Source organism: Topomyia yanbarensis, chromosome 3 (assembly GCF_030247195.1).
Source record: "Topomyia yanbarensis strain Yona2022 chromosome 3, ASM3024719v1, whole genome shotgun sequence".
NCBI lineage: Eukaryota > Metazoa > Arthropoda > Insecta > Diptera > Culicidae > Topomyia > Topomyia yanbarensis.
The window spans coordinates 101852322-101996500 of NC_080672.1; the positions used below are offsets into that span (position 1 = coordinate 101852322).

General features: G+C 38.6%; 5 protein-coding genes across 10 annotated transcripts; 3 read left to right on the forward strand and 2 right to left on the reverse strand.

Moving 5' to 3' along the window:
• Window positions 1-2177: 2177 nt before the first annotated feature.
• Window positions 2178-60742, forward strand: LOC131689930 (sialin). Of its 2 annotated transcripts, XM_058975318.1 has the most exons (7): window positions 2178-2454; window positions 12172-12565; window positions 28601-28809; window positions 28994-29230; window positions 43116-43544; window positions 43612-43768; window positions 59746-60742. In XM_058975318.1, the coding sequence occupies exons 2-7, from the start codon at window positions 12526-12528 to the stop codon at window positions 60147-60149; spliced, it is 1476 nt and encodes a 491-aa protein (XP_058831301.1). In that variant the 5' UTR covers window positions 2178-2454; window positions 12172-12525; the 3' UTR covers window positions 60150-60742. The 2 variants fall into 2 exon arrangements, with proteins under 2 accessions (XP_058831301.1, XP_058831302.1); XM_058975319.1 differs by lacking the exons at window positions 2178-2454; window positions 12172-12565 and adding an exon at window positions 26704-26816.
• A 14429-nt stretch (window positions 60743-75171) lies between these two features.
• LOC131689596 (sialin-like) lies at window positions 75172-117706 on the forward strand. 4 transcript variants are annotated; one of them, XR_009305424.1, is made up of 6 exons: window positions 75172-75429; window positions 102520-102602; window positions 113277-114353; window positions 114415-114656; window positions 115548-116625; window positions 116688-117706. XR_009305424.1 is itself a non-coding variant. In XM_058974797.1 (6 exons), the coding sequence occupies exons 2-6, from the start codon at window positions 102587-102589 to the stop codon at window positions 116731-116733; spliced, it is 1590 nt and encodes a 529-aa protein (XP_058830780.1). In that variant the 5' UTR covers window positions 75172-75477; window positions 102520-102586; the 3' UTR covers window positions 116734-117706. The 4 variants fall into 4 exon arrangements, 3 of the variants coding, with proteins under 3 accessions (XP_058830780.1, XP_058830781.1, XP_058830779.1); XM_058974797.1 differs by having other exon boundaries at window positions 75172-75477; window positions 115548-115756; XM_058974798.1 differs by having other exon boundaries at window positions 75172-75464; window positions 115548-115756.
• LOC131689597 (uncharacterized) lies at window positions 104413-106747 on the reverse strand. The gene is made up of 3 exons (XM_058974800.1): window positions 105995-106747; window positions 104593-105809; window positions 104413-104528 (listed from the first exon to the last, which is right to left on the reverse strand). Exons 1-3 carry the CDS (start codon window positions 106211-106213, stop codon window positions 104444-104446), a joined length of 1521 nt encoding a protein of 506 aa, XP_058830783.1. The 5' UTR covers window positions 106214-106747; the 3' UTR covers window positions 104413-104443.
• A 15777-nt stretch (window positions 117707-133483) lies between the features above and the next one.
• Window positions 133484-134628, reverse strand: LOC131691586 (small ribosomal subunit protein uS13). Its single transcript, XM_058978107.1, has 3 exons — window positions 134489-134628; window positions 133965-134150; window positions 133484-133905 (listed from the first exon to the last, which is right to left on the reverse strand). The coding sequence occupies exons 1-3, from the start codon at window positions 134489-134491 to the stop codon at window positions 133636-133638; spliced, it is 459 nt and encodes a 152-aa protein (XP_058834090.1). The 5' UTR covers window positions 134492-134628; the 3' UTR covers window positions 133484-133635.
• A 5531-nt stretch (window positions 134629-140159) lies between these two features.
• On the forward strand, window positions 140160-142668 carry LOC131691752 (arginyl-tRNA--protein transferase 1). Of its 2 annotated transcripts, none has more exons than XM_058978381.1 (6): window positions 140160-140355; window positions 140419-141074; window positions 141133-141276; window positions 141675-141856; window positions 141914-142223; window positions 142283-142668. In XM_058978381.1, the coding sequence occupies exons 1-6, from the start codon at window positions 140271-140273 to the stop codon at window positions 142379-142381; spliced, it is 1476 nt and encodes a 491-aa protein (XP_058834364.1). In that variant the 5' UTR covers window positions 140160-140270; the 3' UTR covers window positions 142382-142668. The 2 variants fall into 2 exon arrangements, with proteins under 2 accessions (XP_058834364.1, XP_058834363.1); XM_058978380.1 differs by lacking the exon at window positions 141133-141276 and adding an exon at window positions 141366-141515 and having other exon boundaries at window positions 142283-142666.
• The last annotated feature ends 1511 nt before the right edge of the window (window positions 142669-144179 follow it).

Genomic DNA, 144179 nt, shown 5'->3' on the forward strand with positions numbered 1-144179 from the left:
AATTTTACAATACGCACAAGATATCAAATACTCTACGCTTTCAAATTCAACGCCACATTCCGCTTCAAGCATAACTGTTTAAAGGTGGCTTATGCTTTCTCATCCATAAGATCGATTCGGCTTTCGTTCAGATATCTTGTTTCCTACGCTTATTGGTGGCAATAGATTCCTAATCATTCGTGTGATTCATCTATAAAAATGATACTGCGTCATTATTGGCGGGATCATATGACTAGCACCGATGTTACGATCTTCTGATGCAGAAGAATTGCGTCAAAAAGTCTATATTAAATGACGCATTCACAGTTGCGTGTGATTATTATTTCCAAAAACAGATATCTCTTCCATCGAATATAAGAGACATATTCCACGCACTTAGATCGCTTACCACAATAAAATAAACCAGTTAGTATACGTAAAATTTGTTCTGGTATTGGTATTGGTTTAAGGTTCCAAAATCTTAGATATTTTCCTCAGAATAATTTGGTGACGATCGTCAATTGAAACCGGCAATGCATTTATCACTAGTTTTTCATAATTGGATTGATTTTTTCGCGCAAAACAGGTAGATTGTAATAAAATAAATTGGAATTATCTTTAATGCCATTTTATTGTTTGCATATTGTACGAAAATATTAACTTTAGACGCAGATTGTGTAATACGCAGTGATGTACCGCCTCATTCAAACTTATTGATCCTGCTTCAGTTTACGTCGCAGAGCTTGCTGCAAATCAGTATACCCTTGGGACTATTGATGCTTTGCCCACCAATAATTAATTTATTGTCTCGGATAGCCTCAGTACATCCCGTATTTTCTGGAGAAATCATGAGAACTCCTACGTGCTTTGTCTATAAGATCGAACAACATTGCCTTAGTTTAGGTTCTCTCGCATTGCTCCATCCCAGGTAATGAAGAAGCGGACTAAGACTAAGGCGAGCGCTTTTGAAAGTGACATCTACGAAAGAACAATCTGCTTCAATGAATTTTTCAATATCTCTTGTCAGAGGATGTTAGAAAGTTGGCAGACATCTTGGAGCAATGGACCAATTGGACTCGCTTCAGGCCCGAAGTAGCTTAACTGTTGTCCCGGTTCGAGATATACTGGCAAACCACGATTTCCTCTCTGAATTATGCTGCGACGAAATACATTCCTAAAGGGTCCTTTGAAAAAGCTTGAACTGTCAATCTTAAATCACCTGAATATGGCGCAGAAAAAAACATGATACTTTGGTGAACAAATTGACTAAAACAAGTTTCCCAAAGCACTAGAAGTATTGTCTTCCAATAGGATAACACTGATGTAGCGGATATGAATATAATCCAATGAGTTTAACCTTCCGGCAGTCACGCAAATTCACTGAGAGCACCACGTTCAGATACTCCAGCGAAACAGTCTTTGAGAATAAGCGGCAACTTTTTTTAGGGAGCCATTAACACGGCTTCCGGGAGGTTAGAAAATTTTTCAATATTCTTGTTTATATTTTACATAAAACTTGTAACAATCAGCAATCGAAACTATTTGATGTATTCGCTTCATGCGAATAGCCCAAATAATATTACTCCTAATAATCCTCTATAAGTCTGGCGAAACACAATCTGCTATTGTAGTTAGTATGAAAGCATGATTAGAAATTCGCACCTCTTGACCGCCAATTATCCTTACGCAACCTCCTACTCGCTCCCATCAACCACCTGAATCGATCGAGCAATGGATAATTCCATCAAAATTCGTTAGGGCCATGCCATGCTGAACCCATGCTAGGTCAAGTAAACAAATCTCCCCACTAACATCGGACTTTACAGCAAAAAAACGTGTTGTGGTGCTAAAGTTGCATAAGGTCTTCGCTCAGGTACGAAAAAGCCGGGTCTCCCAAGAGCGTGTTCGCAAATATTTCCAATGACTGCATTTCTCTCGCTCCAGTAGATGATCGTGCAGTGAGCGTGCACCGGTGCGACCGGCCGTCGGCCGAGTTCACTAGGATTTACCGGGCTGTAAAAACACCCACCTAGGTTTCGTTATAGATAAGCCGCTAGAGCTAAAATAGAGCCTACGAATAGATGAATCTGCTGAGAAAGTTCCTCGCTCAGCCGAGCCGTGTGCTCACAGGTTGGCGCGCGCAAGGTTTTCTTATAAAATTGGCACATGAAGTTACGCTTCATATCAGTTCGCAACGGTCGGTCGCAGTGTGATCAAGTTGAAACGATTTGTGCAAAACAGTAAGGTGTAGCGGATGTGCGATTTTTTTTGGCGAAAGCATTTCGAAATTCAGGATCGGTTGAAATATTTGGCGAGAGTTTCGATGTGATAATTTGTGTTTGATATGTGGAGCAGTTTGTGAGTAAGTGATCTCGGATAAGTGCTAAACAGTGGATGTCAATAGAAGTTTATTAGGAAACAAGCCGTTGGTTGTAAATTTTGTGGAAAGTTTTGCGATGAACTCCGATTTCTGAGGTGAGTGGTTCGTATATAAATCAGGTGGAATTCGTTAAAGTTCTTCATAATCGATGAATAGCTTCGATATATGAAGGTCTTGAATAATACAATTTAAAAAAGCTGGTAAAATATATTGATCGAGTTATCTCTCTAATGGGTTGCTAGTGAATGTCGTTCAATAAAATTTTATACCCATTCGTATTAAAAAATTGTGTAAAATAGGGAAAGATTGGAACATTTAAAGGTATGAAAAAATAATTTATCACATCAAATTTACAGTATTAGATAAGCTATAGATTATAAACAAAAAATATAGTTAGCAGCGTTATGGTTCTTTTTCCGAAACTGCTCAGAATTCTATGAAAATTTGTAAAAATGTTCCCTAGAGGTTTTTCTTTCAGATAAAGAAATGTTTTTTGTATTTTTTTTGTAAAAGAGAATATTGGCAATCCTTTAAATTACGTGTGAGTTATTGAAGGAAGAGGCTTCGGGAGCAAAAATGCACTAGTTTTATCATATCTTCAAATAAGCAATGTTGTTTTTGCCAAATTAAAAAATTTTAAGCTTGAGTTTATTCGATCCCTCGTTTGCAACTTCGTTGTTGGTGGGAAAGGGCTGTAATAACACAGAGCTGATAATTCATCGGGAAAGGGAGTGTAACAAACGTTGTTATTGTGACCGTGTATACCTCTGCATCTCCACGTTTACCACGAGCAGAAGTTTTTGTTAACAGGATGGGATAAACAATTACAAAAATCTGGATTCTCAGAAGTGTTATCGTGTGTTTATTGCTGTAGGCAGCCAGCTGCCGAGAATTTATAATAGATTTATCGTTTGTAGAATTGGTCGGTGTTAAGTCAGACCGGACTAAGTGACAAAATAATGATTTCGAGAAAAACGAGTTTAAAGTTTGAATCGCAGCATCCTTTACATTATGATTGGAAATTAATTTTTGCCATAATTCTTGTTTATTGTTACATATTTCAAATCTGGCAAGAGTCGAATGTAGGTGACGAAATTCTTTATCCAATGCTATAATTATCTCATTTTTTTATGTTTTGCGACTTAGTCCGGTCTGACTTAACACCGACCAATTAATTTTGAAATGCTCGGTATTTAAAAAAAGAAATTCAGCTTCGAATAGACGACAGTCAGGCGTGTTGCATATGTTTAACCGAATCAAACGGCAGGTAAATGATTTTTTTATTCCCTGCTTCTTCATTCCAGCGGAACACGACATTCCAAAAACAGTTCAATATAATGAAAAGCGATTACTTTTAATGTTTCTAGACATTGGCCGATATACCTATATTAGGGTTTCGTAATACAAGCGTAATTTATCGTGTATAAACTTTGGTATTACGATTAATATAAAATATATAAAACCTGTTTTAATCCACCTAGCGATGCAATTGTGCCTTTCTCATTTCTCTAAACTATGGCACGGAGGCTTTTTATGTTCAACATAATTGTGGAAATGTCCATTACATTCTTAGTACACTTTGCACTTATACACAATGGCATGCCAGCCACGAACTTGATGAGCTACGTGTCGACGGTGAAACACTTGAAACAAAAAAATATCATACTCCATTAGCCTAATCAGCATTAGATCAATGTTATCTGCTTGCTAACTCATTTTGTCATGCGGGGCTGGGTATGTGAAGAGGGCGAAAGTCCCATGAACGAACGACTCCCCAGCTTAAATTGGTATGCTTTGTGATACAGTGGTGGTTTAAAGATGATGGGGTTGAAAGGGAGGGGTATGAGGGCTGGATGGGGTGGTGGTCTGAGAGGTGATTTAAGGAGATTTTTAAAGGAGGGGCGCGAACAGTAGAGGGGGGGGGGGGTGTAACCCCTCTCCGTAAACCATCAACTACGCCCCTGTTAAAATCCAGAAACCCTAAAAGAGTCGAAAAAAAATTATTAGGGATTAGGTTGACGTTTTTCAGAGTGATTGCATAACCTTTCTATATGAGAAAGGCAAAAATGTGCCAAAATCCAAAAAAGTGAATCGTAGTCAAATTTTTTTTTCGAGTTTGCATCAAATCTCGACGTTTCATGCACCTTGAACACATTTAGCATCAAAAATAAAAATTCTATTTTTAATTTTTCCTATAGTTTATATGAGAAATTTCTGTGTGGCCGCACTCTGAAACCCGTAATTCCGGAACCAGAATTCCGATCGATCCAAAATTCAATAGCAGCCGATGGGAAGGTTGCACCTTTCATTTGAGACTAAGTTTGGGCAAATCGGTCCAGCCATCTCTGAGAAAAATGAGTGACATTATTTGACACATACGCACATACATACACACACATACACACACACATACATACATACACACACACATACAGACTTTTTCCGATCTCGACGAACTGAGTCGAATGGGATATGACACTCGGCCCTCCGGGCCGGGATTAGGTTGACGGTTTTCAGAGTGATTGCATAACCTTTCTATATGAGAAAGGCAAAAATGTGCCAAAATCCAAAAAAGTGAATCGTAGTCAAATTTTTTTTTTTCGAGCTTGCATCAAATCTCGACGTTTCATGCACCTTGAACACATTTAGCATCAAAAAGAAAAATTCTATTTTTAATTTTTCCTATAGTTTATATGAGAAATTTCTGTGTGGCCGCACTCTGAAACCCGTAATTCCGGAACCAGAATTCCGATCGATCCAAAATTCAATAGCAGCCGATGGGAAGGTTGCACCTTTCATTTGAGACTAAGTTTGGGCAAATCGGTCCAGCCATCTCTGAGAAAAATGAGTGACATTATTTGACACATACGCACATACATACACACACACATACACACACACACATACACACACACATACACGCACACATACATACATACACACACATACAGACTTTTTCCGATCTCGACGAACTGAGTCGAATGGGATATGACACTCGGCCCTCCGGGCCGGGATTAGGTTGACGTTTTTCAGAGTGATTGCATAACCTTTCTATATGAGAAAGGCAAAAAAGATGGGTGGGTAATGTCTAGGACATAACCGGAGTGTCGCGACTACTCGTTTGACTTGTTTGACTCAATGAAATATGTGGGAATGTTTCAAGTTATTCTTTATAATAATTATGGTGGTTCTGAAAAGAACCTTTGTTGTTGGTGTCTGCGTTGATAGGAGATGCGCTGGATTCTAAGCTCGTTGAGACATTCATTCATGAAATGAACAAATTTCATTTTTTCTTGCTTTGTTAAAATGTTAAAATCTCTCGAAACAACCATCGGAATCTTTTTGCTAGCGTACAGAAATGAATCACGTTTAGCGAAACATTAGGGACGGCTAATGTCCGGGACATAACCGCGATGATCATATTCTTAAAAATCTGCTTGTATCTCATTCAAATGGCTAAATTTTACGCATTAAGTTCGATTCACCGGGCTCAGCGAAATTTTCCTGAGGATCCCGTTCGTGTGTATATATTTAGTAAAACAATTTTATTGTCGAGTTCTCCGCATTGAATACAGGTCAATATTTTCATATGATTTCAACAAGCAGACAATGTACTTGTATGAAAGGTGGAAGTATTTTGAAGTAGTTTTAGTGGAGGTAACAACATAAAAACATGTATTGGACATTTTACAATGATTCTTCTTAACCCCGCAAAACCACGGGGATGGCAGCAGAGGGTTAAGTTATTTGGAAGAGATGACAGTTATTATATGATAACTAAAAATATAAAATTGTTCTATAAATTGCAAAATTATTGCTTAACACGGCAAATTTGTGATTTCATTCATATAGGAACAATCATTGAAATTATGTCAATTTATGCTTTGCAAGATTTGACATAACTTCGAAGTGTGGTCACGACACCCCTGTTATGTCATATATATTACCAACCAATCTATTTCCATTTTGCATTCGGTTTGTAGATAACTATGGTGATACAAGACGAGAATCTTTTGAAACGATTCAAACCTTGTCGACGATTTGTTTCTATTGCGTACATACATATGAACATTCCCCTTTCGCAGCTCATACCGAATGAGTACGCTTTGCATCAAGGCGTTCCTATTTATTAACTTATCGGTGCAGATGGAAGGCCATCCTTTCGTGCGATAAATGAAAATATTTTCATCATTCGTTTTTGTGTAGCTTTCGCTTAGTGGTAGAGTTGCCACATTCACTGATTTTCTTGGAAGGATTTGCAAAAACCTTCGGGTTTGTAGATTAATTTGAAAAATATTTTCTTATATGATAATTATTTTGAATTATACAAATTAATAAAAGGAACTTCCTAATAAAATTCTTTTTGCATTATATATTCATCCTAAGGACGGTTTGCATATGACACAAATCCATCACATGTATTTTGTTAGTCCTGAAAAGGACTGTTGGCAACATTAGAGACGCGTGAATTTGCTAATCTTCTTCGGGCAGCTTTCTTGGCAGGTTTGGCGGCCTTCTTTGGCTTTGAGATTCTCGGCTTGTTCGCTGCAGCCTTCGATGTTTTGGTGGCATTTTTAGTGGCAGTTGCTACCGCCTTTTCAGTGACTGCATTTCTTAGCCTTTGGCTTTTTGGCCTTCTCACCGCCACCACCTCCACCAACGTTTTCTTCTTCTCTCCGGTGGTAGCCGATTTGATTGATCTTCCGATGCAGCTCCTCACGACCACGCACGTCTGTTATGCACTGCGTCTTACACACGTCTGGCTTTGAGAAAAGCTGCGACACCCCTATTTATAGGTTTTATCATTAATGTTGATTCTCATTTAAAGTAGTTTTTGAACCATTTAAAAAAAAATTATATAGCAAACAACGTATCGGTAGCAAGCGTTGAACGTTTTCCTTCCAATTTATGAAACAAGATTAGCAATCCGTTTAGTAGAAAGAATGTTATTAAGGTTCAAAATGTACGTAACGCTTTCGCAAATTTGCACTATTATCGCTTTCTCGCTCGTTCTCGTGCGATCATGAGCCTTTCCTTTCCGTCCGGTTTCTAATGACATAACCAAAACGATTATGCCGGCTTACCCCCACGAACTGCTCTCGTCAAGCAACCCAATACGAATAATCATAGGAACAAACATGTAGTGGACCTATATATAAACTTTTCATTATTTTATTGTTCGGTTGGTGCACCATATTGACGGCTCTGTGCGGGATGGGCTGAAAATTTTCACTTTTCCGAGTCGTTTTCGAAAGATTTCTCAAAACACTATTTTTCCGTCGATAATGAATGTCCTACATATTCCAAAATTTAATACAACATTGGTACAAATATTATCGACAAAATGGCTAAAAAATAGATTAAATCCATTCAGTACAACAAAAGATATAAGCGTTCAAAATCTTACATCATTTTTCTTCCGAGATTTTGAGAATGGGCCCCTATATTGAAAGGTGAGTCGTTAGTCACGATAAAATAAGCACTACCAAAGTACTTGAAACGATTAAATTTGTATGTCGAATAAACGGTGCACGGTTTTTTGTGAACAAGAATGGAGACAATAAGAACAAAAAGAAACTAGCTTGTCACTTTTTGCGTCAATATACAAGCTATAATATTATTATACTCATGAAGTAATATGATTAACTTGACAATAATATATGGCATGTAGTACTCCAAAGCATATAAAAGTACTCAATACAGTGAGAACAATTAATATAATTGATTATTTAATAGGCTAAAAGTAAAACATTGAATATAACAATAAAACATTTGTTCTTCGTGCTGATATGAGTGCCGCAAATTGGTAATTAGTTTTAAATTGTAAGACTTGCGAATTATCAATTCTCAACCCTCATATATAATTCAAAATGTGAGTGATGACTCAGACGAGACCATGCGTATTTCCCACGCGCAATTATTGTATTAGTTTCCTAGTTGGTCAAAAAAACACAACAAACAAAGAAATTCGTTAGCTCCGTCTAAAGAAATATCAGCTCGATTGGCATCAACCGGCGGATACTGCATTGCAATGCCACCAAAGCGAAGAAAATTTACGATTACATACGACAAAATATATGCAATTCTGTATATAACAAAATGTGTACTGCATAATTATTAGCATTACAATAAGGTCGGAAAAATAGTAGCATAACCGAGGTGATTCATTTTAGAAGTTAGCACTGTTGATGAATGATTTTATAAAAATTGGTGATAAGCGGACGAAAATAGCAGACCACCGCCAAATTCAAATATGATTTTTACATTGGATAAACTAGCGCCAAATAGTCTTGAAAACAATAATTAAACGTAGGAAACAAACTGAACATAAAAAACTTAACTTAATCCACATAGAAGTGAGATGAGATTTTTCTCAGAAAAAAAAGTTGCCAAAATCGTGAACAAAATGCTACAATCACGTTTTGACGAAAACCGGAACAAGATGATAAATCATGTATTTTATAAATATGATTTAGTAACTCATTTTATTAGTGTAGATATTTGTTTTGTTTTGTGAACTTCAGCGACGGTTTTCACTACGTCATTACCAAGTTGATTTTCTCTACGTGAACTTGTTCACAACTTCTTAAACATTATTCATATACCAAATTCGTTATATTGTTCATAAATTTAAGATCATTGTTTATAGTCCGACTACACAATGTAAACTGCTTCATGATTTACATACAATATCTTGACAATGATCTGCTTTTCGTTGTTGTGAATTAGTTCACGAAATCAAAACTGAATATTTTTCGTGAACGACTTTACGATACTCGGAATATTACTCACGAATCCTTTAATGGCTCGATTCCTAATACATTAGTCACGACTCACAATTCGTGCTCGTGAAACATGTTACAAAATCGACTTTTCATAGACTCGTGATATGATATATTATTCACAAACACTTTTAGAACCATCGGAAATAAATGTATTGGAATGGTGCAGGATCAAGTATTCAAGTAAATTCTTCAGATTGTTGAATGATAGCTCTGGTAAGGGCATATTGCTGGCTGAAGATCAAATTCGCTGATAGCAGAAAACATTTCCAACGGGAGTCTGCTGCGAGTATCATGACTGGAACAGATTTGATGCAGCAATATTCCAGATGTTGCGCTTTTGGTGTGTTTTTAAAACCGGGAGCTTTCTAATATACGATTTAATGGAAGATAATTGTCGAACTCACCACGCCAAGCAAATAATTGAAATAACGAAGAATACACGAATTGAAAAGCATGACAGTTTCATAACATCGAGTTTATCTGGTGATTCCCATTGCTGGTCTACTTTGTACATATCGATAACCTAAAACCAGATTTTTTCGTCTTCTTTCTTAACATTGTTTACCGAATGATGTCAATCGAATATCTTCAGGCACTATTATTTCATTTGCAGTTTCATTATTGGACAAGTAAAAATCCCCCTAGCCTTATATCGAGTTTCAAACTTTTTGCGAACATCATTCAAACTGACACTAAATAAACCAATAGACACAGCATACGCAAGGCTTTCACTCCTGTAACAATTCACTGACTGTGCGGCTATTTTAGGACAACTAGTTTAAGATACCAAATATTTGTTTATGCTCTTATTGATGGACAACAAAGTGTCTGCTCTAGTAAATATTCGGAGTAAAGCTTTGATAGTTTGCAATAATGCTCTCAGGTGATATGACTAATAATTACAAAAGAAAAATAGATATGTTTAGAAAAATTTGGATAGTTTTGTCCTCTTAATCGAATGGGGCAATTTAGATCATCTAATTATTTAAGAAATATTGAAATTTGTTCAAGAAAAGTGAAATTTGTGTGAATGTTTGGTTTAATATTTCAACTTGATTAATTGTCCCATTTTCTATGGGATTTCCTATATACATGGGACAATTATGCGAAGAACGGCAGGACAGCATAATTTCATCAAGTTTTCTAAAGTGTATCAACGTTTAATTCACCACTAATGCTCAAAAAGCTAGCTAGCAATTCTGCATTGTTGGTATAAGTGACATTTCGGCTAAACCTGAATTAGTTATAGAAATATATCTTTCGAAACATTCTCAATACTTTGAAAAGAAGTAGGGTTACTGCGCCCTACAACATCTTAGCACCTCTATTCATCCCAACATTTCCACACATTAGTTAGAGCAGTATCTGCTAGCTCTATTCAACGCATTGGCTCCAATGGTAGGATGATTAAGGGAGCGTAGTACTCGACTTTTCGCTTCGCTTAAACGCGAGTATTTTACATTTTCCAAGCCAGATTTTTTATGGTACTGTTTCTTAAGAACAAAGCGAAGATGTTGATACCTATTTTAGCGCAAACCATTCACTGTAATCCGAGTTATCAGCGAAATAGTGTGACATCCTGACTATTGAGATGAATAAGGGCTCGTCTACCCTATTTCGCTATACAAATATTTGAAAGCACGTTTAAATTTTCACTTCTACTATATTACATACTACACGGTGTTCATATAAGTTCAACTGAGAATATAGTGAAATAAAAAAGACTCAAAGTCTTAAGTAATTTATAAAATTCAACATACGAGTCTTTTATTTCGGGGAAAAATATTTCAATTAATTGACTTCATTTGATAGTCATTGATTTGAGCAGTCGTAGATAAAATATGTGAAAAGCATTATTGATCGATGTTTATTTTTGTCCTTAATATTTGAAAAGCGTTCAATTTTTATTGGAACATTATAATGTGTTTCTTGCTAATTTCACATTTTCCACGGATAAAAAAAATATAAATTCTACGTAGACTTTTGGAGAGACCCCCCCCCCCACCGGGTTTGATAAATGTCTACTTAAGTCTACTAGGGAGGAGTGAGGTGGGTCAAAAATCCCAAATTTCGATCCACGCGGTTTATGAATGGTCCCATATCAATTTCAGGATAAATCTGACCTAATATATTATATTTCTTAATATTTTCCTGTGCAAATCATTACTGATATCATTGAAAACATCTTCATTGTTTAGATAACAAAAAATATTTACTTTTCTATTTTTCATCGTCGAAATCTATTAACCTAATGCTCTAATTTGCATCGCTATTTAAATTGCATTTGTAAAATTGCTTCGTATAATTACCGCTAGTCAGTTTCTCGGATAATTTCCAAAGTTTATGACTGCTGCACTCACTAACATTCTAGAATATACCTTTCTTCAGAATAAGAGAACCAATAAAAATGCAATTACACCGTTACCTCGGTGAAACTGATGAAAATTGCTTTTTTCCAATACGCCGCAAGAGTAATCCCCTGTTTGTGATTGCCTATTCCGCTCGCTTCTACCTACAGACTTCAACCGTCAAAAACAGACAACCCCGTCATTGGCACGCAGCGTCATGCCCCATTTGAAGATTGCCATTGATAATTGATTTCAGATTCGTTTCGTTTATTCACCAATTGTACCCAATACGTAAACAACCATCGCTAATTTAACACCAGCTATTTACACAACTTATCAAGAAAAGTCCCCAATACCGTTCCCCACAGAATTTGGTATCTGGTACTAAATATTCTAATTAGCACTTTACTGCCTATGATCGCAAATCAGTCCTAAGAAGGCAGGTAATCCCATAGAAAATGGGACAAGCATGCCATCATGGGCAGTTTACCCTTCTTTGCTAACATGCATCATTGCCGCAGCAGGCTGATCAAACGTGTCATCAATTAGCACTCGCAGGTGACACTTCAGCATCACTAGCTAACAACCAACATTCCACCATATACAATTATTGTACACTATATAGTACGTTCCAATCACATTCGGAGTACATCTTTCTGCTTATCCACATTCGTTTCAGATTCACCCCCATCGAGTGACGGAACCGCGCCCGAATCAAAACAGTTGCATGTCCTTCGCAACGCATCGCACGGAAGTGTGAAGCGCCTGGCCTATAGGTACACCTGAACGGGGAAAAGGCGCAATATGAATTTTAAAAACTATTTCGCTACCTCCGATCGTCGAGAGCGTGTGTAAGGTGTTGTTGCCTTTGCAGCGAACGCTTGAAACATCAACGCCAGGTGAAGAAACCCGTCGCACACCGGTGAAGGTGATAGTGAATCCGTTTAGAGGTCACACCAGCGCTGGTAGTGCAATAGATTTCCGGGCGATCTTTTTTTAAGAATTGTGAATATAGGAACCAATTTTAGTCAAGATGGTGCTGAATCCGTTGGTACATTTAATAAAAACTGTGGGTGAGTACAATGATTTTTATATTGAACGATGAATAACAAAGAATATATAGCAGATTGAAAAGCTTTTCAGACCTACTTGTTTCCTATAGTAATTCAGTAGACAGGCAAACGCATCAATACAATTTAGAAAATTAAGGATTAAAATAATTAAAATTAATTAAACGTTCACAGCGAAATAAAAATGAGTAACAATTAAATGCACTAAATGAATTAATTTAAAGTATAAAACAAAAGCAATGATTTGAATAAAATTACTAGAAATAGTAAAATGTAGAAAATGAATCAAAGTATTAAAACGCTTTTGATAAAAGTGAATGGGATGAATATAATGAGTTGAACGACTTGAATGAATAAAATAAATATGATGCATACAATGAATGGACAAAATGAATAAAATGAGAAAAATTATGATATCCAAAAAATAATAAATTTAGTAAAATAAATAATCGAATATAATGAATAAAATAACCAAATCAATATGATGGCCCTTTCAACAAAAGCAATTATATAAACAAAATGCATAAAACGTTTAAATTAAATAAAATAAATAAAACCAAGGAAATTAATTTACGAATATATGAATAAAACTAAGTAAACGAATAAGATTAGTAAAATTATTAAAATTAGTTGAATTATTACAAATCCACTTAGTGGCGCAATTGTGCCATTCTCATTTATGATTCAATGACTAATTATGTTCAATGCACAAAATTTAAAAATTCATTTTAAATTTTTAGTACACTTTGCACCGATATTCAAAGGCTCACCAACCACGAACTTGATGAAAGACTGTAAACTAAAAAATATATAATATTTAATTAGCTTAATCAGCGTTAGTTCAATGTTGTCTTCTCGCTAACTTGATATGCGAGGATAGGTTTGTGAGGAGGGTGAGTTTATTATCATTTGCCTGGCGAGTGAAGGTAACGGGAATGAGAGAGGGTGGGTCTGAAGGAGGTGGAATGGGGAGGGGGGCGTCTTATGAGGATGTGATATGGTGCGACGGGTTGGGGAGAGGGGGCAAGGGTTGATGAGGAGTATGGTGAAAGGCTGTTAAAGACAGGGAGTGAGTGCCAGGTGGAGGTGTCGGCCGTGGGGGGACTCTGAGGGGGCTTCAATGATGAGGGATGGGGGTTAGTAAGCGGAGGGTTATGCGACACGTGTGAAAAAAGGGGGGTAACTCCCCACAGCACACCCCTTGCTACCGCCCTGTAGAAATCACGATAAATTATCTTAGTGGACTAGCCGGAATTAGGTTATCGATTTTCAGAGTGATTGCATAGCCTTTCTATATGGTCCAAAAGGTCAATTTGCGACAATCAATCAATATTACATCAAATGTCAACGAATCATGCATTTTGAATTTTTGATTTTGATAAGTTTTGTATCATTTTGATAGCATTGAATATAATGGAATTTATATGGAAATATCCTGTGTGACCGCATTCTTCAAGCCGTAATACCGGAGCCAGAAATCCGATTCAAATGGAATTCAATAGCAGCCTATGGCGATGTTAGAGCTCTCATTTGGGTCTAATGTTGTTCAAATCGACCTAGCCAATTCTGAGAAAAATTAGTGGCAGTCTTTGATACATACAGACATTTTCCGATCTCGACGAACTGAGTCGAATCGTATATGACACGCGGCTCTGCGGGTTGATTATCAGAGTGATTGCATAACCTTTTTATATGAGAAAGGCGAGGCGAATAAAATAAATACAATGAATTAGATTAATTAAATGACCCAAAGGAATGAAACGGTTATAAATGCAAAGAGAAGAAAATGTATAACAACAGCGAATTTCACGAAACATGTGGGTAGCAGAGGAATACAATAAATAAAACAATTATTAAAATCAATAATACGAACAAAATGGTTTTATAAAATTAGCAAAAATTATGAAACAAAGAAATTGAAAGGAATGAACGAATCAAAAAAATAATTAATGCAACGTATAAAATTTAAAAAAAAGAATAAATTTATAAAATGAGGTATTTTAATAAAATAAATAAAATACCCAATATGATTGAAATTAATAAAATGGTAAATAAAATAAAATGAATTACATTAACAAAATTAACAAAATCAATCGAACGAAAAAAATGAATGAAATCTATAAAATAATGAATGAAATGAATAAAATGGATAAAATAAACAAAAACAAATCAATTCAATAAATTGCAAGTGTTACATAATTTATGAATGGTCACTTATTTACGCGTAGATCAATTATCAATTCGTCGCCTTTTTCCAATCGTCGAATGCTAAATTTTCAAAATTATTAGAAATGAAAAAGTAGTAGTTTGAATAGTTTGAAAACTGTAGATTATCCGGAAACTGTCCTACGAGTATACATGGTTCCCCTTGAAGCTTATCCGTCTGGTTCTAGTTCAGAGCTTAAAGCGCTTCTCGGCTTACCACTATCAATTCTAAAAGTCCTAAGCCATATCAAAATTTTATTTCCATGCAGATTTCTGAATTCGCCTTTATTGACTTCCATTTCTTTTTTCAAACTAACTGGACAACGGAAGTGGATAAAAGCCACAGAAAAATCCATTTTCCACGAACTCATTATTACACAAATGTTTTACGATTTTAACAACGAAAGCGATTCTATACATGCGGTAGGTAATTCGGAAGGTCGCTTATAAAAAGCGTTAGCATGTTCTAAACATTTTTTCCATGCTACCTACCTGCTCGCGTTTATTGCAGACCCTAGGTTGCTCGCACCTATCGCACTTGGGTGTGTTATGCGGAAACTAAATTTTTAGCCTGCATTACAATCACAGCACATTGCTACAAGATAAGCATCACCTTTTCAAATGCCTTCCTCCAAAGGCTAATTGAGTTTGTTGTTTTCTTGTTTTCGTTAAGCCTGCAAGCGTTTTAACCCACTGATGAATCCCTTTAAACTTCCAAAAATCTTATATTTCCTAGAAATGGCCTAGCCATCAAAGCGATTATTCAACATAAATTTTTAGTTTATGACACACGACTTTGAAACCATAAGGACAATCTGACAGTACAAGTGTTTTGTATATTGTGTAGCTGATGAAAATAGATTTTGTTGGGGAAAAAGAAAAATAATTTGGTAACTCATATTTGCATAAAAGTCTAATAAGATGCATAATTCGCCAAATGGAATAATATAATATAATCCCAATGAAGATAGAAATTGAACTAAAGGCATATTGAAAGATGAACGATCAATCTTGAATCGTATCTCACACAGGTTCATCAAGAGTTTAAAAATAAACCAACATAGAAATAATTTCACATAAATATAAGTACTTTTTTGAGAACTTTGCCAGATTTTCTGTGGATCTGTGAATACGAATTTTATTAACAACGAATGGTTCGCAAACTAATTAGAAAATGTATTTATAATTCCGGCTCGTGTTCCTGGTCTGAAACAATCATAAACAAAAATTGGTGTACATGTTCTGGAAGGAAGAAACCCTTACAGAAATAATTTTATAAAACTTCAAATTATAATCGAAAATAAGAAACCATTAAATTCATCATATTCAGTACACCATAAATTTATGCCACCAGAGAACCAATTTTTTAAGTTAATTACAATATGGTACCTGATATAGAAATGATGAAAGACAGCGGTTCGACCCTTCTACACTATTTTGAGTAACAATAATATAAATAATTTTTGTGTGTAATTTTCACTGTTAAAGTTAAGTCAGCGACGGCGCTGTTTCAATCGGGACACTTTTGCTCTGTTTTCGAAAGACCAAGGCTGTTAAAATATTCTTCATTACTTCAAAGACATGATATAATAATTGCATGAATTAAGATTTTTGTTTATTTTTGGACATAATGTGAGAAAAATGGGCTCAAGAATTCACGTGCATTAGGACTGTTCCACCAGATAAAGGCCATCAAACGTGCCATTGCGAAGTAGTTTGTGTTGAATTGCACGGAACTTCGCTTGCGACATTCCGTGCGAAATACCTTGCGACATTCCGTGCGAAACACCGCGCGAAATTCCGTGCAAAATTCCATACGAAATTTTGTGTGAAATTCCGCACGATATTCTGCGCGAAATTCCGTATGAAATTCCACGTGAAATTCCGTACAAAATCCCGTATGGAATTCCGTGCGAAATTCCACGCGATATTGCGTGCGAAATTCAGCGCGAATTTCCGTGCAAAATTCCGCGCGAAACTTTGTGCGAAATTTCGCGCGACATTCTGCACAAAATTCTGTGCGAAATTCTGTTCGAAATTCCGTCCAAAACTACGCGTAAAATTCCATGTGAAATTCCATACGAAATTCCGCTCGAAATTCCGTGTGAAATTCCGAGCGGAAATTTCGCACGAAATTCCGTACAAAATGCCTTGCGAAATTCCGTACGAAATTACATTCCAAATTCCATGCGAAATTCCATGCAAAATTTCCTGCGAAATTCCGTGCGAAAGGGCGTGCGAAATTCCGCGTAAAATTCTGTGCGAAATTCTGTACGAAATTCTGAGCGAAATTCCTTTCGAAATTCTGTGCGAAATTCCGAATTGTGTGAAATTGCGTGCCAAATTTCGCGCGATATTTCGGGCGGAAATCCGTGCGAAATTCAAAATGGCGGACGTCTATAGTGATCTCACAGCAGTCGCACACTGGTGGCGGAATTTTCTTTAATAAGAAATCGTGTGTCAGCCAGGAATGCCCTTTTCATTTATTTATTTCGTCAATCAAGTGTAGACTACATTATACAAATATTAATTGCTTATATACTATCCTGTAAACTATTTCTATGTACTATGATGCCGTAAAGAGTTGAAAAACTGTTTTAAACTTGTTCGGGGCATGGTAAGGTCAATACTTTCACAATGCTCGTCATACACAGCCATCATCTGGTTTAGTGGTCCGAATTTAGCATAGTCTGTACGGTGATGACCTATCGCGAACAAATTTCTATTGCGTAATTGACGAGTAGGAGCATATAAATTTAATTTTGACAATATGTAAGATGAGTCAATACGCTGCATGACGATATCGTTTAGAAACGAGATCATAGCATAGTCCCGACGTTCTTTCAATGTTTGAATATCTATCAACATACAACGTGCTTCATAAGATGGAAGAGGGAATACTGTCCATCTTAACTTGCGTAGTACATAAAATAGAAACTGTTTTTGGATTGACTCAATTCTCACTTCGTGTTTTTTTATGAATGGTGACCAAACAATACTACAATATTCTAAAATAGACCGAACATATGCTACGTAAAGAGTTTTAATTATGTAAGGATCTTGAAAGTGATATCCGAAGCGTTTTATAAAATTAAGCATATTACTAGCTCTATGAACAATTGTGTTGTAATGTTCCACAAATTTTAATTTTTTATCTAAGATCACTCCTAAATCTCTTATTTTATCGCATTTCTGAACGGTTTGATTACCTAATGTAATTGACACGGAAGCCGCGATTTGTTTTCTGCTAAAAGTCATGAGATTACATTTTTTAACATTTAACTCCAGTAAACATTTACAACACCATGTATAAAAGATTTGTGTTTCATTGTGAAAAACATTATAGTCATTATTATTTCTAATTTCTAAAAATAGCTTCATATCATCCGCATATATGAGAATCTTAATGTTTTTTTTTTAAAATAAGAGAGATGTCGTTGACATATAAAATAAAAAGAAGAGGTCCTAAGTGTGAACCTTGAGGAACCCCCGAAGTAACTTTAATTATATCAGATTTCATCTCATAGAATTTTACTATTTGCTGACGATCTGTTAAATACGACTTAATCCAATTGAGGAGTCTCATCTCGATTCCCATTTTTTCAAGTTTGAATATTAACATGGGAATGTCCAGCTTATCGAAAGCTTTGCTGAAGTCAGTGTAAAGAGCTTCTATATGATTTCCTTTATCCATGGCATTTAACGAGTAATCAACAAATTGTAAAAGGTTTGTACTAGTTGAACGGCCTTTAAAAAACCCATGTTGTGAATTTGTTATTTTATGTTTAACTTGGTTGAAAATGGTTTTATTTATGATGGATTCGAAAAGTTTGGGAAAGCAAGACAGAATGGCAATTCCACGATAATTGCGAATATCAGATTTTTTACCCGATTTATAAATAGGTATTAAGAAAGATTTTTTCCAATCTTTTCGTAGCCTGATGGTAAGCACTCGCTGTTCGGCCGAATTCTCGCGGTCAGTCCACTTCACTGTGTCGGTTTTAACTTCACGAAGCTTCACTTCAGTGGACGCTGACCACCGCTAGTACCATTGATTTTGGATAGCTGTTTTTATTTGATTAACGGCTTCTGCCCCCGGAACGGATGTATGCAGTATGGCCATGCCCCTAGCTTCTCCTGCGAGTCGGTCTGCCTCTTCGTTACCATGGATGCCAACATGATCCGGAATCCAGCACAGCTTGATTGGGCAGTTTCGAAGCATGTTCTCAATCTCCTGGATCCACGGGTGCTGAGATGTACCAGCATCGATTGCTGATAGACAGCTAGCCGAATCTGACATTATCAGCAGATCTCTGGACGTGTGGTGCACAGTTAGCGCTGTTCTTATTGCGAAAGCCTCGGCGGAGAAGACACTACATTGCGGCGGAAGGCCAACCGATTGTTGACAGTGTTCTCCAAATACTCCCGCGCCTACCGTGTTATCCTCTTTGGAGCCATCGGTATAGACGACAATTGAGCGACTGAAACAATCTGTCAGCATCCCCTGAACAACTGGACGAGCAATTTCCAAAGGGTCTCCAGCTTTCACGTGCTTCTTTACTTCGCACACGATCTGGAATTTGGGTTCGTTCCACTTCCGGGCGGTTAACCGCGTGCGAGTACAAATATTGGGAAGGGGCGCTCCTATCACCTCTGTCATAAGACCGAAAGCTCGATGCAACAAGGGAAGATCAGCATTATCCTTGCTTTTTTCATCATGCGGATTGCCAATCGTGAAATAGTTTGGGGATCGAGTAGATCGAACAGCAGAGTACCTGCTCCAGCCATAATGGCTAGGATTGTGCTCGTGACATATGCAGATCTTATCATCCTGTTGTATGCAGGTGCGAGAGTTTGAATGACGGCATCTTCTCCTCTGCTTACGAGCCCCATGCCGTAGAGCATTCGAGAGGTAACAATTGATGACCCGATTTGCAGTAGAGACGCACGATGACCACGAGGTTACTTGGCACCGATCATCTTCAGGATGCGCAGCCTGGATTCGCACGCCTTCTTCGTCATTTTACAATGCGCTTTAAAGTTGAGTGATCGGTCGAGAGTAGCACCGAGGGTTTTCAGCAGCGTTTGCGTCGGAAACACCATTTTCCAGCGGATGTGCTGGCGACAAATGCCCCTCCACGTTGACCTGAAACGTTCTTTCGGCCAGAAAGCTGTTCAAGATGTTTATCATTCTTCCACGTATCTGCAATTTCCGTAGTGTTCGCAGGATGCCATATCTCCAGGTGTTACGCCAATTCTTCAGCTATTTCTACTGGCTTATTCGTGTAACTACTGGACCGCTTGATGACAGTTTGGCGATATTGGCGTTTCCCTCTCAATGTGTTCACATCTCCAATGTAGTTGAACATGGAGATATCTTCGCGACCAAGTCTTCCATGATCTTTCTTTGACCTCATGGATAGCTTTTCTCCTTTTTTGATAGCTGCTTTCACCTTTCACCAATTTCGCACGGAGTTTCGCGCAGCATTTCGCACGAAATTTCGCATGCAATTTCGCACGGGATTTCGCGCGGAATTTCACGCGGAATACTGACCACTGAGATTAAGCGATTTGGATTTCTTTTATTAGGTTTCTGTTTACATTAAGAATGCTCCATCAACAAACCTCAGAATCTGTACATTAAATAAAAATATACCTACTTACAGAAATATTACTAAAAAATAAAATTAAACTTCATGTGATAATACTAAAGAATTTCCCTGACGAGAAAAGAAAATACTAAATAATTTCCCTGGCGAATAGAATTCAACGAAAATTTCCAACAACTCTAACGTTGAATTCAATAAAGTACGTTGACGACGATGAAATTAACGTGAAATTCAACGCTGGCAATGGCGCTGCATTCATCGTTATCGACAGTAAAGTTTAATTTAACGTTAACAACCCTGCTGGCAACTCCACTTGTGTAACTTTAAGCGCGTATTCAAATAATTAGGCGTATTTTCATGTGAGTTAATTAAACTAATTGCATATAAATGTGATTAGTTGTTTTTATTTGTTTATCACCACAAACTTTGACGAAAATTCTACTTTTTATACATCTGTCGTTCGTTGTGGATAAAATATTCGAAAGCCCATACAATCCTCCAGCATCCAAATAACAGGTTGTTAACCCCCCAATTTTGATAAATTCAAACTATTCAATTCTTTATGAACATCTATTTCAGTTGAACTCAATAGACTGATAAATTTGGTAAAAAATTGATGAAATCGAGAGTGGGTTTTCACCGTACTTCGTTGGGAATTTATCTGGTCTAATATAAAAAATGCTCATTATATAGTAATATATAGTATTTGAGATAACAATAAAAATCCCTAATAAATCAATTGTTCAATTCTCGAAAAAGTCTTGTAATGGGTGATAATACCTAAGAATGTAATGATGCTGAATTTTAGTTTGCGTTTATGATCAATAGACAAAATTCTTAGCTGTTAGTTAAATGTCGTCGACTTACTGTAGTACAATGTCTTCTACTCAATTAATTTCGAATAATATGAACGAGCCTCCTACACGCGCTTCCGTCATATTATCAGCATTATCAATCACGCGATCAGGCAAAATTTTCTCATAATATCGAATGTAGAATCAATGAATCGTGACTTCACTGGTGTAATTCTCCTATACCGTTGTATTAGCCATACATCTACAACGAAACACTACAACCGATGTTTGAAACTATGAACTGCAGTTACCCACCAAAACACGTCACTACGAAATCACCCAGATTCCTAGATAGCAACGAACAAACTCTGTAGATGCAACGCAAACGAAAGCTCGTGAAACAGTAGTCATCCTGAGCAATAACAGGAGAGGTCTGTCTATTTGTTAATGCCTCGAGCTACCTGCGCCGGCGGCTACTGTAAATTATAGGTATCTACACATACCTAGCTCGGTATCGTTGTGTCGAGGAAAGCAGGCAAACTCAATAGTCATGCGAATTATAACTGAGATACTATCTGTTCTAAATGTGCCATTATTGTCGGTAACAACGCCGGTAATTGAGACTCAACAGTACATGTTTACGATACCCCAGCGATAACTCGGATGGATAGCAGCGACAGCAGCATGCATTCAAGTGTTTGCGAGTTTACACACTCTAATGATGGTTGTACGTTGACTGACTGATTTAGCCAGAGTAATTTTGACTGTTTGCTCTGAAATTCTACGATATCCACTGTCTCAATGGTAAACGAAAGATGCACCTGGATATTTTGGCAGAAGTATGGCTTTTCATTGTTCTGATAAATAACAGAAATGTAAAGAGAAATTAAAGCGCTACATGGATGTTTCCTTGCTTCGAATGTACATGTAACTATAAACAGAATTCCGAACGGTTTAAAGTATTTCGAGGTTATCAGTCCAGTGTCTGGAAGTTGTTTAGCAGTTATCCGACATTTGAATAAACAATGTTTATTGGAACATTATTTCACAGAACCATTGACACTGCGAACGCTATGAATACGTTATCTATCAAACAGCGTATATTTGAAGAAGCTGTATTTATTTTCATTTATCATACGACCTTGCATTGTGACTTGCTATGACAATATTCGCTATATTATTCTGGCCATTGCCAATTTTCTGCTAGAGAGTTAGTTAGGACTGACGAGCCCTCACACTATAGATTCTTTACACAGAAACTAGCGAAGTGTCAAAATCTGCTGCCAAACGGACTGCTAAAAAGTGCAGCCGACAGAGCATGGAGGTTTTGTGAGGGGAAGTATAAGAAAAAACCCATGACAAGCTTAGACTGCATCTATAAATGACGTAGCATTTTATGAGTGATTTTCAACTCTCACTCACCCATAGTAGCATTTCGTCACAAATCTGTAAAAATCCTCCTAATAATGACGAAGCTTCACGCCAACCCCCCAAAAGCTGAGAAAACATAGCCCGAGAATCAGCAAAGGAAAACAACCGTTCGTTTTTAAATTAATTAATTTGTAAATATTTTTTTTATTAGACTAAGGTAGAGTATCCGAGCAAAAAAATACATTTCTACGTGCATTAATTTCAAAATTTCGTTGTTCGAGTGCTGCACTTTATACAGCAAAACTTTCCGAAAACGAGTTTCAGGGAATGAACATTTATATACGAAAAAATATACACTGAAAAAAATGTATCATTTTTCACAAAAACAAAAATTTGTGTTAAAAATTTAAATTGCAAAAAACCCATTTTTTTAATTTTTTATATTTTGTTAAAGAGAAAAAAACATTTTGAATGCGATTGTATGATGGAGAACTTACCGCTAAATATTTTTTTTTTCTAATTATAACTTTATACATGTTTTAAAATTTCATGCTAATTGACATACAAAACTGTAATTTTATTACTGAATATAATTCTAAGTATCATTTTAAACAGGGTTACCAACCGTCCTTATTTTAAAGGACAAGTCCTTAATTTTGATGATTTGGGAAAGCGTCCTTAATTTTACTTCAAATGTCCTTAGTTTTAATCTCAATCCATGTTATATTTGAAATCAATTAGATTAAATTCACTCAAGCGAATGAAACATTTTAGTCGCCATTTTAGTTGTTCACTTCCTTAAAGTTTTTTGATTTGTTATGTTCAGATTAATGATTCAAAAACATAGATTAGTTTTATTGCTTGAAGAAAAGTTACAAACTAATACTTTTCATGTTTCTCATCTTGTTGAGCGCTGACAGAAAAAAAAGATTTGTCCTCTAATTCGAACTATCGAATTTTAAACAGCTATCACTTTCTAGCACAGTCGGCAAATATCTTAGTTACTCCATGGACTTTAATCAATAAGTTCTATACACAAGGAAAAACTTTGATTTTTGGAAATGAAAATGAAAAAATAGGATTTATCGTACTAATATCCATTAGGGTGGGGCATTGTTATATGGAAAAACGTAATCATAGCCACATCAACCGAGCACAGTACTTTTTTGGTACCTTTTAGGGTCCCAAACAACTGTGCAAAATTTGGGGTCGATTGGTGTTAACCCGGCGTGGCGCATTGCGTTTGAAATTTGTATGGAGATTAGTATGGGAAAACCTACATTTTTGCATTTTCAATTCTACAGACTACAATTCTTCCTGTAGTATGCCAACAAATAGATAGAAGTATAGTCCAGGATATGCTTTACAACTTTGCTGAAGGATGTATGGTGTTAGAATGCCTCTAAGCCAAGTTATAGCTGTTTAAAGTTCAATACATCGAATTAAATGCCAAAAATCATTTTTATTGCCAACACTGCGGGTGTATCAATGGAATTTCATATAGAATTTCAAAATAACATTATATATTTTAGATTTACCACATTGGTATGTTTGGATGAATTATTCAAAAGCTTTAGCTCAATTTCATGAGCGTAGGTAGGGGGGGGGGCGTAGTGAGGGGTGAGGGGGGGGGGGGGGGACTTTAATATGTAGAAATTCGAAATGAAATGTTGTCGAGTTGGAATGTTCAGACGAATTATTTCAAAACATTTACACAATGTTCTACGCATAATAGTATAGTGTATTCTTTTGCCTTGACTTTTATCGATAGAAGTTACGTTACAGACTGAATCAACTGATGTCGAGTTGATATGTCAGAGGATTGCCTTGATTATATTTCAGTTTCATACGCACTATGATTTGATGGGATACTCATTTCGATGCTGTTCGATCACCTGAAGCAAAAATTGATGTAGGGATCTGGTGGATTTCATGTTGAAATCCAGAAATTAGCTTCACTCCTGGTGATCGAACAGCATAGAAATGAGCATGCTATCAAATCATGCGTATTACACCGAAATATAATCCTCTGACATATCAACTCGACATCAGTTGATTCAGTCTGTAACGTAACTTCTATTGATAAAAGTCAAGGCAAAGCGATACAGTATGTTTTATTTCATCGTTACTATTATGCGTAGGACAATGTGTAAATGTTTTGAAATAATTCGTCTGAACATTCCAACTCGACAACATTTCAGTTCGAATTTCTACATATTAAAGCCCCCCCCCTCACCCCTCACTACGCCCTATTGCTCAACTACCTACGCTCATGAAATTGAGCTAAGGCTTTTGAATAATTCATTCAAACATACCAATGTGGTAAATCAAAAATATATAATTTTATTTTGAAATTCTATATGAAATTCCATTGATACACCCGCAGTGTTTGCAATAAAAATGATTTTTGGCATTTAATTCGATGTATTGAACTTTGAACAGCTATAACTTGGCTTAGAGGCATTCTAACACCATACATCCTTCAGCAAAGTTGTTCAGCATATCCTGGACTATACTTTTATCTATTTGTTGGCATACTACAGGAAGAATTGTAGTCTGTAGAATTAAAAATGCAAAAATGTAGGTTTTCCCATACTAATCTCCGTACAAATTTCAAACGCAATGCGCTACGCCGGGTCAACACCAATCGATCCCAAATTTTGCACAGTTGTTTGGGACGCCAAAAGGAACCAAAAAAGTACTGTGCTGAAAAAACGATCATTTTGCCCCACCCTAATATCCATACAAATTTCAAATGTAGCACGAGGTGCTACGACCTAATATTCTGCATTGTTTCTTAGGACCCCAGAAGAATAAAAAGCACTGTTCTGAAAAATATTGGAAATCTTTTCGTAACACCACTCAACCAAACACGTTTTAGTCAAAGATGAATAAAATTTGTTAGTCTCGGTCAAAATTCAAAATGTCCTTATTTCGCCTTCAGCCCATTTGGTAACCCTATTTTAAATCAAAATTTTCTCCAACAAAAACAGTTTATTCGTGTGATTATGCCCTTTTGAAAGTTATTCGCGTTACTCCATCATAAAATGTCAAAAATAGAATGTCTATCGTTTTAAAGACGTAAAAGTTGGATAAATTGGTGAAAGTTCAGAAACAAAATTAGTCTAACAGATGCCTTTTATATTTTTTGTAATATGTCAATAAAGTCAAAGAATGCAAATACAAGGTGTTATTTTAAATGTTCAAAAAACTTTTTTAACGGTCAAGATCACATAATTTCGAAATCATCAACTTTGAAGGTTTAACAATTTCGAAAAAGCTTTCCAACATTAAAAGCTCATATTTTGTTATAATAATTTTGGTGATGAAAACTCCTAGAAGGGATTATGGAGAAGTAACTCTTCAAGAATAGTAATAGATTTGGTGTCTTTAGTAAAGTTACTGATAATGTCATTTTAAAAAATTTTGTAGAAAATATGAAGGCTACATAAATGTAATATATCGATGTACAAAACAACATTCAAGAAATTTTCTTAAAGCCAGTTTTTTCAATAAAACTTTAGAGATTACCTTGAATAGAATGTGAATTTTATTTAGACGAGATTTATTAATTGCAGTAAGATCAGAATAACTCGTTTTAAAAGTTTTGTATCACATATGGTGGGTGTTAAGTCAGACCGTGCTGAGTCGCACCTTAAAAATGAGATAATCATAGCGCTGGATAAAAAATTTCTTCAGCTACATACGGCTTTTAGATGATTTGAAATATGTTACAATGAGCAAGAATTATAGCATAAATTGATTTCAAATTATAATGTAAACGAGGCTGCGATTCAAACTCGTTTTTCTCGAAATCAATACAATGTCACTTAGTTCGGTCTGACTTAACACCAACCATATAGTAATTCGATATTCTTCACACGGTCTTCTTCAAACTCAATTATGGAATGTCTTCAAAAAAGTTTTTCTTTTCATTTTGATTATAAAGGCGTTAACCATATGGTCTTTCTGCTCTTTTTTCAGGTGAGAAAAATTTCTAACCTTCTGTGCAGAGATTGGTAATCGAAGCTAGGTGAGATGCGTACAAGACAATCGACTTACCAACCACGCTCCATTCAACAAAAGTTGTTTGAAATAGCATTTTCGAAATTTTTGCTAAAGGCATTAACTCTCGAACTAAATTTGTTACTTTTAGGAGGATTAACCTCCCAATTATTTTATTAGAAGATGTGCTGCTTTACATTGTAATATACTTCAAAGACATCAAAACATCAAAAGATGACAGTTCCGAAATAATGTGATCGCAAATCCATAGTGAGTCCTCGTATACAACATTTTATTACACCATTCATTTGAACACTCAAATATACACCATTTATAGCCACTAATATTAAATATTTTGAAATTTAATTTTTTCCAATACTACTCAAAGGCTATTTATATAATTGATTACATAACAAAAATCAAATGCTCATAAAAACCGATCCTGACCGAACGGAAAAAGTAATTTATCATCATTTTCATTCTCTTTTTCACAATATTGTTATCGTTGTAAATCACATTGAGGTTTTATGTCAACTCTACGCATTCTCAAAAAAGTACATTTTGGCAAAAATATTAAATTAGCCAATTTTTCGGTCAGGAAGTTTGTTTCAAAAAGAATCAAACTTCGCTTTCCATTCGAAGCATTGTCCCTAATCCATATTTCGGAACATCCCTTCAAAAAAACTCATGATAAATTGACAGCTATAGGACCTCGGCTAAGAGTTCAGTTACATGATCCAATTCCCACTGTTTTCCAAAAGTCCTCATGATGCCTAAAACAATAGATTCTTAATGTAATGATCAGACAATATCCTTCAAAAATTTATATTGTGCCATATTTAATGAAATTAGTCAGCTTTGAGTTTTTTTTCATTCCAAATAGTTTTTGTCTCCCCCCATTTAATTTGTTTTCCGATTTGCAATACAAAATAATGTTCATATACTAAAGTCCTTCTGAAATTGGTTGTAAACTTGTAAAACACCAACACTCGAAGTCGTTTAATGTTGCTAATCAATGATTGAGTATGAAAAATGGACTAATCTCGAATCTCGGAAAATTATTCAAACCCATTCGACCGATAATGGACTTCCAAACCCACAATTATCAATTTTCCCATCGCTCTATCACAACCTGCCGCTTCAGGTTCATTGGAATCGCTTTGGTTGACCGCACATATATCAAACATCATGTCAGTCTATTTAGAAGCAATAACAATCAAATTCGCCACCATGCTGTGTCAATCCAACCGCAAACTAGCCGCTTCTGGAACCAAGAAGTGTGCAACGGCATTCATCACACGGTAGACTAAACTTCTGGTGCTATTATTAGGCCAGGCAGTGCAACAACCAGCTGTTGATACTGGAGTTTGTAATTTAGTACTAGGTATACGGGTGTATAGCAATAATTTAACTTAATATCTTGAATGAATGAACAAAAACGTGAGAATTTGTACGGCACGTTTAATGAAACGCATGCCAACCGCCAATGGGTAGTTATTCGTGAGATTAAGTACATTCGTTTGACATTCGTGATAAATGTGGAAAATAAACACGAAATGGGTTTGAATATTGCTTCCATTTTCCGATTGTTTTCAGCTTCGAAAAATAAAATGTAATATAGGGAACATCAAAAAAATTCATTCTTAATAAAAAGCTTTCCGATCTATGATTAAGACGGTATACCGAACGCAGCTAGTACAGTCAATACAAATAATCGTAGACAATCACAAAAAGAAATAACGTTATTATTTACAAACTTGGCCGAAACTATGCTGAACGCCCATCTTGAAACATTGCGGTCAAGTGTTCCCCAACGATCCGACATCTTGACGTCATACGGTCCAAGCTTTTTATTTCTAAAAATCACCGCTTCGCAGTGTTTAGCGATAAATCACATGCTTGTCCAATCTCCATTCGTTGTTATCTCAGCAAACAATGCAATACCTGAAGTTGTTCGTTGGGTAGTTTCCCACACAAACAGGTTAAACAATTATAATTTAATAATAACCCATCAAGTCTAGTGCAGCTACAATTTTGATTCTCAACTTTTCCAGATCGCATCCCAACCCGCTTCAACGTGGCCATCATGCTGTTCATGTCATGCTTCATCAGCTATATGCTGCGCGTCAACATGTCGGTCAACATTCTTGCCATGGTAAATCCTATCCAGCGCAGCCCACGATCAAGTGCCATGGGGACAAATAGCTCCGAATCCGTTTCGAATAGCACAACCTCTATCGCCCCAGCTCCTCACGTGATGGATGTAAGTAGCAAAAAATAACTTTGAGACGATCATCAGCTGACACTGAACGACCTTCCCATATTTTGCATAACACGCATTCATCGAAACAAGATATAAACCTCGAAACAAACATAAAATGTAAATATCACACCTTTCTTTATTTGCCTCTATGCTCGCGTCGCTCGGCGCCAACCACAAACATTAGTACGGACCCCGCTACAACTGGTCATCGCACGATCAAAGCCTCCTATTGGGGGCCTACTTCTATGGGTACCTGATGACGTCGCTACCAGCCGGTGTCCTGGCGGAACGGTTCGGCGGACGGCGGCTGGTCGGTTACACACTGTCGTTCAGTGCCCTCTTAACGGCACTCACCCCACTGGCGGCCACCTACGGACTCTGGGTCATCATAGCGAATCGTGCTCTGCTGGGGATTTGTGGGGTGAGTATTTATGTGGAGAAAACATTTATTAACCGGCTACTGTTGCTAGGCGCCAGAGCCAAGCGAGAGTGCTGCCAACGGGATGATATGCGACCAAAGTATGGTGTACTGAGATGGATCATAAAGTGCATTTTCGTATATTTGTTGTGTACCAAACTGGCACGTTTTTTGGAACAGTTTGTCTCGTGCTGACTAAATTTGCGTTTTAAGAAACCTTGGATATACATGACGCTACATGCACGTGTGAGAGCTACTGCGTCCACGCTACTAATCAGCAGTACGAGCCACCGGTGTCACTCGGTCAAGACACTGTAAACGAGACAGGGAGTTTTTTTGCAAAGCACGTACAAAAAACGATAAAATAAAAACACTAAGCCGCGGATACGTTGTGACAGTCGGCTTTTTGGCTCGAATGTATTGTTTGCACGTTTGTACCATCGGTTCAAGCATTGGAATTCAGATGAGGGTGTGCATTTCGATTTTTTACCAGATATCAGTTTAGTGTCAGACACTTTCGATACGTCTATTACTTAACATGATAGCTTGATAACATAACTCTAGCCAGCATTACAATGTCGTATTTTCAGGATTTTATTGTTGAACATTCTATTGCGATATATTTCGAACAGGTAGTCAAATGATGGCAATATATGATAAATTTAAAACAAACTTCACAATAACCTTACCTGCCAAGTATCCAAAAAATATTGAGCTCCAGAAAAATTCGTCGAATATGAAATAAATTTAACAAATAGCGAATTCTTCATTCATATATGACACTAATGTTTAAATCGCCGTGCCAAATATTAGATCTTTTGGAATGACATTTTAATTGAATCAATTGCAAATGTTTCACCACAACCCGACATGTATAAGCTAATAAAATGTTTCTTCACTGTAAATATTAATGATAGGTAAAGACAAGGAACCATGGATATACAAAATTACAATAGTTACCAACACTGGCAGCTCTAAAAAACTACGACAAAAGTGTGTCCCTATTCCTTTTGTCATGACGAAAAGAAGGATAGGTAAGGTCAGATACACAATCATAGTGCAGTAGAATAAACTTTAGGCTGTAAATTCGAATGAAGCATACTTACGTGCTTCTGACAGGTGTTGAAAGTAATGTTTATGTTATTTATAATAATGTAACGGAAAATACTTACGTAATGATTGCGATGAAAAAGCAGTAGCTTTAATCGAATAATTCAATCTACTTGATACTAAGGATGACACTGACAAAAACAAATTAATACTGACTGCCTGACTGTTGGAACATATGGTTCCAACTGAAGCATTTTATTATAAGACTTATTATACGTCAACGCGTGATTGAATGGAGTCCGATCAACGCAAGGATGTGTAAGTTGAGGATTAAAGGCCTTTTCTTCATCTACAGCATCATCAATGTACACTGCCCACACGATGGGAGACCCGACGACAAGAAGGAAGCGTTCTACGCGAAGCTGGAAGAGGTGTAGGACGGCTGTTCGCAACGGGACGTGAAAATCGTTATCAGTGATGTGAACACTTAGGTAATATTTAGACCGGTAATCGGGCCAAACAGCTTGCACACCGTATCGAATGACAACGGCCAACGATACGTGAACTTCGCAGCCTCCCGTAGTTCTTCCCCTGCAAAGATATCCACAAAGCCACCTGGAGGTAATCTGACCAACGCACCGAAAACCAAATCGATCACGTACTAATCGACGGGCGATTCTTCTCTGATATTACCAACGTTCGTACCTACCGTAGTGCGAATGTAGATTCGGACCATTACCTAGTTGCAGTATGCATGCGGTGTACAACACTCGTCTTAGCCAGACGCCAAGGCCCAACAACGCGCAACTTCGGGACGCCGGGGTTGCCCAAGACTACGTACCGCGGCTGGAAGCAGCACTACCCACGGAAGAACAGCTGGGCGCAGCTACTCTTGAAGATGGCTGGAGGGAGATCGTTCCGCCATAGTGCTATAGTGGAACTAGGTAGGGCGATTCCGAATCGAGGAAACGACTGATTCGATGACGAATGTAAGCAGTTAATAGAAGAGAAGAATGCAGCACGGGCGAGGATACTGCAGCACGGATCAAGACAGAATTTGGAGCGATACAAACAAGCACGGAACAGGCAAACCTCGGTCCTCCTCCGGAGAAAGAAGCGCCAACAGGAGGAACGAGATCGCGAAGCGATGGAGCAACTGTACCGCGTAAAAGACACACGGAAGTTCTACGAGAAGCTGAACAGTTCGTGCAAAGGCTACGTTCCGCAAGCCGATACGTTCAGGGACTTAGCAGCAGAGGACGAAGGCAGTATAGCAACGGATTTTGGAGCGCGCACAGAAGACGGCCCCTGATCTCCAAGAAGTCAAATAGGAGATCGGTCGGCTGAAAAACAACAAAGCTGCCGGTGTAGATCAACTACCCAGTGAGCTATTAAAATACGGGGTGAAACACTGCCTAGAGCGCTGCACTGGGTAATCGCAAAAAATTGGGAGGAGGAGATTCTTCCGGATTGCTGCAACTACCGCGCGATGACACTACTTAGCACCACCTACAAGGTCTTCTCCCAAATTGTTTGCCTCCGATTGTCACCATTTGCAAGGGAGTTCGTGGGGCATAACCAAGCGGGATTCATGGGTTCCCGTGCCACCATGGACCAAATATTTGGGATTCGGCAGGTTCTGTAGAAGTGCCGCGAATACAACGTACCCACACATCATTTGTTCATCGATTTCAAATCGGCGTATGACACAATCGATCGACATCGGCTATGGCAGATAATGCACGAGTACGGTTTTCCGGATAAGCTAACACGATTAGTCAAAGCGACGATGGATCGGGTGATGTGCGTTGTTCGAGTATCAGGGACACTCTCGTGTCCCTTTGAATCTCGAAGAGGGTTACGGCAAAGTGATGGTCTATCGTGCCTGCTGTTCAACGTTGCGTGAAAAGGTGTAATAAGGAGAGCGGGGATAAACACGAGTGGTACGATCTTCAGGAAGTCCGTCCAGCTTCTTGGCTTCACCGACAACATTGACATAATGGCACGGAACTTTGAGGCGATGTCGGAAACGTACATTGGACTTGCCATCAACGTTTCGAAGGCAAAATACATGAGAGGAAGAGGTTCTAGAAACGACAATGTGAACCTCCCATCACGAGTTCGGATTGACGGTGACGAAATCGAGATGATCGACGAATTCGTGTATTTGGGCTCACTAATAACCGCCGACAATGATACCAGCAGAGAAATTTAGAGACGGATCTTGGCGGGAAATCGTGCCTACTTTGGACTTCGGAGGACGCTCCGGTCGAAAAAAAATTCGCCGCAGTACGAAGTTGATTATCTACACGACGATGATTAGACCGGTTGTCCTTTACAGCCACGAGACCTGAACTATACTCGTGGAGGACCAACGCGCCCTTGGAATGGAGTTTTCGAACGATGGAAGACGGAAGGTGGCGCAGGCGAATGACCCATGAGTTGCATCAGCTGCTGGAAGAACCATCCATTGCGCATACCGCGAAAATAGGACGTTTGCGGTGGGCTGGACACGTCGTAAGAATGTCAGACGACGACCCGGTGAAGATGATTCTTGAGGGCGACCCTACAGGAACAAGAAGAGGGGGCGCACAGCGATCGACTAGATAGAGGACGTCCTGCGGACCCTTCGAAGACTGCGAGGCTCGCGACAAGCAGCAATGGACTGAGTATCATACTTTAACATTAATTCTGAAACAGACAAGAAGCATTACCATGAAATCAAAAGCATCTTTTTGTCGATTTACCAGTGAAAAAAATGGAAAGCCCAAAAAAGCTCTATCATTTGTATTTTTAATTACAAGTTCATTAAAACTAGGAAACTGTAACTAGCCGGGCCTCTGAGACCCCTTACCTTTTTGGGGGTTAATACATAAGTATATTCAATAGAGTAAGTTATACAGGGTTTAGCATCATTTCTGTTATCACTACTTATTTGTAGTTGATCATGCGCAATTCCATAAATGTCTCAATAACTTTTTTACTTTTTAACGACATTCAATTAGCTATGGATTACTAAGTAGGGAAAGTTATGAAAATATTAGAGCCATAGAACTCAAGTCAGAGCAAGGATGTGAACTATACAGATCGGAAAACTATAAGTGGCAGAGTCATTAGAAACAGACTTAAAATCTTACGGACTAATCTTTTGTCTTCTGCTGGCACGAGTCGTGCTTAAGAAGAATTACTACGAATTGTTCAAGTCTACCAACGGTAAAGACAGACTTGTCACTCTATACTCATGAGAACAGAGAACTGGTCAGTTCTCATGGTAATGAGAGATAAGACTGTCTTTGTCGTGAAACATGTTGATGGACATGTGACATTCCTTCTTCCCCACGGAACTACCTCAAGGTCGCATCTCTTTCTTTTACTCGCCAGTGTTTCGCAGCAATCTCGGAGCCCCTCTTGATCCATGAATACTCTCCCCTTCCCGTGATACATGTGGAGATGCAGAGGATTCCTCGGTTTCTAGTAGCAACAAGTATCGAACTAACATTTCTTCCTCTCCCAGAAGATCTGCATTCGGACGTGGCCGGCGTCGGTATTGATCTGCATGCAGGGATCAATGTAGATTGTACCATGTGGCTCGTCATGTTATTCCCAAGCATGTTGTTCCAATCAACATTTTACAACCTAATTTGGTTCTGGTCAATAACGGAGTAGAAATAGGGTGGTGTAGCCGGATAGTCCTACCGTAGGGTCCCCGGTGGTAGATTTGTCCCTATACCGGCACTATAAATATCACGAAAGAAATGTGGCACGAAACGAATCAAAGTTAGATAAACATTCTTGATTTATTGAGATTCTACATTATAGAGAGAAAGAGGGATAGGGAGAAGATTTGTTACAGCTGAACAGGAGCGGTTGCTTCCTGAGAGGGGAAGAAGGACAACAGGTGAATTACTTGTAACGCTGCTACCGACAATTCTTCCTGAGGTGACCTGTGGCTGCTTGGGCGTTGTTTCTGAAAATCCTTTTGATTTCCGGAACGCTTCGTATTCTGGATCCACCAGTCGACCACGTGCTCCTTGTCTTTAGTCGGCTGCTTAACGTTGAAGTGGCCTTACAGGCTTCTCGGACTTGATCCCAAGCAAGTGAATTGGACACGTGTTCACTCTCCTAGTCGATCCTACCACTCCTTTTGTGGGCATACGACGTCCAACATGGTAAATAACGGGGCGGCAGCGCATCCGATATTAAGCTCTAGCAAGCGGGAGAGCTCCCGCCGGACCATACTAGAGCCCTCACCTCCAAGACTGTGGCTACCGTCCTCTCGTAGTGTGTGGCTCGACAATAACGGGCTCTCGTCGGTCACCAGCACGGGACTCGCCGACTTTCCTCGTGGTAAGGTAAAACGGGGAACTCCATGAATTCCGCATCACTTCGTTCGATGCGCGTACTTCCTTCCCGTCTCGGGCACGAGGTCGTTTCGACAACCGTCTACGCCGGATCACTCACCGGATTCACCAAAAAATCCTTAAACCGCCACTCGTCCTGCCTTGTCACTTTTCTCTGCTTCGGCTTCCGCGTAACCGGTTTCAATTTTTGCGGGACCGAATATCTAGACGTCCTTTCATCGCCACTATCTAACACTTTCTGTCAAGCTTTTCTGTCTTCACGTATTTCCTTCTTCCTCGCTCTTTTTTTCTCTCCTTTTCCCGGAACTGTCACTAGAGATCAGGAGTACCACCATCGTAGATAAAGGAGCTTCGTACCGTAGAGATGTGAGCCTTATATGCCGTCATGATGATAATTAGGGTTAGGAAAGGGAGGGGATTTACGAGCTTATTATGGGATTTCACTTAAGTTTTCTAAATTACATTCTTATGTCACAATTTTAATTCTTACAATTTACAGTAGTTTCCCTATATGATTATTTGGCCTCCCTTTTGAGGGATATATAATTGTTTCCCATTATTTTTCCTGATTCGTCGGTAACAACTCGTAGCCACTCTGTTGATAGCATCCCAGATATGTTCGTCGTAGCACATCTCTTCAACGATATTGTCAACTGTCACACCAGGCATACCCCTTCGGGCTTCTCCGAACCTAGTGCATTCGAAGACCACATATTCCGCGCTTCCGCCACTCCGGGCAAAGAGGTGACGAAGCATGTCCAACCCAATGCATGTACTTCCTCGCCCCTCCATACTTCCTATGCACCCAAGCCGGCGCATTGCATTCAAGTCGTCGTTACAGTTCGGTCGCGTTTCCATTTGCGCCGTTTAAAGTTTAACCGTGCGTGTTTTAATTTGTATTGTTTTCATTTATCATTGCTACGTAAGTAAAACATGCCGTGCGCGATTAATAATTGTACAGTGAGTGACGACAAACATGTGTGGTACTGCCATGGATCATGCGGGAAAAAATTCCACGCTGCATGCGTTGGTGCTCAGAGGAATCATGAGCAAAGAATACTAACATACATGCTGCCAATATGCTACGAGTGCCAGAAGCGTCTCGTGATGGAGTTAAATTTCGATAAACTGTACAGACAACAACAAGAAGTCATCAACCTCAACAAGCTAGTTATGGAGTCGAATCACAAACTCACATCCACATTTAGCAACTTCAATGTCCGAGATGGATTTGAATGTATCGAAATGCTCTTAAACGAGTTGAAAGGCGAAATTAAAACAACTGCAGCTAATCATAATAACGCGGTTGCACACATAGCCAAAACCTCGGAGTTGTGGAATGAGCTGGCTGCTTCCAACAAAACTGGCAAAACTGATGTCGTTGCCACTAAAAATCACTTAACATCATTATTCGACATATCGATGAAAGCTACGAAAAACAACATCGCAGCCTATGTCAATGAACTGACCACCGATATGACACGCGAGTTGAAACAAATTTGTTCAGAAATTGAAAAGGTCAGCAGCGTGATAACTGACATGGCTAACAACTGTTCGGCTCAGAATATGAGTTATGTAAACCCAATATTCACGGATGATATTATCGATGAGTTAAAGCAAATTTCTAGTGCAGTAAACTCACTGGAACAAAAGACTACTGCTTCACCCGCAACAGATTCCTCCCCTAGTTTAGAGGCTGAGATGTCCGTCGAGGCAGCCAGTAACTCAGGCTGGCGTTTCCTTGGCAACTCTAAGGTATGGAAGGCTGATTGGTCCGAATACGACGCACGTAAATTGCGTCGTCTCAATCAACAAAAAGCGGAGGAGAAAGCAAGAATAAAGAAGAAACGGAATAAACAGAGGCCTGCTAATGCACTTGACACCACCCGTAACAGTAATAATAATACTAAGCGTCGCAAGAATCACGGTTACAAGCACCACACAAGTTTCGACAAAAATAACGGATGTAATTACAACCACAGCAGATTTGCGTACCACGATAACAAACGCCGCGACATCGACAATCTTCCGTTGGATAGAGAGCTACTGGCTGAGGCAAAGAAACGTTTTTCGAGGCCACCTTCAACTTCGTTCAGACCTACCATTGCATTCCAGAGAGGTGATGTTTTAAACCCGTGCCCTACCGACCAACCTAGCACCTCACATCGAACAGCTGCTGCCACACCTATGTACCCCTCCGGAATTGGCGCCTGTCAGTGTTTTTGCCGCTATCGACGCGCTCATTAGAGCAAGATAATAATGAATTGACAAATCATATTGCGATTCAAGATTTAGAAGAGGTAGAGCTAGGTCTAATTAATTCCCATTCAACTAACACTTCTCCTAGAGAATCTCAGTCAAGAACAGAAATCTTGGTCTATTGCCAAAACTTTAACCGCATGAAAAGTGCAGCTAAGATGAATGTGATTCAAAACAAAATATTAGGTTGTCATTATTCCGTAATTTTAGCAACTGAGACTAGTTGGGACGAAACAGTGAGAAGTGAAGAAGTTTTCGGGAGCAATTACAATGTATTTAGGGATGACCGTGATTGTCATGTATCTGGTAAGAAGTCAGGAGGGGGCGCTTTGATTGCGATTTCAGCAAAACTAAATGCAGAAGTTATCAAAACTATAAAATCAAAAGAATTCGAGCATGTGTGGGTGAAAGTACATGTTAAAGACGAAACTCACGTTTTCGCTTCGGTGTATTTTCCTCCAAATTTTGCTCGAAAAACGACTTACGAAAAGTTTTATCATGCTGCTGAATGCATTATTAATAGTCTTTCCCCGCACGTAAAAGTTCACATATATGGCGATTTCAATCAACGCGGTATTGATTTCATACCAGATGCTGATAATGAGAGCATCCTACTTCCTGTTGTAGGGGAAAATGAAACTTTGCAGTTCATTTGCGATAAATCTGCCAGTTTAGGACTTAATCAAATAAATCACATAAGAAATCAGCGACATTGCTATTTAGATTTATTAATGACGAATATAGACGAAGACTTCTGTGTAACGGAATCACTTACTCCCTTATGGAAGAATGAAGCATATCATACAGCCATTGAGTTTTCTATATTCTTGCATGTTAACGACAGACCTGGTGATAGTGAATTTGAGGAGGTATTTGATTACGAGTCCGCTAACTATGAAAGCTTGAGGCAAAAAATTAATGCAATAAACTGGCAAATGATTTTAAGAAATGAAGAAAATGTTGAAGCTGCCGTAGACATCTTCTACAAAATATTATTTGAAGTCATTCACGAAGATATACCTTTGAAAAGAAGAAGGCGTCACTATAACTCAAAACATCCCATCTGGTTTAATAGAGAAATCAAAAATTTAAAAAATCGTAAGCAGAAAGCACACAAAATCTACAAAAAATACAACAGCGAAGATAACTTAACAAACTATTTAAATCTATGCGATCAATTGAACCTTGCCATTGATATCGCGTTTGAAGAATACAATGCAAGAACAGAACGCAATATAAAAACTTGCCCAAAAAACTTCTTTAATTACGTAAAAATTAAAATAAAATCGGATTATTTCCCAACAGAAATGCATCTTGATGGAAAGGTAGGCGATAACTCAGAGGAAATCTGCAATCTTTTTGCAACATTCTTCCAGGAAGTTTACACTACATTTTCAGAGAAGGATCGAGAGCGTGAATACTTTTCATTCCTCCCAGAACTTTCAAGAGATATTAACATTAAACAGATAAAAGTACATACAATCATGGATGCCTTAAAAAACTTGGATAGCTCTAAAAGCCCTGGACCTGATGGCGTTCCACCGGTGTTTTTAAAAACTTTGTCAATAGAACTAACCGCTCCTTTATTTTGGCTTTTTAACATGTCTCTAGAATCAGGTTGTTTTCCTAAAACATGGAAAAGCTCTTTCCTAGTTCCAATTTTTAAAAATGGTAAAAAATCCGATGTGCGTAACTATCGTGGAATAGCTATCATCTCGTGCATTCCCAAGATTTTCGAGGCGATTGTCAATGAAAATTTATTTCACCAAATCAAGAACAGAATTACCCATGTGCAACATGGTTTTTTCAAAGGGCGTTCTACAAGTACAAACCTGCTCGAATTCATTAACTACACATTAACAGCAATGGATAACGGAAACCACGTTGAAGCTCTTTATACAGATTTTAGCAAAGCATTTGATCGCATCGACATACCCATGCTACTTTTTAAATTAGAAAAAATGGGGTTTGAGCCAGGACTTCTTACATGGGTACAATCATATCTTACAAATCGTGAACAAGCTGTTAGATTTAAAGGGATAAAATCAATCCCAATTCAAGTTACATCAGGAGTCCCTCAAGGGTCTCATTTGGGCCCGCTATTCTTTATTTTATTTGTTAACGACATTTCCTTCATTCTAAAAAATGTAAAAGTTCTTATATATGCTGATGATATGAAACTGTTTCTAGAAATAAGAAATGGTGAAGACTTTCAGACATTTCAAAACGAAGTAAATATATTTTATACATGGTGTAATAAAAGCCTGCTGAAACTGAATGTAAAAAAATGTAATTCCATAACATTGAGTAGAAAGAATAATATACAGAACAATAGAATCTTATTGGGAAATCAACAAGTAGAAAAGTGTGACAGAATAAGAGATCTAGGAGTTATTATAGATTCCAAAATAACATTCATAGATCATTATAACACAATAATTAACAAAGCAAACAGCACACTAGGTTTTATTAAACGCTTCAGCTATAATTTCCAAGATCCCTACACAATAAAAACATTATATGTAGCCTATGTGCGTTCAACACTAGAATATTGTAGCATAGTTTGGTCGCCTTTTTCAGCAACGCATGCAAACCGGATAGAATCAGTACAAAAGCAGTTTTTGATGTTCGCTCTTCGTAAACTAGGTTGGACTGGACTACATTTGCCATCTTATGAAGCACGGTGCATGCTAATTGACATTCAAACCTTGAAAGATCGTCGTGAATTTTCTATGGTATCATTTGTAAACGACATTGTATCACATCGTATTGATTCAATCGAACTTTTATCGAAACTAAATTTTTATGCTCCTTCTCGACAACTACGTAACCGCAGCATCTTTTGTACAATTCGCCATCGCACTAATTATGCCAAGTTTCGCCCTTTAAACCAAATGATGAATATTTACAACAAACATTGCGAAAGCATTGACTTCACTATGTCGAAAACAAAACTTAAGCAGCAGTTTAAAGTAAACCAAAATTTCAACTAGTGTTAAGTTAGTTTAATAATTATTGTAAGAAACCGGTCTACATCTGATTGACGACTTGAAATAAATAAATAAATAAATAAATATTTCGGATGGGTCGGTGGGTCCATCTTCCTTACTCCGCGTTAACCCACTCTTGCTGCCCCTAAACGAACGAGTCCGCTCGAACCAGTCTCCTTGCATTTCCGTTGGTTACGTTTCCTGTCCTCAGCCAGAGTGATGCAGATGGGGATCATTCCACCAATTACGCAAACCGCCTCCGACGATATCGTTCTGTACGCACTCGCGACACGAACAGCTATTAGACGAAACGTGCTTGACAACTTCGTCCGGTTCCGCTTGAGTTCAGTGCAGCAACCCAGACTAGTACGCCATACCTCAGTATTAAGAATGACACACCCGCCAGGTGACGTCTCGAGCTGCATTTTGCTCCTCCAATGTTCGGCATGATCCTTGCCAATGCGTTAGTTTTCCTGTAGCCTTCTGACGTACATAGTCGACATGGCTGTTGTAATTTTACCGATTGTCGTCCATTGTACCCAGGTGCTTCTGCGCATGCATCGATGGGATTGAATGTCCCCGGAAGCTAATCACGGCGCGCTGGATTTTTTACGGTTTCTGACCAGCACTACCTCTGTCTTGTGGTGCGCCAGCTGCAACTTGGCATCAGTCATCAAGGTTTCCACGATGTCTATTATCTCAGCCTTCAACGTCTCGAACGGTTATCATCAGAACACTGTCATCTGCAAAGCCATCAATCTCGACCCCCACGGACAGTTCCAATGGCAACACTCCGTTGCACGTTATATTCCAGAAAGTTGGACTGAGTATGGAGCCCTGAGGTACTCCCACCGAGATCCTAATAGTCCGGAACACTCATTCTGTGCATCGCTACGATGATAGCCAGCTGACGCTGTTGGACGCGTTCTTCGCGGTGCAGTAGCGATTTGCCCTACTCTTTTGCTTCGATGCTTAGTTCACGTTCACGATAACTGTGCGGATGGCGTCCACCGTCGAAATGTCTTACCGGAATCCGAACTGCCTCTGCGATAGTCCATTCTCTTTGCAGCTTAATTCGTCAGCCTATTGGGAATGGCCCTTTTTCGAAGTTTACCAAGAGTATCCAGCAGGCTTATAGGCCGATACGATGCTTCTTCTCCAGGTGGCTTCCCTAGTTTTGGCACCAACACCAGTATCTGGATCTTCTATCTATCCGAGAAGTAGCTTTCGTCCAAGCATTTCTGTGGAACTGGCCTCAACATGTTCGGAAACGTCAGGATTGCGGTCTTATGTGCCACGTTGGGGATATTGTCCGGACCGGGAGCTTTCTTCGCTTTCAACTCTTCCGCCACTACAAGAGCCCGTCATTGAAGACACGATTGTCACCAGTATTTCTACCATTTGCATCAACGTACGACGTAAGCGACCATGCGGTTGGGTCGTGCTTCGGGAAAAGACCCTCCATGATAATTTTTAATTTGTCAGCGCACATTTCAGCTGGCATCGTGGAACCCTTGATCTTGGTCATAACGACACCGTAAGCGTTGCCCTTGGGGTTAGCGTCTACTACTTCCCTGACTGCACCAATACGCTGGACGCCGGCAGCTCCTCGGCTCCGTTTTACTAGACATTGTTACATCACACGCCCTCGCAAAGGTTTCCTACATCTCATCGGTATTCGAAATTGGGGCGAGGCTGTCAACACGAAGTTACTTCATTCGGTTCCCGGGAATGGGGATTTTTGGAAGCATGTTCCTGTGCCGGGATACTATTTGTGAATTTCAATTGAATACTGGCAATATGGGTATCAAAATTCTTGGAATTGCATCAGTATGCTGTATCTCGTGGTTTTGGAACCATTTGAAGGTTTAACCGCGGAACGGACATTCCGGATCAGGTTCCCGTGGGCCGTGAGTGGCCATTTCATTCCAATTCATTTTTTCAAATTACCATAGGGTCCGTAACAATATATAACAGACTTCTGAGACAATCTGAAGAGTTTTTTAACTCATATTGCTAGGACATTATTGAAAATTTACAAATCATGCCCTAGTACTGGAACAATACACCGGAAAATTCGGTTTACCAAGAACCGGATCCATTTATTCGGTTCAATTTTACAGAATCAAAAATTGGACGAATTCCTGAATCCAAAACATCTAAAAGTGTCCAAATCGGTTAAAAGAAGCCATAGTTATGAGCATTTCAATTTGCGGGTATCCGGGTCCCTTGTTGGCCTGTTAAAGGTGTTTTTGTTGGACACATAACAGTTAAGGAAATACTCCTTCTTATAACTGGTTGCCTTCCATTTCTACTTGAAATCATTCGTCAATGTCTATGATTTTTTGTGCTGCAGGCCAAAGAGAATTAATAACCTAAAATATTCCATCTATTTTGTAAAGTTACTCGCAAGACACCTTTCTGAACATTCTATTAAATCACAAAGATGATTTCTTGTAACTATAGTAATAGTTCCGCCCTATGCTGCAAAATATGCTCTTTGATAAAAATTGCCCAATATTTTCAAAGTGATTTAAAATGCGAAATCAGCAATATTCGGTAAATTTTATTTCACTATTATAACAAGGAAGAACTGGTCTTTTATATGATATACTCAACCGGAAAATCAACTTTTTAAATTTTAAGCGAGCTTGAAAATTTTCACTCTTATGTTTAATACATATGTGCTTACGATGCTCGGTATTTTTGTTTGTTTGGATTAGAAATACACAATATGATTCTACAAGCCTTCTTTTACAACTACACTGGCTGTTTTGAATAAAAATAGCTTCATACTCTTCTGAACTTTTGAATTAAGCTCTCAATATTTGAGGATAAAATGTAATACAAAAAGAAGCTATAATTGATCGATTTGAGCCTCTTGTAACGTGAGTAAACACAACATTTAAAAACCAGTAACCTGTCAAACGAAGCGGAAATCAACACACTACACAATAAAACATCACATACCAATAAGAGTTTTGTGACTTTTGATCAGGTTTTTGAATTAATTTATTCCTCTGTGCGACCCATTCCATGCTACTTGAGCGTACTATACAAAGCACAAGGAGCTAACACAACACAGAGTACGCGTAGCACATATCACAGACAAATCAGTAGGACAAATCATTCTGATTCCAACACCTGAGACAATCACTATTTGTTTAAATATTTACAATTTGGGTTCAATCATATATTGTAACTAATCATCTAATATGCCCATTTCAGGGTGTACTCTATCCAGCCCTCCACAATCTCGTCTCCAAATGGGCTCCTCCGAACGAGAAGGGCAAATTCATCTCCGCCCTGATGGGAGGAACGTTCGGTACCGTCGTAACGTGGCCTTTGGTCGGTGTCCTCATAGAAACCCTTGGATGGTCGTTCGCATTCTACGTACCGGCGGTGCTAACCGCCATCGTGGCCTCGGTCTGGCTTATCATTGTGGCTGACTCTCCCGCGCAGCATCCTCGCATCAGCAAGGAAGAACAGGAGTTTATTGAAAAGTCACTCGGTGATACCCTTTCCAAGCAGAAACTACTTCCACCGGTTGTGAAAATGATGACCTCGGTACCCTTCCTGGCCCTGCTGGTGCTGCACTTTGGTAACCTGTGGGGGCTGTACTTCCTAATCACAGCAGCACCTAAGTTTATGAGTGAGGTGTGTATGATGATTGCTCGAATAGTAAAAAAGAGGGCAGAATAAAACTTTTTTTCCAACCCGACAGGTTCTCGGATTCAAGCTGGCCAAGGCAGGTTTCCTTGCTGCACTTCCATACCTGGCCAGAGCATTGGCTGCCTTTGGATTCGGTAGCATCGGGGATTACCTAAGGAAGAAATCGTTGTTCACCGTTACCACGATTCGCAAATCATTCTGTTTGTTTTGTAAGTATACCAATTTGATTACTCTTCTGAAAGAAGTTTGGATAAAACTGTCAGTCCAAGGTGCACATAACAAGTTTATTCTGTAGAGTACGATTCTTTATTGTTTTAACCTAGATGCTAGGTCGTTGTCGAACTCGTTTGAGAATTCCAATCCAATCGAGCACATATTTAACCTCAATATAGAAAGGTGTGATAAAAGATCTAGCTGCATACACACATTAAATTATTTAAGCGATCACGTCGTAAAAAGTTATCGATGTGTAGATTTGAACGACGGGCAAACGACGAACAATCGCAATTTTTCGGTAAAAATCAAAAGTTGCTGAAGTGTGATTCAATTTCAATTAGCATTGTTGCCATCAACGTTTTCTTTCTTGACAATAGTAAAAACTTCCAACGCATAAGTTTGATACTTTGGCTATTTCTACACATTCGCTTTCCTCAATCCCCAAACTTCCAAAACTTGCCAACTGCTTAATCAATGAATAGCTGTCCCACATCAATCACTAACTATAACTGCCTGCTGGCACGAGAAATGAACGGTATGTCGGCAAAAATGCGACCATAAAAAAATCACAACACGAGTGGAAAAACACCGGGCGCTTCTGGCTGTCACGCAAAACATCGTAATCAAAACGAAAACACAAAAACACATGCCCCTCTCTATGACTCTACACAGTCGCCAAGACGGGCCCCCACGCTTGGGAGGGGAAACATGTTTGAACATTGCTGTCGAACAAAAATAGATTCTCCACTTGGTCACGGCAGGGGAAGGACCTTAGCCCGAAACCGGTACCACGCACCGGTAGGCGCTGTAGCTCGTAGCAGCTTGGAGAAGGTATTCGTATTCACCTTAATTCGTCTTTAACAGCTACGATCGCGGCGCGTGCTTTTCCAGAATGATCCAAACAGCTGGTCTTTCCTGATTGATTGGGGATAAATGGAGGACGGAAGAAAGTAGTTAGTTATGCCAGAAGGTCCAACGGTAGAGCTTCGCTGTTTGCTGAAAAAGTGGGGATCCAGTACGAATTCGATCGGAAAAAATCATGTTACTGATAAACTCGTCCAAAGTTCATTCACCGGATTTGTGAGCTGAGACGAAGATTGGGAACACGGTAGTTGAGCTAACCATTAAACATTCACCAATATGGAACTGTTTAGTGACTCTACCAAAAGTTGACCATTTTTTGTGTTGCTAATTTGTAAAACTAAATTCAAAATATATCAAACTTTCCAGAATAACAAGGTTTGAAAATAGTTTAATTTAATCAAATGCATACCCGAACGTTGACAGTAGGTACTGCATTCCACAAGTTATGAAATTGTATGCAAGTACTTTGCATTCAATCAATTCTTTTTCAATGAACGTTCCACTTCACGAACAGAAGACAATTATGACAGCAGTTCAAATTCAAATAATGGTTAAAGATTTGACGTGTAATTTCCAGCATTAACTAGAAACCAGTATCATATACAGATGCATCCCGCTACCATCGAAACATGTAACAAAAGATGTTATTTCAAGCATTGCCTTTTTCTGGAGAATTTCCTAGCTTCCGACATAACTCAACACCATTTCAACATATCCAGTGTATTTCGTAAAAAAAAATCAGCATTATTTTTGAATTGTAATGTTTTCGGGACATCTCATCAGTATCTGGCGTGACTTAGATCACATTTTGATGTATGTTACAGCACAGCATCATTTACATCAAATATGCGATACAGGCCATATTCGATTATCCGTAGTCTCGATTTTCCGTAGACTCGATTATCCGTAACTCGATTATCCGTAGAAAATGATTCGATTATCCGTAGTCCGAAGAAATTGTTTCAATTTTCCGCATATTATGTTTTATAAAAGTTCATTACACGTCTATTATTGCAATTGATACCAACTACAGTTTCTGAAAGAATAAATATTTTCTAAAAAATTATGAAATCTTCATAGAAATACAGAAGTTTTACTTAATTAGCGTATAATTTTGAATTCGATGCGATGACTAACATATTTTCGTACACCAATCAATTACAATTGATAGTAGCTACAGTTTTTGGAAAACCAGAATTTTATGTTCTCACAAAATATTCACAAAAATACGTGGAAATACAGAAATTTAGCATTTAAAAAAACTTTTTTTTTTCTATCCCAATATTTAAATACAAAAATCGATAGAAATTGATATCAGCTACATTTCCTGGAAGAACAATATTTAAACTCTTGAAAATTACAATAATTTGGGAAAATAAAGAGATTTCATTTAATCAACAAATATTTCAATTCAATGCAGTGTGCTATAAAAATTTATGCACCTAATCGATTGGCTACAAACTGAATTTTTCTGTAGATTTTCTCTGTGATTTTTAGAATGAATACAATGACCGATTTTGTTAACCCCATTATGTATTTAAGACTGACGAAATCTGATCATTGGTTCCAGATCGTTTTCGACTATCAAATGTATGAAATAAAACCTAGAATAGTTTTCGAAATCAGTCTATTATCGCATTAGTTTTAAAAACAATCGAAACTTTTTAAATACTTTAAGAACATCAACATTTTGAATTCATAACACACGCAAATGTTTTCGCTTTAATTCCATCGTGTAATATAGGGGAATTAAATCAGAAGATTTTTTCTTAAATGTGGCTGACAAATTCTGTTGTAGAAAAATTCTGCAGCGGACAAACATGGGGACTAATAAAATAGGATCTTCACTGTAGTCAGTACATTGCACTGCTCTGAAAAGAACAGCGCTAATAATTATTTACGAAGTTGATGCACTGAACACCGCCGCTCTAAGGTTGCCAACAAGTTTTTTGGGTAACTAATACTTATATTCGCTATTTGTAACAGTAATAAGCCTCCCATTTTGGTTTAAACGCAAGGACAATTTTTAAAACAAGATTTGATAAGTAGAGCTCATTAAACCAATTTTATCAAATCTGTAATCTAAAAAGATTTTTTGAATTTTACTAAACGTGATTAATTTGGCACCACTTGCATCTGTTATACTCAACCTGCACAAAACGTTGCATAACGCAGGGCTGAATTTTGGAACAACTTGTTTACTTATTCAGCCCTTCGTTATGCAAATTTGCAACATTATGACAGAATGGCTAAGCGCGGTGTTTCATGAAGCACGGCGGTTCCTTTCGGTTAGGAAAGGCCGCATGGACTTTTGAGGAAATGCGCTAATACTGCTGCTGATTGAACAACGCACGCTTCTTGGTGTCGTGCGCATAAAAAGTTGTAAATTTTTGATACTTGTAACGTGTGCAAAATTCATCCCCCTTAGAAATCCATATTTCAAAATCGTCCAATGCTGGTTCTTTGTTGGATCAACGTTGTGCGACGCTCAGCAGACCGTTCGGCAGGCGTCCATTACTGGACTTGTGTTGGATGATTTTGAAACAAATTTTTGGGCTTCTCAGTGGAATCTAGCGTGTTGCTTCTCTTAGATGATTCCCAAAGTTTTGTTGTTGTATACAAACTATTGGTGCGTAATCTCAATCTCAGTGGTTATTTCTGTCTGAATTAACCAAAACCAGTATTAAGTTGACTGAAGTTTCACACAGAGAATTTAGTTTTATGCGTTTTGATTATTGACCAAACATAAGTAGGGTGATGAGCCTATTTTCACCATGTTTCTATTATCACCCTACCCATTTGAAGCCGTTGGTTATAGCAGTGTCTGCCATCTTTATTCAACGCATTGAGTCAAATGGTAGCGCAACAATAGGGGCACTCGATTCGAGTTTTCATTGTGCTCAAACACAAGAATTTTACTGTTTTCAACGCATTTGTGTTATTGTATTGGTTCTTAACAACAAAGCAAAGCGGTTGATATCAATTTTTGCGCATTCCATTGATTGTAAGGTAAGAAATTACCGAATTAGTGAGGCACCTTGCTTAGTAAGACAAAAAAAAAGACTAATCATCCTATATTAATCCAAATTCATCGAACACATTACTTTAAAATAAAATAAGTTGGCTAAATAACTTATTACATGTCTTACTTTCACTTTATAGAATATAAAGCGATCGATATTCGTCCATAAGTCAAACATTAATACATGTACCATAAGTCAAACATTGATGCATATACCTTAGATACTGTTTTTCAACATATAGCAAATATATTTCATGAAGAAAAAAATATTTGTTTTGATTCGATTATCCGGAAGATTCGATTATCCGAAGCGAAATTTTTCTGCACCCTACGGATAATCGAATCTGGCCTGTAATGGGCAGTAAATGCAATGTATAAATTCCAATGCTCTTTCCATATCCATCTTGTAGTTGTACAAGTAAGTTTTAGTTTCAATTTTCATTCCGAATTCTGCTACTTACCTTTCCGTCGTCGTCTGCCGCCATTCCATCTGAAACTTTGGAAGTATTTACCTGCGGATGAATTCTTAGCTTCCTGTCAATTTTAGACTACAAGGTGATCACAACGTAGGGCCTAGGCATCAGACTTATGACAGACAATGTATTCATTACATATTTTTCGACACAACACATTTCTGTTGAGTTTTTGAATACGTACGGTTCGATGAAGAATTAAATTAGAACCCACATTATGTATTTAACCCATTCATGCCCATGTTGTTTGTGGACAACAACGTTCTTAAACAGCTATAACTTTTGATTAAAGCAAAATTTTCTTGCAAAAACAAGTAAGGCTATTAAATGTGACTATTGCCTTTCATTTGAGTATTAATAGTTTCAAGGACCAGCTCTAGAGCTGAAGTTATTGCAATTAGTCTGATTGGATTCCGATGGGGCAGTGCTGCCAGGAACAGTTTACGTTGACGACGTTATATTGCACTATTATCGAAAATTGCTGTAACTTATCAATTTAGACTGTCTTTCGCTACATTTTCCACGCAATTGGACTGTTGTAAATCTAGGAGAATTGTATTGAGCATTGGAAGGTAAAAATTGAGCAGCTTCCAGCACTGCGAGGGAAGCACCTATCTTTTTAAAAAAAAAAGGATTTTCGTGTTTCTTGACCCCACCGTTTTCAAGAAAAACTGGTTTTGAAACTCTACTAGCCGTAAGCTCAAACGCGTACTAACTATATTTAAACCGGACTAACTTTTAAACCGGCCCAAACTATTTTGTAAGCTTTAACTCAACGATGCTGTCATTTATATGGCTGCGTTCTGATCGCCGATACACGACAATGTTAAAAAACAACAAATTCATGTTAAAGAAAATGAGTAAACTAAACAACATGGAGAATTGTTTTTCATTCCGATATTTTCTTGCAGTAAAATAGCTTTTCTTCGTCATATGTCTCGTTCCATAGCGTGTGAGAACAATTTTGTCACCATGTAATTGATATGTTTCTGAACTTAGAACTTTAACTTGGTGGATAGTTTATAGTTGGCCGATAATGTACAGCTTTTTGTAGTGACATAATATTTAATGCACAAAAGAAAATAAGTTTGAAGTGGTTGAACAAAAGAGATTATAACTACTAGAGGGAGCAAAGCGCTACTGTCTCCATGTATTCACGGACTGGAACATGGGGTCTCGCTCTAGCATATTGTATCCCATTACTTTGACAGGTTTAAACCCGGGCAATATGTGTCAAACTAATGTGCCTAGCATATGTAAGAGCGAGATGATAAATTTTCAGTGTTAACAGCGACATGCGACCTCTAGTAGTTATAATCCCTTTGGGTTGAACCATCGTTTGTAACTGGTGCCATGATAGTTATTTTAAACTTTGATTAAAAAATTGGTTGAAATATTTCAATGTGAATATCATTATAACTGAATACAATACCTGTCGACACGGGGGGAGAATATTTATATTCGTTTCAAGCTAATTTTCACAAGTTTGGAATAAATATCAATTACAAATAAAGGTTAGATCACACTCTGCGAATTAAAATTGTGCAAGTTTTTTTTTTCAGCGAAGCTTAAATAAAAAGTAAACAAAGGTCAAACAAAAAATTAAACTTTGACAGAATGATCACAAGTGTTATATTTAATATTGTTGATTGCATATTTCTGTAATGCATCAATGCAGATTGGAACGATTTTATTTGCTAACAACGATTCTACGATTTTATAAATAAACAGAAATGAGTTTTGAGCATCCTAGTAATATATTTTTACGAACAAATATATTGCGTTCGCAATCAATTATAAAATATTTTTATTTGGATGTTTTATGTGAGTTTATTCATAAAGGAAAAATGCGTATATTTAAAATCTTTTATTTAATATTTGCTTAGGGTATTTATAGAGTTACTTTGTAAGCAGTTAACATTCTGATTCAATTTGTGAACTGGTAGTGAAAATAAGAAAATGTATAAAATAGTGCATTTTACGATCTATATCCGATTGTCATTTATTTGGATCTATCCTATGAAAAAAAACTATTTTTTTCGTTATTCACTTTCTTTGATGTGAGATACGACGGATATATGGGCACTAATTCGTGATAACATGTTATTGATTTATATTAAGGAATAAAATGATCCCACTTATTCTCACAGCGATATGTAAAAGAAAATAATCAAAACAATTCTTATTGCAGTTTTGATTCGAATCCGCAAAAACAACTTTGATCTGAATATGAGATAATCGATTCGATATATCCAAATGCTCTCCTGTAACTCTTCGATGAGCTATTGGAATCAAGCGTGTAGAGAGAAGGAAAGAACAGAGAAATCAAAAGTACAGGTAAATATAGTTCGACGGTGATTGTCTTTCCTACCTGTTTAAACTGGCTTATTTATTGCCATCTTTATTGCGAGCAAAGAGAGTCATTTTGATCCAGAAGAAAGCCGAAGAGAGGATTGAAAATAACGAAGTATGCGCAAGAGGAGCATGTCATATTTTTGTCTTTTTCCGGTAACATGATGCTGCCATTTGCATTAGTGCGTTCTGATCGGCAGTACACGGCAATGTTAAAAACCGTACAATGAGATTAATAGAAAATTCACTGTTTATGCCATTTAATAGTCTGACGTATTTATATTTAGTTAAAATAATTTTGGAATCCTCGATTTAGCTTAAACAAAGTAACATTAGAATTATTTAAGATTCAAGTGGCTAATACTACGTTCACACAACAAGTAAAAACGTGTTTTAACGCTATCTCGATGTTATTTATCTTGTTGCTAATTATTATAACATGTTTAAACTCCGTAGTGTGAACGTGGCATACAACGTTATTTCGCTATTTTGCTAATAATGGTGCATACTATCGTAAACGTTATAGAGTTGTATTGTTAGTCGCTAGCCACTCCAAGGATTGAAAAAGCTTCTCTAACATTATATTTAGTAGTCAGACAGTTCAGCCAAATCTGACTATTTCAAATTAAATCAAATGCTTACAGAACAATAATGGAAGCTTACCTTTTTTAGAATCGTTTGTATTAGTTGCTGTTCTGCAGCACATGAAAAAACCAAAAACAATTATTTATTTGCTTCAGATAATTATGTGGTCATTGGAAAAGAAATCTGACATTTTAGACTGGTGGGGCTTATTATACCATCCTACCCAACTACTCCACTAACCATGAATATAGAATTTGGCAGACCTACTTTGCTGAAAATGAAGTAATTCAAATTATCAGCACGATTATCTAATCAATCCTGAAATACCAAAAGTTCAGTAATTGAGCTGAGAATTTGACAACTTCAAAAGCTGATTTTCAACGAAGTTAATCTGTCAAATGGGTTAAATTGCTAAGCTTTCCACAAAATTTGAGAAAGCTTCAAATCCCGGTTACAAAATAATAAATTACATTTAATTACTTCCTATAGTCTGCAATCAATTGACAGATATAACTTAACAAATTGAACCTGACACTTGATGCAGACAGTGAATCTTCAGGAGGCACCTCGACAAAATGCGGTGTAAACCGTAGCTCAAAATTTCCTGGACCAATCCTACTGAATTTTGCACAGTTCTCGACAAACATATGATTACGGCCTAAAAGCCAACTGTAAAAATCCACTTTGAATGGAAATTCCGGACAAACCGTTACTAGCCGAACACAGTTCATAACAGTTTATGAAAGAGAAAACTTTTCTTTTTCGGTTACTATAAACATCTGTGATTGGCGCGTAACGGTTTGTCCGGAGATTTTGACAGTTGGCTTTTAGGCCGTAATCATATGTTTGTCGAGAGTTTATCTTCTTCACATCATTGCCCAGGTAACTACAAAAACTTTTTGCAAAATGCCTAATATTATTATTTTTTCAATAGAATTTTCATCGTTTTTTTAACAATAATCGGACTTTTGCTTCAAAGTGCTACGAAAAGTTCGAAAATCGACCAAGAAATAAAAGCTCCATTTACTTGTGGAGTGATGTTAAAAACAACTATGCAAATGTATCAACGATTGGTCCAGTAGAAACCAGTTTTCGACGTGGCACCTGACTGAATAGACAATTTTTGCATCGAAAAAAAAAATAAGGAATGCATTTTTAAGCCGACAATACTTTGCACAACCCCCTTAAGTTCCGACACGATTTAGACGATTCTTCCGCATTAAACTTTTTGTGTCATTTTTCCAAGTCATTTGCCCAGTCTCAACTTTCACAACTTCTTTCAAACCCTGTGCATTTCCGTTCTATCACTAAGAATTAAACGACAATTTGTTCTACAGTGGAAATGCTAATCGTCCAAGATCTGATGGAAAATTATAAATAGTGAAACAATATAAGCAAGTCTCAATATTATTTAAATAGCGATCATGGCATGGCTTTATTTACAATCTTTTATTTAATCTTAGTTTGGATTCGTTCGAAACCAGTAAAAATATAAGAAAACATCCACTTGCTTATTGTGTTCTTTGTGAGAAGAGTAGAAGAAGTAGAAAAGGGTACACATTGTGATTATATATTCTTTTCTTTTCCTCTAGTTAAACTAACTAAACTGTAAATTAAACAGCTTCACTCATTTTGATAGTCATAAGTAAACTAACAAACGAAAACAATTTTTATTTAATGCAGCTCTGCATCCAATTATAAAATTTCGGTCTACGGTTAGTTTCAAAATGATTCGACTTCTGCTAACCTGCAATATAACTCTTCGACATGGCATTTTCAAATGAGCGTGCAGCACCTTATGGATAGGACGATATTGAATATCAAAAAAATGGTGTTTAAAACTCGATTATACCTGTTTTTCGTACGGGATAAAACTTGCTTACTTGCCCCCATATGGTTTGTGTGCAACGTGGGTCATAATATTGCACATAAAGGTCGAAAAGTTGATTCAAATTATTGAGATGTATGCAAGAGGAATATGGCGCTCCTTTACACTGTTTTCATTTGGCTTCAGGATGCAGCCATTCCTGCAATGACAGGTACTAACGTGTTAGACCGGACTAAACTCAGGCCTAAAATCAAAGATAGTACCGTGCGGCGGTACCAACTAGCTTCAAGCTTACCGCTATACATGCACGAGAAAAAAGTTGGGCACGAAAGGGTTAAAATCACTGAAAGTGTCTGCTTGCTACTACTTTTCAATTAGGTTACCAATTGAAGGTCGTCATCCGATTCCGGGTGACCTTGGATAATATTGCGATTTTGAATATTTCTGACCAGAGCTCCTAAATACTGAAATCTCCGGATGAGCTTGAAAGAAGAACGAAATTCAGTTCATGCCACACGCGATGAATGGAATTTTTCGTTTGTTTACCTGGTCGTTCTATCGCTCGGCGCAGTGCATAAATTCAGGCATTTTCGAAATAAATTCAAATTCAGGAGCAGTTTGTTTCTATGCTGGGCTCTAGAGGGATTATCAATCAGAAATGCACCAGACATAGATTACGCAGGTCACATCCTAGTAGCAAAATTCAGGTTAAAGGCACTCTTCCATACATTCTTAAAACTTAGATTGCACTTGTAGTATTCTATAAAACTATAAATGTTACTTGGGTTATGATCAAAAATATAGAAGATACCACAGTGTGCCTTCAGTTTTTTCACATAACAAAAAATTAATGCTCTGGTTGGTGAATGAATTTATATATCCTCTGCACTGAAACACTTCATCTAAAACAATCAATTCTGCGTGAAATTTCAATCAGTTTGGAAATGAATGAATGAGGGAGGTGTTAAAATGAATGTTGGTTTCGGTAAACTCAAGTAGGCAACTAAGTTTGAGATTTCGCACCACTGTTGTTAACGAGGCGGCATATTTGTCTTTTAGCCACCCGTTCCAGGACCCGCCATCCCAAACAAACGATAAAAAATGAAACCAAACGTTGGAAATTGATCATCATAATAAAGCGAATCCTACAAATGATCGGCCTTGACCTGACACCCATTTGATTTGTCGTTATTGAGAATGCAAACCACGTTCGCAACAGCGATTTGTCCTAATGCAGATTAAGGCTGAAAAAATAACAAAATAACAAAAATAACATGCGCAACAAAAACTAAAATTAAGATAGCCTTCCTGCCGCATCTCCTCACCGCGCATCGACATGCTTCTCATTCGAATAACGAACGATGAATAAAACACAAGAACACATACGCGGTTTTCAATAGGCGACGACTTTGCCCCTTCTTTCTGCATTATATGACCGCTCATCAACATGCTTCTTGCTCGACTAGCAAAATTCGAAGAAACATGCTTTTCTTTCGACTATCGAACGATGAATGACTTCCCTATATCCGATTAGCTGTCAGCTGCTCCATATTGATGGCTCTGCCTGCAACAGACTAAAAAAATTCAATTTTTGACATTGCTTCCGAAAGTATGCAAGCAAATAAGTTTTTGCTCTAATACAAGCCATACGTATTTCGAAATTTGATGCACCATTGATTTTCCGACTGATTAGTGTGCAATATAATTTCGTGCAATACAATGAAAGTTACTAGCGTTGAAAAATTCTACCTCCTGTTTCATACCGTGACCGTAGTCACCACAAACGTTTATTGTACGAGATTGAATCTGAACATTGTGAATACCAGATGAAATTAATATTATTCACTAACGAATTTTCGAATTTTTGATCGAACATTTTTCATCAACTTCCGTATAAGTGAATTATAACATTTTTTGGGCGCCCTAGCACATAATCGCCCAGTAACGGTCGATGGACCGAAGCTGAGAGCAATTTGGTGGATTGATGCCATTCTCAACAAAATATATACCCTACTTCATGAATCGATTAAGAGTTGTTTAGTAGAGTGTGCCAACACTACATCCGACCAAAACATCGAAGGTGACGGGTGTTCAATAAAAAATGAGAATGATTACAATACCTTTTTGTAAAGCAAAGAGCGTATTTTTTTTCTCTCCAAGAGAATTGCTCTCTGGACTCCCTAGAAATGGGTGGCATGTTTCTTTTCGCTCGGGTACTGTCAGTTCATTCGAAGATGGCGTCGAAATAACAAGCACTCCTCGAGTGTGTTGTACGGTTTTACGAAACGCATGATAATCATGGAAAAAAAGTTAACGGTAGACAATTTTCGAGATGAAAATGTGCCCGTAAGTACAGTTTACCGGATCCTGGTATCCATGAGCGTGAAGCGGAAGGCCCGTGGCGGCCGTTCGGCGAAGATAATGGCGAAAAAGAAGAAGAAGAAAGGACATTGAAAAAGCTATTCGACAACAACGACGGAACGAGTTTGCGTGACGCCGTCTGAAAATATCACAGCTCCCATAATCTGTCGGAAGAAGACTCGGTCCCCCAAGTACACGGACGAGCAGATAGCGATCGTGGAATCGCTGTGCCGGTGAACGACGAAGCAATACCGCGGGACATCGTTCGTGCTGGACGACGAAAGTTTACTTTCCGCTCTCGAAGACCCACATTCCAGGAAACGACAGCTACTATTTCAGCGACAAGTCGCCAACACCCCCCGAAGACAAATATAAGCTTCACCATAAATTTGAAAAAAAAAAGTTATGCTGAACATCGCCATTTCGGACAGAGGCATTTCAAAGTCGTGGTTCAAGCAGAGCGGTCTGGCCAACAATCAACAAGTGTACCAGGAAGAGTGTCTTGAGTAAATTCTGTCGTTCTTAACCCTCCGGCACTCGCGCCGTTGTATTTTGTGCAACAGCTTCCGAAACTCTAGCGAAATCTTCTTCCAGCACAAGTGGGTGCTCATTCGGGGAGCCATCCGCGCGAGTGCTGGAGGGTTAAAGGAGCATCGTGCGGATGCTAAGTATGTCTTCTGATCGTACAATGCACCTTCCTATTACACCAATAAGAAACTGGAGTATCTTGAGCAGAAAAAGATACCGTACGTGCCGAAAGAAAGGAACCCAACCAACTTGCCCCAGTGCCTCATTGAGAATTTTTTCGGCTCCCTCGGTGCCTTAGTGTACAAAAATAATTGGCGGGCCAAGTATACGAAGCAGTTGACCACCAGCATCCGGAATTGTATCCGGGAGATGGACGTCAGTGCCGTCCAGCGCTCTTGTGAGAGCATCGCGACTAAATTGAGTCGAACGGCTGACCAGGGCCACTTCTCGAATAGTCATTGACGTTTTTTGGAAGAATAAACATTATGCTTTTAATAAAAAAAATACTAAATTCTTTGATTTTTTTGTTTCTACACGAATACATTTTTTTTGAACCCGCCTTTATACTTCTCATATAAAGGCAGTGCAGATACTCAGATCGATAGATTGTCGCAGAAGGAGATATTTTAAGACAAACAAGTTATTTACAGAAAAAGTTTAATAACTCTTTGACCGTAGATCGATTTTTTCCTCACATTATATCCTCTGTCACCCCTCAAAAGGTTCTTAACCATAAATCAAACACTGTATTGTTCTGGCAGAGTAAACAAAATAGTAAATGGCAGGAACATATTGCTTGCTATATAAGAATTTTTCGACCAAATTTCTTCACTTGAATTTACTTGTTCAAATCGTTTACATTCTTCCGTACGACGACATTATTTCGACGCTCGCATTTTTGATATTTTTTTAAATCCGCTTTACTAGAAATGGAGGATAATGTGCGTCTGAAGCAACTAATGACTTGAGTGCTTCTGAAACAATGCAGTTCATTGAAGCTTCTTCATTTCTAAACACGAAGTCCAGGATTCGATTTCGCCTGTTATTGTTACACATTTGTCGCATTTACAGTACAGACATGCCGCCGAGTAAGGTAGTACTCGTCCTCGAAAGGGTCGATTCAAACGAGTCTGGTAAAATATACCTGGAGGTGGTACTCCGACAAAGAAGCCCAGGGTGGTTATAATAATCAATGGAATCAACGCCCATGTTGGGTTCAATGGAAGATGCGATGTCAAGTACAAAGTCTATGTGCTTCTGAATAACTTCTACATCACTTGCGGAATCGGGGGGAACATATGCTACATCCACGCAGATATTAGTATAAGGACCACGAATATTTAACCAGAGTTGTTCGAGATTGTGAGTGTCATTTTTTGTGGATCGCTTAAAGACTACAATGAGCACACGACCACCACGTTTTTCCCTGCACTGATAGGATCGCGATCGTTACGGTATACCGCGTAGTGTGAGCCAAATAATTGGTGCGATTTAATTTGATCATTCAGCCACATTTCGATCAGAACAATAGCATCATGATCGACATCTGAAGCTGTGACGAACACCTCATCAATTTTGGTGCGTAGTCCTCTCACATTCTGATAATAGATTTCAAGATGTCCCTGCAAGTAGCCTCCTGATGGTTGGACGGTAGACGATAGAGCGGCGTTGGTTGAAGCAAACACCCGTTATTTGGGGTGAGTTTTCAACGGGGGCAGGATCTGTATATCGTAATTTGGAAGAAAATAAACATTAATTGTGTTTATCAGAGCAAATGGATATAGGAGTTTCATGTTTCTTGAATACGTCTGATTTGTTTAGAGCGTTGTCAACTAATCAGAAAAGCTCGCTGTCGTGTCCGTCATGTTCCATGGTAAACAGATGGGTGTCGGTGACGGAATAATCCTGATTACGTCTGCTGGCAAGCTGCAATTGTAGATCAACTTCAGTGTATGCAGTATCTCGAATAGCTTCGGGAGGACCCTCATTAGCTTTAACTGACTGGAAAGAGTCGCTACCATAACATCCAAGTTCCGTGGCAAACAAATGAGCGTCTGTGGTACAATCGAGCTGATTACGTTTACGTTTCTGAACGTTGGCGTTGTACTTCTCAGACAGATTTGCTTTTCACTGTACTGAGTAATCTAAGAACCAATTCTTGGGAATCACATCTAACCCTTGCTTCTCCATTGGATGGGTAAAGTACTACTTTGACACCCAACCAAGCTGGGTCAAACTTACCTTGGACTTCCTGATTTGTACCACTGTCGCTCGATCGGTCTAATGACGACCGTTTGTTCTCGCTTCACAATTACATTGGAATTAACTGGATGTGTTTCTGCAAGGTTATGTAAGGATGTGCTTTTAGGTGTGCTAGGTGGAACAGTCAGAAATCAACGTTTGCCCGACCGAAGTTGACCTACTTCCATGGAGTCGCAATATTTATATCCTTTTTAATTAACGAAACAGAGTGAGTCAATTTTCATTTTTTTTATATTTTTAACTACATTCAAGGGACTTTTCAATATTAAGAGCCATAGTACTCAAGAGAGAGCAAGGAGTTGAAGGAAGAAAGTCGGTTCCGACAGCGTGAAGAGCCAAGTTTTTGTACGCTCGTCCGGACATGCCGCAGACTCAGGTGATTCGCATTTCTAATGCCAAAATATCCTGACTCCTGCGGTAGCAGACAAAGGGTTAAGTCGCCGGTAAACTCTAAGCTTGCTCATATGACCCTTTTCCACGCTTTCCTAAATTTTCTTCCTTCAACTCCTTGCTCTCCCTTGAGAACTAAGGCTCGTAATATTGAAAAAGCATATCACAGACGCACGGTTCAAAACAGCGCTTGAAGTGCTTATATTGGAGTCAATACATATTCCACAAAAATTATCATAGTAGGCAATCGAAAATTTAACTTGTGAACCGGAAGGCAGCGCTTGACCGTCTTAGACAAAGTTGTAACGCAGAGCATTCTCATAAATTTTGTAGAACATATGTTGTCTTTATCACTCACAGTAATCGAGTTACGATACGTTTTCTATAATTAACTGCTTTAATTCTCATTTTTACTTATAACTTTTAAGCTTCTGATTTTTTGCATTAACAATGTTCGAAGGTATTATTTATTATTACATAACACACAACTTTTCCGAAGAAACCTAATAGTTGTAAACACTTTGTATAGAGCTATGGCTGATGTTGATTTTATTTCAGCCAGTTTTTGAAGCTGTATAACAAATGCAAAATTTGAAATTAATCGGTTATATAGTTTTTGAATGGCAGTTAACACAGCAAATCGCCTTTTTTCTAAAAACGTTCCACAAAAAGCTTCGTCGTCGAGTCGCTTGTCAATATTTTTGCATGAAAAAATTAAGGAATATTATTAAAACAATACATTATCATGCACAAAAGGTTTGGTCAACTCTCTTCACCCAAAGATCTAAAAAAACGTGAAAAACGAAACCAGAAGGGATTAGCTCCAAACATTAGAAAGCCATAAGTAAGGTAGAAAAATATGTCTGTGGTGATCCTCCAACGATAATTTGCATTGGTGAAACAGAACGTCGATCAAAGGCGTTATTACACGAACATAAAGTCTTTAGCTTACAATTCCTTTTCATCCACATAATTGGCGGTGTACTCATTTTCTCCACGTTGCAAAATGTCTTAGGCAAATCAGCACCCTATTACAACATACAACATTCACTCATAGAGTATAACGTCTAATAATTACAAGCCGCAATATGCTAAAAATAGCCAACATAGATCGAAGAAACACATTGCGGAAAATACGTCTCCAAAGCAAACTACCATCAAGTGCAGCTTGCAGCATGTGCAAACTGCATTCATTATTAACCACACGATCTATCTTTAATAGTTAGAGCTTCAAATGGAACCCCTCCCCCCTCTTGCCCAGTGTGTTTGTTCAGTGGAAATCGACTGATTTTATTTTAATTGCAGCTCACATAATCCCCGGACTGTTCCTCGTTGGCCTCATCTACGCCGGTTTCGATCCGTACATGTGCGTCGCCATAATCACCCTCTCGTTGGGTTTCAACGGTGCCTCTACCATGACGAATCTGCAAAACTCCCAGGACCTCGCCCCGAACTTTGCCGGCACCCTGTACGGTATCATCAACTTTGTCGGAACGACCAGCGGTTTCATCACGCCTATGCTGGTGGCACATTTCACCGCCGAACGAAGCACCATGGACGAGTGGCGGTACGTCTTTGCAATCGGTGCCGCAGCCTACATGATCCCGGCGCTGGTCTTTGTCCTGTTTGGCTCCGCCGCGGTACAAAAGTGGAACGAGCCCAATCAGCACGAACCGCAGAAAGGCGCCAGGGTGCAGGAAACTTTCTAAGGCTGCAACCTGTCAGTCTGATGCAGGACTGCTCCTCGCATGTTGATCCAGTACAACGGAGAGCCACTTACGCACGCACACACGAACGTTGAGGGCACTTTTTGTAAATATAGCAGAGTAATGTATTAGGAAATACACACTTGCAGGAATCTCATTTCTAACGATAGTCAACTACCTATTAGGTGGGCAAACAAGAAGTATTATTAGCTAGGGTTATAAATATCACAAATTGGTATATAATTTTTCTATATACATACAAACAAGCACACGCAACTTGTGCAACCGAGAGATGCAAGTTTCAGATAGCATATTTATGTAACTAATGGCTTTTATGCTCTTATCGAAGCAGTGAAAATAATAATAAAAGAAAGTCATTGGAACAGATTCGCAGCGACATAGTTAATCATGTGATTGAGAAATTGTAGACCTGACTTGCAGTGACAAGTCCCTCACGAATTTCCTCAGCTTACCGCGTAGTACACAAGGTAGGTAGCTGCCAGGAACAGTTTCAAATAAAGGCGAAAAAAATAAATTATAATGAAGACTCGTAACCCTCACTCACTCAGGCCAGTAGGAAAAATCCGGTGTCCCTACCCGTTCAAGAAGAGACGCGTAATTTTCCGTCTTCACAAATAGTATGATCATTACGTTTCTGATCCAATATATACTAGCTATCTATCACTTCTCTCCCCGGATGCCTGCTTCCTGTGTTACATAGAGTGATGAGCCCATTTGCGCCATGTTTCTATTATCACCCTACCCATTTGAAGCCGTTGGTTAGAGCAGTGTTTGCCATCTTTGTTCAACGCATTGAGTCAAATGGTAGCGCAACAGTAGGAGCACTCGATTAGAGTTTTTGTTGTGCTCAAACACGAGAATTTTCACTGTTTTCAGCGCATTTATGTTATTATATTGGTTCTTAATAACGAAGCAAAGCTGTTGATGTCAATTTTTTCGCATTCCATTGGTTGCAGGCCGAGAAATTAATGAAATAGTGAGGCACCCTGATTAGTATGGTGAAAATGGGCACTTTACCCTACTTATGTCCAGTAGATTTAAGTTATGCTGTACACTGCAGAACAAGTTTCGACGATATACCTCCGGAAATTCATTGTCACCCGCTCAATTTACAGTATATTGTCATGAAAATTTGAGGAAATATCGTTCAATTGTGGCAATATTATATAGAAATTGAATGAATATAAATCAATATCAGACAAATTTATATAGAAAGGCACAATTGTCCAATTTTCTTCGAACAGCACATCTATAATGCAACATTGGCACACGTCTTTGGTTAGATTACGGAGTAAGACCACCATGCAACTTTTAACAAATCGAATTCTTTTTATCGCTGCGTTGCGTTGTGATGATGAATTTGGCGGGTTTCACACTGGCTTCGTCATGTTTGACTGCTGTTTATCTAATAAGAGTTACTTAGCAAATGGTAAGTAGGAATTCATACCAATCCGAACCATATTATAACCTCAACAGTATGGGCACACCATAGCCGGCCGCCCCCATCTCCATCATTCACGAGGAAGGCTAAGGGGTAAGGTAGACGGGAAGTGTTGATGCTCCACCTACTTATCGGAAGGACAACGATTTATCAGACTCTTCTATAGGTGTCGCGGAGTTGGAGGTTTAGAAGAGTATAAGGTCTAGAATTCGCTCCAAGCAAGCGATGCGACCTTTAAAGTACAGTTTATTATGTAGTTGTTTGGTTAGTTTTCGAGTTTTTGACTCGAAAAAGAAAAGATCTTGTTTAGTTTTGGTTTTTTTAACTCTGGGTAGCCGGCTGCCGAGAGTATCCGATGTTTCCAAACAAAGACAATTTGGAGGGGTATATTCGGCTTTTCAGTCAATAAATAATATCGAACACTACTTTTTTATAATGGCCAGACGTTTCGACCGTTGGTTTCGGCCTTCTTCAGTGGAAATTATAGGTAGCGTTTTTGTTCTTCGCTTCATACAAGCGGTCTATCGTCGGAAATATTTGCTTCCAATTTGACAATTTGAACTCCACACTGCCGGTCGTGGGAGTATTGCCTTGAAATTTGAAAAAATCGAATTTTTTTTATAGGCTTACAACTTTGCTCATATCCTCGAGGATAGGAAACATCCTACCAATATAATATATATTGGTATGCCCCTCTAAATAACTTGCACAGTATTATATATTTTTCATTAAAGTTATGCGAGGAGTTAGCACAGAATAGCATAGATATTTTACCCGAAAAGCGCGATGTAGAGCAAAATGTCTACAAAGAAAAATTTAACAGGTAAGTCGTCATAATAAAACGCTTTTTGTACAATATTGGAATAAGGCAGGTGGTTCGCAAAACAGCAGGGTTTATTTTGAGCTTGTGTATCTTAATTACGAAACGACTTATTTGGTTGCCTCTTCTGGCAACAAGTTTTGAAGGGCACTTTGTAGCACGTCATAATTTATTTTCTGTATTTACATAGGGGAATATTTAATAATTTCTGGTGTCCGGTCGTTCAGCCGAATGCTGTTTGGTCGAACGCTATTTGACCGACTGCCGCTTGTCCGAATGAATCATTTAACCGAATACCAATTGGCAGAACGAGCTGATTTGACTGAACGAGCTGATTTGACTGAATGGGCTGTTTGACCGAATGGGCTGTTTGACCGAATGGGCTGTTTGACCGAATGGGCTGTTTGACCGAATGGGCTGTTTGACCGAATGGGCTGTTTGACCGAATGGGCTGTTTGACCGAATGGGCTGTTTGACCGAATGGGCTGTTTGACCGAATGGGCTGTTTGACCGAATGGGCTGTTTGACCGAATGGGCTGTTTGACCGAATGGGCTGTTTGACCGAATGGGCTGTTTGACCGAATGGGCTGTTTGACCGAATGGGCTGTTTGACCGAATGGGCTGTTTGACCGAATGGGCTGTTTGACCGAATGGGCTGTTTGACCGAATGGGCTGTTTGACCGAATGGGCTGTTTGACCGAATGGGCTGTTTGACCGAATGGGCTGTTTGACCGAATGGGCTGTTTGACCGAATGGGCTGTTTGACCGAATGGGCTGTTTGACCGAATGGGCTGTTTGACTGAATGGGCTGTTTGACTGAATGGGCTGTTTGACCGAATGGGCTGTTTGACCGAATGGGCTGTTTGACCGAATGGGCTGTTTGACCGAATGGGCTGTTTGACCGAATGGGCTGTTTGACCGAATGGGCTGTTTGACCGAATGGGCTGTTTGACCGAATGGGCTGTTTGACCGAATGGGCTGTTTGACCGAATGGGCTGTTTGACCGAATGGGCTGTTTGACCGAATGGGCTGTTTGACCGAATGGGCTGTTTGACCGAATGGGCTGTTTGACCGAATGGGCTGTTTGACCGAATGGGCTGTTTGACCGAATGGGCTGTTTGACCGAATGCGCTGTTTGACCGAATGCGCTGTTTGACCGAATGCGCTGTTTGACCGAATGGGCTGTTTGACCGAATGGGCTGTTTGACCGAATGGGCTGTTTGACCGAATGGGCTGTTTGACCGAATGGGCTGTTTGACCGAATGGGCTGTTTGACCGAATGGGCTGTTTGACCGAATGGGCTGTTTGACCGAATGGGCTGTTTGACCGAATGGGCTGTTTGACCGAATGGGCTGTTTGACCGAATGGGCTGTTTGACCGAATGGGCTGTTTGACCGAATGGGCTGTTTGACCGAATGGGCTGTTTGACCGAATGCGCTGTTTGACCGAATGCGCTGTTTGACCGAATGCGCTGTTTGACCGAATGCGCTGTTTGACCGAATGCGCTGTTTGACCGAATGCGCTGTTTGACCGAATGCGCTGTTTGACCGAATGCGCTGTTTGACCGAATGCGCTGTTTGACCGAATGCGCTGTTTGACCGAATGCGCTGTTTGACCGAATGCGCTGTTTGACCGAATGCGCTGTTTGACCGAATGCGCTGTTTGACCGAATGCGCTGTTTGACCGAATGCGCTGTTTGACCGAATGCGCTGTTTGACCGAATGCGCTGTTTGACCGAATGCGCTGTTTGACCGAATGCGCTGTTTGACCGAATGCGCTGTTTGACCGAATGCGCTGTTTGACCGAATGCGCTGTTTGACCGAATGCGCTGTTTGACCGAATGGGCTGTTTGACCGAATGGGCTGTTTGACCGAATGGGCTGTTTGACCGAATGGGCTGTTTGACCGAATGGGCTGTTTGACCGAATGGGCTGTTTGACCGAATGGGCTGTTTGACCGAATGGGCTGTTTGACCGAATGGGCTGTTTGACCGAATGGGCTGTTTGACCGAATGGGCTGTTTGACCGAATGGGCTGTTTGACCGAATGGGCTGTTTGACCGAATGGGCTGTTTGACCGAATGGGCTGTTTGACCGAATGGGCTGTTTGACCGAATGGGCTGTTTGACCGAATGGGCTGTTTGACCGAATGGGCTGTTTGACCGAATGGGCTGTTTGACCGAATGGGCTGTTTGACCGAATGGGCTGTTTGACCGAATGGGCTGTTTGACCGAATGGGCTGTTTGACCGAATGGGCTGTTTGACCGAATGGGCTGTTTGACCGAATGGGCTGTTTGACCGAATGGGCTGTTTGACCGAATGGGCTGTTTGACCGAATGGGCTGTTTGACCGAATGGGCTGTTTGACCGAATGGGCTGTTTGACCGAATGGGCTGTTTGACCGAATGGGCTGTTTGACCGAATGGGCTGTTTGACCGAATGGGCTGTTTGACCGAATGGGCTGTTTGACCGAATGGGCTGTTTGACCGAATGGGCTGTTTGACCGAATGGGCTGTTTGACCGAATGGGCTGTTTGACCGAATGGGCTGTTTGACCGAATGGGCTGTTTGACCGAATGGGCTGTTTGACCGAATGGGCTGTTTGACCGAATAGGCTGTTTGACCGAATGGGCTGTTTGACCGAATGGGCTTTTTGACCGAATGGGCTGTTTGACCGAATGGGCTGTTTGACCGAATGGGCTGTTTGACCGAATGGGCTGTTTGACCGAATGGGCTGTTTGGCCTAATGCCGTTTGGCCTGATACAGTTTGGCCGAATGACGTTTGGCCCAATGCCGTTTGGCCTAATTCCGTGTGGCTTAGTGCCGTTTGGCCTAATGCCGTCTGGTCTAATGCCGTTTGGCCGAATGTCATGTTGTCGAATAGTATTGGGCCGACTAGTTTTGGTTCAAAAGTTATTTGACCGAAAGTAATACTCATCAAAATGTCCATTCTATTTGACTGATTAATCATAATAACTCTATTACATTGATATGTTATAATTAGAGACGAATGTGATTTTCTTCTCTTAAATTTCATACTGTTTATTCTGTTATTTATTCTTGCATTTACAATATTTGTTGTTATCAGTGATGCAAAATTTCAAAATCATTTACCTATTTCTGCTTGTATTTATCGAAACCAACATTCAGATTCACCGCCTCCCTCATTCATTAACTTTCCGACTGACTGGAATTTCACGCAGAATCGAATGCTTGAGTGCAGAGGAAATATAAACTCCTTCACCAACTAAAGCATTCATTTGTTATTATGTGGACAGTTTGAATGCAGAAGCTGGCATCTTCTGCATTTTCGAGCATAAGTGAACTGCGTTATCTATATCTGGGGCACTTTTTCTCAATAATTCCTCTCAGAGCTAGCATAGAAACAAAATTCAGTTTGCTTCTGAAACCGAACATGTCCGTACCTGAATGCGCTGTGTCGGTAGAACGAATGATGAGGGAAACGAACCAAACAGTTCATTCATCGCGGCAGGCATGAATTGAATTTTGTTTTCTTTCAAGTTCACACAGGGATGTCAATTTTTTCAAGCTCTGGTTGTTATTGATCTAAACATTCTGTGGACATTTGCCTACTTTTGCACATGAGCTGCTCATTATGTACATTTATTTTATATCTGCCTACAGGAAAATCGAGCAATATTTTCCATATCCTGCATAGAGCTCGATAAGGTCCTCAGTTTTCATAAAGATAAAGGAGAGAAGTATTCCCACACCATATGTAATCATTTCAGGTTTATAAGCATAATGCTATTGAAATTATTCCACACATTGCAAAGTATCTGAGTGAAACCTAGAATGGCGGTTTTAAAATGGCGATTTCCGTCTGCCTCTGTGCGAAACATGATCCGAAAACTACTAGACTGATATCAAAAATCATTATAATTACTTAACCTTTAATGAATTTCTGTACGGCTTATGCTTAGTTGGAATCTATTTTTACGATTCATTAATTGCCTAATGAACAGTAGAATAATAAAACTAAGTTAACTTTTTTCACTTGAACCACGTTAAAAAATTAAAAATATATTATTGTTAATTTTAGACATAATTGCAGAATTACATTACCTTTAAGAAATTATAGTGATTTTACAGTTTACTGCAAGAGCAGTACCATTTTGAAGCCGCCATCTTGAGTTTCACCCAAATACTTATTTTAATGAAATCTGTATTAAAACAAAGACTCTTCTTAATAAAAATGTTGAGCATGTTTCAAATTTTTCATGAAAAAATCGCAAAATAACAGTTTCTTTCATATTGTTGTCCCAAAACCGCATAGTATTTTTAACAAAAGATACATAACATACCGTGGAAAAGATCATCGTTTGAAAACTGACCGTTTGTTTGCGCCGAAAGTCCCGAAAAATAGTTTTTTTGCTATAAAGCGAGATTTTGAGAGTATATTAAATTCATTAAACGTGATTTTGTGTTGTATTTGACCAGACCTACAACCATATTAACAGATCACTTCAAAAGTACATTCCATTTTTTGTTGTAATTAAGCTGCAAAAAAGGTTAGGCCGATGATAGGAATAAAGTGAAAATCATTATCTTACAACCTTGCTGACCATCTCCACTGTTTTTGATATATGCTAAAGAGAGAAGAAATGCTTGTAATAAATAAATCGATCGACCAGCATAAACCCAATGAAGAGCCTGTAAAATGAAACCTATTTTACCCTGGAATAAGCTAAAACAATGGCTGGAATTAATCATCTATTTCAAATTTTCAACTTTTCATAGGAGAACTGGGCCAGTAAGGGTTTATGAGCTATAAAATTGATAAGGGTTTTCGAGCTATCGAACTGAAACGTGTCAACCGATTCAAAAATATTTTTTCCTGAAAGCCTGATCAATTGCGCACATTATTTTCTAAGCCGACTTTTTCTGATCTTTTACCGTATTGTGTTTACACAATTCTGCGCAAAAGTACATGAAAGGTCCGAGTTACCCCAATCCTGTTCCAATTCGGACCACCAATTTTTTATCGATTTTTTACAATAGAAATGAATTCCTATTTTGGACTAAGTTATTCCTATTTGATTATCACTAAATTTCGAATTGTGAAATGAAAAGTTCTCTTTGATATATAAAACTTTGTAGTAAAAATACAATAAAAAGTAAGAGCTAGGCCAAATTACCCAAAAATAGGTTATGAACTATAACGTCGAAATCTGTCAACCGATTTGCGAAAACTTATGTTTTCCTTGAAGCTCGACCGACTGCGTACACTTTCCTCTCAAACGGGTTTTCGCGATCGCGTATCAGATCGTATTTACGGCACAAGGTCCGAATTGGACCAACCCATACTCTACTATTCACACAGCGATTAAACAGAAACAGTTGATAGTTTCGTTCAAAACAAGATATTAAATGAAAGATATTTTCTGGCAGATCCAAAATAATGATAATGCACTTGTGAGATAGAACACAAAATTTTGTGAGATTGAACAGAACTATATGACAGCCATGAAAATGATATATACTTTTCATATTACCATAGCTGAGAAACAGCTAGAGGTCCCAATTGGCCAATGGTCCGAAATGGCCCACTTTCCCCTAACTGTTAAAAACGGATTATACATGATCAGATGTAATTGTCACGCAGGTTGACCACAAATCATTTCTAAAGTGAAGATCAAGTTTCGCTACGGGATATAGTGCCAATGGTGAGCTATCTATCAATATAAACTTGAGGAAAATCAAATTGTGTTTGTTTAATGTTAAAGCTTGTAAAACTAAAGTAACTCTAGCATTGAGAAAAATATGATCAGTTTGAAAACGAACCTAGCGAGAATATCATACATATCACCGCAATCGCCTAAATGCTTGCAATTTCACAGTAGTTAGTCACCGTCATAGACACAGCGCATTTATAGATTAATGTTTTCCACTGTGGGCTAGATTCGATAATATAATGTCTTCTGTTGGTATGGTATTTTACGGACGATGACTTCTGCGAGCACTTCGAGCTGTTCTACTTCTCATAGCATGTAAAACTCTACCAGTCCTGTACTAGATCTATGGTTAATGTACATTTACGCAAAGATGATGAAAAATTCATCTCTTTTCTAGTATTCGTAGAGGTTGCGGCAATAACCGATCCGTCATAGGGAATGGGAAAATCTTTAGTTTTTGGCTTTAGGTCAAACAGAACTGGAGATATATTTCCGGCCGTGGACCTCAATTATACTCAGGAACACAAAATGTGTCTCCGTTTTTAGGAGCTTGCGTCAATCCGGCACTAGTGTCGGATTCTGATGAGACGAAGTCGAAACTCAAATTCCATAACTAATTTAGTTATAGGTTTTGTACTCTTCACGCGCAAAGATGGTTTTAAACAGTTTTCTCCTTAATGGACAAAAAAAGCTTTTGCCATAATTGTTCTCTACTAAAGAGCGTAGCGTAGAAACGTAGAACAAAAAAAATATTATCAGGAATAAAATAAACAATAAAAAACTGAAATAAACAAAAAGACAAAATAATAAAAGTAAACAACTGAGTACAATGAATGAAATGAATAAAAAGAACACATGGAAAAACTATTTTTAAATTAAAACATGAGTAACATAATTAAAACGACCAACAGTAACAAAAATGAATAAAATGGCCGAAATGAACAAAATAAAGCAAAAAATAAAATTAAGAAAAAATAATACAATAAATATAATCCCAAAGAGGCTGGTTTCTCCTCTCACTCAATTCAGAAGCTAAAAATCGTTGCGCTGCTATAGCAGAGCACGCAATCAAATCTACCCGTGTGCTGCTTTGTCTATTAGCTAACGCAAAATTTCGTTTTTTTCTACCTAGTATGTTAAACGTAAACAAACAATGACAATGCAAAGTTATTGCCCGGTGCGATCAAACTATGTTGCTTTTCACTTTTCGAAATGTCCAGTAAAGTGGAGCAATTGTTGAAGGTGAATATGAAGCTCAACGTAGCAGAAGTTAATTCTATGCAATTCCATCGTCTTCGTCATGCGATACTGACTACGTTCAAAACCATTATCCAAGCAGAATCATTTGCTTCGCAGAACAACTTGAAACACACCGCCGAATGTAATGACATTTTAGACAGCTTCCCAGCATATATAGACAATGATACTATTGAAGTAAAGCTACATGACCTTGTACTGCGTACTAGAGCCAGCGTTGTCACACAACACATGTCAAAACACGGAGAAGTGGAAACCGTTAAGGAAGATACTTGGAGCAACTACTCCCCAGGTCTTCGCAACAGTGTGCGTGTGGTAAGAATGCGTCCGACAAAACCTACTACCTGACCATCCAATGCAAATCAATCCAAGATGTCGCATAGGCTCAGCGAACATTAGTCTACGTGCCAATTCTGTAATCAGCCGTTACACCACGGAAAACCTTGCACAGAGGCTGCTAAGGAAATTCCATCTCTTACAAATAAGACCGATACACAGTCGTCGTATGCTAAACCACAACCGGTTGCTAAACCAATGACTGCGGATCGGGCAGTAACAAATACTAAATCTATAATGAAACAAAGCTTACATCAAATGCCTTCAAACCAACAACCAACACCACCAATAAAGAAACAAATGCCGATGAAGACGGAATTACAGCAGCGACCCGAAAGAACAAGAACAAACTAGAACTTCAGGTAATGAACAGCATGAAAGCAACTAATGCATCACCCCCAAGAAAGAGGATCTCAACACGCAGCAGCAAACTGCGTCAACAAAACATGCAGCAACTTTGTTTTTTTATTTTTACAGCTTTTAAAAACACGAAAGATACACAGCTCAGTTGTACTAACGCATTGAGTCGTGTCAAATAATATTGAAGAAAAAAATCCCAAAAAGAATGAAACGAATAAATTAATCAAATAAATAAAGTGAAAAAAGGCATAAAATCGAATAAAATGAACCATTTCCGATCGTTTTCGACCACCACCAGTCCTGAATAAAATGAATAAATTAATCAGATGAACAAAATTATGGAGTTAGAAATAAATGAAAATAATAAAACTATTAAAGTTAAACATCAGTGAAACTAAATAACTTTATGAAGGTGTGAAAATGAATAAATTTGAGAAGAACGCAAGTTCACGTTCTATTCGAAATGAAACTAAATAATATCGAAAAAAATTTAAAAATTATTTTAATATTTTAAAATTAATAATTATAATGAAATGAATAAAGTAAATTTATTTAGTAAAACTATAGAAATTATTAAAAGTAATACATATATTAACATATACAAAATCTTTAAATATATTTAAAAGTCAAGATTTGTATGTATATGATTTATGGACTCCCAAACGGCTTAACCGATTGTCGTCGAAATTTATACATAGTAGGCATTTGTTATAGAACGTGTTTGTATGCTATTGTTTGGGATTATATGCTAGTTAATAAAAGTTGTAAAATATTGAAATCCATGATTTGTTTGTGTTAATTTGTTAACAAAATAATTTAATTCGAACAATAGAAAAAAATAAAACAACAAATAAATGAAAATGAATAAAATGAGCAAAAAAAGTTAAAAAATATTATCAAAATCAAATAAATAAATACAATGAACACAATAATTAAAATCAATAAAATAAATTAAACAACAATCACATTAAAACATGAGTAAAATGAATATATTGAACAGGATAACATGAAATGAAAAAGGCACAAAAACTACTCCAATAGAAACATTCCAACATTTTGATTAATTTAATAAAATGAGTAACATGCATGTCATAAACAAAATGAATGAAATATTAACAATATTTCGTAGAATAATAATGAAAGAGAAAATAAATAAATGGCTAAAACAAATAAAATAAAACAAAGCTATTAAATTTAATACAATAAAGAAAATGTTTTTATAACATAAATAAAACAACAAAACATGATTGAAATTCATCAAATAACCTGAAATGAACAATAGCACTAAAATAACAACTTTAAAAGAAAATATGCTATGACCAAACAGAACATGAATAGAATGTTGATATAAAAATTAACACAATAAATGAAATGAATAACATAAAAATATGCAACATTATTGAAATAAATAAAATGAACATTGTCTAGACCCGTTTTTATCATCCCATTGGTGAATTTTGGGCTGACGAAATAGGGACAGTGACAAAAATGGGATTTTTGTTAGAAGATTCTTTTTAGTCGATAGACTTGGCCTCATAACTCTTTCTGATTATTTAGTATAAATTTTCCTTAGGGGGTTTAGCAGCGCAAAATTAAAAAAAAATGTTTTCATTTTTTGCATTTTTACATCTTTAAAATAAGAAAAATGTTCGCTTCACTCCAATTTGAATTGGTGCGTCTGAAATGGTGCATCAAACGGATTTTCAAGTAAGTTTGATAAAATCGGTTCAAGAAGCGCACAAACTCGGAGATTGATAAAATCGGATGCACACAAAATCGGGGGTTAATAAAATCGGGTCTTCACTGTATAATAAACAAATGAAATAAACGAACCAAATCAAGCAAATAAAATGATAAATGAATGAGATGAGTAAATTTGAAAAAAGTGAAAAATTTATTTAAATTTAAGAATCAATAAAACTAAATTTAAGAAATAATTTAAGAAAACCAAATAAATAATATAATTAATAAAATCATTGAAATTAATAAAATTACTAAAATAAAATGAAAACTTGCACAAAACGAATAACACGGGCACAATGAATATTTCAAATTTAATTCACAAATTAAAGAAAATAGTTAAAATAACTCAAATAAACTTATTTAAGTTTAAGGCTACGCACATTCATGATTTTTCAAGTAATCAACCTATCGGGATGGTAAGACCTGTAGTCGACAAATTTTAGAAAAGATTGCTGAAGCTTACATATCTTCTGTAGTACTTTACATTTTACAATAATTTTTAAATCAAAGGTTAGGGTGCTTCTTAATGTTTTTTAGAAAAATTGTTTTATTCATATAACTTTTGCGGTATTGATTTAAAACTGAAGTAGTCTTCAGACAACTTTAAGATTGATTTAAGGCGAAAAATTTGTTTCATGGTACCACGTATCTAACTATTTTCCCTTAAAAGTTATGAGCACTTTTTCGCCAAAAATTTGGTTCTTTGGAATAACAATATCATTCATTGGGGCAAACAAAAGATATTTCTTTTTCAACTAACTAATTAGAGTTATAATTGAGCAAAAAATGGCGAAGGCGATATTTTTAAAAATTTCATAAAATTTGTTTTGAAATCTTTTCAATAATAGAAGCTAGAGTTTTGATGTGTTGGAAGAAAATATTCGTCTTCAAAAACTCTTGAAAACATGTGGCGGATAGGTTGGTACAAAATGAAAACTGAAAAATTTATATTAAAAATTTGGTTTTTCATGAACTGACCCTTTAAATTACTTTCACGGTGGACAATATAAAAATATTGATTCGTTTTTATGATAAAATATTGCGCTTTACAATACTTTTGCATTTCTTTTTATTTCGATTATAGAGGTTTTAACCTTCAGGTCATTCGCTTCTTCGGGTTAGAAAAATCTCTTGTGAAAAATTTCTAACCCTATGTGCGGGGTCGAGACTCGAATCCAGGTGCGCTGCGTACAAGGCAATCGATTTTTACCAACTACGCTACGCGCACCCCCTGTATTATTTTAAATAGTGGGTGAGGTGGTTTTCAAGGTCAGAAAATTATCTTTTTAATGGTTCCAGATAAAGTGCCGCTGTCTTCCAGAAAATTGAAGAAAATAAAATTAAAAAAAACTTTGTTGAAGACACTGGAACTCTATGTCGTGTACGTTCCATTTTACAAGAAATTTACCAAAAATAGGGTGTTTCTTAAAAATGATTTTCTTTATATAACTTTATCAGTTTTGATTTTTCATTAAGATCACTTTCGAATCACTTTCAGCTATTTTGAAGGAGAACAATTTGTCTCAACATACCGAACCTCTAGCTTCTCTCATTAGAAAGTTATATAAACTTTTAGCTAAGAATTAACTATTTTTTGAGTAAATATTGTAAGATATAAAAAAATATCGCATTTGCCATTTTTTAGTGATCTACACAGCTATACAGCACGCAACGGAATTTAATGTTAAGTGCCCTAATCGAAGAAAAAGTTATATTTTTAAATAAAAGTTCTCTTTCATAACTTTGAAACGAAAAAAGTTTAGTAGTTCGTTTTTTTTTAAACAAATTATGCGCTTTAAAATAATCTTCAAGTTGCCCAAAGGGTATCTTAGGGTAAAATAAAACCTACTAAAGTTATAGAAAAAAGCCATTTTTTTTCAAGGAACACCCTAAAGTTTACATTTGGATTTATCGTGCAATGAAAAGGATAAAAGCTAGAGCTTGCATGTCTTCAACAAACTTGTCTAAAATGTTTTGCTCTATTACTTTATTGATGACAGTCAAGCTCTATAAATATTGTTAAAATTAGAACCACCCTACTTTCTGTTTAAACAAAAAGAAGGACCTTGCAAAGTACAACAACTTTGCCAAACATATTGTAAGGCCAAGTCATTTAATTTTAGCAAAAAGTTAAAATTCATGCTAAATTCACATTCTGGACCACTGTGCAATGGTTTTTTTCAGTGGCTATACAACATGCAACGATGGTGAATTTGGACCATTAGCATAGTGATATTATGGACTTTTCGTTTGCTCGGGTTCCTTATAGCACGGAATTTGTTCACAATTCGCTATTTTACACTTTTTATTTTGCACAATCTTTTCAAAATTGTTCTTAATATGTAGAATTCAACATAAAACTGTACCTCAAGGTTATATTAAATTATTTTAAACATTAATCTCTCAACATACACCCACCAGCGACGTTGTAAACCATGTAAAATGGCACTTTCTGAATCTGACCGAAATCGGTTGACTGTAAATCCTCCCCCTAAGAGCTTAAAGTTTGTCCCTCTAGTGCCCAAGTTTTTGTTTTGCTTGAAAAAAAACTATTGTGGATAGATTTTGCAATGAGAAAGCCGAAAAATGTATTACCAGTTCCCGAAAGCTGGACGCTTTACATTCGCAAAAGACGTATTTATTTCACAACAGGGGTCACACGTGTTACATCAAATAAAACTCATATACCTCTGAAACGATAAAAAATCGCAAATTTGATGTTCTGCAAGATTCATCTTGATTGTCTCAAACAAGTAATATCGATACGTCTATCCAACTACGGCCAATACCTCCCTCTACATGTTTCATGAGCTCCAAAATCTCTTAAGGAAGAAAACGTAATTTAATAATATTTAATATTTATTTTTATATGAGCTACAGAACAAATATTAAACTCTTTTTCAGTCATACGCAAATAGGTGAAAGGCATAATTTATCCTTTAAATTAGGTTGATAGAGATGTTTGTTTTATTCTGATCAAGCTCGTTCCGAGCAATATTGAACCACACCACACATGCAAAAAAAAACATTTGAAGGTTCTACGTTGACTACGTGACTCCCGAGTTAAGACCCGGAGAGCACACGTGTTCTGTGTTATGATTAACATTTACTTTCATCTAACACCAAACTGAGAATAACCTAGACTTTGGTCAATCATAACGGCATTGATAACCTTTGTTATGTTCCGAACAAATCAACACGCACCTAAACTTGTCACATGTTCCATTTCATCTTTAATCGAAACCACATCAATAACTTTCCATTGAATTGAATTGAGTTCGCAAAAAATCTTCCTCCAATCAGCGCAAGCAAAGCTGCAAGCGGCGACCACCAGCAGCAGCAGCAGTAGCGGTGTTTTAGTCCGTCAGTCAACAACGGATCGCGAACGCTTACCCGCATGGGTGGACTTGTGCAGCTCGTCGGCAACCGATCGTAGTAGTTCGAACCGATCAGCCAACGCGCGCGTACGCAATCGACTTTTAGCGCGCACCACACTACTGTAGTGAAGAAACTGATAGTATTCCCAGTGTAGTGCATCAGCAATAAATCAGAATCAGAACCAATCTCCGGCAGGGTCCAGTTCGATGGCCATCTGTAGTGTAGGCGTCCAACGGTCAGTCGCATCTCAGTAGTCATAATTATTGTGCTGTAGGTATTGGATGTACGTATAGAAAATCAACCGATAACAATAGCGACGGTACAGACTTAGCGTGTGAAAATCTAGGGAAATTTATTAACTGTGCGAAACAATTGAATTTGAGAACGCGGATCTTTGAAAATAGTGGCCGTTGCGTACTGCGCACGATTTACATAGATCATTACCTACATAGAAGTGGTTGGACTAGTTCTTAGCTGATGTCGGCGCCTAATAATGCAAAAAATTCTCGATTGAGCAAGCCTTCGCTGCTGAGATGTTAAACGACAGGTTTTCTTAGCGTGGCGTACATATATAAATGAAGAAGACATGAAATAAAGTGCAAAAATATAGGGGCAAAGCGCTATGTTGTGATAAGATGCGGAACTTTCACGCGTAACAAATTCCGCGAGTCGCACTTTGTTTGTAACTTGTTTGTAAATATCATAAGAGCAGGTTTCCCTGATCAACTGTACGATACGATGCAGACACAACTAGCTCCGTGTGTGTATTTCAATGGATAAAAACTGAACACGAAAAACCATGCAATTTTTTAAACAGTGACTAAACAAATTTGTCGCGTCACGCCAATCATGCTAACAAACATTCAATAAGACCAAACCTCCTCTATGGTTGAAACAAGTTTACCAACCTCACCGGCAGGACCGTCAGCTGATCACCAGCATTGATATTTCCGACCGCGGCTCGTGTGTTGTTGCGTTGGACGTTATTTTTTTGTATTTTTTAATTATCAGTGGAGTATTTACATACGTATTCCACGAACTCTCTAGAAGCTCAAAACTGGCAGATAATGTTGCGCATCGATGCAAGGGCGTATGTATTTGTTCCTTTGTTGTACACGATGTTCAAACTATAAATATGGTTGACCGTATAGAAGTACTTGCATTATTAGGAATAAACATATTAGCGAAAGCCATGAAAAATTCTACAATGATTATTTTATGATTGGTATTTTTTATTCAGTTCTCTCAGATCTGAAGGTTCAAATGGTAAGGTGTTGAACTTATAAGAAACTTGTATATTGTTTTAACCTCAGCCAGGAAGGATTCTTAGTGGTCAGTAAAAGCGTACCACTAATCCTGCAAATATCCTGAATCGGCTGCGGCGACTGTCGAACTAGAAGGTCAAGTTCCGCAGCGAAATGTAGTACAAGATGGAGGAAAACTATCCGTATTTTTTTCTTAGTGCTGTGGTCAAAATTGACAAATGCTGATAAGAGCAGATCTGTTCCAATTTAAGTAGAAAATGTGACTGAAATCGATTCGTGCCACAATGATTTTTTTTAATTTTCACAAATGGCAAAATCGTCTAGAAACCCAGGGGCGGACCCAGAGGGAGTGTCCTGAAGATCCAGACTCTTTCAAAAATATAAGAAATTTTCAATTAGTTTAATTTTTTAATTCCACATCATTTCAAACCAAATGATTGAATGATTTTCATTAAATGAGGTTATTACGTATTAAGTGAAGCAAAGTTCATTTCAAAATCAAAATTCAGACCCACTCCAAAAATGTGTTTCTGGATCCATAGAAATCGGAGACTACTTCATCAAAGGATAAATCGAGATTCTAGACGATCAAGTCGGTTCCTCATCTTCAACAACTTCTGGAAGCAGTTAGAGATGTGTGTATGAAGATACTTTGAGACATTGAGGTAATTGCAAAAACGCATCATCTTTTGTCCTCAGTACAGTACATTTAATCAATGTAAAAAAATGTTGAGTGAGTTTTTTCTTACGTAAGAATTAATGCTGAGAACACCCCTGAGAATGAGAATTAATGCTGAATACGAGTTTTGTGTTGGTTTTTCGATATGTTTCGTTTTGAAATGCGAAAATCAACATGAAATGTACGCTTGGGGGCACGATAGATCAGCTGTTTGGAGACACTGTAGGTTACTACTACAATTAAAGTGAAATTATTTTGGCAGGAAAATTGTGCGTAATTTCGTGCGAAAAACGCCAAAACGAAGTGAAGAGGACATACAGAACACAAGATCACGCATCTGTTCATGGAGGGAGCCAGTATTCGATCAGCCTCTGAACAATTCAAGGTTTCGTTCAAAACATTACGTGCTCGTTCGAAAGCAAAGATCTCATCATCAATGAAAACGCGTCAGATATTTCGCGTGAGTTAACAATATAATAGTTTAAGGTGTTGTTGAAGTAGATAATCAAAAAACATGATCGAAAAAGAGAAGGAAAAGGAATCTAAAAAAAATTCTCCGAAGTGCAAACGTAATCGTTGCACAAGTAAGCAACCACGTGAGCCGAAATACACAAATTCAATTCCACACTCTGGCGACGACGAGAACACCGAACAAATCATTCGCAAGTACAAATGCAGAAACATCTGCTGGAAAAACATGTTTTTCAACATTTTCTTCAACATTTCATTAATTAAATCTTAAGCTAACGGGATTAATTGAATACATTTCTAAGGACTCGAAACACAGTTTGACATTTTTTAAAAGAAAGACTTTTGAGTTGAAAATTGAGAAAAAGTAAAAGAAAACACTGCTTTTTGTAAGGCCTATTATGCTTGGAAAAAAAAAATTAACAAGGCGGATTCATTCCAACATCAGTATAATAGCAACCGTATTCAAAACAGGGGATAAGCGGATGACGAACAACTATGATAGGGGAAATCGAATACAAACTTCAACTATTATAACCCAGGCGTACTCCAATGTAAACCAAATGTAATGATACTTTTAATTCCCCCCTAAAATTAGGTAAAAAATTATGGGAAACGCATAATCTCCGTTTGAAATGAGTTTGAAAAAGAAAATATCTTGTTCTAAATTTCATACGCTCAAATATTAACAAATTTTATGTTGTTTCGCAAATTTCTTCGGATTTGCTGAAAAAGGACATTTATTTAAACCTCTTGTGAATCATTAGAACTAATCTCTACAATGAAATTAAATGTTGTTACAATGTTGCTTACTTTTCAGCTGCCCTTGGCTTCAAACATACACGGATCAAAAATATAAATAAAATCCATGCTAAATTTGCAAAAGGGCGAATAAGATTTGTAAACAAACTTTTATTTTGATGGTTTCTCTTAATTTACTATAATTTCAAAGCAGAAAACATTTGAAATTACTTCTACGAAGGGTAAAAATTTACATTAACACATATTTTTCATGAAATTCCGCTCTGTAGCAGACTAATGAGCGAAACAAGTTTGTTTACAAAAAACACTTTCGCCCTTTTGACGAATTAATATTGAAATAACAAAAATCATCAGCTATATTATCACACAAAGAAATTTGAGGTGTAATATTCCCATTTGTGCAAAAATAAAGCTGTTAGATCATCTAACAGCTTTATTTTTGCACAAATGGGAATAACTTAGATGACGAAATTCTACTGTAAATACTCGTTATATACGATAAATGATTTTGCCTAGGAAATTTCATGCGGATCTATTGACGTCGTCATGTTTTCTCATGAACTATTTCATGAAAAGCGAAATATTGTTCATGGAACTGGTTAACTAGTTCTTGCGTGCTTTTGAAATTCACAAATTTAGAAGATATTTTTAATAATTTTCAACATGATCTTGAAATTTTTATGGAAAGTATTTGTGTATAATTTATGGATTTATTTTTGTTCCGTGAAGCTTTTCCAAATTAGTGAATGACAAACAGAAAATTAACGACACCAGCTACAGCTTCGGACTACCAAACCAATATAAATCGGGACACCGAGAAGCTCGTAGTGAACTTGATATTGCCAGATGACCTAGTAGTAGGTTTATATCCTGGTTGGTTTATATACCGGCGCAGACGAAAAAAAAATTGTTCTCAAATTTATGAGTTCTGGAAAAATCACATAACGCTTTAATTTGCGGATGCTTGATTGTTTTTTTTGCGTAACAATTCGTTTTTCTGCCCGCTAACTAACTCACAACTTATTTTTTTCAATATTTATAATACAAATTTTAACTAACGATTTTGTCCATAAATTTTGGAACATTGACATGAGCTTATTCATGATTTATTACATCTTGATTACGATCTCAATTGATTCTCAATTAGTCCTAAAAACTGTAACAGTCTTGATATTTTCTTGTGAATTACTTTACAAAATTCAGAATATTATTCAAGAATTAATTGATGCTTCATGAAATGGTTCATGATTACGAGTAATTAAGTTAGTTTCACTTTCATGATATAGTTCATGAAATACACAATTTAGTGCAAGATTTCAATAAGTCAAGGGATTCGCAAGAGATCAATAAGTCCAGGGATTACGTTTCTTCAGAAATACTCTACTCGTGATGACACCATAATGACTTCTTACTTCCAATGTTCTAATAATGAATAAGTTTTGTTTGGTAATGAGATATAGTGAAATCAAACTTTGTCTTAGCTGGAACACCATGAGTATTTGCTCGGGAACTCCTTCCGCTTCCTTATTCTTCTTCTTCATTTTCTTCGCCGGACGGTCGCTGCCGGCCTTCCACTCCACGCTCAGGGATGCCAGGATCCGGTAAACTGTACTCACGGGCACGTTTTCGTCTCGAAAGTGGTCTACCATAAACTTTTTCCACGATGACCATGCGTTTCGTAAAACCGTACAACACGCTCGCGGAGTGCTTGCAGTTTCGACGCCATCTTCGGTTGAACTGACAGCACCCGAGCGAAAAGAAAAGTTCCACCCGTTTCTAGAGTCCAGAGAGCAATTTTCTTGAAGAGGAAAAAATTTACGCTCTTTATTTTAATTACAGAAAGGTATTGATATCATTCTCATTTTTTATGGAACGCCCGTTACGATTCCATGGCTGGTTATGTTTAATATAATGGAGGAAATGTCTATTACTCACTCAGTACGATTTGCACATACATCGACACCCATGAAACACTGAAACCAGTGGCGGATCCAGGAAGAGGGTTGACACCGCCAAAAATTTTCAACTTATTAAGAAATTTTAAATAAGTTTCAATTTTGAAATGGTTTCAAACTCGAATTCACTTCAAATCAAATTTTTCACTGGTTTTTGCCTTTCTCATATAGAAAGGTTATGCAATCACTCTGAAAAACGTCAACCTAATCCCGGCCCGGAGGGCCGAGTGTCATATCCCATTCGACTCAGTTCGTCGAGATCGGAAAAAGTCTGTATGTGTGTGTGTATGTATGTATGTGTGTGTATGTGTGTGTATGTGTGTGTGTATGTATGTGCGTATGTGTCAAATAATGTCACTCATTTTTCTCAGAGATGGCTGGACCGATTTGCCCAAACTTAGTCTCAAATGAAAGGTGCAACCTTCCCATCGGCTGCTATTGAATTTTGGATCGATCGGAATTCTGGTTCCGGAATTACGGGTTTCAGAGTGCGGCCACACAGAAATTTCTCATATAAACTATAGGAAAAATTAAAAATAGAATTTTTATTTTTGATGCTAAATGTGTTCAAGGTGCATGAAACGTCGAGATTTGATGCAAACTCGAAAAAAAAATTTGACTACGATTCACTTTTTTGGATTTTGGCACATTTTTGCCTTTCTCATATAGAAAGGTTATGCAATCACTCTGAAAAACGTCAACCTAATCCCGGCCTAATTTTTTTTCGACTCGTTTAGGGTTTCTGGATTTTAACAGGGGCGTAGTTGATGGTTTACGGAGAGGGGTTACACCCCCCCTCTACTGTTCGCGCCCCTCCTTTAAAAATCTCCTTAAATCACCCCTCAGACCACCACCCCATCCAGCCCTCATACCCCTCCCTTTCAACCCCATCATCTTTAAACCACCACTGTATCACAAAGCATACCAATTTAAGCTGGGGAGTCGTTCGTTCATGGGACTTTCGCCCTCTTCACATACCCAGCCCCGCATGACAAAATGAGTTAGCAAGCAGATAACATTGATCTAATGCTGATTAGGCTAATGGAGTATGATATTTTTTTGTTTCAAGTGTTTCACCGTCGACACGTAGCTCATCAAGTTCGTGGCTGGCATGCCATTGTGTATAAGTGCAAAGTGTACTAAGAATGTAATGGACATTTCCACAATTATGTTGAACATAAAAAGCCTCCGTGCCATAATTTAGAGAAATGAGAAAGGCACAATTGCACCGCTAGGTGGATTAAAACAGGTTTTATCAATTGCGGTTAGTGCGTATTACGTAATGTGCTCATTTCAAAATCGAAATCACTAAGAAAGTTTATTCTGGAGGAACTACACACTTAATTTTTTCTGCCGAATCTCAGATTTTTTTGGATCTTTTACCAAAATCTCAACAGCTGAGATCTCGACAAACAATTTTTTTTGCTGAAATATCAGTAGAAGTGATATTTGATAACTGAGACAAGGATAATATTTCGCCGAAAATTAGTAAACAAATGTCACTTCGCTGAGATATCAGTTATTTGCTTTCAAAATACAGAAAACCTATATAGGGGAACATGGGGAAACTTGACCAAGTTTTCAGCTAAAACTGCATAAATCTCTAAAACAGCCTTAAATCCCTCAAAAATCATTGAGATATAATGTGCAAAGTTATTGTGCGTCTTCATGATTTTTTGCAGAATTTTTAATTTAATTTTTGAAAAGATATAAAAGTTTTTCTGTGATCGTTTTTTTTTTTTTTTTGGTCAAGTCTCCCCACTGCGGGGAGACTTGACCAAGAGAATTTTGAAAAATCATAACAAAAAATGACATAAAACATACTGTAATTATTTTATTTCCATATTGTCGAGATCCTTAGGTAGCAGTAAAAAAATATAAAAGGGTTGCATTTGAAAAATTTGAATTTTTTTAAATGCATTTCTTTTTAAGGATTAACTGTACTGCTTGCATTGCATATTCACACGTCACGAAATCAGTCCTACTATTGCTAACTTTGTTTACTAATACTAAAACATAAAGACTTATGTTTGAGGTGGGATTTTTTTATGGCATGATTAACATTAACAGTAGATACCAAAGCATAATAAATATCAGGAATTTTGTATCTTTCTTCAGCTAATTGCCACTTGGTCAAGTCTCCCCATAAAATCTTGGTCAACTCTCCCCAACATTAGTTATTGCATTCAATGTCATGGAAATTCTAGTAATAACTATTCCAATGTTCCAATTTATGTAAAATCATTTCACTGTTTCACAAGGATTAATATGGTATATTAGTAGATTAATAGTAAGTAGTAGTCGAGTAGATATGTCCATACAAAGTTTGATAAAAAGTTAGATCATTTCTCGACAAACATATGATTACGGCCTAAAAGCCAACTGTTAAAATCCAATTTTAATGAAAATTCCGGACAAACCGTTACTTGCTTAGAACAGTTTACAACAGTTTATGAAAGAGAAAACTTTTCTCTTTCGTTTACTACCAACATCTGTGATTGGCATGTAACGGTTTGCCCGGAATTTCCATTCAAAGTGGATTTTGACAGTTGGCTTTTAGGCCGTAATCATATGTTTGTCGAGATTTAATGCAAATTTATTAATCACGTAATATTTTCTGTAAGGAAAGAATTTTTCATTCCAAACTTTTAAAATTACCTTAAGGGATCGAAATAAGTATCAAAATATTTTTGAAAAAATTTTAAGAATCGAATAGAAGACGCCATAGCCAAAAATAGGATTTTGCGCTTGGTCAAGTCTCCCCATGTTCCCCTATGTCAATAAAATGGTCGGTATTAGGTTGACGATGTTCAGAGTGATTGCATACCCAAGTAACAATTGAATTTTTTTAGCACGCTACAAATGCAATCTAAGTTTTATGAGTGGCTATAAATCTATCATAAAACCTCAATTGTTACTAGGGAAACCTTTCTATAGGAGAAAGGCAAAAATTGATATCATAGTTTGAAAAGGCTCCATTACGTCAATTTTAAAAAATTTTACCCGTTCTTAGGGCATTCCTGTAATAAATTTAGTTATTTTCAGAGCCTTATTATTAGTTTTGTGTTTCAGATCGATCCTGAGGCAGCAGGCGGCGCGCAGTTTTGGAATTCCACCCGTTTTTAACCTTAGACAGAACGTCACCACGGGCGCCACTTTATCTTCTTCGTTTTGAAAAAAATATAAATGAAGATGAGAATATAACCTTTTTGAATCCTAACTATTTGAACTATTTCCATCGTTGTTTTTTCATTGACCTACAAAAAATGCATACTCCTGGTCATTTGAATGAGAAACTCCCCTTAACTATTCAACTATCCATGTAAAATCCTATACAAAATTCCCAAACAGGGAAAATTTTGGAGAAAACAAAATTTAGCATAAGACCTAACATAAAGTATGGTTTTTAGTATTTTTGATTGTCCTCGTCAGTTACCAACGCCAACTTAATGCTAGTTAGATAATTCCAAACTTGCACCAAATTGGCGCTAGCTAGACACTGAAAAACCCATACTTTATGTAAATTCCGATATTCACTCACAAAGCTTTAAATACCATATCTTCGATGTAATATTTAGAGGAGAACTTGCATTCAAAAATCTCTAAGAAATCCTCGAACTTTTGGAATAAAATAAAACTTTCCGTGAATGATGATCGGGTTCCAAGAAATGTTTTTGGAATTTCTGATTGCCATAATAATTTTTATTTACCAGTTATTTGAATATTGGTAAGAACATCAAAAGAAAAGGCAAGTGTAGTTGTAGACTAATCTAGACGAGACTCAAGTAGAAAAATAAACATGTAAACGTGTAAACATGTTTTATTTAGCATATTTGTGATAAGCCCTGATTAAAAAAAAACTACCTTTTATAGATTGTAGTCACGTGCAAACGCAACTGCTTCAAACGTTTAAGCCAATCTCTTATCAGGTAACGCTTCACTGCAGTTCTGGACGATTCATTTGCGTCATCTTTGACTAACCGTTGCACGGCGCATTTCGGGATATTCGCTTATTTAGTTAACTTTCGGAATGTTTGAATTGGATTTCGTGCCACTTTTTCTTGGACTCATATCGCTAACCCCCGAAGAACGAGATGACCATGGATGTCTGCTTTCTCCATTATAAATCGAACGGCAGATGTGATGATGGTCAAAATTATACATTTCATAAAAAAACCCTGGATTGCGAAATATTGTCCAGTATCTGTATGTTAGAGTATCTGGAGATTAATAACTGGTGTATTTATTTATGTAGATATACATTTTTAGTTTAACCATTTATTTGTTATGTAACTAAATCCGTTGATACATTTAAATGCATCGAAATATAGCAATTTACAAATTCGTTTATCGATACTGTTTTCGTTTATTTATATCTTTATTAATTAATTTATCTTTGTTACTTTGTTTATTTATCTACTCAAGTATTTAGTCAGTTATTTATTTATTTATCTATTATTATTTATTTATTTTTATTCATTCAGATGAAGTATTACTGAAAAAGTACTTGTCGGATTAGCCAATTTCCGGGTGAAAATTTCGCTATTAAAGATATAATAATAAATACAATAGCAAACTAGTCATTGATATCTCCCGACACAGATGGAAGTAGAAAGGCTCATCGCGTGATTGAAAATGCGTGTTTATTTCGTGTTAGCGACAGGCATGGGAAATATCGCATGACTGATCATTAGTTCACCATTCATTTTAGATAAGACGCGTTCCACTTGGATAAAACTTGAAGTAACACAAACTAATGGCGACTTCAACGTAACGAATCAATATAAATCAAATTATTAATTTTGTTCTGTTTAAACCTACAACTTAGAGATACCGTAGCACGTGTCGTATCTCATAGGTATAAATTATACATTTTCAAATGGAAATAAACATATACCTATATTTATTTGTTTATTTGTGGAGCAGGGAAAAGCCCGCTGGAGTGAAGCTCATTTTTGCCTCTTCTCCAGTAGGCATAAAACCTTCTCATCTTTTCATTGTCAACAGGCAATATGCTAACCCTAATGACAAAAAAGCTAATTACTATATAATACACAGAATATAAATAATATACAATGATAGAACATACAAGTAAGTTCAGTACTTATTAACTATGTCAAACACAAACTCGAAAAGTGAAACTGGCTTAAGTACTACTTACAACATAATACAAAAATTTTATAAACGAAAGCAACTAAACAGTGGATATGACTTCAAAAAACTTTTTTTTTATGGTGGCTCGGGACAAATTAAAGTCGAAGGCATCAGAGAGTTGATTAAACATACGACTCATACAGGCTATGGGTTCGTTATGACCATAATTAGTTCTAGCAACAGGAAGGCGGAAAAAAGTATGGGATCGCAAAACACGGCGATGGATGTTGAAGTTCAGCTGTTGGAGTAATGCGGAGCAGTCGATATTACCTTGAATAATATCGGAGACAAACAAAGCCTTTGCGACATTGCGACGACAACTGAGCAGGTCTAGACCGATCAATTTACATCTGTCTTCGTATGCGGGCAAATTTATCGGGTCATTCCAGGGAAGATGGCGCAAGGCAAATCGTAAGAACTTGCGTTGAACGGACTCGATTCGGCTGATGCTGTTTTGATAGAATGGTGCCCAGACCACTGATGCATATTCTAATATCGAGCGTACTAGAGAGGAATAGAGTGACTTTAAACAGTGCACATTTCTGAAATTTTTGGCTGTACGAAAGATAAATCCAAGAGTTCTGGAAGCCTTTGATGTTACGTATGAAACATGGTCTCTAAATGTTAATTTTGAGTCAAGAATTACACCTAGATCTTTAACAGAAGTATCTCTCCGAAGATTATTGCCATAAAGTTCATAATTGAAAATAATTAATGAATGCTTACGAGTAAAGGATATTACGGAGCACTTAGATGCATTCAAGACCATCTGATTGTTGCTGCACCAATTAGCGAAGATTTCTAGATCGCATTGAAGAAGTCTTGCATCATCAAGACATTTTACGATGGTGAATAGCTTGAAGTCATCGGCATAGGAAAGCTTGACACATTTTAGTAAAAGGTGGGCATCGTTCATGTATAACAGGAAGATTATGGGTCCCAGGTGGCTGCCCTGTGGAACTCCGGAGGTAGCAGCAAATGGTAGGGAAAGAGTATCTCCAATTTTAACGCTCATTTGACGGCCAAATAGGTATGAACGCAACCAATTAAGAAAAGGTCCATTAAAACCCAGCTGTTCGAGTTTGCCAACAGCTATACGGTGGTTGATCTTGTCGAAAGCTGCAGTAAGGTCTGTATAAATCGCATCAACTTGATGTCTTTGTTGGAGCGCATGAGTTATGTATGATGTGTAGGAAACTAAGTTGGTACTGGTAGATCGCTTAGGAATAAATCCATGTTGTTCTTCAGCTATTATGTTACGGCAGTTGTGAGTAACAAAATCCAGGACGATTGACTCGAATAGTTTGGATGTAGCGCACAAGGCTGCAATTCCGCGATAATTGCGCACGTCGCGTTTACATCCCTTTTTAAAAACCGGGAAAACGAAGGATCGCTTCCAACAGTCAGGAAAAATCCCTGATCGCAGAGAGTCGTTGAAAAGGCATGATAAGGGTGTAGCGAGACTTGTAGAACCTATAACTATAATACTAAATTTTGAAAGATTCCTTTCAAAGAGAATTTTGATTTGGATTGACATCTAGAATCGTATTCATAAGAAAGTTTTTTCTAGAAAATATTATGAAATTTGAAATATGTTTAAAGTTGTTGTTAAAAAACATTTTTACTGCTACGTTGCTATATGATGGGATCATATTTGAAACATTAGATTTTTCTTTAGGCTCTCCCTGACAAATATAAATAATTAAAGAAATCGGTTTTTTGTGATTATATTCTTTAACGTATGAGGGAAGGTGGTCCTTCAAAGCTATTTGACCGAAAACTAATGTATCTATTTTGTAGGTGTTGGCAAGGGCAATCTGTTTTCTACAATAGCATGACATTTAGAAAGACATAGGGGTAACAATGGTACTCGCAATGCAGTGCGGAGTGAAAAGGCGCATTTTGACTCTCTGTCAAAATAGTGGTCCTAAGAACTCCACCGCCCTCTAGTCCTGGGCAGGTGCCCTTTTTTTAAACTGGAATATAGAAAAAAGCGTACTTTTTCTCAAATGAAAATAGAATATACACACATTGATACTTCTACAAAAGAAACTAATTGGTTAACGATTTTTGTTTCTAAAATAAAACGCTCAAAACATGACATTTAAATCAACGAAAAAAATACAAATGTTTAAAACTAAAAAACTTCACAATACGTTCATTGGGAATGAAAACGTATGTTTAATCCGCTTGTGAAAGTCTGGTATTCTTGCCACAGTTCTTTTTCTTTTGATTTCGTTTGTTCATCTGGTCCTGTCTTCCATTTGGTGTCGCGGTGTTATTGTTCGTTATTTTGTTATTTTCGATCACCCTACAACGATCGTCAAACAACAAAAACCAATTTTATCGGAAGTAGACATAGCGTAGCATAGTTAGTAAATCGATGATTTTGTACGCAGCCTCCCAACCCCGCACATAGGATTAGAGATTTTTCTAAAGAGTTTTCTAACCAATAAAAGGGGCGAATCCCGATCAGAATGAAATAACAAGATTATAACAGAACCCAATTGTTGTAACATATTGTGCTATAAATGTTTCGTTAGTAACAATGTGAGATATAGTATTGAAATATTTCTGTTGCGTGTTTCTCATCGGGATGATGTTAAAGTTAAAACGTGTATAATATGAGCTTATATTTTAATATCAATATAATATATAATATATAATATATAATATATAATATATAATATATAATATATAATATATAATATATAATATATAATATATAATATATAATATATAATATATAATATATAATATATAATATTTAATATATAATATATATTATATAATATATTATATTAATATAATTAATATAATCGAATGGATATAATGAATACAGTGCATAAAATAAATCAAACCAAAAAAATAAATAAATGATAATGACGATCAAAATAATTAAATTCAATAAAATAAATAAGCTGAATAAATTACATAAAATGCGAAAAATGAACTAAACGATTGATTAATTGCGTTAAATAAATAAAATGAGCCAAATAAAAAAATAAATGAAGACGCAAAATCAACATGGAAACTGGGCCAATTGGGACCTAGTAAGAATTATTGAGCTATAGAATAGAACCATATCAACCAATTTGCCAAAACACTTCTTTTTCTGAAAGTCTAACCCATTGCGCATATTTTTTCTTAGATGGCTTTTAACTGTGTCTTATCAGAGTACGTCCATGCGCTTTTGAACAAAGGATTGCAAAAGGTCCAAATTACCCCAACCCTGGTTCAATTCGTTTTTTTCGCATCATGAGTCAAAAAAATCATTCCAGTATGTTTTAATATAATTTAATAATTTAAATACTTTTTTAAAAAAAAATTACTCAAACTATGCGAAATAAATTAATATGAATTCGAGTCCGGCTCGAAGTAATTTATTTGTTGCCTCGTATGCGGTTACTAGATCGCATTGGCAAGCTAGTCTGTGATGACACATCCCGATCAGAATGCAATAACAAGATTATAACAGAATGCAATTTTCGTAATAAGCTGTGTTATAAATCTGGTCTCGTTAGTAGTCAAAATAACAGAAAATTAGAACAAGTAACAGCTCGAGATATAGTCTTGAAATATTTTTGTTATGTGTTTCTGATCGGGATGAGATTCCATCTGAGCTGCTTCCATTGTTCCTTCCTTTTTCTGAGGTCGATCGCGCTTCTTTGGTTCATGCGCCGCCGCGCAGTGGTCCAGATCTGGAAATGGGTGGCCAAAATCTCACGCGTATTAAACTTTAGGCTAGTGAGATCCAAATTTTATTTTTTTATATTCGAATATTTCATATTCAAGATCGGCATCATCAGCAAAATTTTAGCAAATATCATCACAAGAAATTTTGCTGAAGACTCCAAGTGTCCTTTTCTTAAGCTGATTGAAATGTTAAACTTTTTTACACAGAATCTCTACACAAGGATTTTACTTAATAATTTTTTTCTTTGATTTTCACATGTTTTAAATGTTCTACAAAATTGTTCTATACTATAATACGAAAAAAATCTCTGAACGTTTTAGTGCACTAGAGCATGAATCCGACAAATCATTTGTTCCACTCCAAAAATCTATGTTTTAGCCACAAAATTACGAACAACTTTTGTTCCCCACCATACTCCACGACAAAATTGATAAAAATTACTATAGAATTCTTTAGGCGTGTTTTATTCAAAACATTCAACATTTCTTGCAGAAACTTACAGACTTTACAGACTTGTGAGTTATACGCGGACAAGATTTCAATGGTTTTCCTTGGTACTCCTGGAAAATAATTCTTCCTGAAAAAGCATTATTATGACATAGAGCATTTGCGCACTATTTGGCAATTCGAAAATGCAATTTAGCGTTTCGTTTTTACCTGCATGCAAACGGAAAACTACTTAAAATTGAGTTCTTTTGACTCAATCTCGGGCCATCGTAGAGCCAATTAGAAAAAAATAGGTAAACCGTGCTGAAGGTGTTTCCATTTAACCATGGCAAAAACTGCAACTCATTGATTGTTTTTTTTACACTCAAATTTAAGTTGAATTTATCTAATTTTGAGTATACCCCAAACAACTCAAAGTACCTTCCTCCACGGAAGACCTCGACTGAGTCGAATCTCTCGTTTTGTTTTTGACAACACTATTAAGTGCGAAAGCGACGCACAACTCTAAAGTAAGTTAAAAGAACTTATTCTGTAGGTTGTTTTATTTATCCGTGTGGTGCTACACCGGTGTAGTGAAAAAAAGAGATAGACTGATATTACACCCAAGTATTTGGCTTCAACTACACCGGAGTAGTGCACTGTAAAAAACGAAAATGCTGTTTGTGCACTGTCAAAAACGAAAAGTGTTTGCTTCCAACTCGTGCGTCAATAGCCAAAAATGACAAGTTTGTTTATCGTTGAAATAGTTTGATAGGTGAAGCTAGTTTGTCATAGAATGAAAACATTTTCTTCAACATTACGCTATGTGAAATTATTAGTTATAAATCAACTTTTAGTCGAGATGTGCAAAAAGAACACGTTTTTCGCTATATTTTGAATCGCATTTGTGCCTCTAATGTAACAAATTCGACGCATTCTATCATCCAATATATTCGAAGTCGATTTTCTTCATTTTGTGGTTTGTGTTGAATATTTTTACACCATTACATTAGTCTAAAATCCAATCAATTTACGTAAACAGTTAAACTGTAACAGGGTGGGACAAATGCCCTAGGAAATTATTTGTCTTTGAAGCGAAATATAATAAGTGGCTTGACGAAGAAACTTGCTTCCATAACGGGGGGCGCTTCAGTGAAAACGGAGGAAAAAGTAGTGGACAGGTCGGCCATCTGTAACTTTCAAGGGTTCGTCAGGTCGCAATAAGCAGCGAAAAATAAATATGCTCAAAGAATGTTTCCACATTTAAGTATGAGATATCAGTTTTTCTAATTCGCTTTCTGGAGTTGGCGTTGCATATTTCTTATAAGCTTCAACTGAAGAATTGGAACGTAAACCAACAACTATAGAAAGGACGGTTATAAATGATCCAGAAAAAACTAAAGAAGGAATTGGGATTGAACGTCGATGTTGTCGAGCTAGGGAGTGGAACTACAAACGACGGCGACACCGGTCGTAAATTTTTTAATAATGTTTCCGTTGTTCTCTCGTGAGACCATAATGATGGATTTATTGATTACAAAGGTAATTTTAATGGGTAATATTATTTTTGTCCACAGAAGAAAAAATGTTGTCAATGAACAGACCAATCAAATACAAATCTGCTCAAATATTTCCTAATAATATACAGAATTTTTTGAAATTATAATTAAATAATTTTGTTGTATTATACGATTATAAATCTATGATTAATTATCAGTACAATGTCAATATTTATTGTGTCTGCTTCTATTGCTGCTTACCGTCTAGAGGCATTATATATGCTATTTTATTGTAACTTATTTTTCCTAAAGGAACAAAAATGGATTAAGTAATTTGCGCTTAAAAGCACAAAACCTAACTTAAATAAGTTAGATTTCAATGTTTCGTGATCCATTCGTCAGTAACTGACACCAACATGCTATCAATTAGACTATATATCGAAACTAACATCAAATTGGCAGTTTTGTGCCCTCATGCGAAAATTATTTCATCCGATTTTTTTCCCATCAAGAAAAATATATGTTACATACCTACAGGCATTTGGCTCTCGTGCCAAAGGACAGAGCTCGTTTTCCTATACTAGTCAGCGACCCAGAGCTTCTGTGCTTGGCTAACCGAGACATCACTCGGTACCAGCTAGTTGCTTTGGGCGTTCACATATGTTTTGTGAACGGTTTGGATTTAATGTCTAACTGGGGCCAATTTGGTTTAGTTTGGATATATAGTCTAACTGATAGTTGGTGTCAGTTACTGACGAGGGGACAGGGTTGCCACTATTTTGCAAAGAAAATCTTGCAGCTCAACTAAAAATGTCTGGTAAAATCTGGCACTTGACAGCGACCTCAAAGTCATCGAAATATGGTAGGGGAACTGGGGGTAAGACGGACATATTAAGGATAGATTGAAAAATAACATAGTAAGAGAATGTTTATGTCAACATGTAATACTCTATGTTGTAGCTCCATATGTTGGCTCTCAAGTGCCCAGAGGGATTGTGTTACAAAAATCAACAAGTATCATTTTTTAAAGAACTGAAAAACGAAGAAATATCTTTATTTTTTCCAGACTGCGGGTGAAACGGACATATGGTGGGGGTAAGACGGACATGTTGCAGAAAGGATGATCACAATACAAAATATTAAAATTTACTGTTTCTAGCGAAGGTTTTGAATGGATTGTAGTTCTTTTTAATATATACGTTCAACTCGAAGTGAAAAATAACGTTTTGGGGTTCGATTTAGAGTTGAAGCAAATGGTGTATTTTCTAATATCGTTTATGCCGTTGTCATAAAGAGAGCTATATAATCAGTTCAAATGATCAGTCAGAATAACTTATACGAAACTGAAAGGATATATATTAAATGCGTAATTGGAAACATCAGTTTCTCGGTTACACACAGCCATAGTATGGGACCTGCACAAAATCGCGTACCATTTCCAGGCAAGTACAGAACGTCACCTTGAGAAGTAACAGCTGATGCCGACAATGGCAAAGCTCAAAAGCGATGTACTCATACATCATTCTATAACGATTTTCAGTTGTTTCACCATGCTTCAATTAGGATATGAAGGAACTGAATTGTATTATATGCAAAATGATGCAATATGCTCTACATATCTACATACACCATCACATGTATCTCTTACTAAATAAGCTGCTCTAATATGAAGGACCAGCATTATTTTGCTAAAAGGTTTTGCAATATTGCAGTGATCTTGTCAATTCGTGTACGATCACAAACTTACATTTCACCCTAAGAGACAAGCTTGATGTTGGCACCAAAACAGCATTTCTAGTAAGCTGATGTCGTCTGAACACTGAACTTGCTAACGAGCACAATTACCCATCACAAACAGTGCCCGCTAATAACAGTTATAGCGTGCGATGAACGCAATTGTGTTAATATTGTAATTGCTTCTCATTACTTTTTAAACTGTCGAGTTAGAACTGAGCTAACCATTATCACATTTGAATCGTGTGTACTTGATTGCGCTGGTATACCTTTAGGTGTAGAAGTAATATCTGAACAAAATATCGAGGAAGTTCGTATCAACTATTAGTCCAGTAAACTCAAGTTGAATAACTACTTTAGGTTGATAGTCGAGTCTAAATACTGCCAGGCTTACATATACCCCTTCAGCTAGCGAACTGGGCAACGAACCCGTCACCTTTGCGCCAAGAGACAACTACATTCGCCAGACAGCCATGTGATTGCACGTAACTGTCATGAATGCAATCCCGACAATCACAACGAATTGGTTATTGAAAAAGCGGTCTTCAAAAATCGCGTGCGCCGCTGCTATGTACATGTAGCTGTTAGCTGACAATTTGTCGGTAATAAAATGATACATATCTACACCGGATATCTAACTAATAATGGTCCACTGCAAATAGTTTATGGAACGCTTGTTAGTTTTTTGCTTAGTAATGTACACTGGTGTAGATCAGTAGCATAATCGAGCAGGTAATGTTGTCAAGGCCAAAAAACAATCAAAAATACGCGGTAAGCTTGAGCTGTGGTCAAAATTAAATATTGATATTTCATGTATTTCTAATATTCGTGCATTTATTACATAATCACGTATTTGTTACAAAACGCACCCATTCGGGACATGTTGGCATAGAATTAGCAAGAAGGGTCTAATGAATGGGCAATTGCTAAATTCACGCCTTCACGCAACATGAACTGCATCTGTCAACCAAGCATTCAAAAAATAATTTGGAACAAAGAATATTCAAAACAGCCATTTGTTATTTCAATTTACTGATGAGGTCGCACAAAACGTTATTAGTGGTTCGATTAACTAGAACAATTTTTACGTTTCTTTAGTTGAGACAAGCTAAATGAATTAGCATTAGAGAATTTGAATAGAAATTAAAAATATTACAAGCAATTAAAATATATTTATTTAACGTAAGCGTTCTTACTTTTTCCAGTGAGTGTTTATTCACACTTTTTACTGTATATTTTTCATTTCTTTGTACAGCACGTAAATAATACCTATTGAAAATTATAAACTTGTTTGAAACGAGTAGTTCTTGAAAATAGTGAAAACAATGCAGTTGAATTTCTAAACACGACGAAGTAACTAAAAAGAATTCACCTGCGGAAAAAATGGACGCGAAACACTTTGCACTGATTTGATTCAAATTATCGCCTGAAATCATTTAGATAATTGCATAGACTACTCTAAAAAGCAGTCATATGTGTCGGTCAAAATATAAAAATTAACACCTACCTGCGCTGAGAATATCTTTTCGGATTTCGACACATTGGAACATAGTTTCAAAATAGAGAACAATATTCTTCATTATTTTCATTTTCCATTATAAACTACATTTTAATGGAGGAAATTCGTACAACTATAGCGCTCGTCAAAACGGTTCGCTCAAATGATTTGTTATCGCTTCATTGCTGCAACAGTAATGTTCTTGCATTCCTAAGTTAATTGCTTTCCGTAAATTGTTCATTGAATTGAAGATACCGTAAACCGGGATGGCTTTGATCTCGGGATTACTTTGATCATTTGAAACTTTTAGTCTTAATAATTTACCGAATCATTTATACCGTCAAACGGGGTAACTAGCAACTCTTTTCAAAGCGGTATAACTAAAATGCCGATACTTTAGAATAGTATTCAACATGTACAAGCATTAATGGTAGTATTGAGAATACTAAATAGTACTTATCTAATCAAAATAACAATTAGCTACTTTTAGGATGTACAAAAATTATGCCTGTTGCAGATTACCCCGCATATGGGGAACTTTGAAAAATGGAAGATATGCCTAATATTTTAAATAAATTTAAGTTTTCTCCAAATTCCTTTTGAAAACGTTACCTTTTGAGAATATTTTACAAGCTACTTGTAGTGTAATTTGGCGACAGGCTTCGGCACCTACCGGAATGCCTGTTGAGTTGGCTTAATCTACCGCCAGAGCCAATTGTCTCAATAATCGGACATCGGTGCCGAGCGAAATCCCATCACCGCTCAAGGAAATGACTATCGGTATATGGGAAAATTCCGCCGCTAGGAAAGCTAAGTTCACTGGTTTTGGAAGCAACACCATCTTCTGGATTTTCCATCCACCTGGTAGGTAGTCTTCGTCCAGAGAATTCACTCGCACTGTCTTGAACATGTCCGGAGACACCTGGATCGCAGTCTTCAGTACCATGTTGGGGATACTGTCCGGACCGGAAGCTTTTTGCATTTCTTATAAAAGAAATGAATAGAATTCGCTCAAATTTTCAAGATTTTCTCCAAGGGCCGGAGGGCCGAGTCTTATATACCAATCGACTCAGCTCGACGATTTGGAACAATGCCTGTGTGAGCGCGTGTTTTTTATAGTAAGGTTTAAAAAGCTTTAAAAGCCTGGCCTGTAGTGTATTGGCAGTGTGTGGGACTCACGACTCACGTTCGTGCATAACCACTGAAAACAATCCTTCCTTCTTCCCCACGAAACACGAAACTACATCATCGTATTACTTCGTTGGGGGATCGTTGTGCTTTCGTCGCACCTCTTTCTTCTGCTCTATCTCGGAGCCTCACTTGGTTCATGGAGTGGCTCGACCTATGAGCTTTTATTTAACTCTCGACTCTTCTCTCGCTTCTTGTCTTCATCTATTACGATGCCATTTAGCTCTCGTCCCAGTAAGCCGTTTAGATGCTGATTTCTTGAGCCATTTAGCTCCTGTTCCCGTGAATCATCCAGCTCCCAACCTTATCACGATCTACTCGGATAATCCCCAACGGTGAACTCACCCTACTCCGACCGATAGTTCCCCGACGGAGGAATTTCCGATACCCGCTTTCTTGAGTCATGTAGCTCCCAACTGTATCGAGATCAACTCGGATATTATCCTACTCCGACTTTGAGTTCCTCGGTAACGGAATTTCGCTCGGTACCGGTGTTTGTTTCGTGAGCCAATTAGCTCCCCTTTTCGTCACGAGTAGGCCAGTAGGTGCTGAGGTCCATCCAGCGATTCGAGCATAGCTTCCGGTTCACTGGCACCCCAACGACCCACTGCTAGCTATTCGATCCGGTCTACTCGGTCTAATCCTCGGCGGCGGATCTAGCCTACCTACGAGCTACCCGGAAGGGCCTCGAGGTCGGTCCAGCAATTCCGGTGAAGTCAGACGTCCGGTTCACTGGTGCCCCGACGACCCAAACCAGGTGATATGTCGCGTACTACTCAACTGGTCCCCGGCGATGGACCTAGTCTACACTGTAAAAGAGTCCCCCGGCGGCGGAATTTCTCCCGAAAACCGATTTGTGGTTTCCCGGCGGTGTTCTAGCCAATGGTGTTACTTTGTTGGACCCTTCACCACTTCCTCTGCAGCTCGGAGAGTATACTCGTAACCACTCTGTTGACAGCGTCCCAGATGTGCTCGTCGTGGCACATCTCTTCGACGATATTGTCCACTGTCACACCAGGCATATCCCTTCGGGCTTTAACGAATTTAGGGCATTCGAAGATCACTCGTTTCGGTATCGCTTGCACGTTCACAGTGCTTGTCAACTTCGTCCAGTTCCGCTTTGAGTTCAGCGATGCAGCTCAGGCCGGTACGCCATACCTTGCCAATGCGTTAGTTGTCCTCGCAGCCCTCTCACATACATAGTCGACATGGCTGTTATAATTTCAACGATCGTTTCGTAGACCAGTACTCGGTTCTGGAAGTAGCTTTTCAGAACCTTGCATAGATAATCTGGAACCCGCATTCTGTGCAGTGCTACGGTGATAGGCATTGTTGAACGCGTTCTTCACGTCGATCGTAACCACGGCGCAGTAGCGATTACCCCTTCTCTTTTACTTCGAAGTTTTCTCCGCGCTCTCGAAAACTATATGGATGGCGTCCACCGTCGATCCTCCTTTCCGGAACCTGAACTGCCTCTGCGATAGTCCGTTCTCACTTTCAGCATAGGTTGTCAGCCAGTTGAGGATAACCCTTTCCAGGAGCTTACCATGAGTATCCAGCAGGCATATAGGCCGATACGATGCTGGATCTCCTGGTAGTTTCCCTGGTTTTGTCAGCAATACCAGCTTCTAGATCTTCCATCTATCCGAGAAGTAGCCTCCGTCCAGGCATTTATGTAGGACTATCCTAAACATGTCCGGAAACGCCAGGATCGCGGTCTTCAGTGCCACGTTGGGGATACCAAGCGATCCGCTAACTTTCTTCACTTTCAGCCCTTTTGCCACTATAAGGAGCTCGTCGTTGGAGACTCGATTGTCACCAGTATTGCCACCGTCTGCATCAACGTACGGTGTAGAAGGCCATGCGGTTGGGTCGTGCTTCGGGCAAGGACCCTTTACGATGCTTTTCAGTTTGCAGAGCACATATAGACTGGCGTCATTGGACCCTTAATCCTGGCCATAACGACACGGTAAGCATTGCCCCAGGTGTTGGCGTCTGCTTCTTTACGCAGTTCCTTGTAGCAGGTGGGCTTGCTTAGCACTATCTCGCGTTTAAAAGCGGCCCTGGTCGCCCGGAATGTTAGCTTACACTCTTCTCTGACTGCCTCAGATCTTGAACGCGTGTTCTGGCTTTTAGGCACGCAGCCCGGAGGATGCTTAGCCCTTCGTTTCTCCAGTACGCTGGACGCCGGTAGTTCCTCGGCTCCATTTACCTCGGCATTGTTACATCACGTGTCCTTGCTACTATGTCCGACAGCTCATCGGCGCTCGGAATTGGAGTGACGCTGTCAGCACGAAGTGCTTACACAAAAAAGGTCCTTATCGAAGTCCTTTATTTTTCACTTTCGCTCGCCAATCCTCGCTCTCTGCGTTACAAGTGCAATGGTGTAGTGACGGACTGGAAAATTAAGAATATTTTTCAATATTAAGAGCCATAGTACTCAAAGGAGAGCAAGAGGTTGAAGGAAGAAAGTTTTAAAAAAGCGTGGAAAGGGTCATATGAGCAAGCTTAGAGTTTACCGGCGCCATAACCCTTTGTCTGCTACCGCAGGGGCAGGATCTTTTGGCATCGATTCCGACAGCATGAAGTAACAAGTTACTTTATGCTCGTCCGGACATGCCGTAGACGCAGGTGATACGCATTTCTAATGCCTAAATATCCTGCGGTAGCAGACAAAGGGTTAAGTCGCCGGAAAACTCTAAGCTTGCTCATATGACCCATTCCACGCTTTTCTAAAACTTTCTTCCTTCAACCCCTTGCTCATCCCTTGAGTACTATGGCTCTTAATATTGAAAAATATGCTTCATTTTCCAGTCCCTCGCTAATTAAATGTCGTTAAAAACATAAAAAAGGAAAATTGACTCACTCTTAGTCGTTAACAAAAAAGGAAAAAATGGTGTAGTGGATCGCCTGGTGATCGCTATGTGTATACTGTTCACTAAATCGCCAATTCATGTTATCCATCAGCGACGCGCTGCAGAATATTACGTCGATGAAGGGGCCGTCTTAACAGAATGTGCTAGCGAAACCTTCGGTGCACAGGCTTACATCCAGCAGCGCCAGAGCTTTCAATAAACTGCAACATCTTGTGTTGGTCAGCCCGTTACCCCACTCCACGGCCCAAGCGTTAACGTCTCCTCCTATAACAACCGAACTCTGGTTGTTATAGGAGGAGACGACCGACTAACGAGTCGGTTAGTGCATCCAGTATCCGATGGTACTGCTCTGGTGTCCACCTTGGTGACTTCGCACAGTCTCTAGCAACGTACCCCTCTTCTCCGCATTTTCTACACAGTGTAGACCTGTCCGGACCCTTGCAGTTCTTCGCCTGATACCCGAGGTTCAACCATATGAAGCATCGCTCCATCTGCTTCGTAACTCGTGGAGCGACCCTCAGCGAGCACACCGACCATCCGACTTCTATCTTACTAATCTACGCCAGCTTGTTGGCAACGGCTACCAGTAGTCGAATCGCCGCCGTTTGAGGCCTCCATACGATTTCCAAATCCGTATAGTCGCCGATACATCCAGTTTTCACTGCTCGGTCAGTGCAACCATCAGTTTTTCTACGGTCGTTATCTCGTCTAACCCTTGCACTCGACTAAGACTTCCTGCGACAGGACTCTCACTTTTGCTTCGCTGCCAAAGGATTTAGCAACGACCTCGCATTCGGTCAAGCTCTTGACGAAGGGATCCTTCTTCGGCTTGAATCATCTCGTCTTTGTGAGTGCGCCTCATTTTATCGACGTTTTCTCCCAACTCCTTCAGCTTTGGGTCCTCTCTCACTTTCTTGAGAAGAGCGGCTTAGGACGTCTTATCGTTCGCTTCGATGATCAGTGCATCTTTCTTTGGCGTCTTCTGATTTGCCGAAGGTTTTCCTTTCTGCGTTTCCTCCCCTTTTCGCTCTTCCATCTGCTTTTAGTGTTTCCCGTGTTTCTCCCTCCGACCTTCAGTGGTACACCAGCTTTCTTCCTGTTGGATGACGTCTTTTCCTTCTGGCAACAACAGCGTCCTCGAGCGTCTGCCTCTTGGGCCCGCCTGGTCATGGATAGTAGACTTAGCCGACTCCAATGCTCGCTCAACAACATCAGCCCCCGCGTTTCTGTGTCATACTCCTTCACGGCAGACAGTAGCGCCTTTCGGATTCTGATACCTTATGGACATTGTTTCTCGCGTCTACAACCTTGTGGAGCTCCTCCACCAAGTGCTTCGTTGCCACTACTTTTGGCTTCTGTGAGGTCTAACTCATCCCGCTCTGCTCTGGCTGTTGTTCCTTCTCCTGCTTTTGCAGAATGACTTCAGCTGCTGCTAGTGGTGATGACCTCACCAAATAACCTCTGGTGAACGAATTCGCCGCGCCTGCTCCGGATGTGTGAATTTCTTGTTTTTTTTTTTCTCCATTTTGTTGGGACCGCTATCTCCACTCGTGCCCATGAATTTCATTGCAGCATGGAATCCGAGCCGACATTGTGCAGATATCGTACTATCCAAATTATGCTGCCGTCAACCATCTCATAGATATTCCATAGAAACTTTCAATCGAAACTTACATACATTAGTTGCTAAGAACTATACAACATAACCTTCTGTTCAAATAAACAACCGATAACGAGTTGCCAAGCAAAAACAACAAACACAAAAGAAAAGCAAAGCATTCACGATTTCCAACGCGTTTTCTGTTTGACATTTCGTGGGACCCTCTAACCGCTTGTATCATGGCAAACTCGTGTGTCCGTCGCCCCTATTAGTCTTCGGTTGATTCATATTACAACATCCACAGGTTGCGTGCCAAATAGGCGAATTTCGACAGCTTCTTATTCCGTGGTATTCAAATCGACTAAAAGTGCTATAGTTGCGAGTTTTTCAATTTTTAAATACCCAGGTACCGTGTCAAAGGGACGCTAATTCGAGCCTAGATTGCGTCAACACCTATATACAAAGGTACTGACTTCATGATTCCATATTCAAAGATATATTTCATTTCGGGAAACAAACGCTGATAGATACTATAGATGTACAGCAAAACTAAACCCACTGCAGGCGAATTGTGTTGTTAAGTCTGCCTACTATAACCATAAACAGTCAACCGTTATCTTATGCCACACCACAAACGGTTACAAAACCAACATATACGGATCTAACAGGAACAAATATTCACTCAACAACAATCGCACCCAACGTCTCCATGGCAATGTACAGACGGTACCGCCAACATACAAGCGAACGCAGATGAGGATGGATACATTCATGTGTGTTGCTGTATTCTACGAAAATACTTTGAATTGGCTTCTGAATATTTTGAAGTGTATTCCATAGAATCAATAGAAGCGGTTTTTTGACCTTGTACGTAAAATAGAAAACTCTTGTAAGATCTTTTGTTTCAGCAAACCTCAAATATCATCAGCAAAATGTCAAATACATCAGCTAACTAGATACTCAGTTGGTGCTAGTTACTGACGAGATGAATTCGAAACACCAAAAATTAAACTTAATTTAAACACAAAATATCGAACTTAATTTAAGTTAGATTTAGTATTGCATAATGCCAGGCATTTTGCTCCATAGCCAACAGACAAGGGTTCGTTTTCGCTTTCACGTCAGCAAACCAGAGCTTCTGCATGTTCTTCCCGGAACTTCTCTCGGGACAAGTCAGTTGCTTTAGACGTTCACATATGTTGTGACTGTTTGGATTTTTTTGTGTCTAACTAGTGTTAATTTGGGTGCTAGTTTAGATACATCGTCTAACTAAACACCCAGTTGGTGCTTGTTACTGATAAGATGAATTCGAAACACAAAAAATCACACTACTCAAGTATCAAATACAGGTATTCACATTAAGTGTTCAAATTTTTAAGTTAATTAATTGAAATGTCTTTTAATTTCTCTCGCTTTCATCATATAACAATATAATTAAGCGAATGAATACATAGAAATTACATTTAGGTACTATTTTCATTGCTCTTCGGTGAATACCGGAATTTTATTTTCAGATTAAACCTTCCATGCCCAACTTTTTCCTAGTGCATGTAGGGTTTCAAAACTATTTTTCCTTGAAAACGGTGAGATCAAGATACACGAAAAGTTTTTTTTTCATAAAGATAGGTCCCTTGCAGTGTGAGAAGCTACTCAATTTTTACCTGCCTATGCTCAATACAATTCTCCGAGACTATTTACAATAGTTCAATTGTATGAAAAACGTAGCCAAAGACAGTCTAAATTGATAAGTTTTATCAGTTTTCAAAAATATTGCACCATAACGAAGATATATAAAAAATTCATTTTCCGTTGTCAACGTAAACTGTTCCTGGCAACACTGCTCGATCGAAATCCAATCAGATTAAATGCAATAACTTCAGTTCTAAGGCTGATCCTTGTAACTGTTAATGCTCAAATGAAAGGCAATAGTCACATTTATTAGCCTTACTTGTTTTTGCGAGCAAATTTTGCATCAATCAAAAGTTTTAGCTGTTTAAAAACGTTGTTGTCCACAAACAACATGGGCATGAATGGGTTAAAAACGCCGGCCTCCTAATAAGACCCGGGCCCGGGGCAATCGCCCAGCTGACAATCCTCCCCCACCCCCCCCCCCCCCCCCTTTCTTCTCATCTCAGGCCTGCCAATGGCCAAGTATTGAAATCTCCTTCGATGGCCACCGGTCAATTTGTAACGTGTGTGTATGTGTGCAAATGTGTGTGAGAATGTAGTTGTTTTACTTTATATATTTCTTTAGCAAAAGATGAACTTTGCGTAGTTTAAAAAAACACGAACAAACCAAGCTCTAGATGTCTAAGTCATTTTGTCGCATAATATTCAAATTATGTCAATGCCATCTAGCTGACCAAATAACAGAATGTTCAAGAACTAGTTTCTTACAGATTATGCTACAAATAAGCTCATTCGAAAATAAACAGTGAAAAGACGAAAGCAACTAAAAGCTTTGCAATCAGGTGCTGTAGATTAACATAGTCTAATCTGAATTTATAATTTGTTATCGTTTCAGGTCAACGACAGCTAACCAACAAAGAGGCTGATACCACTTGCTCGTTAAACTTCTTTGAACATTCAAAATGACGCTACTCAAAGGTATGTTTAATAAATAATTCAACGTTTTCCCTAATGATTTGAGAACACATGTCTCAAGATATGAGTTACTGCCCAACAAACATTAGGAGCTGCACTATAAAACTATTTGCTGATTAAAAGCAGATTAAAAGCTATTTAAGCTGAATAACACTTTCGCTGAACTGTTCAAACATTAATAGTTTATTCAGCCTATTTAACCTCCAGTATTCGCCAGTTCAAACTGGGCTGAACTATACTACTATCAAATGTAGTAACGGCAATATTAATGCGCTAATTCAACCATCTAAATTAGACTGAATTACGAGTTGAATAAATGATGTTACCAATATTATCACCTTTAATCATTAAGCTGCAGTACATGTCTTCAAAAGGTTGTTTCTACCTATACATTTGCCCTTATACCACCTTTGACGATTAGCTGAATTATGTGTTTAACAAAGGTAACCTACTCCAAAAATTGACACGATTAGCGAACCATGACGAATGGTAACCGACCTGGGTTCGAGTCCCAATAAACGCACATTATTTTTTTTACTTTTAAGTGAAATACTTCGCACTTAGAACCCCTTTCTTATTCTATTTGTTCAACGGTTTGCTCTTGTAACATTTATAATGTTTTTTTTTTAATTTCTTGCAGTTAATTTGCAATTTCAATTTCGTCCTGGGAAAATGTCTGCTAACAAAAAGAAGCTATCAAGTTGGTTCAATGCATTAGTAAACCTAAAAAATAATTCAATTCAATAAGGACTTGCATACATACACACTTAGTTGAACCCAGACAAATCCCCGCACAGTCGAGTAATAAGTAATGTTTTATAGTGATATTTCGGGAAAATCTCGATTTTTCGAGACAAAAAGATCGATTGTAAGAAAATCGTATCTTTTTCAATGACAATTTTGAAACAAAAATCGATTTTACCAGATCAATTTTTTAAGTTAACAACATCGATTTTGACAGAATTCGTTTCGACATCGCCCATTCCTGTTTCGAGTAAGTGCCTATCTGTGGACTATAAAGTCCCTTGGCAATGTAAATGCATCTATTCACATCGCTAAATATTGTCAGATTGATTGTCAAACCAAATTTGACATGAAATTTTGGCGTTCAGATGCTTTTTAGTTGGACAATGGTCCAACTAGCGGAGGTCCAACTAAAAAGCAGTCCAGTTGAAAAGTGTCCAATCAGCGAATCACGACTGTATTACATTGGCGACAACTGTACTCGTAAATCTTTCAAGCGAGAAAACAGTATATTTTCTAAGTGTTTCGGTATATTCCAATCGTGATGTTTTCACAGACTAACAGACATAACACTCGAAAACAATGCTTCGTCCGCTTTAACGGTCACTGTGGTTTTCTTCAGGCTGTATACATGCTGAAGAATTGTTCTTTTATGTGTCTTAATCAGACAAGCTGAATAAATTCTCCAAATCCCGGATGTTTAAGGGTGGAATAAACGATATATGATTACACGTATACCTCCAATGTTCAGCAAGAGCTGAATAATGCAACTGTTAAAACGTTTAAAAAACCACGAAATGTTTGTTGGGTGTTTTCAATTATACTTTAATATCCTTTATCCTCGACAGATCCACGATTGATTTCCCCGGTGGATTGATTTCTGTCGCCTAATTGATAGTCATGGGTAGAAAAATTCAATCAGAATCGTATCACGCATTTTTTTATTGATTTTGACTGCAACACAAGAACAAACGTTAAAACTCAATCACTGGCGGTTAAAGACCTATGTGAATGAAAGGAAACTTCATAATTCGGCATTACAAACATTTCACATTATAAAATAGTTATTTAGACTGCTACCGACATCAGGAATCAGATTTCTACATGAGCGGGGCACACTTCTGACTAACCGGGTTAAACACGTATCCGTCGGCACAGGAGAATCTATTTTCGTCGCACATTGGGCTGAAATAGTGATAGGATTTGTATTAGCTAGGAGTGAAAAATGCAATCGTCAAAAGTTACTAACAGTCCTTTCCGACACAAGTAATAGTAGCGAGGATTCCGCGGATCGGGAATAATTCCATCGTAGGGACACACTGTAGAAACTGGCTGAGTAATCTGATTGCTCAGCAAGGACAGAAGTTGAGACATGCTATTTGCGCCAGCAAGAAGTGTGTTTGGAGCTGCAGTAGTTTGATATGTTGCCGTAGCAACAATATTTGTCAGTGGTCCGCTTGGTTGTACAGGCGCTGCCGATCCATGACTAGCTGTTGCAATGATGCCTATCCGGGATCGTTGTGGATCAAATTGGGCACTTTTCGGAACAGGTTTAATTCTCACGACAGGTTCTCGCTCTGAAAAGAGTGGACCGGAACTGGCTGGTCCTGCAACTTCCGAAAATAAATGGTTTGCGTTGGGACCTTCCACAGGGGAATTAAGTGCTGCAAAGGCTTGATCCGAGTTCGCTAGTATCACCGATGAGTCATACTCATCCTCATCGCTACACGGTGAAACATCAGAACTATCATCATCCCCACTTCCACATCCTGGTATAGGAACTGGTCTTCTGGTGGTAGTTGTGGTAGTAATTGTTGTACGACATGCTGGCCTACTCGTACACGTGGAAGCAAGCCGCGGTGGTATTTGCCGAACAACATACGAAGATTGTGGTTTGCTGTAGCCACTAAGATCTTCGTTATTTATTTGAATGTCCGTGTCGTCTTGTGAATCCTTGTCGACAACCCTAAGTTGAGCGTATCCTTCAAAAGCGTCAAAATCGGAATCAGCAACACTTCGCTGTGCAATTGAAGCCGTACTATCGGACATTGGTCTGTGAGCCGCATGTAACGAAGCTAGTACCGTTCGAGTCACCGGATGTGACCCATCCCCGCACCAATCAAATGGATCATCTTCGTCGTAGTTAAACACACCAATTCCACCCAGTGAATGTCTAACTGCGTACGCAACCTTCCCCTGGATCGACTTATTGTTCTCGTACGAATACCAATTCTGTTCGCGGAATGCATAAGGACAACGGCCCGTTTCTTCGAATACCTCCAGCGAACCACTGTACAGCTTCTGACAAATTTTGTAAAACGGTCGAATCTTCATCTTCGCAACTGGCGACCCCAGTCGGTACTCGTTCGGTTGGTGAAGTTTGTAGGTCAGGGCGTTAGTCTGAATAACCATCACAATTTTGTCGCCACTCAACCCTGCACGCTTCCACGCGTTGATGTGGTGGTCCTTGGAATGAGAAAAAAATATTTCGTTACTCAAAAAGAAAAGGTCCTATGAATAGACAAAAAGAGATCAAAATATTTTATTTTTTCTCAAAGTAGCACTTGAAGGCATTCTAAGGCATAAGGTATCTCTTAACCAAAACATTTTGACTTTTACCACACTATTGGAAGAACCCTTGTTCAACTCACCACACTGTTGGATGATCCCTCTTTAAGCGAGTACAAAGGTGCCACTAGTGATGTTTTCTTCAATTTCCTGAATTCAGTCGTACACAAAATTACATAATTTGCTGTGTTTTCCAAATCTTTCACGGGATAGTTTTTCCCAATAACAGAAGGATGACTCGGAACTGTAACCGTTAAAATCAGTTTTCTCTTATCACAAGCCGCTCTCAACTCTTTCAACATATTCCCATAGTTTTCCTAGAAGAACATAGATGTAGTAAATAATCTTTGCATATTTGGTCAGTCATCTAAACGAACTTTATCAGCCTCAGTTGGATACAACCAAGCAATATCCACGCCACTGAATCCGTTGCTCGAAGCGAAATGAATCACATTGCGAACAAAAGCTGCACGTCTAGATTTGCTCTCTACCAAGTGAGAGAAGAGTTCCGATGGCACAGCACTTCCACCGAAGGATGCAATCAATTGAACTCCTGGTCCCAGCTCGTTCAATCCATCTAATGTTGATTGCTTCACTGCACAGACAAAACAAACTATAAACATTCTGAATGACGCATCCAGTTTATAAAACTCACATTTTCCATCCAGCAAAGACAGCGGCTGGCCCTCGGGGCTAACCAGCATATCGGTTACGATCACATACGCACTAGATATGTCCTGCAGGTTCAGGCTAGTTATATTTGCACTTTTCACTGTTAGAAACAACTGCGGATCGATAGCTTCTATCCGGTATAGGTAAAAAAGAATCACTCCCAGCACACCAACCCAGCCGTCTATGCCGTGAGCCCACATGCTGACCCTCAGCGAGTTGCGAACAACCTGAAGGGAAAACCCATAAAAACACCTTAACTAGTAGTAGCAAGAGATTGGGAAATGCGCGCGGGGCAACAAACGGAAGCGCTTTTATATGTTCAGTATCCGAATTTTTCGGTAAACCCAAGCAATCATCATGTTTGCTCTTATCGCACACCTCCCCGAATGTGTTTTGTATACAGTAAACTTGCAGTGGGTACCCGGTTAGAGTCGAAAATTTTCGATGACCTACAACATGTCGTGCTAAAATGCACATTTGCTAAAAGAAAACATGGTACCTGAACGCACGCACCTACAGTTAGTACTAATCCATAGTTGCACTAAAGAGTTCCGCAGTCGATAAATGGGTTTTTTTCACACTGAGATTCCATAGTTGGCTGCGCATAATATAAATTTTGAATTGTCTATTACATTACAGCGCTATTTTCATGAACCAATCGCCATATCCTCGTCCACCATTCGGATAGAACCGGCGGCAAAGTTTTTCGAATCAGAATTCTGCAAAGGAATTGTAGTACCAAGACTTCGTTCACCTATTGTTAACTGCGCAGTGGCGCATCTGAAACCACGAATTCGTTCTATGGCTAATGTATTTTCAACATATTTTCCTTCGTTACCGCCCGCTCAGTCGCACAGAAACTCTACCCTAACCCCAGGGTCGGAACATTCCTCGCCGCGTGGTTTCTCAATGTGCAAAGGCGGAAAATCACTTTTTGATTGTAACCTTCGTTTTATTTGGCACTCTAACCTACAGGTCCCTAATGTCCCTAATGACCAACTTTGATACACTGGTGCTTACTTACAGATATTGTGTGGGTGTGAAGCGTGTGGGACCGTTACGCAACTGCCGCTGCCGTCGTCCTCAATGGTTTCTGGTTCCGATGACCACAACTCGGACCAAGGCGATCCTCTTCCGGAGCCTTGATGGCCTTCTGGGTGGAAATAGACTGGTTCGGGAACTCGGGCGCTTCTTCCTCGATCTTGCCGTCTCGTTGAAACGCTGAAGCACATGGATCGGTTGCTTGACCTCCAGAAAACCGCACTCCGAAATGCGACCCGTAGTTGATGGTGCTACGGGCGTTACGATGAAAGCTCATCAAAGATAAAGACTACCAAAATTTTACGGTTGATAATTTAAAACTTTTAAACTCTTTTAAACTCTTTTGTTCGTACTAATTGTCTCGATCCGTTTTTTCCCAAAAACCATGTGGATGGTTTGCTGTTCTAATTCCAAGTCCACGTGACGATCGAGTCGGTTGTCGAGTTTCCAGGAACCTTACCTCCGATTTCCCACTTGTTCAGCCGTGGTTACCGAATCAACTTCAGTTTTCTGGAGTATGGGCGTTAGTGGGTGTTTGTGGCGTGTAGTGTTGTATGAGAAGAATATAAACCCTAGTTAGTGAAGAATTTTTCAATTTCAATCGCTGTGCCGTCTAACTATTCCTTAGGATCACGGTAAAGCATAATGAACCTGCGTAAAGTGAACGAGAGGTCACAAATATTCTCTTAAATAAAAAGTTTGATAGTTATTTCAGAGCACTTAACGTCGTTTAAAGCAGCAAATTGTATGTTGTTACACACATTGTTTGTAGTTTACATGTGTTTTTGTTTTTCTTCGAGAGCTGTCGCCACTGGTCAATGTGGTTTGAGAATTGCTTTGGCTATCAGATCGTTATATATGCCAAACCACAATAAGAAACACACTAAATCTGTCTCATTCCATTATTATTGTTAAAACAAATATTATTGCGTAATTTTTCGAAAGTTATAAAAGCTTTTCTGTGATCGTTTTTTTTTTTTGGTCAAGTCTCCCCACTGCGGGGAGACTTGACCAAGGCCTGGGAGACTTGACCAAGAGAATTTTGAAAAATCATAGCAAAAAATAATTACATAAAACATACTGTAATTTTTTTTCCATATTGTCGAGATCCTTAGGTAGCAGTAAAAAATATAGAAGGGTTGCATTTCAAAAATTTCGACTTTTTTTAAGGATTAACTGTACTGCTTACATTGCATGTTCACACGTCAAGAAATCAGTCATAATACTGCTAACTTTATTGGCTAATACAAAAATATATCGACTCATGTTTGAGGTGGGATTTTTTTTGTGGCATGATTAACATTAACAATACACACTAAAGCGTAGTAAATATCAGGAAATTTGTATCTTTCTTCAGCTTATTGCCACTTGGTCAAGTCTCCCCATAAAATCTTGGTCAAGTCTCTCCAACATTAGTTATTGCGTTCAATGTTGTGCAAATTTTAGTAACAACTCTTTCAATGTTCCGATTTATGGAAAATCATTTCACTGCTTCATAAAGAATAAGATGATATATGAGTACTTAAATAGTAATTAGTAGTCGAGTAGATATGTCCATGCAATGTTGGATAAAAAATTACATCACTTAATGCAAATTTATTAATTACGGAATATTTTCTATAAGGAAAGGATTTTTCATTCAAAACTTTCAAAAATTAACTTAAGGGATCGAAACAAGCATAAAAATATTTTTGAAAAGATTTTAAGAATCGAATAGAAGACATCATAGCCAAAAATAGAATCTTGCGCTTGGTCAAGTCCCCATGATCCCACAATCAATTATTGTTCAAAAATCGACCTGAAAAAGCAAACCAATATAAACACCACAGTGGCGCGAAACTAAAATAGTTATACGAAACTATTGCTTGCGAATGAACGAAATGTTTTGTTCTTTTACTAAATGTTTGATTATAGTACGAATATTTTTGGAAAAGAGATTTTTTTCGGTGCATTGAATTATTTCGTTAGTCGCACGATTTCATTTTGGTTCATCGAACAAAAGTTTTCGCATTTTTGCATATTATTTTTTCATCGGATGTTTTGGGATCGGTGTTTGACAACAAGGGTGACTACGACCAAATACAAATATTTGTGTTTGCTACGACTAACGTTTCAATATAGGGGACCTTTTCAAAATTTGCGAAGAAACATAAACCCAGTAAAACTCATTCCGGAACCGGTTCGGAATCCTGAATGGAGTCAGTATGGATTCCAAATCAAATGCAATAACCGATTCTGAGTCGGAATCGGTTGTTGCATTTGATTTGAAATCCATACTGACTCCATTCAGGATTCCAAATTAAATTCCGAATAGTTTGACCGGGAAGTTGTGTTTTTGAAAGATAGTAACTTTCATTGTACTGAATGAAATTATCTTTGCCCCAATTGGTCAGTACTATTCGACCCGCGCATGCTAGCATTTCATTTCATTGATAGCCGCGCCTTTTTACGACATTAAACCATGCAACGATTATAAAACATGGCCTGTTTAAATTTTTCATCATTCGTTTACCCGTTCCCAATAGCAACTGAACAAGAGCAGCATAGAGTAAAGGTGGTTTTATGTAAAACTGGCCAACTTTGCGGAACATTTAAAATAGTCTAATAAGAGTTATAAATGAAATTTTCGTTTATTAGAAATAACTGAACTCAGCGAACCAACACCACTCACTTCATTACTGCACGAGCCACGGGCTGGCACTATTTGACGGTTTTATATCGCCGTCGCACGCGCTCACTGAATCCTTCCTTCTAGTGGTGGGGAACTGTCCCGAAAAAAGAGAACACTTATCTTGACGTCTGTTTGATGCCGTGGTCCGTCACTTCCTAACTAAATTATCACTGCGATGGTCGCCTTCCACCCGACCAAATCAAACCCGCCAAATAGCCTCGGTACATAGCTGTCATCGCCCTTGCAGCATAACCAGCAACCAACTTAACAGCATAAGGAGAGCGGTGGCCTATCTAAGCCCTATGTTTTTAATTAACAAACATAAAACAAAAATTAACTAACCTCTACACGAACAAAACCATACACAAACACGAAAATAAACAAAAATTTACAACTAAATGTGAATGGTATCGAACAGCGGTGAGCATATTTTTCGTAAACAAATACACTCTACGGAGAGAGTACACACCAAATGCTAAATTGTTACCCTGACGGGTTGCAAACCGAACACTTCAATAATGAAAACTATAAGTATAGGTCCGCTACAGATTTGTTTCATTATCATTCGTGTTGAGCTGAATAAGATAGGAAATCCCATAAAAAACGGGACAAATAAGCGATCATGGGCAGAACACGGCTGAAAGAGGAATCAGTTAGTGTCGTTACCTGCTATCCAAATATACACAATGAAAAACCGGATTTTTAAACACCCGACCGAAGCCAGTTCGTGATTGGTTACCGCTAATTTCAAGCACCGAGCTGCAATTCCTGAGCGGAAAGAATTGTGATTTTGGTCGGTTTCTGTTAGATAACCTTGTTGGATAGCTGGAGACTACATTTCAATATCGGGAGAGAAAGTAATTCCTACGATCCAGCCGGCCCCCTAGACTGACTGTAATAGTTAGTTTATACAATACCGTGCTAGGCTAGCGCCAATTGGAACAGATCTCCCACTTTTTCTTTGAAAAACAAATTAGCCCTTATCAATGTTATCAACCATAAACAAAGAAATAAATTTGAACATCTTTCCCTTAACCAGCTATTATTTTTATTTCCGACGGTTCGAAATTAGCATACACACGGTAAAACCGATTTTAAATAATCTGACTGAAGCTCATTCCTAATTGGTTCCCGCGAATTACATGCACCGAGCCGCCAGTTTTTGTTCGAAGCTCCTCTTCTTTGACGGTGGAAGTAATCTGATTTAATTTGTTGGCCATTTGACTTCGAACGCAAACTGAGCTAAGTACAAAACCGGGGGTAGTAGACGAGTGAGGATTTTTTTTATTATTATGGTTTATTTAACACGACTCAATGCGTTAGCACAACTGAGCCGTGAATTTTTTTTAAATTTTTACATTAAGTAAAAGTAAAAAGAACTAAGAATGTCTATCTGCCTGATCTTGTTGACGCAGTTTGCTGCTGTGTGTTGAGATCCTTTTCCTTGACAGTGAAGCCTCATGGGGTCATTTAATTTGCCTTCTCTCGCGTTATCGTTCCCATCCATATCATCATCGGCACTGCTTTCTTGCTGTTCACGATCAAAGGTTCTTATTTGTTTATTGTTCTTACGGATTGCTGTTGTAAATCCGTCTTCATCGGTGTTTGCTTTTTTATTGCCGATGCTAGCTGTTGGTTTGGGAGCGGTTGTAGTGGTCGTTGTACCGGCTTTATTGGTTAACTGGATCGTTGTTTTTGGTTTATCTATTAGTGTCGGTGGCTGCTTGTTAGAGTTGGCTGTAGTAGATGAGTTTTGACTAGTTGCTTTGGCGCATGTTTTCCGTAGTGGACAGAATTGACATGTTGGGGTCTACAAGTGCGGAATTATTCGTGGGTTGCATTCGCGATAACAGCACCACACACACGCTCGCTATGTCTGGACGCGGTGAAGGAGGAAAGTTGAAGAGAAGACCAAAATCTCGCTCGTTTCGCGCCGATGTCCAGTTTCCTGTGGTCGAATCCACCATCTGCTGAGAAAGGGCAACTACGCCGAGCATGTCGGTACTGGAGCATCCGTCTAGTTGGCGGTCGTAATGGAATATCTCGCCGCCGAAATATTGGAGCAGGCAGGAAACGTAACCCGTGAAAAAAGATCAGTAGTATCCCCCGTCAGCTGCAGTTGGCCATTCAAAAAAACGAAGAGCTGAACAAATTGCTCTCCGTCGTTACCATTACCTAGGATGGTGTGTCTCGTAACATCCATACAATTCTGCTGCCAAAGCAGACCGAAAAGACCTTTTCTTTGTTGGCAGCGAAACGATGCCGAACCTGACCATTTTAGTGCCAATTAATAAATTTAGAGTCGCCCTACTCACTATCTAAAATAATAGAAAAGTCTTGTAAAGTGCAAAATGAAACTATATCTTTTATATTGTCCACCGTGAAATAATTTAAGCATATACTACCAAGGGTCAATTGACGAAAAATCAAATTTTTAGTATAACTTTTGCAGTTTTCATTTATTTTTAACCAATCCTTCAGGAGTGATTTTTTGAAATCAATTTTGTTAAATTTTGAAAAATATCGTACTCGCCATGTTTTGCTCAGTGTCATGAAACAAATTTTTCGCCTTAAAACAATCTATAGGTTGACTGAACACTACGTCAATTTTAATTTAAAGGATGACAGATAGAGCTTACATGTCTTCAGTAAACTTTTCTAAAACTTGTCATTCTATATCTTCCCTGAAGGTCGTATGGCTCTATCTAGACTGATTGAAAAGGTAATTTTTTAATCTTGGTTAAATTAGAACTACCCTAACTGTCGTTTTAACAAAAGATTGAGCTCACAAACTACAAAAACTTTCTCAAAGACTTGATTAGGCTAAGCTTAGTTTAAATAAAATCGCCAAATTCCTGCGAAATTTGCATTCTGGACCACTGTGCACTACCCGTATATTTAATTTCAGTTCATCAAGCTACTGTACTAATTTGTTGATTGAACTTTTCCACGGAAATTAACAGGTTTCGTTTCAATTTCAGGTGGACTTCCGAAGCGGCTGATAGTCGCAATAATGATCTTCGTTGCGTGTTTTACATCCTTCATGTTACGTGTGAACATGTCAATCAGCCTGCTCGCCATGGTACACCCAACGGTGTACCCGACAGAAGCCAACGATACTATGCAGCTTGACGATCAGAGCACGATCAGCAATGAATCGTCCATTACTAATGCAACAATGAACAACTCTTCGGAAGCCATCTATTTGAGCGAAAAGTTAGAGGTCCCAAACTATGGGCCACGCTACGAGTGGGACCAGGGCACGCAAGGTCGGATTCTGGGAGCATATTTCTACGGATTCATGTTCACCTCGCTTCCGGCCGGACTTCTAGCGGAACGTTTTGGACCAAAACTACTGGTTACATTCTCCTTCTCTGCAAGTGCCATCGCTACCGCATTAACTCCCATGCTAGCTGAAGTGGGACCTTGGTACGTGATAGCCTCGCGAGCTATTGTAGGAGTGCTTGCAGGGTTCGTATATCCTGCTTTACATAACTTGATATCGCGATGGATTCCACCGAATGAACGCGGTAAAGTCATAGCTTGCATTGCCGGTGGCAGTACCTTTGGAACAGTAATTACGTGGCCAATAGCTGGCATACTGACGGAGAAGTTCGGTTGGGCACAAGCGTTCTATGCCCCAGCCGTGTTCATCCTAGCGGTCGGTGTAATATGGGCGCTACTGATTACGGATACGCCCGACAAACACCGTACGATAACCCCGACGGAGAGAAAACTGATTGAAGATTCCTTCGGAAACACAATATCGAAAACAAAGTCTTGGCCTCCACTTGGAAAAGTTCTAACTTCATTGCCATATTTAGCCCTGATGCTTCTACACTACGGAAACATCTGGGGAATGAGCTTCTTTATCACCCAAGCACCAAAGTTCATGAACGAGGTTCTCGGCTTTAAGCTGGCGAATGCCGGTTTTCTGTCTAGCCTGCCGTACTTGGCAAGAATGTTCTCCGGATTCTTTTTCGGGTTGATCGGTGATGTCATCCGACAGAAGGATCTCATGAGTACGACGGCTGTGCGCAAGTTTTTCTGTTTGTTCTGTAAGTATATGGATTAGTCTAGGGTGTGGTCACTGAATAACTGTAATCTTTCCATTTGCAGCTCATATTATCCCGGGAATTTTTCTGATCGTTCTACCATTCATAGCCCAGGATGCACTCGTTTGTGTAGCGTGCATTGTGGCTTGCTTGGGTTTCAATGGGTCGTCCACCATCACCAACCTGGTCAACGCACAAGACCTCGCACCGAACTTTGCCGCGACATTGTACGGATTTTTGAACTTCCTGGGTACTACCACTGGATTCATAGCACCCATGCTAGTCGCTTTCTTCACATCAGAAAAGGTAAGTAGGGACCATTCCCATATTTCGGTTGAGTTCCTTTGCGATTGATCACAAATAAATCTTTGGCTTCGGATTTTGGACACCATTCGTAAATCTTTGCGTGAAGGTGGTACGGTCACATATTAATTAAAAATATTGAAACAGTGTCTGTACCCTAGTGTGTAAGCTATGTAGAGTAATGCTAGTTTGGCTTTTCCATCACAGCGTGAGTGGCTGGTACTTATGGATTCGAAGTGGGAAAAGTCCAACCGAACCGACAAAATCGTTCACAAGTAAAATGTACAACTAAATTTGAACTGCACAGAGCATAGATAAGCGTTATGTTCTGTCCAAAAATTGCACGCTACGGTGAATATGAGCAAAATTTAATATTATTCCTCTAAGTAGTAATTTATTACCCTGAGGGGTTACAGGGAAATGAAAGAGAACTTATGTGTCCCTTTCTAATTCATTAGGTAATCAAAATCGATTAAAATGTTCCAGAATGTTTTCGAATAATCGCCTTGGTTCAAAATTCTTCCTGATCTCAGCGCTTAGTCATGTTTTTCTTGGAGTCTATCTCCATGTCAGTAAAAATCTTCGGGTCTAAGTGTAACCAGAGGTGGTAACCCTAGTTTAGCCAAGTGTAAGTGAATTTTATTATTATCATACATATTGTGAAGTTAAACGGAAGAAGTTTGTCTTAAGCAAGTTACAAACCACAAAGCCATACAAACTTATCTTTAAAATATCACTTCTGATATTAAGGAATTTTTAAAATAGCGCTTCTATATAGAAAATCGGTAATCACGACAACAAATATCCAAATTTAATTACCTAGACAAATAAAGACATTAATTATTAGATACATTTATAATTATTAACTGATATTTTTGATTATATCAATTTCAGAATACAATCGCCGAATGGAAATACGTATTTCTGATCAGCGCTGGGATCTACATCGTAAGCGGTCTCATCTTCATGGTATTCGGATCCGGCAAGGTGCAAAAATGGAACGAAATCAAGCCAAAGTCTACGTCCTCGTCGGCAGTCGCAAAGGAGAAAGAAAATGGAGCAACGAGTAGAAAAAACAGTTTAGAAATTGGCGAAATCAAAAGGCAATAACACGAATTTAAGCACGATTCACGTGATACGTCAGTCTCCGTTAACGAAATGGAACGTCGACGCCATGTCGTTGATGCTTCCGGATAAGCTCAATATTTACATTTCTCGAGTAATTGGGACTCGAAAGCCAACTGTCAAAATCTCGCGTGTTTTTAGACAAAGGGCCAATAAGCCTGCTGTCAAAATACATTTTGGGAGAAAATTCCGGACAAACCGCAACTTGCCGAGAATAGATGTTAATATTTTATGAAAGAGAAAAGTTTTCTCTTTCGTCTGTTGCTGTGATTTATGTTCGGCGATTGATGGTTTGTCCAGAACTTCCCCTCAAAGTGAATTTTGACAGTATACTTATTGGCCCTTCTCAAAAAACACGCGAGAAATACTCTTTAGGGGACGAACCGTTACTCGATAACAGCAGATCACATCTCTTTTGTCCACTGATGTGATTTGTACACGGCGAGAAACTATTTGACCGGATTTTCTCCTCCAAGGTTTTGTTTTGTGACAGTTGGCATTTCAGTCCTTTCCTTAATTTACTTAGGGCGCGTGTGCCTATTCACACGTTCTATGTGTCGAAACTTTCCATGATATTCTAATGACAAAGCTTGCGGGTGACAAAAGGCTGGCGAATCAAGATAATCGATAGTGAATTGGCGAATTGACTTATCTCACAATCGATTCAATATTTAGGCGAAACTTTCAGATCACAGAAAATCACTAACGTTTTCGCCCGAATGCAAACAGAAACTCTTTTGCATTCGGATGAGTTACTGTACGATCTGAAAAGTTATCCTAAAAATTCCAACCATTTTTATAGTCGATAAAGTCACATAGGTACTTTGATCGATCAACTAACGAATTGGTACTTTATACAGGAACAAGTAGCTTGTAACATTATTTTTATATTATATTTATAATTGTTAGGTTAATCCACTGCTCACCCTCGCCGTCGGCCTCTATGGTCCAATAGCTGATGCAGCGGGAGAAGGTCTTCTCAAAAGTTCGTCGGCGAGGGATAGCTTGATGACAACAGCAAAGCGAAGACAATAGGGGAACTGAGGGAAGGCCTTTCAAAGAAATTTCAAACATACAAAAACTGCACTTTTTCCTTATTGTATAGGCGAAACGAAGGATGAGGATAAGAAGGACAGTTATCCAAATATCATAAGTTCTAGTTTTAAAACAGATATTTTCAAAGGGATTACAAAGCAGCTAGATCAACTATATCACCGATAACAGACGTTTAGACTCATATTAAAAACATGTGTAGCACCTGTTACTGACCATTTCGAATAAAGCAACCGTTTACCATACGTTTATATGCAGCGCAGTGATCGATACTCCGAAGCCAAAATATATCTACGTGTAACAAACAACTGAGTAGATAACAGTAATGAGTCATTTATTTTGTAACGCATATCGATTTGAAATCCCACAAAGATTTTTATTAAATTTTGCTCTGGTCGAAATGTCTATTATTTTTATCAAATTTTTTAATTTTACATTTATCAAGCATTTTCAAAGAGTCCGCAGCGCAGATAATCATTCACACACTATTTAGAGCTTTGCTATTCAACGCGCATTAAGCTGTTATGATGTGTTATCAAAATACTGCTTCAGTACTGGATTTCATAAATGTTGCAAAGCATTAAAATTTATTCGTAAAGAGTATTGAACTTTTTCACAACATTCAAATTTTTTAAAGTTTGTTTATTCTTCCTCAATTAGATAATAGTTGATCATTTATACATAGGATACTAATAAAAAATATAACTGTAATTAAATAGTCAAAAAATCAACAAATGTCCGTCTTCCCGCCTTACACAGTTCCCAATATAAATTATTACTATAAGACTTATTCATGTATATACATGATGTGATCGAGCCTTACAACTAGTAAAAATAAACGAAAGTTTTAAATAAATTTGGAATATTTTACGAGACTTGTGAGAATAATCCTAATTTGTGTCGAAAACTACATATCAAGATGACTGACATCTCTTTCCTTCCCCCTACAAATGAGAAGCGACAGCGGTTACAGTGCCTCTATTGGATGAAGGTAAGAAGTTCAATGTAAAAGTAGATATGTGAGCGTATGTAGGGGACACCGCGGCAAATCAACAAGGATTTCTCCTTTTTAGTCACAAGATATCAGGTGTTCCGTCAATTAGGGGTCATCCACAAATGACGTAGCATTTTTTGGGTGACACTCCCCTCCCCCATCGTAACATTTCGTCATAAACCTCTAAATATCCCCCTGGTGATTACTTTATTTCGTGAATAACGTTCACAAATGTAACCGTTGGTTACACCGTTTATTGTCGGCTTCGCCACAATGAAATATTACACGTGATTTGCTCAGTGAGGTCCACCCATCCTAATTCCTACCCTGGGTATTATATCAAGCTGTGTTAGTGATAGCCCGCCAAGTCTGACGTTTCGTCTGGGACGGAGGGGTCACTCACGCAAGAACGCTCACGGATACAAGCTAGGGATACCGGTCGCATCGGTTTGAGCGAATAATGTCGCGCAACAATCCATCAATTGACGTTGCAACCGGTAGAAGTGTTGCCAATGACAGCCTTTAGGCCATCGGTCATGTCAAATACACGATCGTATTCGATCGTAGTTTTATAGCCTTAGCTCAGCAAATGATTTGTTCGACCTCTTTCCGTTCTCAACCATCCAGCGAGATAGAAGTGCGCGTCGTGCTCCCGTTAAAATATAGTTCAAGTGATAGGAGAAGATTGAAGAGTAGAATAGTTCAAGTAGAAGTAGAAAGTGAAAAAAGACAGTTTTTGATTCATGCCGAAGGGAAAACAATTAATCCCAAATCGGCACATTTAGGCCACAACCACAATTATTAAAAGGTCCCCCAGCGGACCTTTTATGTTTGGGCCGGAACACATTCCGGAGAATTTCATCCCCAGGTCGCCACCACCATATGGGCATCATCCGTCGCCATTTTGTACGGGTGTGGGTCAGCATTGTCTGGAAGCTGCTCAGCCACGCCTAAACTGAACAAGATAAAATCCATTCGGAGTCACTCGCCGGACTTCCGAATATTGCGGAACGGAAAGGAACCATCGCTAGCCATTATAACCGTCAGAAACAGCCACCACTACCAACCACCACCATCCCCAGCCAGCTGCTCCAGCAATCGCTCCGGGTACCCGTCGCAGCCACCGACATCGTAGTGGCCAGACTCGTAAACCCCAAGTACCTCAGTGACGTCAAACATAATTCAGAAGCTGTGCATGAGTAATAAATTTGTAATGTTAATGAAATTGGTGATTTGGTAGTCTCTTTGAAAAACAGTGAGCCCAATTTAACCCTTATACACTCGTTTGTCCGCTTCGTGTATTTCCGTACTCGTAAAGGAGTTTCAAGCCTCATCACTGGATGGTGGCCTGGAAACTGGTCGTTCATAGCCGCTTTTGAGCATTTATCTTTTATTTTAGGATCGGTGAATTGGCATTCCTTCCCCTCGGGTGCGAACGTTAATCGATGAACCCTTTTCCATCTGTTCCCGTTGCCGAATGAGTGACCTGGTGAGTACAAGTGAAGCGGTTGATTAATACCCACAGCATACAGCATATTTCCCCTCGCAACACCCACTGAGCAAGTCGAGGGGCTACACAAACTTGACCTCTAGCACTTAAGTGCATCGGTGTTTGTCGGTGTAGGCGAGAGACTTGACGTAGTAACATTCCAAAGACGTCAAATCGCAAGAACGAGGCAGCCAACCGACCTTGCCGTTTTAGAAAGGATTCTTCTATCGAATACCCTATTCAATAAATCGATGGTTGCAACGCCCATATGACCTGCTACACAACTTGTTTAAGCAAAAGGTCTTGTGTAACAATATTTAGAAGCAACCAGCCCTCGGCTATGTCTAGATATTGCTCGCCAGTGATGTTGACGTTACTCCAGCATCATTTCTCAAAGAAAACGGAACCCCGGATACCATTCGCATCACAGAGTCACTGTTTTACCCAGAAACAACTTGACAGATAATGCTTGTTTCATATATGTACCACCGATTTGATGGTGGCGCTAGTTTTTAAATTTAAAAAAACCAAAATTAATTCAACCAACAAACTGACAGTTGTCCCACTAAATGACGTGTCTGCAAATATTTCGTTCGCCTCATTATTAACCGGAACAGCACCCCACACAGCATGATCTGGTACTTTGTCAATCCGCTAGCAGCCTGCTATGCCAAGTTTCATCTGCAAACTATGGTAGGTCTGATAAGGCAACCTATAGAGTCGGGCAAGTCGCATGGGTTTGGATGTGTTATTGTCCTAAAAGGAAACAAACTAAAAAATGTTTTTTTCAATAGTTTCGGGCCTAAAAATTGAAAAAGGACTGAGATATTAACTCACGGTACTAATCTGCATCAGAATATGCTTTAACCTGCACATCCCTAAAGAACCCTATTAAAGATCCCTATTCGGCTAGATTCATTTCATTTATTTAGTTCAACATCAATTTCATGATAACACTGAATCAACAATTTGCCTCCACAACACTCGATTTATAGCTGCAGCTCTCCAACGTCGGTTATGCCCAACACTCGCCAAATCACGTTCCACCTGGTCCGCCCATCGTGCTCTCTGCGCTCCTCGCCTTCTTGTACCAACCGGATCATTAGTGAACACCAGCTTTGCAGGATTGTTGTCCGGCATTCTTGCAACATGCCCTGCCCACCGTATGCTTTGGCCACCTTTTGGATACTGGTTTCGCCATAGAGTGCAGCGAGCTCGTGGTTCATCCTTCGCCGCCACACACCGTTCTCCTGCACACCGCCGAAGATCGTCTTTGGCACCCGTCGCTCAAAAACTCCTAGCGCTTGCAGGTCCTCCTCGAGCATGGTCCAAGTCTCGTGCCCGTAGAGAACCACCGGTCTTATAGGCGTTTTGTACATGGTGCATTTGGTGCGGGGGTGAATCTTTCTTGACCGCTGATTCTTCTAGAGCCCATAGTAGGCCCGACTTCCACTGCTGAAGCGTCTTCGGATGTCACGGCTCACGTTATTGTCAGCCGTTAATAAGGATCCTAGGTAGACAAAATCCTCCACTACACCGAAGGTATCCCCGTCGATCGTAACGCTGTTTCCTAGCCGGATCCTGTCGTTTTCGGTTCCGCCTACCAGCATATACGTTATTTTGGACGCATTTACCACCAGTCCGACCTTCGCTGCTTCGCGTTTCAGGCGGGTGTGCAGTAGAGTGACAGGAAAAAATGACCCCCATCGGCCCACCCCTAAGTTGATTCATAATCTCACCAAGAGAACTTGCTCCACATTTGACGCAAATCGAACAAGTCTAGCTACCGAACCAACGTGCCTGAAGTTGGTATGGGATTTTTCGACAATTTATATGGAGAAAACCCACTAGTTCGCATTTTCGACGCTAGGTAACACTGTATGCATCGTATTATCACTATAAGAGAACATAAGATAGATAATGTAATTTTCTATAACTTTGCCGAAGACTGCTAATCAATCCGACTTGGTTAATAGAAATAATTAAACTTTTAGCGAAGTGATGTCTGAGTCAATTTTGCACGGGGCCCAGCAGTGCATGGTTGTTTATCAGTACTCGATTCCCACGAAGTATAAACTTTTGTGGAATCAAAAATCAAATCATTGGTGCTTTTATCTCGAGAAATATTAATGAAAAACAATTGGCCAATGAAAGTAAAACACCAAGCTTTACAATTTATGAACCTATGATATCTTGTTTCAAGTTCATTAAGAACGTCAAGAATTCTAGTATTTTGATCGTAAAAATAAACAATAATTGTAGGATTTTCTACCTATTTAGCAAAATTTGATTTGAATAGAATTTGTGTGCTTTTATTAGAATTCTGGTAGCAAACCGGTAGTGCTCGGTTTCAGCAAGAATTCTGCCAGGAATGTACAATTTTGTTCGACTCCTGCAAGAGTTTTGTCCGACTTTAGCAAAAATTCTGTCCGGAAGATAATGCGATGGTTTTGGTACGATTCCCTTTAGAATTATTCTGGCATTTTACTCCAGCCTTAGGGTGCTTACAGAGTGGCGACGAGAAGCTGAGCTGGCGCTGGAACTGACATTAGAATGCGAGATGCGAGAAACCTGCTTGCTGCAAACCAAATGGGTGATGTCAGAGTGAAAGCCGAGCGGATCGGCGCCGACTGCCCGCTTTCACTCTGACAGGCTCCATTCAATATGCTGCAAGCAGGTTTCTCGCATCTCGCACTCTAATGTCAGTACCAGCCCCAGCTCAGCTTCTCGCCGCCACTCTGTAAGCACCCTTATAGAAACTTAACTGAATGGCATCTACCGCAGGATTTCATGCCTGAGGAGGTGTTGTTCGATTAGGAAGATTTTCGGAAATTCCAATATAAGTGGAAGTGGCTTGATGTTGAAAGTCTTCTTCTTGTATTTCCGGAAATCGAATTTATTTTATTTTGGATTTTTTAAATTTAAAATGAAATCTGTGTTTCTTTTTGGATATGGAGGAATGAGGGCAGCTTCTAGTTTGAACAGCAAAACAAATTTGATGATAGAAATGCTTTATAACAATTTATATTTTTTACATATATGGAAAATAATAAAAGGGATGCGCCTTTTTCAAATTTTGCTCCATTCGAGTTGCCATGACATTACCAAATCACCACCAAATTTGCTTATAGAGTTTTCGATTGAAAGAACTGGTGTAGTTTTCTGCACTGAAATTGCACTTTTCTTGCAGAAGTGTTGTCAAAACACCGACACCATGTTCCATTGATTGGAACTGCAATAAAAAAGTGCAATTCCAGTGCAATTTCGGGGCAGATATTTGGCACCGAAAATTTTGTCGGTGGAGCCACTGCACTCACTAACACCAACAACGCAAACGTCAAAACAACCCAGCCGTGGCCGCTAACAGATGTTCTTGTTGACATTCGATGTGGATCATTGAAAAATTATACGTGAAGAACGCTTTTTTCTCGAAAATTTTAGTTTTTGTTATTTGTAATTTTATTAGTGTTAACTGTTTTTCAGGTCAAGGAAAAATAACATTACATATTTTACAAATGGAAGGACTAATATACACGCCAATATTCTCTGGTTTTTGATAGCCTTTTCAAATCTCGTTTAGTGATTTCTTGAAGCAGGTTATTGGTTAATTATTTCAATTGGAAGTGCGTTCCAGCTAAGGGCTCCGTAAATCAGCACACTTTTTCTGCTGCTGGCTGTGTTCATTGGGATGTGGAATAAGCTTGTGCGCTCCGAGACGCTTTTCTGAAGATGTTCCAGGATATGTCCGGGGTACTATTCGTAGAACCCGGCTTTAAAGCATCTTTGTAATTCTTTGAGCTGAGTTGATAAACCTGGAACATACCGTGTCACCGTATGTGAAATAAGGTACGATGACTGCTAGCATCAGCTTCTTGCGTGTGGGTGTCGGAAGGACAGATGCGAAGCGGCGGAAAGTCCTTAATGTGCCGAATACTTTCTTTGTGATATTATTCACCTGTGTTGCCCATTTTAAGTTGCTGTCCATTTTTAACCCTAGATTGGTGACTTCTTTGGACAGCGGGATAATCTCTCCGCAAAATGAGATCTTGCTTTGGGGTGTGATGTTACCTTGTTTGTAGAAGATTACAGCCTGGGTTTCGCGTGGGTTAGGGAAAAGTTTGTTGCTCGCTGTTCACTGTTCGATTGCGTTGAGATCAGCATTTAATATATTGATCATATTTTCTACATATTGCACCGGGCCGGAAATGTAGATTTTCATGTCGTCGGCGTACAGGTGGTATACGCAGCGTAGAATTTCAGGCATGCTATTAATATATAGGGAAAATAACAGTGCACTGAGGTAGAATCCTTGGGGAGTTCCATCTGTAAGTACTCTCTCCGCTGACTTCTTCCTATCTTCTTTGACAAGCTGAGTACGGTGCTTCATGTATGATGTCAACAGGTCGCATGCATCAGCATAGAAACCAAACTCTTCTAGCTTTTTGCGGAGTATCCGGTGACTTACGCAGTTGAAAGCAAGCGACAGGTCGACAAGAACCATCACAGTACAGTTGCCTTTGTTTAGGTTGATATAGATATCGTGTACGACTTTTGTTAGGGCGGTGCTAGTACTATGACGTTTTTGATATCCTGATTGATGTTTGGCAAGCAGCTGTACTGCCGTGATATGCATAACAGTCTCACCTGCATAGGAAATCCATAACAAATGGGACTGTTATGCGTATCACGGCAGTGTAGTTGATGGTAGTCCAGAAAGCTATAGATTTGGTCGAGCAGAATTTTCTCGAATATTTTAGAGATGGCTGGGAGGACACTAATTGGTCGATAGTCTTTTGGCTCGACGTGATTGACAGATTTCGGAATCGGCTATGAAGGCCGTTTTTCAGATTTGCGGAAACCTGCGACTATCGATTATCGCATTGAAGAGGTGAACGAGGATCGGACTGATGTGAGGGCCTAATAGCTCGACAAATGAGATAGGTTAGAGATGGTCGGGTGGTTTCAATTTTTTCGAACCCGAACCCAAGAGCTTAAAAATTTAAAAACCCGAACCCGGCCCGAGCCCAAAATTATAAAATTTGAAAAACCCGAACCTTTTAAAATTTAAAAACTCAAACCCGACCCGTACCCCAGAATGAAAATTTTGTAAAACCCGACCCGAACTCGAGAGTTTTAAAATTTGAAAACCCGAGCCCGACTCGTACCTGAAAATTTAAAATTTGAGAAACCCGATCCGAACCCACTTTACTAATACGAACAATCAACCAATTACCCCGAAGATTTGGCACCAGAGCGGGATCCAGGGCTAATCTAAGAATAGTAGAATCACTCGAACCTGAAGTAGCCCTACACGTGTTGAGTTATATCTGCCTATGGCGAAACGAATTGCTGGCGAGTAGAATCCGCATTTATATTTACTATTATTGAATGTCGGATTTGTAATGTTCTGAGAAACTTATAAACCGTCGATATCTTAACCGGAAAGTAGGATAAATCGGAAAGTAGGATGGGCGCATTAGTCGCCTTCCAATGCGCACACCTTGGCTAAAGAGTCCGCCTTCTCATTGCCCGCAATAGAGCAATGTGACGGGACCCAAACCAAGGTAGTCTGGTAAGATTTTTCAGATAAAGCACTCAGATATTCCCGGATTTTCCCCAGGAAATACGGTGAGTTCTTTCCAGACTTCGCTGCACTGATGGCCTCAATGGAACTGTCCGAAACGATGTAGTAATGGTATGCGGGCAGGGTGTCAATGATCCCGAGAAGATAATTAATGGCAGCTAATTCTGCGACGTAAATTGAAGCAGGATTATTGAGTTTGAATGAGGCAGAAAGATTTTCGTTGAATATACAGAAGCCTGTGGACCCGTCGAGAATTGATCCGTTAGTGTAGAACATTTTGCCGCAATCGACTTGATGGTATTTATTATAGAAAATATTTGGGACCACTTGTGGGCGAATGTGATCCGGGATGCCACGAACCTCTTTCTTCATGGATGTGTCGAAAAATACAGTTGGATCAGAAGTATCTAAGAGATGAGCACGGTTAACGTTATACAAAGATGAATTGATGTTCTGTGCCATGTAATCGAAGTACAAGGACATGAATCGGGTCTGAGAATTAAGTTGGACAAGCCTTTCGCAATTTGCAATCATCAATAAGTTCAAAATATCGCATCGAATGAGCAATCGATATGAGAGGTCCCAGAATCGATTTTTTAGCGGAAGGACGCCCGCCAGCACTTCGAGACTCATCGTATGGGTCGATTGTATGCAACCCAAGGCAATGCGCGAACAGTGATACTGGATTCTCTCTAGTTTGATGAAATGTATGTTCGCAACGGAGCGGAAAGCAGAAACATCCGTACTCCATCACTGATAGTATCGTTGTTTGGTACAGCCTGATTAGGTTTCCTGCGGATAGGCATCCCATCATGTTCCGGTTATTGTACGGAGAAAGTTGTACCTTTGTTGGCACTTCTGTTTCAGATACCTAATGTGACATCCCCAGGTTCCTTTAGAGTCGAACCAGACCCCGAGATATTTGAATGTTGAAACCTGAGCAATAGTTTTATCCATTAACTGAAGCTGTAGTTTCGCTGGTTCACGCTTCAGAGAAAATACGACTAGCTCAGTTTTCTCCGTAGAGAACTCGATACCCAGCTGGAGAGCCCAAGCAGACAAATTGTCCAAGGTATCTGCAGTGGTCCGTGCAAGTCGACGGCTTTGGGACCTGTAATAGAGACCACACCGTCATCTGCAAGCTGACTTAGCGTGCAGGAATTGACAAGACATTTGTCAATGTCATTCACGTAAAAATTGTATAGGAGAAGGTTTAGACATGAGCCCTGGGGAAGGCGAATGTAGCTAAATCGTGATGTCGATAAATCACCATGCGAGAAATGCGTGTGTTTTTCAGATAACAGGTTTAGCAAAAAGTTATTTAAAATTGGTGAAAGACTTATCATAAAGAATGTTGATGAAAACTGAATCGTAAGCCCTCGTGATATCCAAGAATACTGATATGTCATTTTAATTTCTGTTGAGAGCAACGCAAGGCGATCGTTCGTCCCTTTGCCTTTGCAAAAGCCAAACTATGTATCTAACAGTAACCCTAATAAACATCTTATGATTCAAGAGCCTAACGACCAGTTCAGGGTATCATCCAAACAATATGTGGAATCGTTGCACTATATGAGTTAAAGTTCGTGTATAATATTTTTTATTAGGGAAGCCATTTGCTTCGACCTAATTGTCGAGGCGAAACAAGATCATTTTCTCGAATGACTTCCGGATACACGATAGCATTGCAATCGGTCGATACGAGTTGTGGTCGGAGGCTGGTTTTCCTAGTTTTTGGATGGCGATGACACTCACTTGTCTCCAATCATGTGTCCAATGTTACCCTCAAGAAACTTTCTAAATAAATTCAACAAGCGTCTCTTGGCAGAGTCTGGTAGATTCTTCAACAAGTTGAATATAATTCTGTTTGGCCCCGGGGGCTTTATTGTTACATGATAAGTAAGCAAGTGAGAACTCCACCATCGAAAACGGTGTTTCGTTCGCAGTATTGTGAGGCGACGTGGCGCTGTAGATTTTCTGTGCCGGGGAGGGATCCGGACAAACCTTCTTGGCGAAATCGAATATCAAACTGTTTGAATATTCCACGCTCTCGTTAGTACTGCTTCGGTTTCGAATACGTCGGGCCGTGCCCCAAATGTTTCGATGTTTCTCTTGTTAACCCGCCGACAAAGCGGCGCCAGTAACTGCGTTTCTTGGCTTTCATTAAACTTTTCATTCGCTTTTCTAATATCGTGTAGAGTCGAAAGCTATTGATTAACCCGTCGTTCAGTAAGGCTTTATACGCGGCAGCCTTCTCCGCGTACACGTCTGAGTACTCTTTGTCCCACACGGGTTGGGAGAACGTTTTTGGGTGTTCATGTCGGGTACTCGTTTCGTCTGAGTTTGAATCTCGGTATCGAGAATCGAGTTGGATAAAAACTTATACTCTTCCTCCGAGGGAAGTACCTGTGTCGAATCGATTTTGGATAGCATTTCTGCGTAAGAGCGTCTGGAGCGATCTTTGACGGATCGCTTCAGGTCATCCGCGCGAAGTTTGTACGTTGGGCATTTCAAAAGTGCATACGGATTCTCCCCACAGTAAACACACTTCTTAGCGGACCTACTGCAAGTATCTTCTGCATAGCGTTCCCCAAATTTACCGCACCGTTGCTTGTTACTACAGTAGGTGGCCGTATGACCTAGCTGCTTGCAATTGGAACAATTCATGACCCGTGGTACAAACAGACGCACAGATAGACGAGCTCCTCCTACTTCAACGTAGCTCGTAAGTGCAGATCCGGCGAAGGCTACGCGAAACCAGTCTGATGGATAGTAATTCCCATCTTCGATGTACTTTGAGTGCAAATGCTTGCACTCCAAAATCTTAACTGATTGAAAGTTAGGGTCATTAAAGCGGCCAACCTCATCATTCATTAGATCATCGACAGTTAGACCCACATCACTTACCACAACGTCAATCTTCACATCACGAGGAGGAATGTAAACGCGATACACCATTGTAAAGAGGCTATTACTAACGATATCATTGACCGGTTTCAATGCAGTAGCGACTGCGCGCAGTTTATCTGACTGTAACTTTTTAATCTCGGTTACGGCCGAGTAACGTTTTGTCAGCTTTCGCGCAGCAGTTATGCTGTTTAACCATACCATCCAAGGACCAGCGGATCCATCCTGGTAAACGTTGATTCGGGGGGGGGGGCGGTGCTGTGATATATTTGGGGGAAGATGAGTTGGAGGTAACAACTTCTGTCTCCGACTCAAATAGGTGTTCCTCTTCCCCAAAAGATTCACCTTTGGAGGGAGATCCTTCTCCTTGATCCATTTTGTTGCGGGAGCAACACGCTCGACCGCACTGTTTAACTTAAATAAAAATAAAAAAATCAAATGCAAAAATAAAAAAAATCGATAAGAAACGTAAAAAACGAAACACTTCGCCAGTTGGTTCCTGACGAGCTGGTAGGTGAATTGATCCTTCGTTTGTTTTATGCGTCACCCGCGTGACCTTTATCTGGTATAGCTCGTCTAAGCAAAGCCGTCTTTCAGGTAATAAAACTGTTTAACACCGCACTACACTGAACTGCCTGACACAATTTAACGTTTATATTGTTTATACTCCTGCCCTTGCTGGGATAAACACCTTCACTGATATCGCCTAAATCAAGGTAATGTTACAACAAACATCGCGCGTGTGTAACGAAGGAGCGCTCGGTTACGAATGCTTGTAACTTTTTTATTCTGTATTATAGACTTATAGACCATAAGTCTTGTAAGTAGGGGTTTGCCCACTACTCGGGTTCTTATTTGCCCGGCGTACCCTTCTTTTCAGGGCGGCCTAGGTGCCTCTACAGAATTTCGGATTTTCGTAACAACAAAAAAACAAAAGTAAACAAACAAAATAAATTACTAAATTTACCGACTTTATTGTCCTCAAACTCTCCACTTCACTGCTGCTGCTGGTGGCTCACTGCTGCGGGCGGAAAGGCGGGCGGTTTCCTCCGACCGGCCGGGACAACAACGGCCGCGTTCTCCTTTGGTCGTTGGCTGCTCCGGCAGCGGTCCTTGGCGTTTAGCTAGGGAGGTGAGCTTGGCTCCTTTGTTGGAACCTCCCTAGCGACGTTGGCGACGAATCGCCGGATCGTCTACTCGCCGTAAACGATCCCGGAAGTTACCGCAGTAAACTTCCCAGGGGGAACCTTTGTCCGCCCTGCTTCGTTCTCCTTGGCTATTAGCTATAGAGGAGAGCTAGGCTCGTTCGACTTATCCTCTATAGCGAGAACGGTCGGTGTTGTGGTTCCTTATTATTTAGCCGGGGAAGCGAAAGCACTCCTTTACACTTAGCTTACCCCTATTGGCGAACCGACACCGTACACTTCACTAATGCCCGAACCACGGCCGGCACTTTTGACGGTTTTAGCTTGCCGTCGCACGCGCGCACTGAAATACTTTCCTAGTGGCGGGAAACTGTCCCGAAAACAAAAACAACTGATCGGGCGTCTGATCGATGCCGTGGTCCGTCACTTTCTAAAAAAAACTCGATGGCCGCCTTCCTCATTCGACCCAAAACAAACACCAAAACCAGCACCAAAAAAACGTACCGCCGCATAGCTGTCATCACCTATGCGCAGCATAGCCAGTACCCTTATTTCAGCAGCAGGAGAGCGGTGGCCTATCTAAGCCCTATGTTATTTATACATAAATATGAAACAAAATTTTCTACACCTATCTAGACCAACAGAATCGTTCACAAAAGCTAAAACAAACAAAATTTACGAGAAAAAGTGAACGATCATAAGGAACAGTGGTGAGCATTATGTTACATAAACAATGCACTCTACGGAGAGAGTACGTACAAATAGGTATATTTTCACCCAGTGCTAAATTGTTACCCTGACGGGTTACAGTCTTTACCTCCATAGTTTTTGGATAACTTGAAAAAAAAACAAGTTCTTTCAACTGGGCATCCATGAATATATAACGACTAAGAGATCACTGTTTACGATTATAAAACTGAAGACAAAAACGTTCATGGATGACTTATAGCAATCGTTGCAATCAATTTAATATTGAATTCCCTAAACCTCAAGGAGTGTATACAATATTCCTTTATTTCTGGGAGTTCTAGGATAACCATGAGACGTTCGTAGAGTACCTGTGGCATTCATTGAACTCAATACAACATTGCACTTGGTATCATGAACCTCAAGGAGTATGCAGAGAACAAAAAAATATAAAATAGGATGGTCAGAATCGGACCATGGTTGGGTATTTCGGACCTTTGGTTGATTTGCTTGGGAATGTCCATACACAATCTAGTAAAAGAAAAACTATCTGAAGCAAATATGAGTGCGGAGTCGGAAAATCGGTTAAGGGAACCCTTCACTAGCGCCGCATAGTAGGAGTAAACTAGACTAACCTTCGGGCAGTCCTTAGCCTACAAAAGAACTATGCCGAACACATCATTCTTAATTATCATGATATTGAAATCCAAAAAATAAAAGAAATTGCATGTTCACTAGCGCCGCCCAGCGGATGAAATCCGAATGAATCTTCTTCCATCCCCAAGAACCTTATTGAGAACAACATCGACCTAAACCATAAAACCTTTGAGATAGAACCAAGAATAGAACATAATTTTCCAAATACTACGCTAGGCTATTATGTACTTTAGAGCAGCCTAGTGGACGAATCTAAAAATGATTTATTCGTTTACGTGCAGCATTTGATCAACTGATGTATATCGTCAAATTGAGTCACTAGCGTTGCCCTGCAAGTTAATTCCAAAAATAATCCATAGGTATACGGGTTGATCTTGACCCACTGAAAAACTTTTCTGAAAAGATCATATCTTTCAATTAACAGAATATTGACATATACCATTATATTATGTGCTGTGTGTGCTCACTAGTGCCGTATAGAGAATTGCAGACTAATCGGTCACTAGCGCAACGTTGCGATAATTATATGATCTACGGAAATCGTTTTGTCGAATTCCTTTCAAGCGGCCCAATTAACCGCGCATTAAGAGACACAACTCTACATGTTGTTCGGTGTGGGATTTGTTTATTTTCCCGTATAAGTTGGTACCACAATGAATCAAATTGTTCAAAACCTTTTTGATCAACATATTAGGGTCTGCACTCTGGTTGTCCACCGTTTGACTGCGCCGTATAACAATATCTACACATTTTGATAAATTTTCCGACTGTACCTAATGATTAATCCGCTTAGAGCAACACTTATTTCTTATTTAAGTGCTTTATTTTGTAAATAAACAAACATCAGCTGTTAAATGACAGCTCGACAAACTACACGCACACATTCAAGAGTGCACTCGATTTGCGTTGGAGCGTTCCATTGGCACCGTGCCAGTGCAAAACACTGGCGCGGTGTCTGTGCCATCAATCGAAAACCCTATTATTGACCATTGTACGAAATGCCTAAACCTCACAAATTTGACAAGTGCTGGTCCTTTTGTTTACAGGTTGGACAACAAATTTGAATTCCATTAATTACCAAGAAATGTTACCGCAAAACTACTTACCGATTCAGAGAACATTAGAAGTAATTAATTAAAAATATAATTAGTTAACTTATTAGATCTTTCATATACATTTTCGCACAGAAGGGAATAGCACAATTTAATTGTAAGGCGCCCTAGAGAACATTTATACTTCTAAAAACATGATTCCTTATATATTTCATATGCTTCATAATGAGAATACGAATAATCTCTAAGTTCAAAATGCAATCAACAGGACCACTACCTGTCACATTTAATGCATGACGTCACTGTGCAGTGACCAATAGCGGGCCTTAAGCGGCCCTACACGAGCAGAAATATTGACAATAAACCAATTATTGATCAATATATTAATCGTGTAAGGACACTATGAAAATATTGATTCTGTAGGATTCAAATGGGATTGACGGATTGAAGCAGTGTTGTCAATATTTTTATTGACAATATTCTTGTCTCGTGTAGGGTCCGCTTTACACGTTCAATATTTTTGTCAATACCAGTATTGACGATATTGTTACAATATTTCAGTCCAGTTTGAAATCCAAAACTCGAAATCGCAATTTCGTTACTACTGTGCAAATTGCACATAAAATGACGTGTTGTAGTCGGATTTACAAAGATCACACGAAAATGACTCAGCACGCTGTATAGTAGCAATGTGGGCCCCTATTCTCACAGTGTCGTCACCTAGAGACTAGAAGAAAAATTTCTTCTAGTCACCAGTTGCTGTGCTTGTAAGAATAGGGCTCTGAGAGTTGAGTTTGCAGTCGATGACTAAAGCCCCGATCAGCATGTTACAACGTCGTTTCGAAAAAAAATGTAGGTTTTTTGGTACGACTAGGCAGGGTTTTCTTAAACGGCTTTTGTTCAATAACAAGTTTTTAATTTTCACCAATAGTTACAGTCATGGGCGGCACCAACTGGGTGAAAAGGGGGAACGCTTTCTTGGCAAAATGTATCTGATGCACGATTTAGAAAATCGAATTTTGAATTTGGAATCTTGCTTCCTGATATGCGAAGAGAATGGAAATTTGAAGTAGTCCTCAAGGAAGCCCCTGAGGACTACTCGTATCAGCTTTATTCTTAAATGATATGGATTCAATAAGCTACAATGTACTAAATAAACACCTTCATAATTTACCAAAAAAAAAACAAGTGTTTAATGGAAGTGTTTTGCCTCTCGTGCCTTCTCTGGAGCAATGCAGTGCTCGGTTAAAGCCGAAGACTGGATATTAAATAAAAATTTTATCCAATTTGTTGAAATTGGCTAAATAGGTTCGGGATCAAAAAAGTCAATATCTGCACCTACTCTGGCCAATTCGTCGGTCCATTCATTGGCACCAAAAAGAAAGTTGGGGAACACGATACAGTATCTATCTAGCAAGTAAGACCGTTCCGATCCCTTTCCATGAAATCGACATGAGCACCATCTCGTTCCTCCATCAGAGAGTCATCAATGTAGCAGGCCACTTGCGCTTGTCTCTCCATATAGCCAGACCACTTCTGTTCTTTAAATTTTCTGTTCCCAGGATCTGCAGTTCTTATGCGCATGATATCGCTTCTTGTTTAATGTGTTATATGTACACGTTTAACATTCAGAAGAATCTCAAATCCTCAGTCGGAGCTGTCGTGAATGAACTAGCCACAAACCGCCATTATTTGCAGATGGTTGAGTTTTAACTGGCATATACTGTCCTCAATCGCATTTTTGCGAGTTGGTCCTTGCTCTGTGAAATCCGCAACTAAGGAACTGGTTTTTTCAGAGCATATTTAATCCATTTCGGAAAAGTTCCGTACGGTTCCTACAAGATTGGCCGTATAAACTAGAACTATACAAATTCTACATCCAAGAACTAAAAAGCATCTCTGAGCGGATGCTAAGTATCAGTAGAGCGTCAAAATTGGCAGAGCAAAGTAGAGCATTAGCTCACATAAGTTGTAATAAACCGAATCGCAGTGATCATTTAACCGAATATTTTCAAAAACTCAGTATCGGGAGGACAGCGTCAAAGTTGGAAGTGAAGCGATTTCTGAAATGCTTGAAACAAAAAAAAAATAAATCACACCAACAGAATGTCAAGAAATACGCAAACGAAATAAAACATTCTTATACCATTCAACCGTTTATTCGATTCTTCGTATTTTGCAATCTATATCACAAACCGCTCACTCCGAATAAACAGCATCCATCGTTCTATCCAATTTGTATCAATAAATATACAAAGCTTCCCACCGAACGCACAGCTGAATCCAGCCTTACTTCTTCTTGGAGACACCAACGGTACGTCCACGACGACCGGTGGTCTTGGTGTGCTGACCTCGCACTCGCAGACCCCAGTAGTGACGCAGACCACGGTGGGCACGAATCTTCTTCAGTCGCTCCAAATCTTCACGCAGTTTCGAGTCCACGTTGGCGGACGTCAGCTGCGAGTACTTGCCATCGATAATATCCTTCTGTCTGTTCAGGAACCAATCGGGGATTTTGTACTGGCGAGGGTTCGAGATGATGGTGACAATTTTTTCAACCTGCAAAGAAATAGTCCAATAAATGTATCCTGTGTTCAAGAATCACTTGTTTTAATTACCTCCTCATCGGAACATTCACCAGCGCGCTTGAACGGGTCCACATCGGCCTTCTTCAGCACGACATGAGCGTATCGTCGACCGACACCCTTGATGGCCGTTAGCGCAATTGGAACGGTACGCTTGCCGTCAATGTTGGTGCTGAGCACACGAAGAATATGCTGGAACTTCTCGGGGATCACGAGCGACTGTTGACAAAAATATGAAGATTATTTTCAACTTACATAATTACGAAATCTACAATAAACGTTGAAGCAAAACTGTTTATTCAAAATAGAATACCCAATAACAAATTACTAAATTTGTCGCAAGGTATAGATGAAAAACAATGTAAGCTTTTCTTGCTCTATAGCAGTGTTGACATGTCAATTTCCGTCCATCAAAAAATATAAAGCTACCCAGCACAACTAATGTATTATTTTACACAAATCATCACAAAACATTCGGTTCCATTGCTTTATGTATACAGATAATTATTTGCTCGAACAATTGCACTAAAATTCACAGAATATTAGCATTGAATTACCATTTTTAACAAGATTTCTTTCAGCAAAACTAAAATGTGTACTGAACTCGACTGGCAGATGCCGGAAAAAGAGCGATTCTCGACATCCGGTTTTATCTAGACAAGTTGGATCTGTCAGTGCGATTTCTTTTTGATTTGACAGTTGGAAAGCGAGTTTACGTTCCGTGTCCAGTGTGGCCAGACGGACTAGTAGTGCACGATATATTTATTAACGCTTGAAATAATATGAATTTAATATAGGGGTTCCACTCGATAACTGGATTTTAACGGCTGAAAGTAAGCCTTCGAATAAGGAGGATATACGGATTGCGTACGCGATTTCGCACTATATGGGGCTCCATTCTAATTCGCACATATATCTGCCGAAAACATAGTACTTTCAAAATGATAACTATATAATTTGTTTGAAAATTTGCAAAATGTAGGTAATTTATGCATGATTCATTTCCAAGAAAATAATCCTTTTATTCAGTATGCCTTTTCTGATTGTGCGTATTGTGCCCCGTGCACCAAAACAATAATCACGTAATTGCTGTCTCTCACTGTTTCATTCGGGCCCTAGTAAGGGCCACTAACACGAGGCGCTAGTAATGTCATTACTGAGCGTCTGTAGTAACTATTCAGCGCGCTGATTTATTTTCCAATGATTTTTGTGAATCCGACTACAGAACCTCACATCATCTGATATGCAACATCCCCAGCAGTAGCACAATTGTGACTTCGAGTTTTCGACCGTCGTTACATAAACGACGCCGTGTTTGGACTACTGCATCAGAGACATAATAAAGTTCCTCATCCAATGTTGTCAGGAGCTGATTGATTACGTTCTTGATATCCCGGATATCACCCAAGAATGATGATATCAGATGACATTCGAGTTGTATGGGATATTAAGTGATATAGTACACTGAAAAAAATCCAAACGTTAATTCTATTTGCTTCAAACCGCTTAAAATTCATATGAAGAAGAAATGCTATTGTTATCTCGCGCACACATATCTTCTATGTGTCAACTGTATAAACTATGTATGAACACACATAAGTTATATGTGCATATTGTTATAGAATGGGGTTTTATGTGCCCAATAGTTATGAAAGGTGAATGTAAGATTAATATTTCTTGTAAATACACACATTAGGTTTATGTGCCAGCAAATAGTGTCTATATGCCTCCGTTAATTGCAAAAATCTATGTGTAAAATCAATAGGCATAACGTTTACTTTTTTTTGAGTGTACGTAATATCGTAATATGGTCGAATAGCAAGGTAACACGCATTTCGCTTGATATCAGTGCTAATGTGAACATAGTGTTAGGCTTACTGGCAGGCGATTTGGATTTTCTATTTTGATGGAAAGTGAATGCATTTAATTTCGTTGATTTTTTAAAATATATCCATACCTGTAGACAAATCTTGATAAACATGCGATTACAGCGTAAAAGCCAACTGTCAAAATTCTCCTTGAAGAAAAATTCCGGACAAACTGTTGCTGACCGAACACAGTGCACAGAAGTTTATGAAAGAGAAAACTTTTCTCTTTTGTTTAATACTAACATCTGTGATTGGCGGTTTGTCCAGAAACTGCGGTTATCAAGACAACACCCAAAATGAAAAAAAAAAACTATATGAATTGGATGGCGTTTATGTCAAATAAAAATAACCTTGCGGGAAAACCGGGAAAACATGTATTAATTTTTTCTGACAGGGCATCATTTGTCGTGAAATTCGATATGTCAAATGCTTCTGATAATGTCAAATCCAGACTGTCAACATATTTCTTTTTTTTTTTTATTCATTTCGTTTATTTGAAAGGCACAAATGCGTTAGCTTGGCGGTGCCGAATTCTTTTGTTTTTACATTTTGAATATCTTAAAACTAGGAGGTTACAATGTTGAAATATTTTTTTATAAAAGAGAAAAAATTTACAGCTATCTTAAGACTAGAAAAAAAAATTCTATATATAAGAGAGGGGGCAAAAGATTTTTTTTATGAAAAATTTTAAAACAAGGAATTCAATAGTAATAGTTTTTTAGGAAATATTTACAGTTATCTTAAAACTAACAATATAGTTTGGTACACAAAAGGGGGAACAAATATTTATGAAAAATTTCACAGATGCTTTAACTAGGGATACAATTCTCACATATTTCTTTATTTTGAATTTTAATATTATTTTCTTGTTTCCTGGGTTGGAAAAACATTGTTGCAATCACGAAAATCAGCTTTATCGATGTCTGTAATAAAAAAAAAAGATTTTTTTTTCTCATTTAATGACCCAATTAATCTTTCGACTTCGTCTCATCAGTATCTAGCTCTAGATCTAGCTGAGATATTGGCTAATAATCTGTCTACAACGAACTGCGTTAAGTTGTACACCAATGAAGGCGGTTGTTTAAATATTCATTACGATGAAAAGGGTGATTTTTAACATGCATGTTTCATCTCAAACAAGTGCGATAATTCTTTTTATCAATTTCAAGTCACCCGGATAGAATTTTACAATAGCATTTACCGTACAAACAATCATAAAACAATAAATATTATAGTTATTACTGTTTTAAAATTGTTCGATGCCAAGTTCTCACAGTAGTTTTACAATAAAATTTCATGTAACAGTAAATTTCACTGTTCAGCAAAGAACTGATACAGTGCATTCACATTAAATTTTACTGTTTTCGAGAAAAAAATGCATGGAGAAAAATTGATTTTTTGCCTTTCTCAATAGAAAGGTATTGCAATTGCTCTGAAAACCGACTTTTTAACGGAGGCCCGGAGGGCCGAGTGACATATACCATTCGATTCAGTTCGTCGAGTTCGGCAAATGTCTGTGTGTGTATGTATGTGTGTGTGTATGTATGTGTGTGTGTATGTGCGTCTGTGTGTGTACGCGAACACAATCTCACTCACTTTTCTCAGAGATGGATGAACCGATTTTTACAAACTTAGTCCCAAATGAAAGGTGCAACGTTCCCATAGGCTGCTATTGAATTTCTAATGGATCCGACTTCCGGTTCCGGAATTACAGGGTGATGAGTACGATCACGCAGAAAACGTCGATTTTAAGAAATTCTGCAATGAATGTATAATGGTGAAAATTTTTCCAAAATGTGACCACAACTGCTTCGATTTGTAGTACTAGGTCATTAACAGCCATTCAAAGTCTCTTTGGTCACATTGGCCACCATCATCGGTTCCGGAAGCCCCGGCGGAAGTATCCAAATTCAGACTAACAGTCACATCGGTTTCTCGGAGGTGGCTAGACCGAATCAACCAAACTTGACCTCAAATGAAAGGTATTGCGTCCCCGTAAATGGCTATTAAATTTTATCCCCAACCGACTTCCGGTTCCGGAGTTACGGGTTGTGGCGTGCGATCACATAGCAAATTGTGATTCAAACCGATACCCCGATGGAAGCAAAAAAGGTAAAAATTTCGCTAAAATGTCTCTCAAATAACTTAACTTTGCAGTTCTAGGTCACCGACGGCCAAACAAACTTTCGTTGACTACATTGACCACCATAGACGGTTCCGGAAGTGCCCGGGAAAAGCGGCCATCTTTCATAACTAGCAAACTCATATCAGTTTCTCGGAAATGGTTGGGCCGATTTTCACAAACTTAGTCCCAAATGATAGCTATATTATCCCCACAGATGTCTGTAACATTTCACACGGACCGCTTGTATGGTTCCGGAAATATAGACTGAACGGTCCGGTCACACATGAAATTCCCATATAAGCCAGAACTCAAAATTTTTTTCAAAGGGGGGACCCCATGAAATTTCAGAAATCGAATTCGTATTTTTGATGCCAAACATCTTTAAAATGCATGAAACGTCGAGATTTTATGTTATCACGAAATTTATTTTTTTTGGAAATCGACTTTTTGGGACTGCCGATTTTGCACCTTTTTGCCTTTCTCAATAGAAAGGTATTGCAATTGCTCTGAAAACCGACTTTTTAACGGAGGCCCGGAGGGCCGAGTGACATATACCATTCGATTCAGTTCGTCGAGTTCGGCAAATGTCTGTGTGTGTATGTATGTGTGTGTGTATGTATGTGTGTGTGTATGTGCGTCTGTGTGTGTACGCGAACACAATCTCACTCACTTTTCTCAGAGATGGATGAACCGATTTTTACAAACTTAGTCCTAAATGAAAGGTGCAACGTTCCCATAGGCTGCTATTGAATTTCTAATGGATCCGACTTCCGGTTCCGGAATTACAGGGTGATGAGTACGATCACGCAGAAAATGTCGATTTTAAGAAATTCTGCAATAAATGTATAATGGTGAAAATTTTTCCAAAATGTGACCACAACTGCTTCGATTTGTAGTACTAGGTCATTAACAGCCATTCAAAGTCTCTTTGGTCACATTGGCCACCATCATCGGTTCCGGAAGCCCCGGCGGAAGTATCCAAATTCAGAGTAACAGTCACATCGGTTTCTCGGAGATGGCTAGACCGATTCGACTAAACTTGACCTCAAATGAAAGGTATTGCGTTCCCGTAAATGGCTATTAAATTTTATCCCCAACCGACTTCCGGTTCCGGAGTTACGGGTTGTGGCGTGCGATCACATAGCAAATTGTGATTCAAACCGATACCCCGATGGAAGCAAAAAAGGTAAAAATTTCGCTAAAATGTCTCTCAAATAACTTAACTTTGCAGTTCTAGGTCACCGACGGCCAAACAAACTTTCGTTGACTACATTGACCACCATAGACGGTTCCGGAAGTGCCCGGGAAAAGCGGCCATCTTTCAAAATTAACGAACTCACTTTAGTTTCCCGGAAATGGTTGGGCCGATTTTTACAAACTTAGTCCCAAATGATAGCTATAATATCCCCATAGATGTCTATAAAATTTCGTACTGATCGCTTATATGGGTCCGGAAATATAGACTAAATCGTCCGGTCACATATGAAATTCCCATATAAGCCGGAACTCAAATTTTTTTTCAAAGGGGGGACCTCATGAAATTTCAGAAATCGAATTCGTATTTTTGATGCCAAACATCTTTAAAATGCATGAAACGTCGAGATTTTATGTTATCTCGAAAAAATTTTTTTTATAAAAATCGACTTTTTGGGACTTTGCCGATTTCGCACCTTTTTTCAGTTGAATATTACCGTGGCTGTTTTTTCTTTTTCAAAATTTTAGAACTCGAATAATGATATTTTCCTGTATATAGTTGTCATGTGATGTATAATAATAAAATGTAATATATGCATTTAAAAGTTTTTAATGAATATAAACAACGCACACATTCTCGTGATTCATGATTGAGAAAGGCACAATTGCACCGCTAGGTGGATTAAAATAGGTTTTTAATGTTAAGATACATAACCACCCCCCTTTTTCACTGTAAAAGTCTATTTTACATTGAAATTTACTGTAAAAACATTAAAGTTTATTGTTTTTGTATTGTAGCATAACACTAAAACTTACTGTAAATTATTGTAAAATTACTGTACTGTCACAGTAAAAATCATGGTTTTGTTACTGTACATTTCTATTCGGGCAACTAGCCAAATGTAGGCTTAAAAAAACATAAAATTAGCTGACAAATAGTTGACAACACTACTCACGAGTTCGGATATCTATGCCATAAACGCAAGCATATAGATTGCGTTTATAGCAAACATGCGTGTTATAATAACGAAATGTCAAAAAGTATTTATACGATTCAAGTTGTTTTCGATTGATGAATTTTATTCTTTTGTGTTGATCGCATGAGCAGACAAAAGTTCTATTGAGTTTTTATATTCGTTGTAATTCACTAACATGTTCTCAATAGTAGATTTCTACGGAAAACAGTCCAATTATAGTTGTGGATATTGTAAACAGTCAAATTCCTGCCAGTCCCATGGTACGTAGGAACAGCTGATCACCATATTTTGCGTCCTAAATAGGAAAAAAATATACATTACAGGTATGTGGGCTCACACAATGACGGTGCAGGACTACCAAAGCCTGATTGATCGGGGCTGGCGCCGATCCGGCTGCTATTGCTACAAGCCTGAAATGAGCACCACTTGCTGTCCGTCTTACACGATAAAGTGCAATGCGATCGATTTTCGGTTGAACAAGTCTCACAAAAAGATTATTAAACGGGTCAATAAATTTTTGAAAGATGGAGTCCGGCCAAAAGATGAATTCACTGAAGCTGGGACGAGTGACGGTGATGATGGACTCTTTGGCGGAGAAATGGAAATGGCTGAGGTTGCTCGAAATCCACGGAGAGAGCTGAATGTGAATACTTTGAATTCCATCCGCGCAGCAAATAAGACACCGACGGAGGATGTAGTTGACGGTGTTTGCATGGGCAAGGGTCCAACCCCAGCCGCAACCATTAATAAATTGGGCCTATCCAGTGAATCATCGATTGAAGGAATGAAAGTGCCGTTAAAGAAGGCAAAACTTCTTAGGATCGAAAGGAAGCGAGAAAAGCTGATTCAAAGAGGTCTCAGCTCTGAGGATGTTGAGCGAAAAATGATAAGTGAAAAAAGGAAGAACGTCGAGAAGAGCTTGGAAGATTTTTTGGACGAAGCTCCGAAGGAATCGGAAGGTGCTGCTCATCGTTTGAAGGTACATAATTTAAATATGCAATGTACTGTAAATTTTTAAAGCATATCTATATTCATAGGTAAAACTCATTCCATCCAGTGAAGGTGCAACTGATCTGGTATACAGTGTTTACTGCGCCTACCAAATGATGGTACACAAAGATCCACCGAATAAACTGAAAATGGAACGCTACAAGCGATTTTTAGTCAAGTCTCCGCTTAAGGTGATTACCTACGTAGCTAATTGTAATGGAAGGTTCTGTTTTCTTTTTTCTATCTCCTGCTTCCCGTTCTAAACAAACCAAAAATTTAGCTCGTCACCATTTGCACCAAAACTGACGAGTTCAAGCGAAGTCTCGAGACCTCCTTTGATCTGTACAAGAAATATCAGACCGAAGTGCACAACGATTCGCCCCAAACGATCGATGATTATAAGGATTTTTTGGTCAAGTCACCGCTTAAGGTATGGCTAGTCCCCGGAAGCGTTTTTCCTTGATTTTGTCCTTATTGTTTGGTAATCCTTTTCAATCTTGTGGCGAAACTTCTTTTGATTTATTTGCCTGCGGAAGCGAAATGGAAATGTGCAATCGACGTAATAATTACAATTATGTTTCCGTTTTAGTTTACCACTGGACAAAACACTCCGAGCTGTGGTCTGGGTTCGTTTCACCAGCAATACTGGTTGGATGACCGCCTGATTGCCGTGGGGGTCATCGATATACTGCCAAACTGTGTCAGCTCTGTTTACTTTTTTTACGATCCGGAGTTCCGGTTTCTGTCGCTAGGAACATATGGTTCATTAAAGTAAGTGAGTTACCCGATGCAAAATTGTTTACTAACCGAGTACTCTGTCATGCACAGGGAAATCGCTTTTACGCGTAAACTGCAACAGCAGACAGCTAGCATTTCCAACTATTACATGGGATTCTACATCCATTCATGTCCAAAGATGCGCTACAAGAGCAATCTTAGTCCGTCCTATTTGCTCTGTCCGGAGGTGTACAGTTGGCATCTACTCGACCAGCAGATCAATGAGAAGTTGGAGAGAAGCAAGTATTGCCGTCTCAACGAAGATCCCAGAGCTGTCGATCAGTACAGTTTGACACCACGGGATCTGCTTAATGTGTTAATACTAGTTGGTGGTTCGTACATGCGTTACTCGTCGTATATGGTAAAGTTTGTTTTTTTTTATGTTGATTTATGAACTAGTAGCAATTTCTATATTTTTAGGAAATGATGGATGAGACTGAACCTAAGGAGAAAGTGGAGACGTACTCGAAATTAGTTGGAAAGGCTTGCGCATCGCGTATGCTGCTGTACGAAGGGTAGAATGTGGCGGGTGTACTTATGTACTATCGGTCAATTATTACGTGGCAGTATAATTTGATTGTTAATTAGCTATATATACTCAGCGTTTGATAGCAGCATTATTTAAGACTTAGAAATTGAAATGAATATGTAGATATGCTTCTCTGTAATTCGAGGTTCCTTGTATTTATTGCCGAAATAAAATTAATAATCACATCGCTGATAGCTGCTGTGCTTTCTACTCAGCGGAATAGGTGTCACCATTTTTCTACCGCTCCGCTCCGAGCGGCACAATCAGGAGGCAGCATTTTTAACTCAACAAATTTTTATTTTATTTTTTAGTAATTGTTCAAGTTTCATTAATCAAGTACGCTTGAGTTGACGATTAAAAAGGTAGGGAAACGCACTTGAAGTAATGGGAATATGCAGACTAATTTGCTGGAATTAAACCAGAGAACTATCATATACAGGGTGTTTGGTTCATGGTTAAAAATTTCTCGAGGGGTGATAGAGAATCATATTTGGCGAAAAAATCGTTCCACACAAACTAATTAATCTCAATTGTTACAAAGTTACTTAACTTTTTCTTTAAACAACTTGTTTGTCTTCAAATGTTTCTAACTTAAAACGTATACTTTGTGTTTTCAATCTTTTGATTTCATTGAAAAGGTGTTTCCTTTCCTGTTACGTGTTACGGGTACGTTGACCCAGCATAGTCGATAAGACAACTGGTCTAATAAGTGTTAAACAGAAGGTTAGTTTCGTGTGGTAGTGTACGCTATTCGACCGAAGGGTTTTTTGGAGTAAGTGGCCCCGGCGATTAGCAAGGGGTAAACAAACCAACATTGTCTTTGTTCACTGATTTCTAGACGGAAGATTATCCGAGAGCTTAAAAGATGAGTAGGTAATGTCAGAGACATAACCGAAGTGAAGTAGAATACACTTAGGTTGTTAATTCGAATGCTGCAATTTTTGCTATCTTCTGCATTAAAACCAGCTATTTCGATCTTTGTTATGATGTACTGTGCCCCGTTGTTGTGGTGCATTTTACCTCTGCACAGTTGCGTTTTGTCCGTTTTTCAAAGAGCAATTTAGAATGATTTTTTTCATGTTCCCGAATACTTTGCAAAGCGATTGTGATTTCAGAGTACAATGTTGGCTAAATGATATCATTAATTAAATTCGCCCAATTGATGGTCTATACCTAAGTTATGATTATATTTTCTTAGGGGTGTATTTTACTCCATCTACCTCTACATACGCTTGCATTACATTCACATAAATCACTTGCGACGCGTTTGAGTAAATGGAATCTTGGTAGTACCTCGAAAATTTCAAACGTGCACCCGAGACACATGCGTGTCAAAATTCAAATGTTAGGTTTGTTCCAAAGTTTCAAGTGGGATTATTTTCAAGTGGATATTACTACTTTTACTACTCACATTACCCACCGGCCCTGATTATTGAACATTTCATTACACATATGTATAGTGGGATCAAAATGCATTCGTCTTGCTGAATATTTTTAGAAATAGGCTACTTTAAAGTATGGCATGTACAAATAAAGTAAATTAAGGGCCAAATCGGTAACAAAGAGTTTTTGGATTCTACAGTTAAGAACCAGCAGAAGGGCGTTTGTGCGTGGAATGTCATCATTAGAGAGTTAAGGCGAATGCCCTATACATAATATGTTCAAACCTTCAACAAGCAGGTTTCTTAGCGTGGAGTTTTCGCAATAACCCGGCAATTTCCACGTATAACAATAAGTTTATTTATTCATTTATTTATTGTCGTCAAACAAGAGTAGACCGTTTTGTTA

What these genes read in the sequence shown, in the direction of transcription:
- LOC131689930 (XM_058975318.1), top strand. Translation starts at nt 12,526, where the DNA reads ATGGTGCTGAATCCGTTGGTACATTTAATAAAAACTGTGG. An exon ending in ACATTTAATAAAAACTGTGG is followed by an intron (nt 12,566 to 28,600) that starts GTGAGTACAATG and finishes CAACTTTTCCAG; the next exon opens with ATCGCATCCCAACCCGCTTC. An exon ending in CAAATCATTCTGTTTGTTTT is followed by an intron (nt 43,769 to 59,745) that starts GTAAGTATACCA and finishes TTTTAATTGCAG; the next exon opens with CTCACATAATCCCCGGACTG.
- LOC131689596 (XM_058974797.1), top strand. An exon ending in CTTTCTTCACATCAGAAAAG is followed by an intron (nt 114,657 to 115,547) that starts GTAAGTAGGGAC and finishes TATCAATTTCAG; the next exon opens with AATACAATCGCCGAATGGAA. An exon ending in GAAATTGGCGAAATCAAAAG is followed by an intron (nt 115,757 to 116,687) that starts GCAATAACACGA and finishes TATAATTGTTAG; the next exon opens with GTTAATCCACTGCTCACCCT.
- LOC131689597 (XM_058974800.1), bottom strand. Translation starts at nt 106,213, where the DNA reads ATGTTGAAAGAGTTGAGAGCGGCTTGTGATAAGAGAAAACTGATTTTA. An exon ending in AGGGATCATCCAACAGTGTG is followed by an intron (nt 105,810 to 105,994) that starts GTGAGTTGAACA and finishes TCTCATTCCAAG; the next exon opens with GACCACCACATCAACGCGTG. An exon ending in TACTTGTGTCGGAAAGGACT is followed by an intron (nt 104,529 to 104,592) that starts GTTAGTAACTTT and finishes TCACTATTTCAG; the next exon opens with CCCAATGTGCGACGAAAATA.
- LOC131691586 (XM_058978107.1), bottom strand. An exon ending in GTGAATGTTCCGATGAGGAG is followed by an intron (nt 133,906 to 133,964) that starts GTAATTAAAACA and finishes ATTTCTTTGCAG; the next exon opens with GTTGAAAAAATTGTCACCAT.
- LOC131691752 (XM_058978380.1), top strand. Translation starts at nt 140,271, where the DNA reads ATGTTCTCAATAGTAGATTTCTACGGAAAACAGTCCAATTATAGTTGT. An exon ending in GTGCTGCTCATCGTTTGAAG is followed by an intron (nt 141,075 to 141,365) that starts GTACATAATTTA and finishes CCAAAAATTTAG; the next exon opens with CTCGTCACCATTTGCACCAA. An exon ending in TGGTCAAGTCACCGCTTAAG is followed by an intron (nt 141,516 to 141,674) that starts GTATGGCTAGTC and finishes TTTCCGTTTTAG; the next exon opens with TTTACCACTGGACAAAACAC.